A 144,179-nucleotide genomic window follows, 5' to 3' on the forward strand; every position below is an offset into this window, starting at 1 on the left:
GAACTCAAAGATTTTGAAAATACTGGGATGATTTGAAAATAAAAAGAAAATAGCAACTTGCACTTGAAATTTTGTTTCACTATAGTTACTTCTGTTAGATGGAAATGCATTAATTTCATTTCGGCAACTACCAACAAAAAAAAAAAAAAAATCAGCTCCTCAAAATCATGTAGTATTTATTCAAATTTCACACTCTTCTTTTGCTGAGCAGCATAAATCCAACTGTTCGTTGATTATTTGAAATTTTCTCGAGGAAACATCAAATATTTTCAGTTGTAGCTATTTTGCACTGGAAACTTTTTTCCTACTACATCCCAACATAATGTATGGAAGTGTTAGAGATCAATGCACTATCATGATACTTGTAGCTCGGAGGTCATGTGGAAGCCTATATTGGCACATTAACACATGACTCACTGCCGTTGGAAGCCATTACGTTGTTTGTTTGAGGCTTATCCTTTCACTAGTGTTCTCTTGTGCTTGCAATAGTAATTGCTTCTATAACACAAGTGATGCCACCCAAATATCTCAATATGCATTGGAGTCAAAGGGCTGGTTGCCAAGCTACTGGAATTTCTTGGAATTATCTAGGTCTAGAAATCAAGGCATGGATCATCTGCATGTGGGTTTTTTGCATGGGTTTTGATTTGGAGAATATGAACTGCAAAGGACTCGTGGTTATTGGCTGCTTGGAGTGCTAGCGGTATGAGGAAAAATTAGGCATCAAGCATTTCTAAAGGAGATTCGCATGTATAGAATTTTACCTTTCCTAATTTTCTCCATATAGAAATAGTGCAAGGCCAACTCTCATTTGTTTAAGGGTGTGTTTGGTTGCACCAAATTTCATTGAAATATCATGAAAAATTGCACTAAATTCGACTAATTAATCATGAAATTTGGTGCAACCAAACACAACCTAAACTTTTAAGAAAATTTATGTCAATATTGCTTGCCGCTTAAAATGGATTCATCAACTCACTGTTTGAATGTCCATCCATTCTTGTTTATTCTTTCTGCATGAGTCTCCACCTAGTCCTTTCACAGCTTCAGTGCAATATCTGTCTTCTTCTCAAAGCAATGTTTTAAAAACTGTGCTAGAGACTGTCAAACCAGTGAAGTGGGTGGTTTCATCCGATCTGTTTCAACCACTGGTTCAAACTAGTTCAGACCATGAAATGGTTATGATGCCATCATCATCATTATCATCATAGCCTTGTCCCAGTTGTTTAGGGATCATCATAATATTGCGTTGAAATGAATTTTACAATTTCATAGTTCACACTGATTCAAGTGAATGTTTTGTACCGCTTTTTATTTACCAGTTCCTCTCTAATCTGTTACGTTCAGGGGTTCGAGGTCTTGTTACCAGATAAAGCAACCATGGAACACACTGTAATTCCCGCCATAGAAGCATTGAACAGAAAGGACATAGAGGGAGCAACCAATCTCTTAAGAATAGCTCTTCAAGTTCTTCTTGTGAGGGCTGTCAATACCGTCATCCTTGCTTCTGATGACATGCGGAATCTCTTGCCTCAGGATGACCCACTTCTTAAGAAATGTATCAATCCGATGGATGCTTTGGCCAGGTCAACTATAAAGTGGGCCCAGTCCACTGAAAAGGTATAGAGGAATACTTGAATAAGGTGACATACCTTTGGGCATTCTTGGGGATTAGTTATGGGCAAAATGCTGCATTTTGCCCTCCATAGCTGTGGAAGTTTGTTACCATGGTAGAAAGAATCTACATGTTGACAGATTTGGTATATAAACTGCCAATCTGTATGCATTTATCCTCATATAAATGAAAGCTATCTGTAAGCCCAAAAGGCCATAACATTATCTGAACTGTGATTTATCTGGTTTTCCATTGGGAACATCTTTTTTAAAAAGATGGCAGTTGGAGAAAGATAGCTGCCAATTAATTATCGTGATAGCCAATCATCATCATCACTATTTAAGCCTTAATACCAATTAATTGGGATCAGCTACATGAATCCTGTTAGGCTATTCCACTTGATCAAGGGCCATACCTTGAGTTAGAACATAGGTCATCAAGTCTTTTTTTTACTGCCCCCCACCATGTCCTTTTAGGCCTTCCCCTTACCTTTTTAGAGCCTTTAACTTGTACTAACTTGCTACTTAATTGTGCACTTCTTCGTCTCCATTGCATATGACCAAATTATCCAAGTCTACTTTCCTCATCTTATTACCTAGGTTATATTCCCAACTTCTTAAATGATTCATTTCTGATTATATCCTTGTCTTGCCACTCATCGAGCTCAACATCCTCTTTTCAGCTACTGTCATCCAATGAACTTGTTGTTCCTTTACCACCCAACATTCTATCCCATAAAATGCGGCTAGTCTTATAGCTGTCCTATAAAATTTCCCTTTCTGTTTGGGTGGCACACAACAATCACACTTCAGAGGCACATCTCCATTTCTTCAACCCTGCTTGAATACCATGGGCAACATCCTTCTCAATGTGTCCTTTTTCATGCATTATCGATGCAAGATATCAAAGTGGTTATTTTTGGGAAACTTCTTGGTCAGCAATCTTAAATAATTCCTCATTTCTACTCCTATTGTTACTAAAATTGCACTCCGTATGGGCTATTTTAGTCCGATTAATTTTAAGTCATTCAGATTCTAAAGCACCCCTCAGTAAGTCTAGCTTTGGGTTTACACTCTCCCTCATCTTGTCGACCAAAACAACATCAGAATTTGAAGTGGTTTCTGATGACAGATAAATGGATGGTTGGTACTGAAAAGTAGTGCTCCAATGATTCAAAGTAAGGTTATGTTTGTGTTCGGCATTGGATTGCATCATAATATTCAGACAAAGTGGAAACGTCCAAGTCGCAATTACCTCAGCATTCATATTGAGGGACTTGGTTCCAAATTTGCAGTTATGTTAGTTTCAAATTGGACTAGGAAGGATTGAGGGCTACTTATGTTGAATGCTGTGAAACACAATTTTCGTCATTCCTCTTGATAAAACTGAATGTTGGCGATTCAACTCGCACATCCAACACAGCTTAAAAGAATTTTCATTGGATGCACTTTTGTCATCACTAGTCAGTATGGTGAAGAAAACAGGTATTTGAGGGGTAAAAGAACAAAGAAATATAGAAGAGAGTAAACAAGGAATGGCATGCAAAAGCATGCTAAACGCAGAAGAATGTTATAGAAGTATCAGATTGCATTGCATTCATATAAGATACTATTATGGAATGAGAATTATCGGTATAATAAATGCTCCATGGTCATATCCAACTATGGATTGACGATTCGCCTGAGTCAACTCGGACTAGTCAGGACTAGTGTGGATCAGTACTGCGAGACAAATCACTGAGCCTAAAAACCATGTAGCCAGCTATGGAAATTTCCTTCAAATTCAAATAACCCAGATTGCTCTTCTTCAGTGATATCATGGCAGTGGTGAATAGGAAATGACAATACCTCAAACAAGGAAATGAGATTTTTTTTCTTTTTCTTTTTTCTTTTGGGCCAATGAGGTATTGTCATTTCCTGGCATGCATCAATCATGATTTACCCTATTGATGGTAGTTGATTTTGCTAGTCCATTAGTCTTAGCATGTTGCCCATTTGATCATCCAATCAAACCACCTGGTGTGGAACTTGGATCTGCCAGGTATATATGCACTGGATTTTGAGAACAATGGTACAGTTGGCTGGACAATAATGCATAAGATTGCAGGTGAATATTTGTTATCTAACAAAGTGATATGCAATGCTGTTGTTTGGACCATATCATGCACTAAGTCACTAACGAATATGGTACCAGAACTAAGTCTCCCTAAGAAACAATAAGGATGATGTTTTAGATAGACTATTGTTGAAGGGCCTGTTTGGATCCATCCCAAAAATGCAAATTGGGATTGAAATGATAAAGGGAGACTGAAATTCATATTTGTGCATGGTTTTTGTTGAGGTTTTAACATGTCCTACCATCTGCATTTTGGGGGATGAGCCAAACAGCCCGGCTTCCCCAATTCAAGGACATGAGAGAGCCGTGCGTGATCTGGGGTACATCCAAATAATTTGTTGGAGTACAATAATAGGCAAAATAAAAAATAAAAAATAAAAAAAATCTAGCTAGTCAAGGAATGTTTGTTATGGCGTGAATGAAGTTTTATGATTTGATTTTCTCAGCATTTTTGGTTGTTGTCAACATTCATAAAAGACTAAATTGAAAACTGTAAGGGTCCAATTGGATACCACCAAATAAGTTACTTTAAATTTTAAAAAATAAAAAATAAAAAACATTTACGTACAACCATAGATAAGTAAGTTTGGTTTATGATCAATTATAAGTAGCTTTTTTTTATTATTATTTAAAGTTACTTAATCACTTCAGTTTAATAAGTAGAAATCAAGATAAACTACTCAAGGAATAAGCAACTTAAGTAACTAATGATCCAAACGCCCCGTAAGAGGCTGGGAAAAAAAAAACCAACTAAAGGCATTTTACGTTATCTGCAAATTTGATCAATCCCAAGAATGATTGCTAACATAAACGCGGATTGGAAAATTTCACATCAATAACTTTGTCCGTCGCCTGCAGTCATCCGAAGCTAAAGTGTGCCTGCAAGGTTTCTCTGGCCAACTAATGATCAACCCATGTAACCTTTTTTTCCCATAATCCCAAAGCTGCACACACGTGTAAGAGATCCAAGCCATTCATCTGGGTGAACCCCAGTGTAGATCCACTGGCCCAAAAGTAGGCTGACCGCAATCACGTGTGCTCTTCAAAAGGAATCTGTGGTATAAAAATGATCTACAGTCCTCACCAGTGTGCATGATCAGTCCACCAGATGAGTGGGCCAGCCTTATTTTAAGGCTGGTGACTCAACACAGGCAACCCACATGATGAGCAGTACCACAAGCATTTCTCTTTTCCCATTTATCAAAATTTAATCCCATGCACAAAGAACACATTTCCTCTATATGTGAGTGTCCTTTCCTCAGCTCTCATACACCATACATGGCCTTGCAGCTCCAACATCCCTTTCATCCCAGCTGATTCCCACACAAACTTGAACAGCCCAAGAGCTCTATCCAACTGCTTTATTCCATTCCACAGCATCTTCTCACCATCTGATGTCAAAACCTTCCCGATGCACAAGCAAAAGCTACCACTCCCTCTCCCATAAACTCCCCCACAAACCTCCACTTCAACATCTCTAACACTCCCATATAAATAATACAACAGGAGTGTGAACAAACACTTAGATGAGTGGCCCAACGTCTGTGTAAGCTTCTTTTGCACTAGCCGTTCTTGGTGCCGCGCCTCCCTGTAACCGATATCTCTCTCTACCAAGACTTCCTTGATCTGATACAACCCTTCTCTCATTGCTTCGAGCTTCGTCACATGATCAGTCAACCTCTTCTCGGGTCTCAAACACTTTATGAGATCATCGAACATCTCTAGAATGTCGCCCCATTTGCGAGAGGGTGGTGAATCGGCCACCCTTGTAGAGGCCAGCCGCATCCATGAAGGTGAGTCAGATTCAGAGGAGGAATAGGCACTCTCAGCCAAGAAACATACACAGCTCGAGATTATTTGATCTCCCATCTGCAATCTGGCTGTCAGTGGATGACAATGCAAGGCACCCATTTCTGATTTCAGATTGTTTAGTATCTCCTCGAGGACACCCCGCCATATGTGATGCTGCGTGACCTGTGGGCATATCCTCAGACGCACTGACTTCCTTTGTTGGGCAGAGACGTTAAGAAAATCGCATACTTTGGTGAGAGAATTTAGTGTTAGAGATTCTCTTTCATTTGGTTTACCAAAACAAGCATTGGGTATGGCTGGTGCCGATGATGTTGCCTTCCTCAGTGCTTGCTGCAATGAAGGAGCCCCTATAAAGGCCCTGGCAAGTGACTTGAACGTCTGCATCTCCTGATCAATCTGATCATCTATGAAGGTTGAACAATCTTCGATATTTGTGAGCCTTCCATCGATTCGGTCCACATTTTTCAATATGTGGGCCGACTTTACTAATTTGGGGTAGGCCCTTTCATACCATTTTGATGGCTGGAGCTCGTCATCGAGTTCTTCTGAGTAGTGGTAGAAAAATGCATTTCGATGTCGAGCTGGGTTGTACTTCTTCGGAAGAGACTTTACTCCATGCAGTAGGTGCCACATAATCACCTGATCAGAGAACAAGATCTCTAATTTCTTCAATGGAGAGTGCCCAAAATCTTAGTCTTAATAAGCCTGCCATGCATTCAACGATTAACAGTGGTTAGAGAAAACAAGCAATACCAACATTCAAAAATTAAAACAATAAAACCCACCACAATGATCATATCTAAGAGCTCATAAGAAGGTCCGAACACTCAAAAACTAAACATCGGCATCCTCATGCCAATCAATGATGGTTACGTTCAAACTAGTTCAGACCATGAAATGGTTATGATGCCATCATCATCATTATCATCATAGCCTTGTCCCAGTTGTTTAGGGATCATCATAATATTGCGTTGAAATGAATTTTACAATTTCATAGTTCACACTGATTCAAGTGAATGTTTTGTACCGCTTTTTATTTACCAGTTCCTCTCTAATCTGTTACGTTCAGGGGTTCGAGGTCTTGTTACCAGATAAAGCAACCATGGAACACACTGTAATTCCCGCCATAGAAGCATTGAACAGAAAGGACATAGAGGGAGCAACCAATCTCTTAAGAATAGCTCTTCAAGTTCTTCTTGTGAGGGCTGTCAATACCGTCATCCTTGCTTCTGATGACATGCGGAATCTCTTGCCTCAGGATGACCCACTTCTTAAGAAATGTATCAATCCGATGGATGCTTTGGCCAGGTCAACTATAAAGTGGGCCCAGTCCACTGAAAAGGTATAGAGGAATACTTGAATAAGGTGACATACCTTTGGGCATTCTTGGGGATTAGTTATGGGCAAAATGCTGCATTTTGCCCTCCATAGCTGTGGAAGTTTGTTACCATGGTAGAAAGAATCTACATGTTGACAGATTTGGTATATAAACTGCCAATCTGTATGCATTTATCCTCATATAAATGAAAGCTATCTGTAAGCCCAAAAGGCCATAACATTATCTGAACTGTGATTTATCTGGTTTTCCATTGGGAACATCTTTTTTAAAAAGATGGCAGTTGGAGAAAGATAGCTGCCAATTAATTATCGTGATAGCCAATCATCATCATCACTATTTAAGCCTTAATACCAATTAATTGGGATCAGCTACATGAATCCTGTTAGGCTATTCCACTTGATCAAGGGCCATACCTTGAGTTAGAACATAGGTCATCAAGTCTTTTTTTTACTGCCCCCCACCATGTCCTTTTAGGCCTTCCCCTTACCTTTTTAGAGCCTTTAACTTGTACTAACTTGCTACTTAATTGTGCACTTCTTCGTCTCCATTGCATATGACCAAATTATCCAAGTCTACTTTCCTCATCTTATTACCTAGGTTATATTCCCAACTTCTTAAATGATTCATTTCTGATTATATCCTTGTCTTGCCACTCATCGAGCTCAACATCCTCTTTTCAGCTACTGTCATCCAATGAACTTGTTGTTCCTTTACCACCCAACATTCTATCCCATAAAATGCGGCTAGTCTTATAGCTGTCCTATAAAATTTCCCTTTCTGTTTGGGTGGCACACAACAATCACACTTCAGAGGCACATCTCCATTTCTTCAACCCTGCTTGAATACCATGGGCAACATCCTTCTCAATGTGTCCTTTTTCATGCATTATCGATGCAAGATATCAAAGTGGTTATTTTTGGGAAACTTCTTGGTCAGCAATCTTAAATAATTCCTCATTTCTACTCCTATTGTTACTAAAATTGCACTCCGTATGGGCTATTTTAGTCCGATTAATTTTAAGTCATTCAGATTCTAAAGCACCCCTCAGTAAGTCTAGCTTTGGGTTTACACTCTCCCTCATCTTGTCGACCAAAACAACATCAGAATTTGAAGTGGTTTCTGATGACAGATAAATGGATGGTTGGTACTGAAAAGTAGTGCTCCAATGATTCAAAGTAAGGTTATGTTTGTGTTCGGCATTGGATTGCATCATAATATTCAGACAAAGTGGAAACGTCCAAGTCGCAATTACCTCAGCATTCATATTGAGGGACTTGGTTCCAAATTTGCAGTTATGTTAGTTTCAAATTGGACTAGGAAGGATTGAGGGCTACTTATGTTGAATGCTGTGAAACACAATTTTCGTCATTCCTCTTGATAAAACTGAATGTTGGCGATTCAACTCGCACATCCAACACAGCTTAAAAGAATTTTCATTGGATGCACTTTTGTCATCACTAGTCAGTATGGTGAAGAAAACAGGTATTTGAGGGGTAAAAGAACAAAGAAATATAGAAGAGAGTAAACAAGGAATGGCATGCAAAAGCATGCTAAACGCAGAAGAATGTTATAGAAGTATCAGATTGCATTGCATTCATATAAGATACTATTATGGAATGAGAATTATCGGTATAATAAATGCTCCATGGTCATATCCAACTATGGATTGACGATTCGCCTGAGTCAACTCGGACTAGTCAGGACTAGTGTGGATCAGTACTGCGAGACAAATCACTGAGCCTAAAAACCATGTAGCCAGCTATGGAAATTTCCTTCAAATTCAAATAACCCAGATTGCTCTTCTTCAGTGATATCATGGCAGTGGTGAATAGGAAATGACAATACCTCAAACAAGGAAATGAGATTTTTTTTCTTTTTCTTTTTTCTTTTGGGCCAATGAGGTATTGTCATTTCCTGGCATGCATCAATCATGATTTACCCTATTGATGGTAGTTGATTTTGCTAGTCCATTAGTCTTAGCATGTTGCCCATTTGATCATCCAATCAAACCACCTGGTGTGGAACTTGGATCTGCCAGGTATATATGCACTGGATTTTGAGAACAATGGTACAGTTGGCTGGACAATAATGCATAAGATTGCAGGTGAATATTTGTTATCTAACAAAGTGATATGCAATGCTGTTGTTTGGACCATATCATGCACTAAGTCACTAACGAATATGGTACCAGAACTAAGTCTCCCTAAGAAACAATAAGGATGATGTTTTAGATAGACTATTGTTGAAGGGCCTGTTTGGATCCATCCCAAAAATGCAAATTGGGATTGAAATGATAAAGGGAGACTGAAATTCATATTTGTGCATGGTTTTTGTTGAGGTTTTAACATGTCCTACCATCTGCATTTTGGGGGATGAGCCAAACAGCCCGGCTTCCCCAATTCAAGGACATGAGAGAGCCGTGCGTGATCTGGGGTACATCCAAATAATTTGTTGGAGTACAATAATAGGCAAAATAAAAAATAAAAAATAAAAAAAATCTAGCTAGTCAAGGAATGTTTGTTATGGCGTGAATGAAGTTTTATGATTTGATTTTCTCAGCATTTTTGGTTGTTGTCAACATTCATAAAAGACTAAATTGAAAACTGTAAGGGTCCAATTGGATACCACCAAATAAGTTACTTTAAATTTTAAAAAATAAAAAATAAAAAACATTTACGTACAACCATAGATAAGTAAGTTTGGTTTATGATCAATTATAAGTAGCTTTTTTTTATTATTATTTAAAGTTACTTAATCACTTCAGTTTAATAAGTAGAAATCAAGATAAACTACTCAAGGAATAAGCAACTTAAGTAACTAATGATCCAAACGCCCCGTAAGAGGCTGGGAAAAAAAAAACCAACTAAAGGCATTTTACGTTATCTGCAAATTTGATCAATCCCAAGAATGATTGCTAACATAAACGCGGATTGGAAAATTTCACATCAATAACTTTGTCCGTCGCCTGCAGTCATCCGAAGCTAAAGTGTGCCTGCAAGGTTTCTCTGGCCAACTAATGATCAACCCATGTAACCTTTTTTTCCCATAATCCCAAAGCTGCACACACGTGTAAGAGATCCAAGCCATTCATCTGGGTGAACCCCAGTGTAGATCCACTGGCCCAAAAGTAGGCTGACCGCAATCACGTGTGCTCTTCAAAAGGAATCTGTGGTATAAAAATGATCTACAGTCCTCACCAGTGTGCATGATCAGTCCACCAGATGAGTGGGCCAGCCTTATTTTAAGGCTGGTGACTCAACACAGGCAACCCACATGATGAGCAGTACCACAAGCATTTCTCTTTTCCCATTTATCAAAATTTAATCCCATGCACAAAGAACACATTTCCTCTATATGTGAGTGTCCTTTCCTCAGCTCTCATACACCATACATGGCCTTGCAGCTCCAACATCCCTTTCATCCCAGCTGATTCCCACACAAACTTGAACAGCCCAAGAGCTCTATCCAACTGCTTTATTCCATTCCACAGCATCTTCTCACCATCTGATGTCAAAACCTTCCCGATGCACAAGCAAAAGCTACCACTCCCTCTCCCATAAACTCCCCCACAAACCTCCACTTCAACATCTCTAACACTCCCATATAAATAATACAACAGGAGTGTGAACAAACACTTAGATGAGTGGCCCAACGTCTGTGTAAGCTTCTTTTGCACTAGCCGTTCTTGGTGCCGCGCCTCCCTGTAACCGATATCTCTCTCTACCAAGACTTCCTTGATCTGATACAACCCTTCTCTCATTGCTTCGAGCTTCGTCACATGATCAGTCAACCTCTTCTCGGGTCTCAAACACTTTATGAGATCATCGAACATCTCTAGAATGTCGCCCCATTTGCGAGAGGGTGGTGAATCGGCCACCCTTGTAGAGGCCAGCCGCATCCATGAAGGTGAGTCAGATTCAGAGGAGGAATAGGCACTCTCAGCCAAGAAACATACACAGCTCGAGATTATTTGATCTCCCATCTGCAATCTGGCTGTCAGTGGATGACAATGCAAGGCACCCATTTCTGATTTCAGATTGTTTAGTATCTCCTCGAGGACACCCCGCCATATGTGATGCTGCGTGACCTGTGGGCATATCCTCAGACGCACTGACTTCCTTTGTTGGGCAGAGACGTTAAGAAAATCGCATACTTTGGTGAGAGAATTTAGTGTTAGAGATTCTCTTTCATTTGGTTTACCAAAACAAGCATTGGGTATGGCTGGTGCCGATGATGTTGCCTTCCTCAGTGCTTGCTGCAATGAAGGAGCCCCTATAAAGGCCCTGGCAAGTGACTTGAACGTCTGCATCTCCTGATCAATCTGATCATCTATGAAGGTTGAACAATCTTCGATATTTGTGAGCCTTCCATCGATTCGGTCCACATTTTTCAATATGTGGGCCGACTTTACTAATTTGGGGTAGGCCCTTTCATACCATTTTGATGGCTGGAGCTCGTCATCGAGTTCTTCTGAGTAGTGGTAGAAAAATGCATTTCGATGTCGAGCTGGGTTGTACTTCTTCGGAAGAGACTTTACTCCATGCAGTAGGTGCCACATAATCACCTGATCAGAGAACAAGATCTCTAATTTCTTCAATGGAGAGTGCCCAAAATCTTAGTCTTAATAAGCCTGCCATGCATTCAACGATTAACAGTGGTTAGAGAAAACAAGCAATACCAACATTCAAAAATTAAAACAATAAAACCCACCACAATGATCATATCTAAGAGCTCATAAGAAGGTCCGAACACTCAAAAACTAAACATCGGCATCCTCATTCCAATCAATGATGGTTACGTTCAAATAGAAGGTAGAACGCATGGCGCGGTTCTGGCTATTGTATGCGGTGTTATTCATGTGCCCAGATTCCAATCAGGCATTTCTTCACACATCTAGTGTGCATAACCCAAACGCCTAGGCTGCATTCCAATGCTCAATTAAACTGAATTGCAATATCTCAATTCATGGAAATAACACAAGTGGGGGTAGTCCAAATAGAAATTCAGCTTGTTTAAACTCCAACTTGAAGTGCATGGAATTACAATCAGCAGTCAATTATCACCTTGAATTAAAATGGCCCACCTCAATTTTGGCCATTTCCATTATAACTAATAATCCATGTATTGCAAATCGGTCAAACTGAGCATCTAAACACACCCTTTCAAACACATCTAAGGGGCCGTTTGGATGCCTGTAACTTGTGTAAAATGTAAGAAAGTAACGGGTGACTTTCTTACAGTTTGTGTTTGGGGGAGAAATGTTACAGGTAACAAAGTCTCAACCTGTAACTTTCTATCAGGTAAGATTGCAAGTAATGTAACAGAGGAATTAGGTGTTTTCCAAGTCACAGGTTACTTTGTTACAGGCAACGGCTATCCATTTCGAAATTGGAAAAGGGAGGTGGAAACGCAGCTGCATTGAAAGTGCACCTACCTGCTCTGACCCAACGTCTCCTTCTCTGTCTCTCAGCGTCTCCTTCCCTCTCTCTCTCTCTCTCTCTCTCTCTCAGCGTCTCCTTCCGTCTCTCTGCTCATTTTTTTTCTTTTGCGTTAGTGCGGAACGGACGTGAATTAGATACTGACAGGTTGAGTAGCGAGTCGGCTACTGAAGTGACGTCACCAAGTTCTGTGGGCCCCACTATGATGTATGTGTTATATCCACACCGCCGATCCATTTTTAGATATCATTTTAGGGTATGAACCAAAGAATGAGGCAAATAAAAATATGTTATGGATCCCACCAAAGAAAACAGTGGGGAGAGTGATTCCTACCGTTGAAACTATCCTAAGGCCATCGTAATGTTTATTTGGAATCCAACCTGTTCAAAAGTTAAAAAAGACACGAAATAAGGGAAAACACAAATATCAGCTTGATCTAAAACTTTTGTGATTCTTTTAATGTTGATACCAAAAAATGAGCTTGAAATAAATCCCGGGTGAACCACACCACAGGCAAACAGTAGCGATTGGACGTCCACCATTAAAAAATGACCATACCACAAGAAACTTTCTTATCTAAATTCCTACTATTAATAACATCACGTATCCACTAAAATATTTATTTTCCAACCGACGGAAGCGGTTTCAGAGGTGGAAATCAATCCTAACTGTCCTGAGGTATAATCCACTTCATTTTTGTACATGCTTCAATTTTAGGCTTAACATCCATGTCTGTATAATCTTATAAACAAGTTGGATAACAAATAAACATTACTGTGGGGCCTAGAAAGGTTTCACAGGTGGAAATCATTATCTTAAATGTCCTGTTGTATGATCTACTTCATCTTTGTATATGCTTCAATTTTGGGCTTAACCCCTTAAATTAGATGAAAAAACGGATGGACGATGTGGATAGACCACATACGTTCAAGGTGGGCCTGACTGAGTTTACTAAGTACAATAAGAACGTACTAAGTAACTTAGTACGCAATCCGATTTCCCCTCCAACCTATTGACAAGGAAATCAGATCTTTTACCATACTGAATAAACTCAGTTAGGCCCACAATGAATGTATATGATTTATCCATGCCGTATAGCACAGTTCTGCAACGGCTCCAAATACAGTCGGAATTTCAGACCAGTAGCTGTTTTGGGTTTTCTTTGGGCGAAAATCCTCTCCCAGAAATCGGATTGCGTACTGAGTAACTCAGCACGCTCATATCGTAAGCTTAGTGGTCCATTTGAATCAAATAAAAGCTTGATCCAAAACTTCTATGGCCCCCAAGAATTTTTCAACGGTAGAAGTTCAATTCACATTGTTTCGTGTTGTGTGGTTCATTTGATATTTGGATATTCTTCATTTTTGGGATCACAAATTAAAATCATATGGTAAAATGGACGGACGAATTGGATACAATACTTCACTAGAGGTAGTGGTAGTGGAGGAGTTTGCCTTACTTCATTGACTTCATTCTCATCTTGCTCGTTAAGAGCTGTTCCAAATTCTTCGGGAATATGAAGATTTTGTAAAGAATTATCTAAAAGAAGTGCACTTGCATAGGGTATTAAATTACGAACACTATGCATCTTCTTAAAGGCCATAACTCTTATAAGATAAACTAACATATATGGTTATATATATGAATGTATATGTATGTATGTATGTATGTACATATATATATATGTGTGTGTGTGTGTGTGTGTGTGTGCATATATATACACATATACATACATATACATATATATTATATTTTATATATCTGTATAATGGCAGAATGCTACCTATCCTCACTGTCCAAATCCATCTGGATGGTGCAAATACCATATTAAAGGTGGGTCCCACGTGGGAGTGGCCCCTTATTTAATATAAAATATAAAATTATAATATAACATATATCATATACATATATACACACACACACACACACACACACACACACACACACACACACATATGGTCTTTTGCTTAGTGGGGAATAGACATTATCGGTCCACTCCCTATAGGTAAAGGTCAGACCAAGTTCGCCATCATGGTCATCGACTATTTCACCAAATGGGCAAAAGCAGAACTGTTAGCGAAGATAACCGAGCAAAAGATCACGGACTTCGTTTGAAAGAATATCGTATGCAGGTTCGGGATCCCTCGGACGTGTTGGGATTTTGGCTTGCGGAATCACACAGATCTAGATCTAGGATAGCAATCCAATGACATCAAGCACACATAAGAGAACACAGATTTAACGTGGAAAACCCTTACCGAAAAAAACCACGGTGCAAAGCGACAGATCTCTACTATGAAAATAGAAATTACAAAGAGAGGGGACTTACCCGATTCGAACAACCTCGAATCTCACCCTTGCTACACCCTTTAGAAACCCTAAAATTCTTTTAGAAACCCTTGGAACTCCTTTAGAAAGCCTTAGAATACCTCTCAATCTCGCATACACCCATTTATATAAGTTTAGAAAGAAGTAGACTCGGAATAGGAAACAAAAATCGCAAAATCTGCGTTTTCGCATAAAATCTGCGTAACATCTTCGATGTCATCGAAAATGGACCAAAACTGTCCAACGACCAAGGGTGAAAATTTTCATGAATTATCGATGTCATCAAAACCCTGTTGATGTCATCGACAGACCAACAGACAGATTTAAGACATCTGTCCATAACAATCTCCACCATGTCTTCAATCTTCATCCGTATAGCTTCTTGTCCCCTTATCTTATTTCTACATTGCATCATAGCTTCTCTTGCACACTCCATTTTCCTTTTACGCCATCGCCAAGCTCAGAGAAGTTTCACAGACCTTGAACTTCTCTACAGGAATGATCTAGGAGAGCATGTCCGTCAGATCAGAATCCACGTGCCCAACCATCTTTGTTCCTGTTTTCTCAAAAGAAAAGACATAGTCTTCTTACCATCTCACTGCTACCTAATATTGCTTGCCGGGGTACTTACTCACAACATTGATAGCCTGTGAAATAACCGGTCTAATCTAGACCATGGCATACACTATCAACTGCATTTGAATAAGGCTTATGAGAATCTTGCTTTTCCTCATCTGTTTTAGGACATGTCATGAGGAAAACTTGAGGAGAGACGCGTAGGGAACGCTCTCCGGCTTTACCTGGCCAATCACATCCTTGATCAATACCTACACACAAGATATTCTTCCTGTGGTTACCAAAGCCTACTCCTCCTTCAGTCTCAATGCCGAGAACCATCTTTGTAGCCCCCCGATCCTTCATCCTGAATGTCCCACTTAACCGAGTCTTCAGTACATTGATTTCAGACATGTCATAATTGGCGATCTACATGTCATCAATTCCTGACTCATCATGAAGGAATTAAACCACTGCCTAGGCGACAGGTCGAACCACGGCCTCTTGCAAAGTCTTTTCTCAACCCCTTTTACTTCGAACCACTCTGGTTGCTTCATGTAGATTTGCTCTTTACTTTCCCTTACAGAAGTACAGACTCCACATCCATCCTTCCAGCTCAAGATCACATTGGTCAACCAATACTAATCACGGATCTAATAAACACCTGCTATACCGTCGGCGCGAATATCTTTAAGAAGCCAAACCCTTCTCTTTGAACATAACCCTTCGCTACCAACCTCGCCCTGTATCTATGTTGTATCCTCCTGAAGATCCACTTGCATCCAACCGCTCTCTGGCCCACTGGAAGCTCCGCCAGCTCCCATATGTAAGTCTGGTACAACGAATCCATCACATTGCCCATAGTCACCTTCCACTTCTCAGCACTAGGCTCACTTAGAGCCATCTGAATAAAAGATGAATCCCCTGCGATATTGGAGTCATCCATGTACCTCGCCCATATCCTACGATTACGCCGTGTGATTCTTCTCATAGGTGGCTGCTCCACCTGCTCTAAATCCCTATTTGCGCATCTCAGCCTTCCTGCCCTGCCCGCTTATGTGGCCATGCCCAGCATACCACACACGTGTAGAGGCGGAATCCGCTACATCCACTGCAGCTCTACCTTTTGAAATGCTCCCGATCAACCTGTATATGTTACTAAGTCGTTACGCTTTCATGATTACCCATGCCCCCTTAGAAACCTTAAGAGCGCCATCAATACATGTGTACTTGCATCATTTTGCCTCAAGCACACCAAGAGAAATTAGATTCTGCTTCAAATCAGGAACGTGTCTGACATCAGTCAACGTACGCTCCACCCTATCAAACATCTTGATGCACACTGAACCAACGACCACAACATTACAAGCAATGCCATTACCCATAAATACATGTCCACCATCGCACTCCTTATAATTGGCGAACCAACTCCGATGAGGAGTCATGTGAAAAGATGCCCCTATGTCTAGCATCCACTCGTCCTTACGATCATCGTATGACAGCCTGATAGTAGACACAGACAAAACATTACCATCACATCCACTCGATCCTTCTGACGTGACAACATTGGCCTCCCTGTACGAAGCCTCAGAATCTTCTCTCTTTGATTTAGGATTTTCACAATCCTTCTTCACATGTCCTTCCTTCCCACAATTCCGGCATTTTACCTTTCCTTTGCCCTTGCCCTTGGATTTGGATCTAGAACCTGAAGAATCCGTACCTTGTTCGGAATTCCTATCCCTTGTAAACAGTGCATCAGAAGATGTCCCCATGTCGCCGTTTAGCTTTCTCATGGCCTTCCCTTGAAGGGCTGAGATAACGGTGTCGACACTCAGGGTTTTATTCGTGCTATACATAGTGTCCTTAAATGACTCATATGACGCAGGAAGAGAATTCAGCAACATACATGCTTGATCTTCATCTTTTATCACTTCCTCCATATCTAGCAATTTGCAAACTAATTTATTAAAGTTGCTGATGTGAGCTTCCATATCTCCACCCTCTGTCATCTTAAAGTTATACTACTGCCGCTTCAAGTGTAGGCGATTTTTCGAGAATTTTTTCACATAGGCATCCTCTAACTTCGCCCATATCTAGCAATTTGCAAACTAATTTATTAAAGTTGCTGATGTGAGCTTCCATATCTCCACCCTCTGTCATCTTAAAGTTATACTACTGCCGCTTCAAGTGTAGGCGATTTTTCGAGAATTTTTTCACATAGGCATCCTCTAACTTCGCCCGTAATTTAGCCGCAGTTTCTCTCTCATGACGTTGTAGAGAACCTCATCCGTGAGACATAAACGGATCGATGATAATACCTTCTTATCAAGAGTATTCCATTCATCATCAGTCATAGTAGACTTTCGTTCCTCAAGAGCACCACTTTACCTTGCTTGATTAAGGAATTCATCATCTTTATCTTCCATAACTCAAAATTATTTTTCCCCAAGTACTTCTCAATATCATAATTGGTGCTTGTCATTACTATTAATCCCTCAGATTTAGATCTGTGCCCCAACGATTGCTCTAATACCACTTGTTGGGATTTTGGCCTGTGAAATCACACAGATCTAGATCTAGGATAGCAATCCAATGACACCAAGCACACACAAGAGAACACAGATTTAACGTGGAAAACCCTCGCGGGAAAAAAACTACGATACAAAGCGACAGATCTCCACTATGAAAATAGAAATTACAAAGAGAGATGACTTACCCGATTCGAATAACCTCGAATCTCACCCTTGCTACACCCTTTAAAAACCCTGAAATCCTTTTAGGAACCCTTGGAACTCCTTTAGAAAGCCTTAGAATACCTCCCAATCCCGCATACACCCCTTTATATAAGTTTAGAAAGAAGTAGACTCGGAATAGAAAACAAAAATCGCAAAATCTGCGTTTCTGTATAAAATTTGCATAACATCTTCGATGTCATCGAAAACGGACCGAAACTGTCCAGCGACCAGGGGTGAAAATTTTCATGAATTATCGATGGCATCCAGCAACCTTCGATGTCATCGACGACTGACTTCGATGTCATTGAAACTCTGTCGATGTCATCGACAGACCAACAGACAGATTTAAGACATCTGTCCATAACAGGACGATCATCTCTGACAACAGAAAACAGTTCGATAACAAACGGTACTGAGAGATTGTAAGAACCTCGAAATTCACAATGTCTACTCTTCACCACAACATCCACAAGCGAATGGACAGGTCGAAGCAGTCAATAAGATCATCAAGCATCATATCTGTACCAAGCTCGAGGATGCTAAAAGAGCGTGGGTCGAAAAACTCCCGAAAGTCCTTTGGGCATATTGAACTATTACCCGAACAACTATCGGAGAGACCCCTTTCGCTCTAGCATATGGAGCAGAGGCAGTTACTCACGTAGAGATCGGACGACATATAGCCCGAACAGATTCATTCGACGAACAAGTCAATACCGAGCTTATGGCCCTCAATCTCGACCTCCTCGAAGAGCAAAGGGAACTAACTCGAACTCGGACTGTCGTTCGCCAATAGCAGGTATCACGCTTCTATAATGCGCGGGTGAAGGTCAGAAGATTTCAAGTCGGAGACTTAGTTCTTTGTAAGACATTCCAGAATACTAAGGAGATAGGGTCTGGATCCTTAGGTCTGAACTGGGAAGGACCCTATGTGGTTTCAAGCACAAGCCGACCTGGCTCATATCGACTAGAGAACTTAGCTGGACAACTGCTCTCGCACCCTTGGAACGCCAAACATTTAAAGATCTATTGCCACTAAAATTGGGTCGGTACGACGTTCATTATGTATTATTCAATTCTGAGTTATATTAATAAAATGTCCGCAAGTTATCCGATCAATTCCCAACTAAGATCTGATGACTGGGCGATCTCGATCTGAGCAACGACCGACTAATGTTTAAACGAGCAAGCGATCTCGATTCGATCAACGACTGAACTATGTCCGAACTGACTGGTTTAGACAAGTTTCAGCGATTCTTCGCACAATATGCGATTGATGCCTGGGTTACAACTTAGGCTCAGTCTAACACGCTCATGTGAAGTAAAAAATGACCTAACTAGCTCAGAAATCCAGAATTCAAGATAAATAAGCATTTTCATTGAAAAAGGCCCAAAGGGCGTGATTACATCAGTAATGTCCCTGAAAAATACATGTACACTGATCTATAGACACCTGACTATTCCTTGCGGAGGAAGCCGCAGGCTGCACTAAAGCCCGACTTGGAAGATTGCAACGACCCCTTCTGGAGGTCGGTCCGGAAGCTCGTCCGGCCAAGGAAGCCGGAGGACCACAAACTCAGGGACATAGTATCCGAACCTGATCCGGGCTAACTCTTCCTCAGGCAAGGTCGAGGGCACAGCCCCCTCGGGCCCTCCTCATTATAAGGTTCTTCCGAATCAACCTCTCCAGAAGGCTCTCGCCTAGCACCCACCGGGCCCTTAGCCTGAGATGTGCTTAACGCCCTAGGCGCTGATGATGCCCTCTACAATGAGGACAAATTCAATGCCCTGGCCATGGGAGTTGATCTCTAAGCAGGAGACTGCTCCAACACCAGCGACGCCAACAACCGGAAGTTGGCCTCCGCCATCATCACTATGTCAATGGTGGGTTCGACATTACGGTAAGGCGTGAACTCGCCCCACTGTCGCTACCAGAGGCCCCCTCCCACGATCTTAACGAGCTGGACATGGTGTTTGCGAGTAAAGCTACTCGAAAATTGAAAAAAGATAGGAGGAGTGAGAGATAGAGCTCACCGGAGAGGAGATGGGCAAGTAGTTGGCTTGATTGCAAAAAAAATAGACACTGAAAATCGTCCAAAGAGAAGCGAGGAGATGAAAGAGGAAAGAAACGAAAATGCAGAAGGAAAGACCCTAAGGATTAGGGCTTCCCTTATATAGTCGTGCCACGTGGCAGGCGTTGCAGACGTCCATCAATGTGCGTCTGTACGACATCCCCTCAGCTACCCCGACTCGACACGTGGCGCAACCTCATGCGCTGCTCAACCCCAATATCGAGTACAACACCACGTGTCACGATCTCATTGGTTCGTCATCGAAAAGACGACTTAACGCCCCACGTGACCTTGAGCCACGAAACGACATATCATGATTACGGACTAACAACGCCTCGACTACCATGCTGGTCGCCATACCTGGCATTAATGACAATGCGACTCGACCTAGTCCACACATAACCCGACCTAGTCGTGGCCAACTTACTTTCCGAACCTCCGTAGATCGGCTCGAAAAGTAAGGGGGCTCACTATTGGGGAAAAAATCGACAAGTCGATAAGTCAATTATGGAATGGGCCAACTCTACTGAACCAGCACAGACCCAGTGAAACCCGAACCTGATAAGGCGTCTACATCCAGAAACAGGCTGACCTCCAAGGAGGTTGATACAACTGTAAGGACACTCAAAGAACACAGAAACGAGCCCATTCAAATAGGCGAATACCGACCTAACTCATAAGTTGGTCATAGGTAGACTATAAATCAATCATAGGTTGGCTATAGGTCGACCATAGGTCAACTTAGATCGATTACTACCCGGCCATGGCTCAATTATAACTCGAGCATTGGATGACCATAGATCGGCCACCGTCCAGTTGAAGGTCAAGCGACACCCCATGACAAGGTCAAAGACCATTAGCGCCCAGCTAAAGGGAACACGGACCCTTCGACCCAATTATTGGTCGAAGATGGTGAATGTTGATCTATCAAGGAGATCGACATTACTTATTTCCGAGTCGTCACCCGCCAATGGGAGCCGACCTAAAACCGAGCTATAGATTTGGGTAATTCCCTAACATCCCGAAGATCTCTCCTCAGATCGTTAGGGGATAAGATCAGATCCTGATAATCTTGAAGGCCGGTAATCTGTAAGGATCTTGGATCTGGATGAATCTCCAAGATATCGAGAAGAGTCCTTGTGCAATTGGACTCTCTTTCCTGTATATATAGAGGTATCTCCAATCATCTAAGGTACGCTAATTCCTACCCTAGCACTTTCGACTAGTGTCCCTTTCTGGAGACCCTACCCTACAAAAAGACCTCGTTCCTAACTTAGGCATCGGAGAGTCCCCTACGCTAGCTAGGGTCTCATTCGTTTCTCTTTTGTGCCTATGCAGGTTTAGGAGGGTTAGCCGCGAAGGGTCTGCCTAAAAACTACATCAACATTATCCATATGATTTGTGGGCATTAAAGTGATAGTGAGTAACAAAAAGACTACCGGTTAAATATGCAGCAGGATTAGTGATTGAAATATCGGTATCGCATTACGTATCACATCCTTAGGATATAGAAACATAACGGTTATCACACGGGATGTATCATTTGTATTAGGTAATTTATCACACTTATTGAGAAACATGCTGAAACAATGGGAAAATTGTCAAATTTTTTTATGAAACTTTAGAAATTGTTTATAATTTTAAAAAATAAAAAGATCTTAATATACACTTTTAAATCATAACATCTTAAAAAAGAAGTGCATATAATAGGAGTCCTAAGTTATGTGTTGTCCGATTAAACTAATGTAATTATATTTAAAATAAATGCATAACATTTAGAGTATATGTAATTATTATTTCATCAAATAGTCTTAAATACTTCGAAATTAATCTCAATTGATAACTAGTTGAAGGAAAATTTAGAAAAAAATAATATTTTAATAATTTTTAATTAATTTAAAAAAAAAAAAAAAAAAATTGACAAGGACTTAACAAATCAATAAATCAACTCTCATACATGTTTGATTTCATGTTTCAAGTGCGACATTACAAGCAATTTGGGAGAAATTGAGAAAATTTCAAATTTCTCCAAATTAGACCAACTACACTAAATTTTCAAAATTTGGGTGTATATGATGATCATTTCATCAAATACTCTTAAATATTTCAAAGTTAGCATCAATTGACGGCTAGTTGAAGGAAAATTTTGAAAAAAATAAAAATAAAATCATGAAGAACATGAAAAACGAATGGATATCGAAATCAAAACTCCAACTACATGATTTTTCATGCAAAACATGAAAAACTAATAAATTTATAACCATTTGATACTGATTTAATATATTTAAAAAAAGAAAAAAGAAAAAAGAGAGAGATCAAAAATTTTAAATGCTCACTGGATCAAACATGTAGGATATATCGGCACTACCTATATATTTCATATCGCATAGGTGGGATACAAGATATATCGTGAAATATATCAGCCAATATCGTCGATGTTTAAAACATTGAATATGATTTTTTATTTTTTTAAGGAGTAATGGACAAGATTGTCTCATGGCTTTTAAAACATAAGCTTGTATCACGTGCTAGTACATTCAATGGACCCGATCAATATATTACCTTGCCACGTCATATGGAAAGATGGCTCTACCGCTGATCAGGTAGTTTTGCCCACACCACCCCCAAGCGGTGGTGTGACGTGTTGGGTGCTACAAGGCCAACTATGACGTTTGTGCTTTATATCTGCGTGGTTTGCCCCTTCATTTTAGGGCATGGACCCAAAAATGAAGAGTAGGCCACACTACATTCAAACTTCCTGTGGGCCACAAGTTTTAGATCAAATTGATATCTGTGTTTTCCCATGAGTGACATTATCAACATGTTCAATGGAAAATAATATTACAATAGGCGTTAGGAAACTTTCAATGACAGGTGTCATTATTCTCAATGTTTTCGGTATCAACGAGATCAGCCGATATATCACAGTATATGTTTTGTATTCTACTCTTGTGATACGAAACACATAGGTATTACTGATTTTATCCCACTAATTTGATCCGATGGTCATGTTCAATTTTATTTTTTATTTTTATTTTTTTTCCTTTTTTTTTGTAAATCATGTTAAAGTAGCGTCGGATGGTTATAAATTCATAATTCTTCATGTTTTGTATGAAAAATTTGAAGATTCAATTTCAAGATTTGGAGAAGATGAGCCAAGTTGCGGAAAATTAAAATTTTTTGAGAATTTTTAATTTTGTTGCAAATTAATTGCAATCTATATCCAAACACAAATCAAACATGCAACTTGATTTAATTATTCTTGGTAATTTGATTTTTGTTTTAAATTTATTTTTAATTTAAAATGTTAAAAATATATAATTTTTTAAAATTCCACTTCGATCAACAATTAATTGACCCCCATTTCAAAGTATCTAGTAGGAGTGTTAGATGAAACTATCATCACACACTCTAATTTTGAGATTTAAGAAAGATTGGCCTTTGGCCCTTTACAAAAAATTAAGAAAAAAATGAAATATTTTTATTTATTTATTTTCAAATCGAAGAGGATAAGTATCGGCATTATATTAGATATTATCTTCATTGGTATTTCTATTATAACCTGAACATAGTATAGTTAGTTTCTTGAGAAGCAATATTGTGGCCAGTCCAATCGAAATTAAGATAGTTATTTTAAGCCACCACATAGCTCTATATGGGTTTGAGCCACTGCCACACACATTATTCACATGTATATTTTTAAATTTCTACTTCATTTTTATTTTTATTTTTAATGTATTGCTTGGGTTTCTATACATGCCTTCTTACATTTATAAATTATATAAATAGACTCTAAATATATTTATAAATTATATAAATAAACTTTAAATATACGTGCATCAATTCAATCAAACAAAGCATAAATTAGAATCCCATACAAAAGAAAACTTATTATGTATACTTGCTTTTTGTGATATTTCTATTTTTAAGTATATATTGATATCTTTTTTTAAACAATTTCTGAAGTTTCATTGAAAAATTGGACCAATTTTCCAATGTTTTTCCATATTTCTCAATAACAACAATACGTTGTGTGATACAACCAAAATCCTATATGATAACCTATATGTATCTTTATTCCAAAGATGTAATGACGTGTATCTATATTCCATATATGCAATGACGATACAGAAAACATTTGATTATCCCTACTATTTCCTATGGTGTGGTCCACTTTTTTTTTGGTCACACACTTGCGTATTCACACCACAATGGGTGCTCAAACCCATGACGTTGTGTGGTCCCATGAACTTTGAATATGCTTCGTTTTTGGCTTCATGCCTAAAATGAGTTGTCAAAACGGATGGGCATTGTGTATATAGGATATATAAAACACACATCATGATGGCCCCACGGCACCCAACACCACCACACCACCTAATCTGCATCCCAACAGCATGGTTTTTTGAGGCCTACCATGATGTTTCCGTGACATGCAATCCATTACATTTTATTTTTTTGACAACAGGGTGTCCCTCCACTTATTAAGGCAAGACTATTCCCTGCGGATACACGCAATCACCCACAAACCACATGCATTGCACATGTGGGGAGCTCACGGATTAGGATACATTGCAATAGGATGCATGTGATTTCAGCTTATGGATATGGGTCTGTCTCCATGTCCCAAACGGGACTTCAATGTAGATGGGGGATACATGATAATAATAATAATAATAACTTTGAACTGTCCACCTTTAAAGGGTAAGGGTAAAATGATTGAACCATGGAAATATCTTCAAATATAAAACATTTTAATTTTTCTTTCCACCCCATTCAAGGCAAGTACCACTACGCAAACAGCATGGATCATTTAAATATGACCTTAGATCCAGTGGAAGTACGGAGATACCGTATGCAATACAGGGATGTATTCTAGCAAACCTCCAGAAAACAAACAATGCAGCAAATACTAAAACACAGATCATATCTTCCAAATAAAACCAACAAGATACAACTAGGAATATGTTATACGGGAACTTGAAATGAAATCAACTTCTTTCATCTCTAATAAGAGATAACATATCAGATTAACATGAGATTCTTGTGACTACTATAATTTATCCTACTCTGAGAATCAACAAAATTTCATTCACGGACACAGAAGGGTTAAAAGAGAGCTGAGGAATGGCAAGTGCTACAAGCTGGATGTGGAAGTGGATTGTTTCGACGGTGATTCAATGCTGTCCGGTGTGACCTGATTGACCCACGAAGAGATCAGGTGGTGGGCGATAGCAAAGGGTCCAGGTATGAACATCTGTGCTAGCTCTCCGCTTTCCACATTGAAATCGGAGGATAAGTTCTGCCCTTTCTCTACACCCTTGCACATTTGGTCTACTTTGACTGCATTTGTCCTCTGAGCTTTCTCATACTCAGCAAAAGTCAATGCTTTCTTCACGTCTTCCCTACTGTGCCATTGAGCATCTAGAAAGACATCCAAGTTAATTTTTTTAGACCACTGAAATTACACTGAAAAGTGTTTGTCATAACATGTTTAGGTAAGTCCACATACAGGGACTGGCAAACCACGTGACAAGTGTTGATTTTAAAATATTGCAGTATTTTTGTGAAAAATCAACCAGATGATATTTTCACATTAATCTCATGAACTATTCCAAAGCTCCGCAGTTTTAAAATTTCACATTTTCATCGCAATGTTAGATTGAAATTATTTAAAATTCTAAATTTACATGCACATAATGGTAAAATTATTTATGAATTTATAACACGTATTTCTAAAATTTTATTTTCAGAGAGAATTTCCCAATAATATCTAAAGAAAACCCTATATTTGGAAAGGAAAATGTCACATCTGAAGAAGTCTTTGGAAATACAAATCTGTGGAAAAGAGTCCAAATAAACCTGTTCATTTTAGCGGAAAGGTTCATGGTAAAAAAGTACCAATTGCCCCTTAGAGAACGTGAAAGCCTCTTAAAAAACATGAAAAATCTCCATTTCTAGTTATATTATTATTATTATTATTTTTAGGAAAGGGATAAGTCTTTTTTTAAGGAAAACTGTTGAAATAGAAATCGATTTCCACAGCTAACTTTGTTTTAGCAAATGGTGGAAAACATCACATTGGAGGAAAATGATTTCATTTCTACAGTAGAAAAGAGGATTCCTCCCATCCAAACAACCCCTTGAAACTGAAAATCTCACAAGACGTTGCTGAGAACTAAATAAGTCACTATGCTATTGAGTAAATACACATGCAGACAAACGGAAATCAACCCCAATATCATTGTACTTCTGTGACAAACCAATAATGAGGACTTCCAATCCCTGATGAACATCATTCTCATGTTTTCAGTTTGAAAAATAGAAGCCCCTGGGTTAGTGATCCAGACAATTGGTCCCTTGGCCACAAAGATGTCCTCAAGAGGACAGTCCAAACCTTAAAATTTGTTGCCTGAAAATAGGTAGCTAAGAAGAGAAATACAGCAATGGTCCACATTCCACTGAAGAAGGCCCAACATCAGTAGCTGGTATCTTTAGATCTAGGAGATTCCGGGTCACACACTCACTCTATCCATGGAGAGTCCCCAACAGAACTAAGCTGGATCTTAGAACCATGGGCCCCATTCGTACAAACTAAAAATCCAAGTACACTGCATATCCTCTGGTCAGGGATTATAAAATTCCTCGTCAAATAAAGAATATATGTGCGCATGCACATGTGCATAGGGATAGTATCCTCAAAAATATTATTTTTCCAAGATGAGAGGATTTAGGATTCAAATCCCATAGAAAATTATTTAGGATTCAACTAAACCCTATTTGATAAAGATTAGTGAGAACCCCTTTCTTTATTTGGTGTAACTACTTGAGCTGGATGAGAGGAAACCTTAATGTTTAACTTTTAATGATTTAGGATTCAAGTAAATCTTATTTGATAAAGATTTTAATGTATTCGCTTTTACGATTGTTAATGGTTTTCTCAGTGCTATCTTTCTATAGGTTCCTTGCTGCTCCTGAAGTCTCCATTGCGTGCTGTCACACAGGGTCCCTATGATCATATGGGGTTCCTCCCAAAGTTGATGCGTTGGGTTGGTTGGCAGGGGGGAACAAAATCCTAACGGCAGACAATTTGAGAAGAAGGGGTCCGTGTCTTCCAAATGTGTGCGTCCTTTGTCTTGGGGCAGAAGAATCAGTGGATCGTCTCTTTATTCACTGCCCCTTCTCCACGGATCTTTGGTGGAGCGTCATGTACCTGGTGGGAGTGTCGTGGCCTGTGGGCTATCCCATATCGGTGGGTCAACTCTTCTCTAATTGGCATGCAGATCATGGAGGAGCCTTAGGAAAGAGAAAATGGAGAATCTTCTTTTAGCCATCTTCTAGGTCGTGTGGGCTGAAAGAAATAATCGCAGTTTCAGAAACCAGAGAGTTTCTTCAACTGGTGTTTTCTCCAGGGTTTTTAGTCTTGTTTTGGGATTGGGCCCCTTAATTGGGGTTTTTTTGGGGGTTTTGTTCAGTCATGGGACTGAGTCTTGTATTTTATCCTTTTTTTTCTTTTTTCCTGCTTTTGAGCTCTTTTCTTTCTCCTGTTTTCTTTTTTGTCTCTGTCTGTTGTACTTCTCTTGTTTTAATAAAATTCTCATCTTTCAAAAAAAGAAGAAAGGTTTTGAAGTTAATTTTGAGGGATGATGGGACATGAAACAGAAAGGTTTTTAAAAAAAGGTCACACCATTGGATGGTCAACCCTGCATAATCCAATACCGCAGAGAAATGCCATGGAATGCGAAACAAGGGATTTTAAAATGCTATTTTGAATTAAGTTTTAGATTCCTGCCCAACATCTCTGGATAATGGGAGATGTGTGCGCCAACTATGGGTGAACACTGTACACAAACAGAGGCATCAAAAGTATTTTCTATTGATCAAAAGAAATAAAGAATTCAGAAATGAGCTTGTGATTAATCCAGAATGGAAATGCAAGACAGAAGATCCTCAAAATCTCTAGTTGGCAAGTGATCTTCTAGCATTCAAAGGTGGAAATTGGTTGAAAACTTCTACTTGAATAGATCGTGAAGCACTGTTTTGAAAAAGAGTTTCCTCATTCAATTAGAAAATTTTAGTTAATCTTAATGTTCACAAGTACCTTCTAACTACGGAACAAAAGTAACTAAATACCTTCTAGCTCCTCCTTGTCGACACGTATTTTGAATGATTTGGCATACGCGAAGAATCCCACCATCAACTGGCATGGCATGCTATTTGGACCGACTGGCAAGATTTCAAATGGAAATAAAAATCAACATTGAAGAAAAATATGAGTCAACAATATCTCAATTAGCAAAAGACAGCACAATTTATCACACCATGAAAAATATTACCAGAGCCCATATAAAAAAAGATACTACACAAAAACTAATAATAATAATAACATAAAATAAAATAAAATTTCAGGAAGAATCACAACGATATCAAATACAAAATTGATGAGAAGTGATGCTAATAACTCCCACAAAGTACATATATTTGTTACAGCTACCAACTTATAATTTAATTAGTTACTGAAAAACTCCTTAATATGGAAAAATAAAAAATAAAAAATGAAAACATTCAAATCATTGGGGAATCATTTCAGAAAAGTGGCAGTTCTTCCACATGGTATTCTTACATGGCACAATGTGAAGAACACGGGGAGACAGGTGAACAAACGAATAATAAGGGCATCGCTTGAAAAGCCAAATCATCAAATGCCCATATAGAAGGTTTCTAAAAGTTACTGCATTGGATAGACGCCCAGCACCAGTATTGGACACATGTTTATGAGGCTATCAGGAAAACACCTTAATTTTTATCTTATTTCGTGACTTCTGTATTTGCTTATATGATGTTTGTAAGGCAAAATAGTTTTCATTTATCATATGCTTTTACTAACCAATATCTATCTAAATCATGATCATCATCATCATCTAAGCCTTGGCCCAACTAATTGGGGTCAGCTACATAAATCCTGTTCCACCATTCCACTCCATCAAGGGCAATTATCTATCTCAATTTGGATTCCATCACATAATCGTGCAAACATGTTGGCTGTTGGGTTATCCAGGGTCACGTTTGATGCCTTGCATCAATTTCTAACACAATTTTCACGTCTTAGTTACATACATCAGCAACATAGATAATGCCTTCATTTACTAGTATGCATTTTTACTTTTTTCAGTTGAAATATCTAATCCAACTTTACTCTTAGAAACAATACCTTGGATGTTTCTTTTCAAAGTGCGTTCTCCTTGACATTAGAACTAACATCAAGGAGAGGGACCAAAACCATGTTAGCAGGCAGAGAGGCAAGAAGCACAAAAAGTTACCAGGCCATGGTTGAGAACTATGATAGAGAACTTCGCCCACTTCAATACCAGTCTCTTCCCATGTTTCTCTCTTTACCGCCTCTTCCAAGCTTTCTCCTGGCTGAAGAACCATTAAAGAATTACCACCACTTGAACAATTGCTTCAAGAAAAAGATAAGATGCATAATATTCAATCCACGTAAAATTTCATAATGTGCTACCACTATCTGTGAGCTGTCAAAGAATGTGAATTCTGGTGAATGATGCAATTGTTCTGGTTATCTTGCGATGTGGATTTGAAGAAGAAGAAGAAGAAGAAGAAGAAGAAGAAGAGGACACACATCAGGGAGGAGTTTGGTGCCCAAAGTGGGCCTATAACAGTCCCAGACACAATCTGGAAGTGAGCCCATGAGCAGCAGCAACCCAGGACCAGATTTGGGCAATAGATTTACATATATTGGAATTCTAGATAGTATTAAAAAAAAAAAAAAAAAAAAAAATGGAAGGAAAGGAGGGAATGTACTTTTATTGGCTGGAAAGTACATTAATATATTTCATGGTAGCCCATTGCTGACGTCAGCAAAATGTTGTTCAAAATCACCACGAGGCTAGAGTTGGAAAGCACTGGAGCCCCTTCACTGGTCCCTATGTGGACCATATTTTCATCTAGGCCCTGTTTGGATTCGCGGAAAGCATGAGAAAGGAAACAACATTTTTCGAGAAATATCATTTCCAAGAAAGCATAGGAAAGGAAACACTGTTTTCCCTTGTTTGTTTTTTGAATGACATTTTCATGAGAAATTTTATGTTATTTTAAAATAAGATGTTTGGCAAAATAAGTTTTTCCTGAAAAAAAATTCTTGGTAGTAATTTCAAGTCTTAAGTGTTATAGCCATTAGGAAACCTGTGAACATGACCTGGGGCCCACTCTCATAACAAGAGTTGCAAAATCACACTAAAAAAATGAAGCTGACAATTTCGGAGTGGAATGTGAACAGTTGGAGCCTGGTCTACAATCATTTACACAGTGATAGACAAAATCTGTTCAGCACATGCTTTTTCCTTTATCTTTTCTTGTTTTTTCCCCTTCTATGGCCCCCATGGCGTAGCATCAAGAACACATACGGATCCCATGAATAGGTCATCTCATCATGCCACCTAGTTGGGCAACGCATAACAGTAAAACAACTGCCATGTAAAGAGTCATGTGCAAACCGAGCCTACAACCCTCTAATAAATTATAGGATCCTGCTCCACAGCAAATGTGCTCTACATGCGGGACCCATCTTTCCATGGTCCACCAATCTGATTGGCCCCAAAAGTCTCCCAGATTGGAAGATCCTATTACAATCCGACCAGTGGCCTGCATATAGACAGCAATGAATAAGGCACCAGACCCATAATCAACAGAAAATAGGTGATTAGCTCAAACAGATGGGATCATCCCAAAGACTACTTGGGCATCCACCATCCACTGTGGGGCCCATGGCTAACAATAAAACACTTGCCTTTGAATACCATATCTAAAATAGAGACTACCAAACTCATTCATGAAATTCCACCTACTTTCCGACTGTCCCTCCAACCATTTCTTCTGTGCGCGCGCACACACACACGTGCGCGTGTGCACCATATATATATATAATGGGAATCATGGGATCCTCTTTAATTGATTCTTTTGTCACCTTGTGAGATTTCGAAGCAGGACCAATTCGAGAACAATCAGATGATGACAAAATTAGAAAAGATTGGCATTCCTTATTTCTATTCAGAAACGTACGAATAGTTCCTTGATGTTGGGTAAGTGATTGAATCCTCGCCTTGGAATAAAAAGTCTTGATATTGGCGCAATCTAATCCATTATCGGGGATCAATCCTGAACCTGCCAAATCATTCCTTTTTCCGGTATACGAAATAGGGAACTTCACTAAAGAAATTCTTATCAAATCTTGAAACCAATTCACTTGAGTTAGACAGGGTAGAGTGGAATTTCATGTGTAAGGGTGAAATCCGGAGTGTGTGTGTGTGTGTGTGTCTATATATATATATATATATATATAAAGAGAGAGAGAGAGAGAGAGAGAGAGAGAGAGAGAGAGAGAGAGAGTCATGCTCATGCTCATCTGCGCACCTACGCACGTGTGCAACTTTGCACACGTGTCATGGGCGTCTAATCTAAACAGTCCATGTGATGTGGAATCCCATGAAACCCCAATGGACAAATTTTCACCCTAATCTAAAATTCTGGTGGGCCATAGAAAAGAGAAATGCAAATCCAGGGAGGAAACTGTTTTCATTTTTCATGGCCCACCAAAGTTTTGGATCAAAGTAAGAAAATGGGTCCGGGGGGTTTCATAAGGTGCTGCTTCACGTGGACCGTTCAGATGTTGGAGTCACATCACGTATGATGAGTTCTCAAAAAAGTTCGCACAAGTTCTGTGCGAACTGGTATGCAGCTGAGCATTTGGCTATATATATGTGTGTGTGTGTGTGTGTGCGCGTAGATGTGTAGCTCAAATCCATGTTAAATTGGATGAGAAAGTGTGGGAAATGAATCTCGTTTCCGAGGAGGGACAGAGGGAAAGTTTTGGGGGAGATATTCAGGAAATTTGAGCACGTCAGATATTCAATTTCCCACCATTTCTGACCGAATCGGCAACGCAAACGGCAAGAAACCCTCTTTCTTTCCTATGGTTTCAGCAAATCCAAACAGGCCCCTAAAGTTTATTTGTTTCTTTCCTTGGGTGATCATATGCAGGAGTTCTGCAGGTGCTCAATGGAGGACTGGAGTAGGCTAGTCTTTAGAAGGCCATAATTAGAAGTAATTGGGGATGGGGTTTCCGGGATTCCCCTTGGCTTCTTTTTTCACATTTTCTGATGGCTTCAGTTATAGAACAACAAGAGAGTCACTTGTGTTTTGGCTGTTTCCTTGTTATTCCTGACTTGTTCTGGTTGCCTTTCAAAAAAATTTAAGGGCATGAATTAAAACAATCAACTCCCAAGATTAAGCTAGTAGGCCATGGTTTTCTTTATGATATATGTTAGGCTGATTATTCAGCTGTGGGGATAGTTATTTGAGAGTATTAATTGTCCTTTGTAGATTTTTATTTTTTTATGGAAGAAACCATATACCTGTCCCAAAAAAAATAAAAAAAAATAAAAAAAAATAAAAAAATAAGAAGAAGAAGAAGAAGAAGGAAACATATAGATGTATTGGGCTTTGGAAGTTTAAACCTTATTATTTTGTGTCAAGTTGAAGAGGATCATCTCTCCCTACTCTATAGCTTGTGCAGCTCTAGTTCGTTTTAGAACTTGATATTAGACTGCTGGAGCATACTTTTATTGGCTGGAAATTACAGTAATACATCCAAGAGATATGAATGAAGCTGTAGCTGAAAATTCATTATTAAGGCTAGAAAAATATTTTCCAGTTGTTGCAACAAATGCTGGAAATTGAACCCAGCAGCTGGATTTTGGGTTTGTTGTTTTTTGCTTGTCTCTTGATATCAAATAACGTGGTGGTGGGAAAAAAAATTGTGCACCTATACTATACTGTTAGGGGTGTCAACAGTCCAAGCTCTGTCCAAGCCCAGCCCGTATTCTTCAATTTATGCCCAAACACGGCCCTGGCCAGTGACAGGCTAAAGTAGTCCCGCCAAAGCCCAGCCCGGAATACATATACAGGGACCGGCCCAAGCTCAGTCCGAACCATGATGATGAGAGCCTGTCACATCTCACCGACTCATCGTGAGTCTCACTCAGATGGTTTCCATGATCGTGGGGCCCTTTGAGAGAAATCCACCCCATTCACAAGTTTGGCCTTGTGATTTTACTTGGTGGACTGAAAGATGAGGAAGATCAAGCGCTCAAATGGGCCACCAACCAATAAACAATGGACTGTTAGAAGCCACCGTCCAACATTTTCTTGCTGTGGGACCCAACTATTTATCGGATCAGCCTCGGTTTTGGGTCCACACCCTAAAATTAGATGGCCAAACTACTAAAGGGGTCGGATTTGTCAGACACAGCACGAAAGTGGGCCCCACCAAGATTTGATAACGACTGACGCTTGTCACATCTGACTCCACATCATATTTCATTAGGAGATGGTTGTCGTGATCATGGGGCCACCGTATTGTTTGAGAAAAATCTGAACCGTCCATTTCCCTCATATGATTTTAGGGGTTGGGCCTAAAAATGATCTAGATCCAAAGCTTAGGTCGGCCACACGGTAGGCAACAGTGCATATTGAATGGAGGCCCTTCAAACCATCATCGGGCCACAAAAAAATTAGATCAAAGGAAAAATCTGATGGTTACATTCAGCCCACTAGGAATGACCTTATGAATAGTTGGGAATGCCATTTCAATGGTTTGGATGGCCTAAAAACATTTTTTTAAAAATGGACCATTGATAGTTTCAATGATGGTAAGTCACCGACCACTTTTTCCTATAGTGGGACCCACTTGTGCATTAGATCTGCATGGAGTTTGGACCCACACCTTAAAATGAGATGGTAAAAATGGTGGACGTTCGGATTTGTCACAAGCATCACGAAAGTGGATCCCACCAAAATTAAGGGTTGCATGATAACAACTATAACAACTGACGTGTATGTCACATCACTAACTCCGTGTCAGATTTCGATGGGAGATGGTCGCTGTGATCGTGGGCCCCATCGTGTTCATTGCAAAAAATCTGAGCCATCCACCATTTCCCTCATATGAATTTAGTGCTTGGGCCAAAAAATGATCCTGATCCAAAGCTTAGGTGAGCCACGTGGCAGGTAAAAGTGCATATTGAATGCAAGCCCTTCAAACCATCATAGGGGCATAAAAATCCAGTGGTTACATTCAGTCTACAACGAATGACCTTCTGAACAGTTGGGATTTTGGATGGCCGATAAACATAAAAAATAATCACTGATAGTTTCAACAGTGGTAAGCCATCGACACACTTTTTACTGTTGTGGGACCCATCCCTGCATTGGATCTGTTGGATTTTGGCACCACGCCTAAAATGAGAAGGCAAAAAGGGTGGACAGTTTGGATTTGCAACAAGCATCATGAAAGTGGACCTTAACTAGCTTTGTGGGTTTCTCTAAAGTCCGTTAAGGAAGGTTTCTACTTCAAAAAATAAGATGAGTAATTTTGTCAATATGAAAGTATTTTGTTTTAAAAATAACAGTTTTTCAGTCCATAGACAAAATAGAGACAGCTTATTGGAAAGAAATTCCCTATTTTGGCAAGGAGGAAAAAGTTGAATTTTTTAAAAAGTTAACAGGCTGGACTAACGGGATTTTGAAAAGCTAAGTCCAAGCCTAGCCCGCTTGAGATGCTGGCTCGAGTTTTAAACCCGAACCCAGCCCTTGGGACTGATACTCCAGCCCAAACCTGGCCCGTTGGGGGTCAGCCCGGTCCATTGATAGCCCTTTATACTGTTGAATCATGCTGCAATCAATCAGGTGATCAATCTGCATAATCTTATTCTTAAAAGAAAAACTTTAAAATGTGCTATCAATATTTTAAAAACAAGATGAGCAAGCCCAATTGACAAGACCACCAGGTCTGACAGTATGGTTAGGCCTTGAAAATTGTTTCTTGTTGAAATGGCCACTATTTGGTTTTATGTTGCTGATCAATTGGTTTATGGAATTTTATTTTTTATTTTTTAGCTCAAAACAACAACAAAAAATTTGCATTCTCATTTTTCTTCCTTTTGAATTGGAAACTAGTAATGAACTTATGATTGGTGGGCTTATGCAAACACAAACTGCAATGAGGATTCCTAGTATTTTATTTGATTTTGTTTTTTGACATCATCCAAGCTTATGGTTTACTTTGCCTCTTTCTTCATCTTTATTAAATAAATAGAATAGTATTTATTGACTCACGATAAGTTGTGATGGATTTCAAACATTTAGCGACTCCACTTGTGAGAAGAACCACAAACCTCCACATTGGGTACCTAAATGGTTTTCAATCTCATAATCACTGCCATCACTGTGACACTATTGACCTCATCATAACCCTTGTCCCAAGCATTCGGGTCAGCTATATGAACCCTGTTTTGCCAATCACTCCTGTCCTATCTAACACCCTAATCCCTGTATGTGAGCAAGCCTTCATATCCCTTCTCAACACCTTAATCCAAGACCTTTTAGGCCTTCCTCTCATCCCCTTTTTGAGCCCTTCAATCCTAATGAAGTCAATCTGCTCTCCATCATAAACTAATAAATTCAAATGTTTGCCTAGACATGGATTGTCAACTTGTTGATAAATTTGGAATTTACAATATATTAATGGTTGAGATATTTTTATTCATGACAACCTCAAATATCCAAGACAACACAATAATCGTATAATAATGATATTTATATTAATAAGAAAAATAGATGAGATATTATTATCCCTATTTTTGTTGGATATCCTTTTCTAAAGATGGAATAAGATAATGTTACCTATTAGAAAGGACTATTTCTCTATTCAAAATATAGCCCTACATAGAAAAATTCGATGAGAATAGGTGTACCTCTATAAAACCAGCAAGGCAACTCCACATCCGGGGTACAAATCTTGATTGGCGGCTTAAAAGTGCACGATCATTGGCTTTATCAATGACCAACATAATGACAACCTGAGTGAAGGCATTACCCAAATGACAAGATTTAAGTAAGATGCCCTATAATGCTTTAGTTCCATGAATACTGAAAAGTTTAAATGCAGATTTTGGTGGAACTACATACTGGATCAACACGAGGATAAATTCTCTTCTTGCATGCTTCATCGATGCATTGCTTCCGTCTCCCTGCATCAATAGGTATTGTTCTTGCACCACAGTGACCGCAGAAACGTGATGTGTTGTGCCATTCTAGCAATGCCTTGGCCTGATCTAATAAAATTTTGAGAAAACATGTAAAAATTCGATGAAGATTTTTAAGCATATCATCAGAAAATAGGAAAGAGACATGTACCATCAGTAGCAAACCATTTTTTGTTAAATTCAGAGAATGCATGATGTACCAGAGGTTATGGATAAATAATAGACATACAAATGCTGTGTTGCCTTTCTAACCATTTCTACTAGAGACTTGTACCTCAATTTACAATTAGAATGCCTGGTTGCAATAAAGATGGCAACGAACCTCCCCAGAGTAATTCTGGAATTATGAGGATCCTCAGTGTCTGCATCACCCGTAATCATCATTACAGAGGAACATTTCTTTGTAGAAGCCTGCTAAGGATGAGTTGAATTCTAACCTCTATAAAAAAGGATGAGGCGAATCCTCCTCGCAGCACATGTGCAAGTGTAGCAAACTTGTGACAGATCTGGGCCATTCTCCAGGCAGCCTCCACTTTGACCAGGCACCCTGGCATATAAATCAGGCCAGTCTGCTGATCATGTGGGCACATTTGTGTGGTGTATAAATGGAAATTGACCGACAGCTCACATTCAACACATGCAAGTGGACCGACCTAAGCTCTTGGGATCTTCCACAGTGAGCCAACGCTCAAGAGAAATCCCAATACCCTTCAAGCAAATATCCTCGGCATTTCCTTGCCACTTGCATCACAGTTCTTATATTTTCAACTACATGAACAGTTTCTAAGCTTAACTAACATGCATCCAGTTTCTATTTTATGGCATCAGCATATTGATGTGGATCCAAAATGGTTCTGCCCATGCAGAACGTATTTTGAAATAATTCTTTTGTGCTAGAGAAGATGCAGTGTAGCAGATAATTGCTAAAAAAAATCGATAAGATATTGCTCTTCACTGTTCAACTGATTTTTAAAAAATAAAAAATAATAAAAAGAAGAAGAAGAAGAAGATAAAGAAGAAAGAACTATTATGTCTATATCATCTTGATGTCTCGGTTGCAGGGCTTTTTTCCTTCTTCTAGTGAAGAGGATTCCCTCGCTTGGAATCGGTCATCCTCCGGCAAATTCACAGTGAAGCCCTACCTTCAGCTAGCCTCTGGCAATTTCACAAAGAATCAGTCAATCATTTGCTCACCCATTGCTGCCACTCAGCAGAGATCTGGCACAGGGTGCTATGAACGACCGGTTTGTCCTGTGTAATGCCAAAAGATATTGAGGCCTCTTTCGTTTGTGGCATGCTGAAGAAGGTGGTATCCTAGGAAGGAGGAAATGGTGTATCTTGTTCCTTGCTACCCTCTAGTCAATCTAGCCCCAGAGGAACAACTATTGCTTTTGTAATCTGAGTATTTCGTCAACAGGGGTTTTCTTCTCAGTCTTGAGCCTTTTTAAGGACTAGGCCCCTTAGTTTTAGGTTTTCTTGGGGTAGCTAGCTGTGGAGCTGGAGGGTTGGGTAGCTTCTTTTCTTTCTTTCTTTTTTCTCCTCTTTCTTTATTTTCTGCTCGTTCCTTTTTCTGTACTTTTTTTTTTCCTTTTTTGCTCTTAATAAAATTTCATCTTTCATAAATAAATAAAAGACAACTACAGGTATCAGATGCCTGCAAGTGACACTATCTATCGGTATAAGCCTGAGTGGCCTGTAAGGCCCATGGTTGGCTAATCCAAGCCATTGATCTGATGGCCCCCACCAGTGATGAACCATGGTAAAAAAATCTCCTCAATTGGTCAACTTATTTTTTAAAAAAAAAAAATTCATATTAGTATTAGCTGTACTAAAATTGCGGATCATTCTTTCCTTTTTGATACTTCACGTTTGTCCTAATCATTCATCAATACATCTACCCAAAAAAAGATGACTAGTCCACCACTTTAATTGTTTGTCCAATCTTTCAAAATGTCACTGTAAATTGTTTCTTCGCATAGGATAGGACCCTTTGCAAATACTTGATATTTTGTGTTGAAAATCAAAGTGTATCTTGAGAGATGGGCTCTATCCAAACACACCTTTGACAGTCTATCCAAATACACATTTTCTAATTTATATTCCCACTTTATTGAACTAATTGTTGGAATTCAATTTGATAGTCTATCCAAACACGCCTTAAACATATCAGATTCAGATACCGGCATGGAGCTGACTGGCATGTCTGCAGCAGCCGCTATAGGTGTATTATTGATCTGTTGGCTTGAGGAAAATAATATGCTAGAAGAATTGCAGCAGCAATAAGCACAAAATTAGACAAGCATTCAAGCTGCAAATGCAATTATCAATGAATTGGGGCTAACATGCTACAATTACATTCGTATGCACAAAGAGGCCTTTTTTCGCCTTTGCGACATTATACAAGAGAAGAGTAACTTGCGAGGCACATTTGGCATATCTTTAGAGGAAAAGTAATCTTTCTTCATACAATTAGTCATCACATCAAGAATTCTGTTATGCAGCAACATTTCAATCATTCCGAGGAAGCAATTAGTTGCCACTTCAATAAGATGCTTAATGCAATCGTTAGGCTACATTGTGATTTTTTTAAACCATCCGCGGTACCTCCCAAAATAATGAATAGTATGAGGTTTTTTTTCTTATTTTCAGGTTAGTAAGTACATATTTTGCATTTTAGAATTTCAATTCTAGAGTATAGAAAAATAAGTTATAGTTCTCTTCATTAGAGTTGTGTTAGAGCCATAGACGGCACCCATATTCTAGCCATTGTCGGTTTAAAAGAGCAAGCTAAGTGGTGGAATCGAAAGGAATTTGTATCCCTTAATGTGCTAGCGAGCCGTTCTTTTGATTTAAAATTCCAATACATACAAGCGGGGTGGGAAGGATCAACATTGGACTTGCAGATGCCGGTAGATGCTCTCAGCTAAGACAACAAATTGATTGTCCCAAGAGGTATTAATTCAGGTCAATCAGTAGATATATGTTAATTAGTTAATATGTAGCTTAAAATCAATCAATAGGTATATATTAATTAGTTAATATGTATCTTAAAATCAAGTGACTTTTGGCCTATTTCTTGTAGGTAAATACTATTTGGTTTATGCTGGTTTTGCGAATATACCTGGTTTCTTAACATTATTCCGTTGAGTTCAGTATCGCCTAAATGAATTCAGGTAGGGGCGTGAGCCAATGACGAAAGAAGAGTTGTTTAATCTTTGTTATTCCTCATTAAGGAATGTCATAGAACATGCGTACTAAAGGCACAATTTCCTATATTAAAGATAGCCCTAGCCTATCCTATACGCACCCAAGTAAATATAGTCTTTGAAAGTTGCATCCTGCATAATCACATTATTAATGAAAATCATGATCAAGAGCCCAATTTGAAGAATAACAACAATAACAACGATGATGAAAATGGAGTTGATATGGACACAAATGAAGGTAATGATGGAGAGGTCAAAACTAGCGACAATGAGGATGAAGGCGGATTTGAGAATGAATCCATGATGGCTAGAATGGAGAAGAAAAGATGGAAAGATTTCAGACTTGTGCTTGCATCTAATATGTAAGCAAACTCAGGATAAAACGATAATTAAATGTCCTTTGATAAATATCTATTTACAAACATTAATACCGATGAATTGATTTTTACTTGGCATATGAATGCAATATTTTACAGATGTAATTTCAAGTTACATTTGTAAATCCATTTCTTCCTTCTTTCAATATATCTTAAATAGTTTACAAATCTGTTATCTTTGTAAGGCATACCACAACCTTCAAACCCATGCAGTAGTAGTCAAAAGGCACAAGTCAACTGGACTTTCTATATGGATGAATGTATGGCGAACTTATTAGTTAACGAAGCATTATTGGGAAGCAAATCCGACAATGCTTCTAGAAAGGCCACTATGTGTAAAGTAGCTAAATTGGTAGAAGAAACGTTTTCCGTCCAGGTGAATAATGATAGTTGTGGGCAAATATCTATTTAATAAGCTTGCACTGAGCAAGAATGGCTTCAGTTGGAATGAAGAAACAAAATGCGTGACTATTGAACCATCAGTTTAGAATGATTTAATCAAGGTAAATTAATGTTTAACACTCCTCTTATAATATAGTTATGAAGAGTATTTCAATTTTCAACTTCTCTTCTTTTACAGGAAAAACTTGAAAAAAGAAGAAGAAGAAGAAGAAGAAAGCCATTCCCACCATTTAAGCAGTTTGAGTCCATATGCAAAAGACAATTCTACTGCGCGTGGGGAGTAGTGCCCGAACTCTAACCGATCCTAATGAAGAAAATGATGTGTCATCTCACCCCATGAATAACACCCAATTGTCTCCAATTCACTTCGAAACATATATACCATTTGCACTCATGGGTGATGCATATTGGGATGGGACACAACCTGAATCTCAACAATCTAGGGGAAGTAGTAAACAGACTGCAGGAACCTTAGCTCCAAGGTCATTAAAGAAGAAGAAGGTCACTCTCAAATCGACTATCATAAATAGATTTGATAGCTTTTTTGGATCAATGGACAAATACATCACCCTCAAGTCTGCAAATATGGCTACAAATATGACGACGAAATTATGGCAGGAATGGAAGAATATGACAACCATCGATGAGGCCACGATGTATAAGGCTTTTCCTTTTAGGTACCCTTCTAATCAACCAAATCTTATCCATACATTCCTTCATGGTGTCCCCGTCCCCTAATCAGAGATATATATGGTTGGAAAACATGATTCCTAAATAGGTGGCCTTTTGGTTGTCGTAGTTTGTTTGTATGTTTCTCTTCCTTGTAGTATTGTAAACATAAATTGGAAAGAAAATGAGAATTTTTAGTTCCCTCTTGCTTACCTTAATTTTTTTCTCACTTTTACAGCTTATCTGATGATTAGTTTAGCCTAAGAATCAGCTCAAATATTCATCTAGATGTGCTCAACAAAATGTCATACTTTTATCTAATCTTTCTTATGTGTCAATCTAATTTTTGAACTTTTCCCTACTCCAGGCTCTGATTGGTGTGAATATAGAGGTTCCTACCTGTAACTAACTTACAGATTACCCAAACACAGAAACCAACTTAGGTGTAAGTAACTTACAACTTACATCCAAACAGGATTACTTGCAACTTATTTTCACCTGCTTAAAAAACTTACAAGCATCCAAATGTGCTCGAAAAATAAGTCCATTTGTGAGAGGTGGAAATCAGAGAGTGGATGGCTGTGACTATTTGGAGGAATTGTTTGGTCCATTGCCCATGGAGGACAGGGCCTTTCAGATGGATGGTGCGGATAGGAAAAAAAGGTGGGACCCACCCAAATGATTACTTTCGGAAAAAAATTACATATAGACAAGCAAGAAGCAGCACCACTTACATGACCACCAATCGCCAGTTCTCCCATCATGCGGTCATCAGCCCAGTCCGTGGCAACCATCAGCGTCCGCAGCTCAACAAATGAGAACCCCCCATCCCGCAATTCAAGACCCAAATCGCCCACAGCGGAGGAAACATCAATAGCCCAATAAACAACTCCCCCCTCCTCTGACGACTCCGATCCAAGATAAACCAGAGAACCCTCAGCCAACCCAATTCCAAATTTACCCAAAATCTCCTTGCAACTAGAAAAACCGATCCAACCTAAACGCCAAACAGGAGTGGAATTAGCGACGGAGGCTGACGAAGTGGCCAGAGGCTTGCCTTTCCGGAAGGGCAAGATCCTGAAATCCGGCGAGAACGGCTCGACGGTGTTTCCCAAGAGGAGATTTTTAAGGGTTTCGAGGGCGGAAGTGAGGGAAATTGGGTGGACTGGTTTTGGGTTTTTGGTTCTGAGTGGATTGCCTGCGAAGGCGTGGGCCTGCAGATGGATAGCCATGATTGAAGAGAATGCTGATCTTCTCTCTCCTAGGGTTAAGGTTTGAGAGGAGAGGATGCTATAGGAGGAGAAGCGAAGAGAAGAGAGCATTTCTCTTCTTCCATGGCTGCGGTTAAAGATGAAGAAAAAACAGGTAGCAGGTGACGATGGAAGTAACTGTTTTCGCTCATGACACGTGTACGTATGTAGACCAGAGCGGATTCGGTGAGATTCCGGATCCACCGAGGTGGGTGGGACCCCTGACTATGGGGCTCACATTGACGTATGTTACTTAAATCCACACTGTCCAACCAGTTTGAAAGCTCATTTTAGGGCATGAACGAAAAAATGAAGCTGACCCAAATCTTAAGTGGACTATACCACAGTAAACAGCAGTGATTAAATCCCCACCATTAAAAACTTTATGAATTCCACTGGAATGTTTATTTGCCATGCAACACGTTGTTAAGTCGAATACACCTAAATGAATATACCACACAGATATCATCTTGATCCAAAGCTTTTGTGGCCCACAGTAAGTTTTTAATGGCCTATTACCCCTGATTCCTGTACCATGGTTCATATGGGGTTTGTAAATGCTTCATTTTTCAGACCATGCCATAAAATGATGAGTTTTCAATTTGTATGGACGGCGTAGATGTAATTAAATACATCACAGTGGGTTAATAGTCAGCTGGATCTAAAGCTTATTTGGCCGGTAAAACGTTTTTAATGATTAATAAATATTGTTTCCTGTGGTGTGGTCCACCTGAAATTTAAATGTGATTCAGTTTTGGGACAACGAGCTAAAATAAGCGGTCAAAACAGATGAACGGCGTGGATATACAATGCATACATTGAGGGGCCTAGGGTGACATGGCTGGCTCGGGGTGGCAGCCAAGTTCCGCTCCACGTGTAGGCCTGAAGGGGATCAGGTGGTGTTGCCAATACCACCCTAATGGTGGTAGATTGATGTTTTGGGCGCTGTGGACCAATGTGATGTATGTATTTCATATCCATTCCGTTCATTTGTTTTTACAACTTAGTTTAAGCGATGAAATAAAAAATGAAGCAGATCCACAGCTCAATCGTAACACACTTCTAGAAACAGTGGGATAATCGTTGAAACCTTTCTAAGGGCCCATCATAATGTTTATTTGTCATCCAACCTGTTGATAAGGTGACTCAGACTTGATGAATGGAAACATAAATATCAGCCCCATCCAAAACTTTTGTGGCCCAAGAAGTTTTTAGTGGTAGGCGTTCAATCACCAATATTTCCTATGATGTGGTCCACTTGGGCTTAGGATATGCTTTATTTTCCTGATTATATCCTAAAATGAGGTAGCAAAACGGATGGACGGCGTGGATATAAAGCAAGTAAATCACGTTGGCCCCACAGCACCCCACGCATCAACCTACAGAGGCTGAGGACGGTGTTCGCAACACCCCTGATCCGCGTCCCTAAACTTGTGAGAGGGATGGAAATGTGGGCCCCATCTTGGGGGTTGACCGGGCCTATGCCCACGATGAATGGGATGACTCTGCCTAGACTAACGTGATGAATGGGCTTCATCTATGCCGTCCATTCATTTTTCCAGATCATTTAAGGCATTGAGCCCAAAAATTAGGTAGATCCAACACTCAAATGGATCACACAGTGGGGATTGAACACCTATCATTAAAAGCTTCTTGGGAGCTGCCAAAGTTTTGATCAAACTGATATTTGCGTTTTCCCTTCATCCAGGTCTACCTGACCTTATGAACAGGTTGGATGGAAAATAAGCATCATGGTGGGCCCTAAGAAGGGTTCCACCGTGTGCGTCATTATCCACTGCTTCCTGTGGTGTGGTCCACTTGAGCCTTGGTTCTACCTCATTTTTGGGCTCATATCCTAAAATGATATGGCAAAATGAATGAACAGCGTGGATAAAACCCATACATCATGGTGGGCCCCACAAAGCTCCTCCCTAGACCAAGTTTGTCCAAGCAGGGGCAGGACTACAAGAGGCAATCTGCATACGATTAGATTGGGAGTCAATCGATTGAGAGGGTCCCTCAAAAAGCTCGGATAGAGCCCAGGCTCGATCGATTGTTTTGGTCTAGACCCATTCCAGTCAAGCCCTATTCCTTGGCTCTTGGACTGGTTTGGACCTTGACTCATGACTTCAGCCTATCTATCAGGCTAGGACTTGCTTGGACCTGGCACATTTTCCCCTTGTAAATTTCATATCTAGGTCTGGCGTTGTCTTTGGGTCGGGCCTATTCAAAATATCAAGTTTGCTGGGCCCTGGCCCCACCCATTGCCAGCCTTATTCATATCCAGTCCATCTGCATTAGACGAGCATTTACTAAGCCCACGACACCTCTACACAGCCACACCTGCCACACGTGTAACATCCAACAATGCATCGGGTGGGCCTCATATGTAGTTAACTCCGCACAAAAGTCATAGCATTGCACTAATCCGGTGGGCCACACATGCATAAAAGCAGTGAACGGTTCGGAAAACGTTTCTAATCAATCTAGAGTCTGTGCCTCACTTGATGAGTGGACCAGCAGTGAACGGTTCGGATCCCTTGAGTTTTTAAGTGGCATCCAAACGACCCCTTAATGAATGTGCACGTTGATCTCAGTCGGCATTCATCAGCACTCACAAGTAAATGTGCTCATTGATCTAAGCCATCCATTAGAATAACCACCTCTTTGATGGACCATTTTACAAAATTGATATGATATCTCAAACAAAAAACCTTTTTGAGACGACCATTTGTGGGGGCCATTGGGATGAAAGGCCTGACCCATTTACTAACATGAACTTCAGAGCCCATTTTCACACACTAGCACTAATGAGCCTGAACCTGGGCTTACAATGGGTCTATGTAGGAAAAGCAGTAAAAGCACGGGCAAGATCCAATGCATCGTTCATCAAAAAGAGGCCACGTTACGATCATCCCAAGCTGGACCTGATAGGGCCTCTGATTTCAAACCCAAGTTTCATCTGTTCTCAGCTTCTGGACATATGGAGCCCAACCCATTTGTTAATTGGCCTTCAAAACTAGGCCGATATGCGGCTCCCATGCCTCTCTTGCAGGCCCGAGCCAACCTGTATCCGGCCTGGACAATAACACCTTGGACCCACCAGGCCAGGCCCATTGTCACCATGGATTTATGGCTAGGACACATTGGTCACGAGTCGAATCAAGTTGCGTGCCGGGGATGAATCATTTGGGTTACTCATACAAGCGGCATAGATGCAGACCAATCTAACCCGCCCAAATTGCGGGGTCCACTATGGAGCATAGCCCAAAAGTCTCACTGATCAAATAACCCCAACCATCCAATGGGTGACCATAAATGGATGGCTGAGGGGAAATAGTCAAGGGTCCAAGTTTAACTGGCAAAAAACGGTGGCTAACATTGTCAGGCCAGCATGATTTTCAGACCTAGCTCCACCCATTATCGGGTCCACAATTTGGAAGTTCCACGTTTAAGGTGGAAAAAGAACATCTGATTAATTTCTAACCCAATTTGTCTGATTATAGCAGTACTTGAAATACATTACATTGCACTTCAATCAAAAAAAAAAAAAAAAAACAAAAACAAAACAAAACAAAACATTTACTAGAATGAAATGGATATAATTAAAGAATTGATAAATCAAACAATCTACTGAAGCTTCTTAATCCCCGGGAAAGATGGCAGTATGGCAATAAGAGCATCTCCATACCCGACAGGTTCTGAAGAGTAATTTTCACTCAAAAAGAAATAGATGATTTTGTTAGACAAAATATCCACTCCAAGAAACCAATTTGCAAATTGCATACCATAAACTGAAAAAAACTAATCCGTGCAAATGCCGCATGCAAATGGAATATTGGAACGTAGGTACTTCAGGAATTTAACAAACCATCCATTGAGGAGACCCAATATACAATATTCAATTTTCATAATTAGAGAATATGTTTATTCAATTCCTGGGCATGACTCCAGTAGCAGTCTTTTCTTTTTTCCTTTCCTTTTTTTTTTTTCTTGGGTTTTAAGTTGGCGTGTCTGTGTCTCATTTACAATGCAAGCAGCATACGTATGTGTCAATCCAGACATCCAAATCGTCAGAGGTCCATTGGGGGTATAGCCGCGAAAGTCACAAACAACAAATGTTCCTAACCATCCAATCTGTGGCTGTCAAATGGATGGTTGAAACTAAAATGGTCAGCAGTCCAAACTCGATAACAAAATCAGATGGATTCTGGTTGTTCAGTCAATACAGATTTCAGGCCACCATTCATATTGGGCCCACAAGTTAGACAGTCCGGATTGGCATACATGTATGCGGGATATGGTAGATGAGATACCATGACTTGAAAAACGGGAGGGAAGCATCACTATGATCTAGCTCTGAACTCATTGTGGGGGAAGGTGACTGACTCAATTATTTCCAATATATTTTCATTGTAACAGTAAAATATATAACGGAAAGGACGAGAGAATTCATCAGGTACATACCGCCATCATCTCTTAATATCTTGATTACCTCCCCTGATACATCTGACTGGAAACAGGTAGTAACAAATAAGCTTTTGCTTTATCCAGAATGGAATACAAATAGCTGCTTACGAAGAAATGTAGAGGAATTATTTTCAGGTCCTGATGCATCAGGTTGTAAATGTTGCACTGACACACTTATTCATAAAGTGGGGGCCCCTCACTGGTGATCTAGACCATTGATATGATAGGCTCCCAAGTGAATGGGGGATGCATCAAAACTCAAAAAATCCTCCAGACATATATCCAACCTTTGGCCTTCTCCCCCAACTCCTTAAACCTCTATTTGTAGGCCACAAATAGAAGCCTCAGGATGTTCCAATATCAGATATTTTGAGGGTCATCCTCATCCATGATGAGGCCCAATAGATCAATGGTCCTGATCAGCAAATGAGTTCAACCTATATGGACTGGGAATATTGTATTCTTGTCCTGATGCATTAGGACCCAGAAATATCTCCAGACAGAAAAGCAACCAGAAGATTGAAGTCGAAGAGTTTCCATTTTGATCAGAGAAACAAGAAAAGCGAAAAACCATGCGCCCACAGCCGGCAGTAAGTTGAGATACGAACCTCAATCGGAATCTCGCCGCCAAGCTGTTCAATGTAACAAAGTACTTGTCCTTCCTTCACTGCTTGCTTCTGTTAAGAAAACATAAAAGCGCAATAATGATAATGGGAAAATAAAAGCTGTCTGCCTTTTTGGTTTTGACATACTTTGTACTGCCCTTTTTTCTTGTTTTTAAGGTCTCGTCTTATTTCTTCAATCATATGTCAAAATCAAGCGACACCAAAGAAATGGATGGGATCCAGTGAAAAGGGTAAATTAATGTTTCAAGAGAAGTATGAAGCAGGCTTTCATTCCCATGAACAACCACATTGACATAGGAAATCTATAAAATTAGTTCATGTATCCCTTTATATTGTATAAAATACTCAATTGTTCTAGCATGCTTAACCAGGACAGCTTTGCTCTACAATTTAACACTCAATTGTAGACAACTATTTCTAGTGGATTGGATGTAGAAAAATTAATAATAACCCGATTTGAATAAACTCCTTTGATATTAAACCTCACCGTTAACGAACATTTGAATGACTTTAAATAAATGAAATTTTCATTTATAGCGGAACCCAATTGTAAATGTAAGTGACACAGAAATTGCAACAATTCGAATCTGTTTATTTTAGTAACGAAATCATCATGAGGAGGTAATGTTCAGTCGTAGGAAAGATTAATTCCTTGTCATAATCATCCATTTAACAAAAACCTACAATCTTTATAAAACAAGATAAATTTCCTCTGAAAGTTTGAAATGCCCGAAATTACAGGCAGTACTCTAAATAACAACAAGAAAGAAACCATGTCATCCTCACTAGAAAAATGAAAATTGTTTTAAGAAAAATGTAAATCAATAAAAGAAATCAATAAATGAGCAGCTAGGAACTTGTAGTGCTTGAATACCATACATAAAGAGGACAATCAGGTTTAGGAAGCAAAATTATAGGGTTTGGATTAGAGTTTTTTGCTACTCATGTGAATGATTTAGGAGAGGAGAATGGTACCTAGAAAAAAGGAAGATCAACAGATCTGCGTAGGTGGGCCAAATTTAGGTTATAGACAGTACACAGCAACCTGTGTACATGCAAACCGAGGAGAGAAGGAATGCAAAGAGTAAAGTATATTTGGGTTATATAAGGGGGATGATTCTGGTGGATGGAGAGAAGCGTTTCAGGCAATGTTTATAAACTCGGATCGAACTTAATCATACCAGTTTAGTCTGGAACGGGCCATCAAATCAGGTCAGATTGGGGGTCAAGTAATGGTTACAAATTTTCTTGAAAGAATGTAAGCTTACTACCCACAGCTTTGCTTTTCTTTTCTTTTTAATTAGACTTTAAGCAGATGTCCCAGGTCGGAACAGGTTAACCTGGTCGGACCAAACCACCAATGAAAATGGGTCTGGGCCCAGTCCAGATTTAAAAGCATTGGTTTCAACGATGTTCTTGAAATTTACAAAAATAGCTCCCTGAATTAAGAGGAAACAACAAAGAAAAATGAAACAACAGACCAGAAAGGAAAACTTCCAATTTTCGCCTTGCATAAACTCATCTGAGTTTATATAATAACCAGCCAAGTTTAGATTTTCCAGAAATCTACTAGTGCTACGATTTTTTGAAACATGGTGCTTTGATCCCCACCAAACCAATTAAGTTGGTCGAACTTCATGTCCAAGCACCAAGTTTGGAAGTTTTCTAAATAACAGAATACATAACTGGCTCTGTCTAACAAAGATCAGCTAATGGGTACCTCTTTACATGGTGGAGGTGCCCGCTTCCCTTTTATAGTCCGAGATCTTCTAAAATAGCCCACCTACATAAATAAGGTGTTAATAGTGAGGCCTTGAAAGAACCAAATGAGTAAAATTCTGCAAAATCTCACCTTTGGGGACTGAAGTATCACCAACCCTTCATCTGTAGCTGTCTCAAGCAACCTCTGGATTCCGCCTATAGAAGGTTTTGGCTTAGAGAGTGCTAAGGACGGGGTAGTGACTGATCCGTTCAAATCAGGAGTCTCAACAGCAACATTTGTATTGATTGGAGGGGGACTGGGAGGAAGTAGCGGTTCACTTTTCCCCTTCAAATCCCTTGTGACATATAGCCGAAAGCCACCAAGCTAAACATAAAAAGAAGAGAGTTAGAAAAAATAAAAAATAAAAAAAACCTGCGTTTTCTTATCAGAGAAACCAAATCAGCAATCACAATTTCTGCTTCAGGTTAGAAAGACAATCTCTTACTTTTAGTTCGAACTCTGCTATAGTAGATGTATCACAGATTTGTGTGAGCAAAGATTCCACCTGTAAAGAAATTTGGATGAATTGGTACTACATCAAAAAAACAAAAAAAGAAAAAAAAAAGAAAAAAAGAAAAAAAAAAAACCAAAAAATCCCTGCAAAGGTCATTTGCATGAATAGGACCAAGGATCTCTTCGTGGAACAGTGTAACAGCATGGGAATTGTATCTAAGATCAGGGCCACCAATCAGGTGTGGGACAACTGCAAAGATACTCTGGCCCAAAGTAGGAAGTTCGCTCATCAGGTGGACCACATGTGAACAATAAATTCGACAGTTAAAATAGATCAGCCAACGTCCACATACATCGTGCATGCGTCCTCACCTGTTCAGCAGGTCAGCCTTGATTTTGGACCCTTCACATTCGACGATACGGAATTAAAAAATGTGAAAGGAAATGTCACAACATGACACAAACATAGAAACATGTTTGGGTGCATCACATGGTGATCAAAACCAGATCCTAACTGATCTGTAAAGTAACATGAAAATGGTAAAAGATAATTATTGTATAGATACTACATTGTAAAAGCATAGTAACCAATACAAAATGATAACAAGATACGCATTCATAAAAGCATAGGGAATAAAAGAGTACACATATAAATACATGAAAATTAAGACGGAATTGTTTCCAATTATATTCATGCATAAAATACCAATTCTTCCGTGATCAATCTAATTGAATCCAATGCTGGATTTGCTCACAAGAAACGATCACATGTCAAATGACTGGATCTCAAGTTCAGCAAACATCAAATGTTTGATTGTCAATGGACCAGACTATATATTATATACCAAAACATAAAATAAAAAATCTTTTAGATGCATCTGCAGAATAATAGATCTGGATATCAGATTTCATACTATTCACAAAGGCACGTTGATGGAAAACATACCTGTAATGAATTTGGAATGACATGACCCGTTGAACTGATGGATTTCTTTTCTTCCAAATCATCCCCTAAATTTTTCACAGCTGCTGAGCACATTAGCTTAATTAGTTGAAATTGATTGACACAAATCATTGGGAATTAATCAAATTGTGGGCTGCATATGTATAATGCAGCCCAGAATTCTGTCCAACTAAACCAAACATTATGGAGCACCTCCCCATCATTGCAATCTTGAATGGGCTAGACTTGAGAGCATGATGTGTGTTTTCCACCATTTCTTAAATGGAAGTGATTGATCTACCATAGATGTGGAACCCATGTATGTCAATCTAGACCGTCCAAACCATGGAACCCATTGCAAATGGACCATATCCAGGAAGTCATGCATATAGGACAATCATCAAGATCCTAACCAACCAATAAGTGACCATCAAGTCGACAGTTAAAAAGAAAATCGTCAGCAGTCCAAACTCAACAGATGGCATCAGATGGTTAAAACCAAATGGCCAGTGTCCAATTTTAAGCTTAGGTGTGTGGTGTGTGTTGGATAGATAGTTAAGAAGTCACCTTTATATCAAAATGAAAGAGGAATTACATGATCCTGACATTATTATAAATAAATAAATAAAAACAGTTTGTTGATGCACCCAGTTCCATGCATGTGGAGCCCATGGTTTGGTGATCCAGACAACTGATCTGATAGGCCTGTGATGGATAGAGGATGCCCCAAAACTCCCCAGATAAGAATATCCTAACCCTCCAAATTTTGGCTCTTTTTCCATTGAATGTGGACAGTTCACACGTTTTTTCATTACCTTTCAATCCACAGGCATAGATTGCAGGTACAATCTTCAACCCATGATTTTTATGCATTTCCCCAGACATGGTAGAGCCCATCAGATCAAAGGTCTGGATTACCAATTCATGGACCCCACATCAGCAATATTGCAAACCCATGCAATCTGTGTTTCCTAAGGCTCAGAACCACATAATCCATGCTTTATTTGGGGCTACATATCCAGCTTACACTACATATATTGCTGAAATGTTGAGGTAGCATATAAATGGATATTTGATAATGCAAAAATAAGCACTGAAAGTGACAAGAACATACTTTCAGAAGATGGACCGCAGCTTACAGTTAATGAATCTGCAGATCTCCGCAATTGCAGTAAACCTGCAAACCGTACTGCTTTCTGCCTTATCCAAGCTCTTCTCATCCCATACGATGCTTCTAGTCTACCGCATTTGGTTTTAGTGGAATCCAAGTAGCAGTTAGACAAATTGATAGAAGAAAGCCCTCCTAGGCTACCTGAGATGAGATCCAAGATATGAATGACTCAGATAAACATTAATACTTGTTCAGTAGAGAAGATAGCTATGATTCAACCAAATAATTCAAACAGAAAGGCATTATCTCATCGCAAAAGTGATTGTTTGTACTAGAAGTAGGAAAAGAAAGGTATTAAAGATTATGTGATTGCATCTATGTAACTTGGACATGGACATCTGGCAGTGTTGGACATGGGAATTAGGTGTCTGGCACAAGGGACCCTGTAAAACCGTAACATCCTGAGGTGCCCATCAAGGTTCGCATTGCTGATGAAATGCTGATAATATTGGTGTCGCTAGACTAGTGACACCGAAACCCCAATTTTTCGTTTCTCTTTGGATTATCGGCGAAATATCAGCAATATTGTCGATAATTTTGGATTCTCTCTGACAATATCAATTGTAGCCACCAACCACGTAACCTATCACGGAAAAGTTGTAGCCAACTACCTCTTTTTTCGATAATAGGTAAAAATCAAAAAAAAAAAAAAAAAAAAACCTTTTATTTCGGTGATACCTGGTTGATGGTTGATCGGAACTCGGAAGAAGAGAATCTCGTGGGCATCAATCGACAGCTCCCGTCTTCGATAGAGGTAAAAAAAAAAAAAAAACCTGAAATTTTCCCTTCTTTCGATTGGAAGATTGATGCCACAAATACATGATTTCGGCAAAGAATAGGGGATTTTGAGAGATTTTTTTCTGATTTTTGTTGGATATAGGATTTTGAAACCCTCAATCGAAAATCCCCCTTTCTTCGGCCAAAACCCCTCTTCACAAACAAAAGCCATTTTTTTTTTAAAGCTTCGGAATTTTGGAAGTGGACTATATCGTACGCTTTATCGTATTGAGTGAACTCTCTGGGCCTACCGTGAATGTATGTGATTTATCCATGCCGTCCATTCATTTTTCCTTTAGGGGTTAATCCCAAAATTAAAGCATATCCACAGCTCTAGTGGACCACACCACAAGAAATAATGAGAATAATGATTTTCACCATTGAAACCTTCCTAGGGCCCACAATGATGTTTATTTGTCATCAAACCTTTTCATAAATATACAAAGGCATGGATGAAGGGATAAAACAAATATCAGCCTGATTCAAAATTTTTGTGGCCCCCAAGAAGTTTTTAATGGTACGCGTTCAATTCACACAATTCCTGTGGTGTGGTTCACTTAAGAGTTGGATCTGGTTCAATTTTCAAATCATGCATTAAAATGAGTCGCCATATATGATGAACGGTGTGGATGTAAGGCACATACTTCACAGTGGGCCCCACAATTAGGGATCCGCCGACCTCGGTAGATTCGGGGATCCAACCAAACCACGTCGAATGGAAGCGGATTGCGTATTGAGTAAACTCTGTGGGACCCACCATGATTAATGTATTTGATCCACTCCACCCATCCATTTTATTAGATAATTTTAAGGCACGAGCCCAAAAATGAAGCATATCCAAAGCTTAGGTGGACCACACCACAGGAAATTGTGTGAATTGAACGTTTACCATAGAAAAATTCTTTTTCTCAAGGGCGACAAAAGTTTTGTATCAGCCTTATATTTCTGTTTTCTCTTCATCCATGTTCGTGTGACCTTATGAATAGGTTGGATGACAAATAAACATCACTATGGGCCCTAAGAAGGTTTCAACAATGGAAATCATTATTCCCACTGTTTCATGTGGTGTGGTCCACTTAAGCATTAGATATGCTTTAATTTTGAGCTCAAGTCCTAAAATGAGATGGAAAAACGGATAGACGACATGGATAAACTACATAGTACATACATTTGCGGTGAGCCCAATAGAGTTTACTCAATAGGATAAAAGCATGCACAATCCAATTTCCGCCTGGATGTGAATGGGAGCAGATTAGTTTTTACCCGGGTAACAGCTTGGTGGGTGTTACTCTAACCATGTGGGGCCCACCTTGATGTATTTTCTATGTATCCATGTCGTCCATCTATTTTTACATCTCATTCTAGGAGGAGATCCCAAATCATAAGAAGATCCAAATCGCAGGTGGACCATACCAATGGAAAAAGTGATGAATAACTATTAAAACCTTTTCGTAGGCCAAAATATTTTTGGATCAATCTAATCTTTCTACTTTCTCGTCATCCAGATCTTCTTGACTTTATAAAGAAGTTGGATTGCAAATAAACATTATGAAAACTTTACGATGGGTCCTTTGGAATTTTTAATGGTGAGGCACTTAATCACCATTATTTCTGGTGGTGTGGTCCATTTGAGATTTAGATATGCATAGTTTTTGGTACCTGGTCCTAAAATGGACTGTAGAACCGGTTGAACGGCATGGATATTCGACAAATTATCAAGGTGGGCCCCGCTGTAGGGGTAACACCCACTAAGTTGTTAACCAGGTAACACCTAACCATTCCCGACGTGGGTGGCCTATTGACGTTGTGTTGCCAGTGGCTATTGGACGGTGCTCTTCGGGCCCCACTATCATGTTTGTATTTTATCTACGCCGTTCATCCATTTTTCCAAACCGTTTATTTAAACTTAAATTTAGAGTTTTAAGATAATTTTACACCTTTATTTAGCCTAATTAAGTGTTTTATTTGATATAATTTAATGATATATAGTGAAAATGTGATGGGGACATCATGCGCACGCGCATGCCCCCCACCCTACACACATACTCAAGGAGGAGGAAGGCCCCATCGTCGATCTAGATCGATGACGACATCTACGGAGGACCTCTTAGTTAGGGGACCGTGCTATTGAGCATTAGAGTGGACCCGATCATCATAGAGATTCCACCATTAGATCTCATGATCGTGGCCCACTACCATAGATGATATAGGATTTTAAGTTTTGGTTATTATCATTATTAGAAACATAATGAACGGTTTTGATTGCGTTAATTAGTTGTTATTTTTGTTACTTCGTCTCTAAGTAATAGTGTGCGCACATGGCGCGGCTTTTGGGGTTTAGGGCTTTCTTATAAATAGGCAACCCCATGTAGGTTTTTTCAATTGAAGTTTATGAATAAAATTCTGCGTTTTTTCTTCTTTATTCCTCGGAGTTGAAGAAGCTAATTGGGTGCGAAACCCTCCCTTCCTTGAAGGGCTAACTACCATGGTGCGAAGCTACAACCATCCCAAATCGTCCCCACATCCATCATCTCCCACAGCATTCCCATCTTTAGATTTATCTTTTCTTTGCACCCAATTCTCCTTTACAGCAGATTTTTAGATTCTGGCCCACCAGGGGGCCGAAACTTCGACGGAGCACTACGCACACACTAGACTGTGGATCGACGTGAAACTTGGCGTGAGGGTGGACCTCCCATGGTCAACCAACCCCTAGCTGGCCGTTTGTAGTTTTGTGGGCCCCACACACGTGCGGACAGGAACCCACGCACGTGCGTCTGGGCTGGGCTGTTGTCCACACGTGTGGACTATCTCAGGTTATTCTCTCTCCCCTATTCCACTCCTCTCTCGCCTTAAATCCCTAACCCTAACCTTAGATAATCTCAAATTCCAAGTTTTCCAACTTTTGCAAACCCTAGACTTTCTCCGAATTAAAACATGGTGAATCTGTTGAATTGGGGAACAATCCTTAGCAAGAGTGGATGAATCTTATACTCCTTTGGGCACTGTTTGGTTTATAATTTTATTTTCTAGCCCTAAACGTGTGTAGGCTTGGACCCCCATAAATTCCCTATGTTGAATGTTTGATCGTATGTGGGACGTAGAATTTTGTGGTTGTTTAAAATTGGTATGATCTAAAGCTTGAAATCTTGCATGTCATATTTAATTTCATGTCCTGCATCAAATTTAGTATCAGAGCTTAGGGTTTTCATAGGGGAATGCATTGCATGTTTAGGGTTTAGTCTATTCACGTCTATTTTGCATCAAGTCTCATCATATAGGGTTGTTTAGGACCCATCATTCACAACATGGACTGCTGAATTTTTTGTTGTCAGAAAATCCCCAATTTTCATGGCTGAATTTTCTGTTAACGAACTATTTGCGCAGTTATGTTGCTGGAATTTTAGTAGCATTGTGTAGTTTCCCTCATATAAAATGCTATAGGATCATTTAGTCCCATTTAGATGCATATAGTCTATTAGAGGATCTTTGAGTTGAGTGAGTAGTTGTATGCCCACACGTACTGGTCGTGGTTTTGGCTTGCACCCTACACTAAACATAGAGCAATTGCAAGAGTCAATGAACAATATAACCTGACAGTTTGAGTCTTTGGGTAGGCGCTTGGAACAACGTATTGAACTACGCTTTGAACAGCTTAATGTGCGCATTACCCCAACTAGAGACCTCCGCCCGGGCAAACCCCACCATTGGGGAAGATGCCCAATTTTAGGCAGGTGGTCAGGAGGATAGACAAAGGAATGTAGGCGGCCAAGGAATTGGTCATGAGCACACACTCGTGCACCCACCCCGCGAGGGGCATCATGATCAGTATGACCCAGATGCGCGACTCCTCTAGGGAGTTAGAGTAGAGGCCCCTACGTTTGATGGCCACTTGGACTCTAAAGCTTTTCTATATTGGTTGGCAGATATGGACTACTATTTTGAGTGGTACGATATGTCGGATGCTCGTTGAGTCCGATTTGCCAAGATGAAGCTTGTGGACCAAGCAAAGAGGTTTTAGTCTACTGTGGAGCAAAAGAAAGAAAGGTCGAGGGAGCCCCCAATAATCCACTGGGGAGAAATGAAAGAAACTCTTAAGGAAAAGTACCTCTCTCCTATCACTTGAGGTTGGTTAAAGAATGGCAGTCTCTTTGACAAAGTTCCATGAGTGTGGCTGAATACATTGAGAAGTTCGAAAAGTACTTCACCCGGTGTGAAGTTGATGAGGATCCCATATTTACTCCTGCTCGATTTAAGACGGGCATCCGTTCTGACATTAGGAGAGAGTTGCTCGCCAAGGACATAGACACTCTTGAACAAATGTATCAAATAGTGTTGGAGGTCGAGCAATACCTCAAAACACCTGTGGACAGGCGGTTTGAGCCTCGCAATTCTAGCGCTAAGGCCAACCCTTCTGGGGCTAAGCCTAGCTCTGGATATCAATACAAGCCTTTTAGTGGTGTTCAATCTAAGCCCAAGGATGATAAGGGTAAAGGAGTTGTCGGGTCTAGCTCGCGTAAAAGTGATGGGACTAGGAGTTTTAGATATCAGGGGTTTGGTCACTTTGCCCACCGGTGTGGCACGAGAGAAGGCACCAAGCTGTTCCTTATTGATGGGCAAGTATAAGTAGTGCAACCAGAAAGTGACGGTGAGGAGGAAGAATATGAGTCAGCAGAAACCCCTAATGATGAGGAAGAGGGAGCATAAGAATCTGCGACCCTGGCAGTTGTGCGTCGCGCCTTTGCACAAGCAAAGAATACCGACGATTGGCACCGCAACACGACCCTCTATACTCACGTAAAATGTGGTGATAAGAGCTGCGAGATGATCGTAGATAATGGTAGTTGTACCAACGTTGCATCAACTGGTACTGTGAGCCAATTGGGCTTGAAGTTTGAAGCTCATCCTCAACCCTACAAAATGTCTTGGGTTGATGAAACTTTCAGTCCAATCTCATACCGTTGTCTTGTTCCTATTCAGTTTGGATCATATAAAGTCACACTTTGGTATGATGTTGTTCCCAGGAAGCCTATTGATCTTGTCCCTATGTCCCTATCCCATAGGTCATCAGAGTTTGCAATCCTTTACACATCACATTCATTCATTGTATCAAGAAATCAGGCGAAAGATCAATACTAGTAATGAACATTACAAAATTTCTTCAGACCAACATAAACGATTCAAGAAATTCAATGTAGGGAACTCTGTGATAGTCCGCATTAGGCCAGAGGGGTACTCTCAGGGAGCCGTAAATTACACGCGCATAATGCTGGACCATTCAAAATTATAAAATGAAACGATCTCAATGCGTATGTGGAAGATCTTCCACCTTCCATGGGAATTAGTTCCATATTCAATGTGGAGGATCTAGTTGCATTTCAAGGAACCACTAATACATTATCCAGCCTTGCACCGAGCCATCCTGATTCCCCAAACCTTTCCCTTGATTCATGGCCTCTTCCCGACCCATCTTCTCAACCTCTACCTCTCATACCTACCCTTCCCACACACAGAGAGGAGATAGAGGATATTTTGGACCATCAGATAGTATCGACGTCGGATGGTGGATTTCAAAAGTTCCTGGTCAAGTGAAAGTCACGCCCAACTTCAGACAGTGCGTGGCTCACTGAGAAGGAGCTCCAGTGACTTGATCCTGACATCTTGGAGCGGTTCAGGAGTTTCGTTTCACCAGTGGCGAAATCTTTGCAGCCGAGGAGAGTTGATGGAGACATCATGCACAAGCGCACGCCCCCCACCCTATGCACGTACTCAAGGAGGAAGGCCCCACTATCGATCTGGATCGACGATGACATCTATGGAGGACCTCTTAGTTAGGGGGTCGTGCTATGGAGCATTGGAGTGGACCCGATCATCATAGGGATTTCACCATTGGATCTTATGATCGTGGCCCACTATCATAAATGATTTAGGATTTTAAGTTTTGGTTATTATCGTTATTAGAACATAATGAACGGTTTTGATTGTGTTGATTAGCTGTTATTTTTGTTACTTCGTCTCTAAGTAATAGTGTGCGCACATGGCGCGGCTTTTGGGGTTTAGGGTTTTCTTATAAATAGGCAACCCCAGGTAGTTTTTTTCATTGAAGTTTATGAATAAAATTCTGCATTTTTTCTTCTCTATTCCTAGGAGTTGAAGAAGCTAATTGGGTATGAAACCCTCCCTTCCTCGAAGGGCTAACTACCATGGTGCGAAGCTACAACCATCCCAAATCGTCCCCACAGCCTTCCCATCTTCAGATTTATCTTTTCTTTGCACCCAAATTCTCCTTTACAGCAGATTTTCAGATTCTGGCCCACCAGGGGGCAAAAACTTCGGCGGAGCACTAGACACACATCGGACCGCGGATCGACGTGAAACTTGGCGTGAGGGTGGACCTTCCCTAGCTAACCAACCCCTAGCTAGTCGTTTCTAGTTTCATAGGCCCCACACACGTGCGGACAGGAACCCACGCACGTGCGTCTAGGCTGGGCTGCTATCCACATGTGTGGATTGTCTCAGGTTTTTCTCTCCCCTATTTCACTCCTCGCTTGCCTTAAATCCCTAACCTTAACCCTAGATAATCTCAAATTTCAAGTTTTCTGACTTTTGCAAACCTTAGACTTTCCCCGAATTGAAACATTGTGAATCTCTTGAATTGGGGAACAATCCTTAGCAAGAGTGGATGAATCTTACACTCCTTTGGGCATTGTTTGGTTTATAATTTTATTTTCCAGCCCTAAACGTGTGTAGGCTTGGACCCCCGTAGATTCCCCTTGTTAAACGTTTGATCGTATGTGGGATGTGGAATTCTGTGGTTGTTTAAAATTGGTATGATCTAAAGCTTGAAATCTTGCATGTCATATTTAATTTCATATCCTGCATCAAAATGTGACGGCCCACCTAATAGATGTGGTGGATCTAATGTATGTTTGTCCTAACTCCCAAGTAGGACCAACATTCTACATTACCGTTAAGAAAAATACATTTAATTTTTGAATTCATTTACTTTTACATGTACTAATTATTATATGCTAGTTGCATTTATATTATATATACTCATTTTAGTTATTAGAGTGATTTTTTATAGCAACGCATGCTTTTTGGGCCCCATTAAATGAAAACTTATTATTTAATGCATTTTTTGTAATTTTTTAATTCTTGAATATGCAAATATGTATATTTAGGCATGTCCTGAAGTTTCACTAAAAAATTCCATCGTTATCCACATGTTTTCCCATTTTCTCCGCATTTCCGGTTATCGGCGATATTATCGACGATGACAATATTATATCTTTATCTCCGGCCAACGAAACTTGTAGCGATACCGACAACTCGAACACCAGTGCCCATATAGATATATAATGATGTTGTAAAATGATAATTACATAAATTTTTAACTTGTACATGCATAAGGTGTAAAAGAACATATCCACAAAAAAAGAAATACATTAGGACCATATAAATATTTTATTTTTTAGTGATGCATAATTACAAGATGGAAGAAGAAATTAAGGTTCACTCATAATGGCCTGGTCGATCTCTCTCTGACATGTGTCTAACACAGGTGCAGGACACATCAATTTTTTTAAGCATAAAGTGTTCATTGTTTTTTCTTTTCTTTCTTTTTCCTTTTTTTTTTTTTTTGAAAGGTGACGGTAATTTCATAAAACAGAGCGTCGAGCTGGCACAAAACACTATACAAAGAAAGGGGAGCAACCACACACCCTACCAAATCCATTCAATAACAAAACCCGTCACTCCCGTTATCACCCATTCTGGAGTGTGGCTCTATTTCAAAAGCAACCCCCATTCCTTTCTTCCCCAACCGCGCCCACCAACAAGCACAGCTGCCAAATTGCCTTTATCTCCTTCCCAACCTCCAGACCATGCCAACTGATGCAGGACATGAAATTCAAATATGATATGCAAGATCTCAGGCTTTAGATCATACTAATTCAAAACATTCCATATTAATTCCACATCCTACACAAAAGCACAAGCATTCAAATAAGGGGAATCTGCACGGGTCCAAGCCTACACATGCTAGGGCTGGATCAAGTAAAATTATAGACCAAACAATGCTCAGCGGGAAATAAAATTCAGCCATACGTGCACAGCAATCAGTCTTTAATCCAAGGGATTCCCCAATTTCAATTCAAGGAACCCTGAGGTGAAAAAAGGGGCAAATAAGTTAGGGATAATGCAATCTAGGGTGGGAAAAATAAGGAGGAAACTTGAACCCGGGATAGTCCGCGCGTGCGGACAGCGGGCCAGGGCCTGGCGCACATGCGTGGGAGCTTGGCCGCACGTGCGAGTGTAGCCCAATTCCCCGAACCAACTCCTAGGGTCTGGTCGGCCAGGGGAGGACTCCAAAACCCTTGATTTTCAGCTCGATCTGAGATGCGGTCTGTGCGTGGTGCTCCGCTGAAGTTTCAGCCCTCCTGCAGGGCCAGATTCTGGAAACTGGCTGTAGGGAGAAGAATTGCTGCAAAAACTGGCGGATTCAAAGCAAAGTTGATTGTAGAAGGGGGGAAATGTGGATGATAGAGGGTAAGGGCGGATGGGGATAAATGTGGTTTCGCATCATGGTAGTTAGCCCTTCGAAAAGGGAGGGCTTCGCACCCACTTGAATTTTTCCACAACTCAGAAACTCAGAGAGTAGAAAAAAACTTGCAGGAATTTTTATTAAACTTCAATGAATCAAAAGAACTACAAGGGGTGCCTATTTATAAGAAAACTCTATACCCCAAAACTCGCGCCATGTCCGCAACCTATTACTTGGCGATGAAATAAACTAAAATAAAAACCAAACAACGAAATCTAAAGTGTTCATGATGTTCTAAATAATATAAATAAGCAAAACCTAAAGTATGAACTTAATCCGACTGGTAGGCCCCGATCATGAGATCCCATGATGGGCTTGATTTGATTATCAGGCCCACTCTAATGAACCAAAAATCCGTCTTCTAACTAGGGGGCCCTCCCTGGACATCGTCATCGAGCCAGATCGACGATGGGGCCCTCCCTCTCCTTCCGTACGTGCGTAGGGGGTGGTGTGCGTGCGCGTGTGCGCTTGATGTCCTCATCAATTCTCCCCGGCTGCGAAGATTTCGCTACTGGCGAAATAAAACTCCTGAACCGCTCCAGGATGTCAGGATCAAGTCTCTGAAGCTCCTCAATGAGTCACGCGCTGTCTGAAGCTGGGCGTGACTTCCATTTAACCAAGTACTTTTGAAACCCGCCGTCCGACGTTGAAACTATCTGATAGTCCAGGATATCCTCTATTTCCTTTCTAGGTGTGTGAAGGCTAGGTATGAGAGGTAGAGGCTGGGAAGAAAGGTCGGAAATAGTAGGTATGAGAGGTAGAGGCAGGAAAAATGGGCTGGAACGGGTAGGGCTTCGCACCCACTTGAATTTTTCCACAACTCAGAAACTCAGGGAGTAGAAAAAACTTGCAATTTTTTTTATTAAACTTCAATAAATCAAAAGAACTACAAGGAGTGCCTATTTATAAGAAAACTTTATACCCCAAAACTCGCGCCATGTACGCAACCTATTACTTGGCAATGAAGTAAACTAAAATAAAAATAAAAAAAAAGAAATCTAAAGCGTTCATGATGTTCTAAATAATATAAATAAGCAAAACCTAAAGTATGAACTTAATTCGACTAGTGGGCCCCGATCATAAGATCCCATGATGGGCTTTACTTGATTATCGGGCCCACTCTAATGAACCAAAAATCTATCTTCTAACTAGGAGGCCCTCCCTGGACGTCGTCATCAAGCCAGATCGACGGTGGGGCCCTCCCTCTCCTTTCGTACATGCGTAGGGGGTGGCGTGCGTGCACGTGGGCGCGTGATGTCTCCATCACCAACCCACAAGAAAGTAACCAACAGAGCTCAATGAAGCCCAATAGACATTAAACTTGGATAAGAAGTTATTCCACATCTTAATAACAAACGAGCAGTGGAGGAAGAGATGATCGATCGACTCAAAGCTAGCCATGCACATCAAGCAAGCGTTTGGAAGCACCATCCCCCATTTCTAGAGATTATCCGCTATCAACACCCTTCCCCTTCCAACTAGCTAAGAGAAGGTTGCAATCTTCAAGAAAACACCATAGGACCAAACATGCTTAGTATTTTTTTAATTCCTCGCCCATCCCTTGTTTATGGATCATCGTATAAAATGAAAGCATAGGGAAGCACCTAGATTTATCCCTTCACCATATCATAATGTGCCTTTCCCCACTAACTAGGCAACATAAGTTTATGTGGTTTAGCATCAAAGCCAATTCTACCACCTCATAATCCAAAAGAAATAATCGACAGAGTCGCCACAAACCAAGAAGTAGCGTTGCTAAGATATCTCGGTCCGCAAATATACAAGCAATTCTCGAGAATAACAATCGCAAAGATTCCTCCCAATCTACACATCTTTCCAAAACTGAATATTCTCCCCATCCCCAAACACAAAACCAACCCCTTCACTAAAGCATGGCTTTACAGAAACAATCCCTTTCCAAATCGCCGAGGCCCTATACATAGAGGAATCCTTAGTGTACCATCCACCTTCACTACAACCATATTTGCTAGTGACTATATCCCTCCAGAATGCACCTTCCTCTGTCCCACATTTCCATAACCACTTACCCAGCAATGCCCTATTCATCACCCCCAAATCTCTAGTTCCAGCACCTCCATCATAACATTTACGCACCTCCCCCTAGCTTAGCAAATGAAACTTATTTGTGCATGCCGTCCCTTGCCACAAAAAGTCTTGCATCAACTTTTTAAGTCTCCCCATAATTGACTTCGGGCATCGAAATAATGACAGAAAGTACACATAAAAATTTAATAAAGCTGCTTTGATGAGAGTGATATGGCCTGCAAGTGATAAATACCGGTTCTTCCACCTAGCTAGCCTCCTTTCCACTACATCCCACAAATGTTTTGCTGGTTTGTCTATACAAAGAAGCAAACTAAGGGCGTCGAAATAATGACATAAAGTACAGAGACAAATTTAATAAAGCTGCTTTGATGAGAGGGATATGGCCCCCCCAAGTGATAAATACTGGTTCTTCCACCTAGCTAGCCTCCTTTTCCACTACCACATCCCGCAAGTGTTTTGCTGGTTTGTCTATACAAAGAAGAAAACTAAGATAAGAGGAAGAAAAATCACCCACCTCACATCCAAACAAAGGAATGCGCCCTTTCAGATTCGAACTGTCATGGTCGGAAGGTTTTTCAAAACTGATAGAAGAATGGTGGGCATCTTTCATGGTAGAGAGTTTCGTGGGATTTTTTCTATTCTGGAAACTCAAGATGCTTAAGGTTAAGCTCCAGGCATGGAAGAAAGAAGTTCTCGGGCAGCGGGAAGCAAAAATGGACTCCTTCCTAAATGAGATACAGATTCTAGACATTAGAGGAAAGCTAGGCATTATCTGAAGAAGAAAGCATCACAAGGGATATTACAAGGCTACATACAATGCTCGATTGAGGGAGCGAGAAATTAAGTAAAGACAGCGGTCTAGGACAACATGGCTCAAAGTTGGGGACAAAAAAGCAAAGTATTTCCATGCAGTGGCTAGTGTCAAGGCTAGAACCAATAAGATTTTGAGTGTGAAAGTAGAGGGGGGAAGAATAGAGGAAAAATCCAAGGTACATCTGTCCATTGTTAATCCCTACAAGAACCTGTTAACAAGGGAAGGATGGGAGAGGTCGGAACTTGACAACTTGCAGTTCAATTCGTTAGAAAGACCATTAACCATTTTCCAAAGAAGAGGTTAAGTGACAATGGATGAGTTAGGTGGTGATAAAGCTCCAGGCCCGGATGGCTTTCCGAGAGCATTTTAGCAGAGGTTTTAGTAGTAACGAATTATTTAATGATGTTCATTAAAGAATTTCATAACAATAACCAGATTACTTCAGAACTTGGTGTGGCCTTCATTGTTCTGATTCTCAAAAAAAGGAGGTGCAAAAGGATTGAAAGATTTTAGACTGATCAATTTGCTAGGGGATTGATATAAAATTCTAGCAAAGATAATGGTGACCAGAATGCAAATGGTTTTAGCAGAGATGTGATTTCAAAATCCCAAGAGACATTGTGGTAGGAAGGCAGATTTCAGACAGTGCTTTAATTGCAGATGAATGTGTTAATGCTCGTCATAGAGAAGGAAAGAATGGTGTAGTTGTGAGGCTGGATATTGAAAAGGCGTATGATCATGTGGAATGGGCGTTTCTAGACTACATTCTGGAAAGATTGGGTTTCGGGGCAGAAGTGGAGGCAATGCATACAAGTATGTGTTAAATCAGCCAAATTTTTAGTGATGTAAATGGATCCCCATACTCCCGAGGAATTCGCCAAGGAGATCCACTCTCCCCCTAATTTGTTTGTAGTGGTGGCAGAGTCTCCAAGTAAGATGCTAAATAAAGGCTTACAAGTAGGTTTAATCACAGGTTTTCAGGTGAGCAAGTCAGATATTCAAATATCTCACTTACAATATGCAAATGATACGATCCTCTTCTGTGAAGCGGATGAAGGAGAGGTGGACAATTTAAGAAAGATAATCACTTTGCTTCGAAGTGGTTTCAGGTCTAGAAGAGCATGAATTCGATGATATCAAAATTTATGAACCGAATGGATTTCTCTTGGGGGGATGGGGAGAGCATTCGATTTTGGGAGGACATTTGGATCGGGGAAAAGGCCAAGGAAAAATTTCCATGGTTAGACAGAATTGCAACGAAGGCTAATATAGTGGTGGCATGGATATTTTCAATTGTAGGTGAAGAGGTGGTTTAGTGCCCCCCGTGTCATAGGAACCTCTCAGATGAGGAGACCGATGAATTTTTTTAGGCTATTAGAAAGATTGAGATTCAGAAGGCCACCTCAAGGCGATTCTTAGAAAGATTGAGATTTACCTACCACTAGGCACAAAAAGACAAAATAATCTAGATAAAAGAAAACTCAAGGCAATTCTTAGTAAAATCCTTCTCCAAAATGCTGTGTGGATCCCAAGTGGTAGGTAAATCCTATGCTATGCAATTCTCCAAAATCCTTCTCAAATGTAATTCCAGGAAGCTTTAGTTTTCCTCAATTTGGGTACGAATGTATGATTTGTAATTCTTTTGGCTTTGGCTTATGTTAATAAACTCATCTTAAAAATAATAATATTAATAAATTATTGTAGCCAACTCTAACAGCTCCTCCCTAGGCAAACAGACACCCAACATCATGCTCTTAGCAATATTGAGCTTCAACCCTGACACAACTTCACAGTACCGAATAACCATCATCAACTTTTCCACCATACCTGCATTAGCATCCAAAAAGGAATTATATCATCGACGAACTAAAGGTGGGATATCGGGTAGCTCATCCTATTGACATGAAAGCCGCAAAAGATACCAACTTCTCGCCCGCATTCCAGAATTTTGCCTAAAGCTTTGGCTATCACCAAGAAGAGAGAGAGAGAGAGAGAGAGAGAGAGAGAGAGAGAGAGAGAGAGAGAGTACCCTTGCTCAATCCCTCACGAACTTTGGAAGAACCTTTTGGCAACCTATTTTTCAAAACTAAGAACCTGGTAAAACTAATACACTCCTTTACCCACCCCCTCAACTTCGCCCCACATCCAATCCTTTCAAGCATGCAATCCAAAAAAAAACCCCACTCCACGTGATAATAAGCTTTCCCAATATTTAATTTGCAAACCACTCCTTCCAAACCTTCCTTAAACCTGAAATCAATGTACTCATGAGCTATTAAGGTGCTATCAAGAATTTACCTGCCCTCGATAAAAACCCCTTGAAACTTGGAGATTATACCTACTAACAACCCTTTGAACCTCGTAGCTAGCACCTTAACAAGAATTTTGTAGATACTTCCAAATAAACTAATGGGGTGATATTCTTTCAAAGTTTTTGCTCCCGACACCTTCGGAATTAACTAAATGAAAGAGGCCCCTATTTCCTTCGAAAGCCTTCTCTGATTATAAAACTCCTTATAAAATCCACCAAATCTCCCTTAACACTCCCAGCACATCTGGAAAAAACAAATGCTAACAAAAATCTATCAAGCCCCAGTGCATTAACCCTACCCAAAGCATCCACAACTTTCTTAGTATAGCTAACAAATGAAGATCGTCAACCGCATGCAGTTATATCAAACCCTAGGACAAAATCATGCCAAACACACCCAATCCAAGAATAGAGATTCTTCCACTTGAAAAGAAAGGGAAAAAAACAATGCAATAACCAAAGAATAATCAAAGCTCTTATCAGTTTTGATGGCCTACATCATACGCCTCACTCGTGAAAAGCATGCAATTGCACAAACTCTAGCCCAAGGCTTATAAATAAGAATAAAAAATGACCAAAAACTTGTAGACATTTTGTGTTTATTAAGTTTTTAAGTTTTTATATGAAGGGAAACAAAAGAAAAGCCCTAGCAGCAATTTGGGCCTCACATCAAGCATAAACTATGAACTAAATGTTATAATCTCAGCCATATTATAATTATAAATTAAAAAAAAGACAAAAAATACCCCCATCTACTTAAGTGAGACATAAGCAAAGCAAAAATAAATAAAAATCCGTCCAAAAATAACCAAATAATAGTAACTTAAGAGGAATGCAACCAAAAGACCCCTTTGTGGACCCAAAATTGTACCATGGGTGCGACAATGCATAGTCCATTGATGGGTCTACGGATTTGGCCCATTATGGAAGATATTTGGGCTGCTTTCCACGTTCTAATCCATCCAAAAATTCCTAGGAAAGTACATCAACCCAATCCATCAAGATTAGGTAGTACATGTCCTCATCATTTCTTGACTTCGTCTTTGGAGAACAGCTTCTTAAGCGAGTCCACGTCTAAGTACTAAATTGCAAGTTATCCAAAATAGGCTTCTTCCAACCTTCGTCAGTCAGCAATTCTTTGTAGAACCGAACTATCGCATTGCAAACCTTATCTTTCTCTTCAAGTCTTTCATCCCCCACTTCAGTGCTAGTCCACTTGTTGCATCTAGCCTGAGCACTAGCTATATTGTGGAAGGATCTTTGTTAAGTGGTCTTTGTTACATAAGTGTGCATAACTTCATCTATGAACAAAAGCAACAGTTCATCTAGCTACGAAAGAAGTAGATTTTAACAAATACAGGAAAAAAAAAAAAAAAAGATAAAGCAAAATTCTACAATACGACGAGATTGATGGTGTTGTCCAATGTTAACCCAAATTGCCAAGCCCCTACATTTTCTATTCTAAATCCCGCGAACCAGATTATGGATAATTTGAATATACATACATGCATACATACATATATATGTATAGAGAGAGAAAGAATTATGTTGTATATACTTGGCGTATGTACTGGAGCAACCCAAATGATCCTACTCTAGTTTGCCACACAATGGGGGAAGTAATGTACATATGCACCTGTTCCCATACCATCTATTGAAGCAACCCACAATTCAAGTAACCTTGGTGGGTTTTTTCTTTTCTTTTCTTTTCTTTTCTTTTTCAATGAAGGGTAAATGTTGCTTCAACAGCCAAGCATGTCAACCCACGATTCAAGTAACCATGGTGGTTTTTTTGTTCTTTTTCTTTGATCGTGTGCGCATGATATTTGGTGTAGGATTCTCATTTTGAAAAAAAAAAATTTGACTAAAAGCTTGGGACATATACTCCTTAGCATTATCAGACCAAAATACATACACTTTATAATTAAACTAATTTTGCACTTTCATGTAGAAAGTCTTAAAAATATAAAATAATTTAAATCCACCTTTTATTAAAGAAAGCCATCTCATTCTCGAACAATCATCAACAAATGTAACAAAATACTTAAATCCATACCTACTAGATATTTTAATTAGACTCCAAACATCTAAATGAACTACGGAAAAAGGAACTAAACGGCGCTTATTAACATGTGGTGGAAAAATAACACAATGATGCTTACTCAACTCACACACATCACACTCTAGATATGACATTGACGACAATGAAAGAATGACATCCTTAACAATCTTTATTGATGAATGTTTGAGATGGTGGTGTCATTGATAAGCTAAGATGTCTTTTTGTGCCGTTACACCCACAACGTCACAATCAAGGTAGCACAACCCATCATGCTCATGTCTTCCACCAATATTCTTTTTCGTCTTTAGGTACTGGAAAACACAATGTGAAGGATATGAAGTGACGCAACAGTCAAGGGAATTGTTAAGTTTGTTAATAGACAGAAGGCTTAAACGAAATTTTGGAACAAATAAAAGAAAAGATAATGAAAGGGATGGACTTGTATGAACGATACTCATTCCAAATACTTTGGATTAGGTACTGTCTACCAAAGTGACAGAAGAGCCTGTTAATGAGCCATCAATAGACGAAAACACACGAGATTGACCTATCAGATGATCAAAACCTCTAGAGTTAATTACCCATGGAGTATGAGACTTGTATCCTAAACAAGCCATTTCTAATGTCACGATGTAGCCGTAGGGGTCGAAGTAGGTGCAGAAGTAGTAGGAACATACTATACAATGCTCAGTAACTTGCAATATACTTCTTGAGTCAGAATAACCATCTCACCGACACCTGTCTGTGGAGCAATAGATGTAGAATTAGCCAAAGGGGGATTGCTGCTCTCTCCGGCATAGGAAGCTTGATTAACCCATGCAAGCTTCCCATGGAGGTCCTAACATTTTTCAATAGAATGATTGGAGAGCCCACAATGTGTGCACTTTCAAGGTCCGCGACCTCTACAACGGTTACCTCCCATGTCACCACGAGCACCTCTTCCACCATGGCCATTACTGCGTTCCCAACCAAAGAACGATGCTAGAACCAAGTTGCCATTGGCTCCAATTGTAGAGTCCAAAGAGACACGTTGGAGGCATGCAAATACCTCATTTAAAGATGGCAAATCTTTACACCCAAAATCTGTGCATAAACCAATTCATATTCGCGTTTCAACCCAAATAAGAACTTGATTACTCAAAACTCTTTAAGTTGTCGAGTAGTTTCTCCAAATCAATAGCCAGACATTGATATACATTCAACTCTTTCCACATTCCTTTGAGTTTGTGATGGTATTCACCCAACGATTTATCTCCTTGTTGGAGCTTGAAAATTTTTTCATGTAACTTATAAGTACGAGAGATATTTTTATCAAATGAATATATCTCCAATAGAGCATCCAACACTTCCTTGGTCATATCCAGAAAGATGACATTTGCACTTATGGAAGGTTTAATACTATTCCATAACCAGGTCATAATTTGGGGTTTTCATGGATCCACTGATCATAAGTACTAGATTCTTCATCAGGATTCTCTATGGTCAAAAATTTCAATTTTCTCTTAGTCATGAGAAAAACTTGGATTGACTTAGACCACTATAAAATTTAACTAAATATAAGGTTATCTCAAAATTTGTTATCATGCTCATCTCAAAATTTGTCCCATTTAACTTAATAGAGGTTACCTAAACTCCTAGAAAACATATTGGTTTGTAAATCCAAATTCTGGTCTCTATTTTATCTCCATAACAAATAAAAACAGAGTACCTAACAAGCACAAACATAGGCTAACCTAATACAATCGATAAGCACCACACTTGAATAGTCTACGCAATGCACACGTCACCTCAAACGAAAGAATCAACCCACATGTCCACTTCTTCCAACCGGCCATGAAGAAATATAATCATGAACATAGCATCCAACATGGACAAATAGTTGACAAGTTTGCAACGATCACACATGAGGTGATATGATTCAAGAAGCCAGTGTCCTCATTCCCCCGCGCACACACGAACCATTACAAAAGGCCCGACACAAAAGAAACAAAAAATAAAAATAAAAATAAAAAACCACAAGTTTTTTTCAAAATTTTCAGCACAAGCACGATAAGAGACACCAGAGGATAAGACGATTTAGAAAAGAAAAAAATAAGACGATTTAGAGGAGAACGATAAAAATGGACAAAGCTTTGATACCATGTTAAATAGTGGAAATAGAGATGGAATAGAGAAGAGAAGAGAGAAGAGAAGAGAGGAGAATGTACAAAGAAGAGAATGGGCCGAAGTTAGGGTTCACAAACCCCCTCTCCTTCTTTCATATTATGAAAGTTTCCTAATTATAGAAATGCCATTAAAAGCAAAAGCAAAAATCCCCTCTATGTCCTAAACCCAAATAACCCATCTAACATAAAAACTTGGATTTGGTGAGAAAGCGCAGTCAAAGAGGGACCAAAACGCTACGGGTAAGAAAAAATGCTTCTTTTCATTCTTTTTAAATATATTAGCAATGAAACAATTTGTATTTTGTTACTTGTACAATATTTGAATGATATAAACTCATTTTCAACATAATCACATCATCTATGGCCAACATCTCAAAGTTGTCCCCTACACAATGAAAAACTATTATTCGTAGTGTTTGTAATATTTTGAGTTTCCCAAAGGTGCAATATCATGTGCAATAACAATATTTGAAACATTGATTTGGATATAATCCTCACCGTTGTTGTTTAGTTATCAGATGATTCGGATATAATGTGCAATAACTTCTTGATTATAATCAGCCTATATAATAGAATATTAGATAGCACTTGATTGTAATCAACCTATGAATAAACTATATTGCGCCTGTGGGAGTTTTTTGCTCTCATTGCCATGACTTACAACATGAATCCAAACAATATGACATTCCAAACTCATGCTAGGGCGTTCCACGTAAGCAATGCACTGTACCGAAACCTAAGTGCAATGAAAAATGGATAAGGGTTGGCTAGGGTGTCCCTAGAAGCGATGCACTAAAATAACAACCGGTTGTTGTAAGAAGTAAGGGTCCCCGTGCCATTTTGGACGCATGAGGGTAAAAGAGCTAGTTCTGAATAATAGAATTTGTCTTGCCACATGGAATATAGGAACATTGACATGTAAGAGAATGGAGTTCGTAGATACAGTGAAATGAAGGAGAGTTAACATAGCTATTGTTGAATAGACCAAGTAGAAGAGAGCCAAAACTAAAGAAATTGATGCATATAAGCTTTTGTATATGGAAAGGGCAATAAAATAAAATAAAAATAAAATAAAATAAAATAAAAAAAAGAAAGAAAAAAAAAGAAAAAAAAAAAAAGAGAGAGAGATAGGGATAGTGGTAAATAAAGATTTAAAGGATATAATTATAAATGTTAAGAGAGTAAGTGATAGGATCTAATTAATAAAACTTTTGTTAGGAGGAGATAATAAATGTTATTAGTGCATATGTTTAAAGGATAGAATCAAGAGACAATTTTGGGAGGATATGGATGGGCTAGAAATGAAATTCCTAACAGTAGGGAGGATACTTGTACAATAAACAGTCACGTAAGAAAAGAAAGCAAAAGATATGGGAGGGTACATCGAGGATATGGTTTTGGGAGAAGAAATGAGATGGAGGAACCATCCTTGATTTTGCTATGGTATATAATCTAATAATCTAGCTCTAGCAAACATAATACTTTAAAAAGAGAGAAACATTTAATAACTTTCAAAATTGGATCATATACAAGAAAATAGATTTCTTTCTACTTAGGAAGACAAAAGGGCCAATATATAACGACTAACGACTACAAGGTGATAACTAGAGAGAGTTTGACCGCACAACATAGGTGAAGGGTTATGGATGTTTACATTAGGATATGGAAGAAAGGGAATGGAATTAATAGGTGTCCCAACATTAGGTAGTGGAATTTAAAAGGAAAAGAACAATATTACAAAAATAAATTGATGGAAGAAGGGAAGTAGAATGTCGAGGAAGAAGTAGACATTATGTCGAATGAGATGGTTGCGTGCATTAGGAAAATGGCAAAAGATGTTTTAGGAGTATCTAGAGGGAAAAGCCAAGAGACTAGAAACCATGAAAATCTTAAACAATATAGAAATGCCAAAAAGATTACTAAGAAAGTACTGAGGCTAAACTAAAGGCTTATAATGCTCTTTACAATACATTGTGGACAAGAAAAGGTGAGAAAGATGTCTTCAAACTTGCAAAAATGAGAGAGGAAGAGTAAGGACCTACATCATGTTAAATGCATTGAGAGCAATGACCAAAGGGTAGTAGTCAAGTACAATGAGATTAGTGAAAGGTGGAGAAGCTATTTTCAAAACTTGTTAAATGAACATCACTCTAAGAGCATAGAGATAGAAAGAACCATAAACTCAAATGACATCGGAATCCATAGATAATTTCATAGGATTAGAATATCTAAAGTGAAAGAAGCTTTGAGAAAGAGGAAAATAGGAAAGGCCCTTGGTCCAGATGGTATACCAATAAAGGTTTGGAAGTGCGGGGGAGATACTGGGTTATTTTAGTTAAGTTTTTCAACGAGAACATAGATGGAAAAAAAATGCCAAATTAATGGCGGGAAAGTACCATGGTACCAAGCTAGCGGTGGAAACGCCAAGAGAAGTGATCTCTTGCACACCCACCAATCTTTCCAAAACTAGATGCATTACAGGCCATTTACTGTCAGTGTTCAAAATATCGGCGATATTATCGAAATATCGCCGATAATATCGGTGTCACCAGTGCAGCGACACCGAAACCCCATTATTTCGTTTCGCTTCCAGGTTTTGCTGGAATCTCGTTGATATTATCGGTATTTTCAAAAGGGCGCCGATATTTCCCTGTTCCCACCAACCACGGGTGAGAACTGCAGCTATCAAATAAAAGGGGTGGTTGTCAGCGAGAAAATCACAAAAAACATAAGAAATACCCTTTTTTTGCCCGGATTTGGAGGAAGACGCGAATTCAGCTGCTGTTGAGTGCAGATCAGCATTTCCGGTAAGATTCAACCCCAAAAATTCCTTTTTTTTCGTCCAAAAATCCTCTGCAACGTCTCGATTCCGCCAGCGGGCCGAGATCTTGTTCGAAATTAGAGGTTTTTTTTATATTTGGGATGAGGGAGATGGATTTTCGAGTTGAAAATCCGGAGAAATCAGTGGGAAGGAGATAAAATTTTGAAATTTTTAGAAGGGGAGAGGATTTTGGGGGTTTTTATCGCAATTTGGGGATTGGGCGGCGTGAATGGCATTGCGTACTTGGTTACTCAGTACGCTCTTATCATACGAGTACACTCTGTTGGGCGCACAGAGAATGTATCTGGTCTATCCATGCGGTCCATCCGTTTTTTCATATTATTTTAGGGGTTGAGACCAAAATTTAAGCGTACCAAACGATGAAGTGGACCACTCCATTGGAAACAGTTTGAATAATGACTTCCACCGTTAAAACTTTTCTAGGGCCCACAGTGATGTTTATTTCTCATCCAACCTGTTCATAAGATCACACAGACATGGATGAAGGGAAAAAACAAATAGAAGTTTGATCCAAAACTTTTGTGGCCCCCAAGATATTTTCAACGGTAAATGTTCAATTCATACTGTTTCCTATGGTGTGGTCTATTTGAGGTTTGGATATACTTCGTTTTTAGGCTTAAGACCTAAAATTATCTGTTAAAATGGATGGACGGAGTGGATAAAATACATAAATCACGGTGGACCCCACAGGTGAGCTTTGAAGGTGCAAGCTCACTTGGTTGCATCACTTTGACGGTGTTAAAAAGACCCCACCACGGCGGGTGCAGGTCGGTGCTCCGTGGGCCCCACCATGGTGCATTTGTTGTATCCATGCTATCCATTAATTTTGAAATATTATTTTAGAGCTTTATCCAAAAAATGAGTTAGATCCAAATCTCAGGTGGACCACACCACGGGAAAACAGTAGTGATTGGATATCCACCATTTAAATCCTCCTAAGGCCCACTATACTGTTTATTTGACATCCAATCTGTTAATAAGCTTATAAAGACTCAGATGAAGGGAAAAAACAAAGATTAGGTTTTTCCAAAACCTTTATGGCCCCCAGAAAGTTTTTAATGGTCAAAGTTCATTCAACACTGTTTCTTGTAATGTGGTCCAATTGTACCTCTTTTTTTTTCTCATATCATAAAATTATCTATAAAAATAGATGGACGGCATGGATGAAACACATTCCTCGTGGTGGGGCCCACAGAGCACGGCAGGGGAGTAGCCAAATCCCTCTCCGCAGCGCATGGATCAGGTATGCGGATTTCCTGCGGAAGCCTTTCCCACTGTTCCTGCGCTGCAAGCTCAAGTGGGGCCCACTGTGATAGTTGTGAGAAATCCTCTCCGTCCATCCGTTTTGTGATTTCATTTTAGTACTCGTTTTAAAAAATGAACGGTATCCAAAGCTCAAGTGAGCCGTACTAAAGGAAAATGTGGTTTGGGAAATTCCTACCATTGAAACCTTCCTGGGTTCAACAGTGATGTTTAGATGCCATCCATACCGTCGAAACCTTCCTGGGTTCACTTGAGTTTTAGATACGGTTCATTTTTGGCATCATGTCCTAAAATGAACTCACAAAACGGATCGACGGGGAGGATTTTTCACAAACATCACAGTGGGCCCCAGAAGTGGGGATAGTGATCCACAGTTCAAAACTTCTTAGGGGCCACAGAAGTTTCCGATCAAGCTTATATTTTTGTTTTCACGTCATCTATCTCTACGTTAACTTATGAAGAGGTTAGATCTAAAAAATACATAATGGTGGGCCTTATAAATGTTTCAACAGTGGGTGTGACTGATCCCACAGTTTTCTGCGGTGGGTCCACTTGAACTTTAGATCTATCTCATTCCTTTTATCATGCCATAAAGCCATCTTTACAAATGGTTGGACGGTATGGATACAACACACGCATCATGGCGGGGTCCACAGAGCTTAGTGACATCACTTCAGTAGCGATTTGGCTACTGCCTTGTCAGTATCTAATCCGCCCCCAGCCAAAGGAAACGGATTGGCTACGCCCCCTGCCACCAGCCATTGGCTGGTGGTCACTGATCTGTGGGCCCCAGTCCCACCATGATGAATGTGTTTCATCCATGCTGTCCATCTATCCAAATCATGGGTCCATTTTAGACGGATCATAGCTTGAAAATCACAGCAATGGAAAGATTTTTAAACCATTTAATCTTCCCCATTGAATTTCTAAATGGGACCATTGTCATTTTATCCATCCGATTGGCCACTTAGGATCATCTTATCCGTGTTGTTTTCGATCCATGCTCTGTTTCTAGTGGGACTAGCGATATGGATGGTCTGGATTGGCCCAAATTTATGTTTCATTTTTATCCAGTACTCTATAATTAAATACAAAAACAGATGAGCGGCGTGGATATAGAATAAATACATCAAGGTGGGCCCCACAATCAAGACCGCACTGTCGTGGATGAGGTTGGGGCCGCACATGCACATGCATTCATAAAGTAAAATCCAACCCGTCCATCCTATGAAACTGTGAATTTTACTCCAAATTTTCAAAAAATCAGGATAATCAATTAATTAAATGGGCTACACCAGAGGGAACAAGTTGGGAGATAACATCCACCCTTTATTTACATGGACCCATCATTTTGTATGTATAAATCACAATAAGCCCCATAAAGTTTACTCAGTATGCAATCTGCAAACTCTTTCCTCAATTGTAACTTATGTGAAATTTTGATTTGATCTAACATCTTAGCCCTTGAAATGATTTAGGCTTATTACACTAAATACGAGCCGATGCAACTTTTTTTTTGTCGATTATTGCAAATTTGTATACTACTAGGGAGCAAAATGTCGTCTGGATCGGGAAAAGGAGGAGCAAGGGACATTGGGTGGAAACATGGACGGCTAGTGGAGGGGATAAATATGGAGCCATATGCAACTATTGTGGCAAAGTGATACGGAGTGGGGGAGTGTCTAGGCTAAAGGAACATTTGGCAGGGGGATACAAGAATGTGAAAGACTGTCCAAGTGTAACAAGGCCAGTGAGAGAGGAGATGAGAAGAGTGTTGACTGAAGCGAAGTCACGCAAGTTGCAGCAGAATGATTGAGAGAGAGATATGAGGGAGGAGCTACGAGGCACTTGACGGGGCCTAGGTGCTATCGACGAGCATGATGATGACGACAATGAGGTGATCGCATACCCCGATGACTGTGTTACGGCTCAAGAAATGAGTGATTTTAGACAAGTAATTCGTGAGTCTCGGGCTTCAGAGTGGGAGGGGGAGTAAAGAAGACGGATTGATGAGAGTAGGCCGTCGTTTGGGACGTCCTGACATAAGGCTGGTGGGAGTAGCAGACATTTTGAGGGAGGCAGCAGGCATGGCCTACAACACACGCAAAGCGCTCGTGTCCCAGATGCACCCATCGCAGGCGTTAATAAAAAAATATTAAAAAAATATGTGGAGCAAGGGGCTCAGGGAGAAAGTGGGTGGCGCTATATCTAGGTGGTTCATCTCGAGCCATGTACTAGCAAATGCAACAGCCAATCCTCAGTTCAAAAATATGATTGCGGAGGTGCAGCGTGCCGAGCCAGGCGTAAAGCCTCCCACGCCACAGGAGATTCTTGGCGTCTACCTCGATCAGGAGCACGAGGAGATGCAGGCTTGGGTACGTGGACTCAAGCCGAACTGGAAGCAATACGGGGTGACAATCATATGTGATGGGTGGACGGGACTCACAAAATTGTCCATTATCAATTTCATAGTATACTGTAGAGGACAACCGGTTTTCCTCAAATCCATTGATGCATCGGCCAGAATAAAAGATCACGAATATATATATGCTCTCCTAAAAGGAGTGATTAGAGATGTTGGGTCCCAGAATGTTATCCAAGTTGTGACGGACAATGGCAGTGCGTTCATTAAGGAGGGGAAGAAATTGATAAAGAAGTTCAATATCTATTGGACCCCGTGTGCGGCACACTGCATTGATTTAATGCTCAAGGAGATAGGCCAGAGGGATTCTGTCAAGAAGACTATCCAAAATGCGAGAAGAATGACAAACTTTATATACAATCACTCATGGTTGTTGGCTGCAGTGCGTGAGTGTTGTGGAGGGGATATCGTTAGACCAGGCGCGACACAGTTCGCCACGAACCTCATTGCACTCGACAGCTTATACAGGCACCGCGTGGGTCTGAAAAATTTGTTCAGATCCGAGAAATACATGGAGTGGAATCTGAGGAAGACTGAGGATGCAAAGACCTGTTCGAATATGGTGCTTTCCGATTCCTTCTGGGAGAAAGTTCATAACACCGTTTCCTTCCTACATCCAATGTACAAGGTCCTACGAGCTGTAGATAATGAGATGTGGCCTTCGATGGGGTCAATGTATGAGCTTATGAGAATTATAAAAGAGAGGATAATGACTGCAATCCCCAGTTCGTATCAGTGGGTGATCAATATCATCGATCATCGATGGACCGGGACTCTCGAGTATCCACTCCACCAAGCCGATAAGTTTGTTAATACAACTGGGTACTTTAAGCATCACTTTTGTTTACATGTTAATACAACTGAGTAGCTAATATTTGAGTTTCAGCATACTACCTGAATCCCAAATTTCATTATAAACGCCGGCTTCATGAGAATCAAGATTTGACGATGGCCGTCCACAAGGCGTTCGAACGACTGTTCCCAGAATCGACATCGCAAGCAGATTTCGGTAACCAGGTAATGCAATAAATTTTCTTCCTTATAGCCTCTAGAAATATAGGTGATTAAAAATAATGACATGTGAATCCGTATTGCGGTTAAGGGATGCGAGGGGTAAGTTCTCATCCACACTAGCAAAAGCATCGACTGAAACGATGATGCCATGTGAGTATGGTAACATAATTAGGTAATTGCATTTTTCGTTTAAACTTCAAACTAAAACAAGCTCATCATAGATATATAGGTGAGTGGTGGGCGATGTACGGAGTCGACAAGCCCGCACTGCAATTATTGGCAGTCCGTGTTCTTGCACAAACTGTATCCTCCTCACCGTGTGAGAGGAATTGGAGCACATGGTCACTCATACATACCAGCGAGAGGAACAGGCTGACATATGAGAAGCTGCAAAAGCTCGTTTACTGCCACCTATAATATGAAGTTAAGAGAGAGGCAATTGCGGGTAGACCGAGACATAGAGGAAAATCAGGACCCACTGGACCTGTTGTCTATAGGTAACATGGCACAGATAGGTGATGATGATGAGGACCCACTTTATGAGTGGGTCAAATCAGTTGATTTAGATGATGCGGAGGGAAGCCCTGCTCCACAGGTAGCCAAGGGAGCAGCGGCTCTGGGTATCGATGTCGATCAGGTAGTAATTGAACAGAAGGCGGATACACTCCTTTGATTCTTTGGTAAGGAGTTCGGCACGTTCCAATGAGGGTGAGGAGCATCTTCATGGCCCCCTCCCCATCATCAAGTCGTAGTGAGTGACGATAATGATGAGACTCAACCCCCACTCGACACTGGTTCTGGGGACAGTGACGACGACGATGACGATGATGACGACGGTGATGAGGGAGGGGACGAAGGCACCGACACTAGTATAGGTGGTACTAGTGGGGGTGGGGGTGGGGGTAGCAATGGTGGGGGGTACACGACGGCTCAGAGCCAACGATCTGTTGGCCAGTTCACTGGGGAGCAGAGCTTTGACCATGCCACTCAGGACATGGACCATGGATCTCGTCCACCATCCAGGGCGAGAGCATCGGAGCCCACATATATGTTCGAGCGTCGTTCGAAGAAGAAAGCCGGACGTGCTGCAGCCGATGCTTTCACACGCAGCTTGTCATCTATGGACATAAGTTCAGATCAGGGGAGCTCCACCTCTATCCCACCTTATGCTCATGGGGGATATCACGGGTATGGCCATGACAGCTCTGACATTCAGTCACACTCATCTACCCATGGATACAGGCAGCCGGAAGATAGTTTTTCGAGTCATGACCCTTTGATAGAAGGATATTCGAGGTACCCGTATGACTAGCAGCAATACTATTAAGGAGTCGGGGTTGGACTTGATCTGTTCCCTCAGTGTCCTACTCAGGAAATGCCGTCGATATATGTCATACAATTCCCACGTCTAGGCATACTCGTACAGTTTAGGGATGATGGGTATCAAAGGTACATAAGAGAGTTCCTCAATTGGTACGAGCAGAGGATCACCTGGGAATAGTACTGCCAACATGTTGGGCAACAGTACTACTCTCAACTGCCACGGGATCCGGACAATGATTACGAGCCACCTCGTCACTCTATGTGGGGATGAAACATGGCCAGAAATGTGTATTTTTTTTCAATTCATTTACTTTTGCATGTCTTAATTCTTGTAAGCTTGCATTTATATTATATAAACTCATTTTGATTACTATTCGAGTGATTTCTTACGACAACGCATGCTTTTTGGCCCCCATTAAATGGAAACTTCTAATTTAATGCATTCTTTTTGCAAATTTTTCATTCCTGAATATGTAAATATATGTATTTAGGCATGTCCTGAAGTTTCACTGAAAAATTCCACCATGTTCACCATGTGGCACTCTTTTAAAAGGTTAATTTTCTAACCCCCCCCCCCCCCAAAAAAAAAAAGAAAAAAGAAAAAAGAAGACATGGTGACTTGTCATATGTTTGTTGATACAATTGCACCCCATTCCACATGTGTGCACAAAAAGAGGCCCAAACTAAAATAAAAGTGGCAACAATTCTAATCCTACCTATTTGTAAAGAAGCTTCCTTGGTTTAGTTTCTTTTCTTTTTGTTTTTGGTTTCAATCTCCTTATTTGTTTCTTTGTTCTTTTGGAAAGTCCAAGTTGTATTTATATTAGGAATAGCAATATTCAATAAGAATTCTACACCTTTTTCTTCTTTTTTTTTGAAAGATGAAGCAATTTATCAAGCATAGACAAAGCAAAACTATAGGAGAAAAGAAAAGGAAGAGAGAGGGAGAGAGAGAGAGAAGCCTATAACTTAAAGAAAGAAAAAAACAAAACTAGAATACAACAAGAATAACAGCACGCAAGCTGGAAAGGCCTCTAGGGCACCCAATCCCTCAAGAACATCTTAACCCTATCTAACACCCCAAACAAGGACAAACTCTTGTTACAAAAATAGCAATTATTCGTTTCTCCCCAGATGGTTGACCATAGAGTAGCAAGGAGAGCTAATCTCCATTTCTTCTTGTCGAACTTCCCTCCATTGCTAGCATGCCAGGAATAGAAAAAAGTCGACAACAGAAGGAGCATCACCCAAGAGATATCCACAAGGGCAAAGATGCAAAACCAAATGGACGAGGAAAACGGGCACTAAAGGAACAAATGGTCAACATGTTCCGCCTCCTGAGCATACTAGACACACAGTAGGCAGAACCATGCCCCTCTTTGGAAGATTATCAACCCTTGGAATCCGATTTTTTCATGCCAACCACACGAAGGCTGCGACCTTTGAGGGGGCCCCATAAGCCCATACTGAGCTCGTATGACTATTGTTGTCGGGCATATCTGGCTGAGAAAGATAATTGTAGAAAGACCGCATGGAGAACACTCCAGAGCTCCCAAGCTTCCAAAGCAGTGAATCCTCCTCTCCCGGAGAAGCACAAACCCCTGCAAATGGGAAAGAAGCTTAACCAAATAATCTATTTCAAAATCCCTCGGATCTCACCTAAAAGGGGGAAGCCAAATCCCTTCCTCACCTAAACTTGAAAAGCAATTAGCCACCGCAATGTCCACCCCAGTACAAAGCGAAGCCAAGACGGAAAAGAGGACCTAAGGGAGGACTCACCACACCTGGAGTCCTCCTAAAACCTAGTCCTTACCCCCATCCCCAACCGAAAAACCCACACAAAGGAAGACCTTGATGCACCCGGCAATTGCTTTCCATAGAGGAGAGGAGCAATAAAGGGAAGACGGTTTAGTCCACCATCCCATCTGAGACGAACCATATTTCGCAGCTAGAAGGAATCTCCACATACTAGAACCCTCCACTTCAAAATGCCACGCCCATTTACCCAATAGGGCTTCATTCACGAGATCTAGATGCTTGATCCCCGCACCCCCTTTTGAGTAAGGGGCACGGACCTTGTTCTAGTTGAGCAAAGGGAGTTTTCCACCGGAGGAAGGCCCCTGCCACAAAAACTCCCTCATAAGCTTATCCATCCAAAGAATAACCGACCCAGGGCAACGAAATAGGGACATATAGTATAAAGGCATGTTCAAAATAGATGAATTAGTAAAGCCAATAAATAGGGCCACATGGGCTTGCATATGGGAACAACTTTATGAGCTCTTTCTCCAATTAGAATTTACTGAAAGGTTTCCTATAGCAGAAGAGTTGGAGAGGGGTTTGTGTGATCTCTAGCATAAAGGCTAGAGGACCGTTGGCCTTGATACCTGTCTTTTTCTTCTTCTCTCTATCAATGCATTTGGGTATTTATCTATGAGAGGGTTTGATCCTAAATCTAATAGGCAATTCTCAGTTTTGCAATTAGTTTCAGTTTATTTTTATTCTATTTGCATTATTTGGTGTCTGCCACAAACATATATATAATTGGGCGAGACAACCACTGATGGGCATCCAAATGACAATACATTAGATAGGGCTCCATTATCTAGATAAATATCATTTTAAAATATAATAAAATTTTCTTTTTAAGTTTTTCCCATCATCATATCTTGGCTAAATGACTCTCAGGAGTTTCAACTCCCCAGTCAAGGGTTCGAGTACCCGTAGGTGGTGGAATTCCACTAGCATGAGTGTGTGGGGGTGTGTGTGCGTGTGAAAAAAAAAAACCTTTTTAAAAAATAATATATCTTGGCTAAATGACAGATAGCTTGCTGAAGCAGCACTCATCATAAACACACACTGAGATATGTTTGGGGTGGACACCAAATAGACCATTAAGCACTATTTTCTGCAACTCTCAGTTAGAAAGGAAAATGAAGAAGAAAGAAAGGAAAACAAAAACTCGAATGCTGACTCACATACCCACAACTTCCAACACAACAAACCTCAACATTCAATTGCGAAAAGAGGGGGCTCTTCAATGAAAACATAAAAATCGATGTGAAATTGAGCTTGCATATAGGAAATGATAAGATTAGTTTCTTCTACCACCATGAAATAGAGAGAGAACAGAAACAAAAAGATGATCTTTTCTGGGAACCGCCCACAAAAAGACAAGAAGCTCAAAAAAAAAAAAAAAAAGGAACCCAAATGATGACTAATGATTAATTCTACAATCTCATGCCCACAAATCCAAAACAACAACACTTGGTTCTTAATTCAAAAAGAGGGTAATTCATGGAAGTACAAATATCCTCACTTTAACATGATATATAAACACCTATATGGAATAAAAAAAAAAAATCAAGATTAGAATAATAAACGACAATAGAAACAACACAATCCGGTATCATATACACAGACAGATATATAAATACATGCATATACGCATACAAGCATACGCACAGACGTATTGCGTATAAGCCCAAAGTTCAGGATTCCATACAAGTGAATTCCAATACAACATTTCAACATGCGAGACAATCACCTATATGTATAAGAACAAACACCAACAATACCACCCACCATTAGATACACATACAATCAAGCATACAAACATGCATACATGCATGCATATGTGTGTGTTGTAAACCCAAATCTAGAAATCCATGCCTGTAAATCCCAAAACACCAACATTCAAATAGGAATTTCAAGAATTGGGTTTTGCAGAGAAATACCAAAATCCAATTTCAACAGGCACATGAACCAAAATGTGTGATATTCAAACCTCAGAGTTCAAAAATATATAATTAAGAAAAAAAAAAAAAAAAAGGAAGAAAGAATTTAAAAAGGATTAGTATTTGTTTTCTATAACGAGAATCCAATAGCACTGAAAGTGAAAATTTGAGAAGAAAGAAGCAGAAATCGTGACTCACTTGCGGCCATTGATTTTGACGCTCTCTCTCTCTCTCTCTCTCGTCTTTGAATCCTTAGCAAAACTACAACCTTGGCTCAGAGCAAAAACGGCACTGCCAGAAGCGCCAGTGGGACACTCCAAGTCCATGTGGAACGTAGGGTTTTGATTGGATACGGTGCCCTGTAGAAAGCGTGTAGAACACCAGAGATTTGTGGGGCCCAATCTAATGTCTATATGAAATCCACTCCGACTATCGGTTGATTCATCTCATTTTCAAGTAGACATGTCAGATTGATCCATAACTTATCTGTGATATGACAGAGTAACAATATAAAATCACGGCTAAAATCATTAAATTCATTCATTGTGGTCCACCTAACTTATGGATCAGAATAATTTCTATAATTTTGATACATATTATGTTTATCTCCTTTTGAACGGCCTAGATGTTATATAAACGACGGTATGGCCCATAAAGGCTTCTATCATGGGCGATGCCATCCACATTGTTTCTTATGGTGTGGCCCACATGAGTTGAATGTCGAAATTATTTTTGGGCTCAGCTCCTATAAAGTTTTTATTAAATGGATAAAAGGAGTGGATTTCAAACATAAATCATGATGGCCCACATAGCTTGGGTGTTGCACGCTCTTACCACAACAAGGAGTTGTATTGTAGATGATTCCATTCCTCTCCCCTTGAAGTGGAGTTATTTGATACTCCGGTTGCGTTTGACGCTCCATACGCATGCATTAAGATTTGGTTACAAGTCATTTATTAACTCGTATTAAACCGATTAAATTGTGTGACAAACTGTATTTAAATCACAGAACCAAAATTATGTTGTTTCAAGAATCCTAAACCTCTGATTCATGGATACTTCTTTATTGAAATATAATCGTTGGATATTTTCATTTTTAACCGTCCAATAAATGTCCAACAATAGGATAGTCAACTAATCAAACAAGCCGTAATCTTTGGTTCACGATCATCTAAACAGGAACCCCACCAGGTTTAGCATGCATTGTTTGTATTCCACATATGCAATTTACAAGCGTGTAAGTAACTGCGTATCATCCATCACTCTCTGACGGAGTATGAAAGCTTTTCTCACCTTAGAAAGCTCTGTTTGAAGCATTTTTCACCTTAGAACGCCCTCTACAGAAGCGGTTTCGTCTCTCCCCATATACCGTCGTCCCAGCGTGTATCGCCTTCATTGGGGCCCACATGCTGAAATTGTTCAATGATCAAAACCGTTAATCTGTTACATTCAAAGGTACAACTTCTATAGTGAAAAATACATGCAGGATGATTGATCATGATATGTTGATGAATTTGGAACGTTGAAAAGTAAAGTTTAATAGCTCACAGTCAAACCCATTGATCAAAGGTCAGGATCATCAATAAATATATAATTATAAGATCTTAAATTTTTTTTTATAATAGTAAAGAGAACATGGACGGTTCAAATCGCCCTACTATCTCTGGATGTGGGCCCAATGAAGCGACCCACATGCTGAGATTTTAAGCGCGAGATAGTACAAATAAACTCCAAATGCAACTCGTCGGACCAGAGCTGCGGTCACGCGGTGGCAATGATCAAATGGACGCGGATCAACACAACTCCTACGGTGATGTGTGATTTTTGGGAGCTGTGGGACCTACAGTGATGCATGTATTTTATATCCACGCAGTCCATCCGTTTTTCCGGCTCAGTTAATGGGCTGGTCCTAAAATTGAAGCAGGCACAAATCTCAAGTGGACCACACCACGGGAAAAATTGGTCATTGAAATCCGACCATTAAAAACTTCCAAGTCCCTCCGTAATTTTAATATTCCATCCAACCTATTGACAAGGTTACATAGACCTGAATGAAGAAAAAATACAAATATCAGCTTAATCCAAAAATTTTATGGCCCTTAATAAGATTTTAATGGTGAGTATTCAATGACCACGGTTTCTGTGGTGTGATCCACCTGAGATCTAGATCTACTTCATGTTTTGGACCAATTACTTAAACTGATGAACAGTGTGGATATAAAACATATAATTCATGGTGGCCCCACAGCGCCAAAACATCAAACACCACCAATTAGACTGGTTTTTGCAACACCACCTAATCAGAGTCATGATCAAATGCGTTTCTAGAGATTGTCGTCAAAGGGGATACCCAAGATCTCTCACATTGGAATATTTAGAACCTTTGATCATATAACAATTTTCCTTAGAATATGGACCGTCTCTTGATGTTTAATGGCCAAGTTTAGGACCGCCCAAATCTTGAAGATTTTGGAGGCATCCACCATCAACCGTGTATCCTATCAGATCAGTCGTTGGATCATTAAAACATGACACTAGATTCAACGGCCATGATACCAACGATCCTGTAGCCTGCCCCTTATGTAGTTTCTGATACGGGGCACCATAACCTATCAAAACGCGTGTAACATAAGTGGTAATCCATCGGAGTATAACTTGGGAGAAACAGATCGGCTACTCCCCAGCCGCCAGCCAATGGCTGGTGGTCAGTGCTCTGTGGGACCCACCATGATTCATGTGATTCATCCATGCCGTCCACCTATTTTTCTAGATATTTTTATGATATGATACCAAAAATGAGATATATCCCACTCTCAAGTAGACCACATGATAGCAAAAAGTGTTGAATGAACTTAGACCACTAAAAACTTTTTGGAGGCCATAAAATTTTTGGATCAAGCTGATATTTTTTTTTTCCCTTTATCTGGGTCTTTATGACCTAATCAACATATTGGATGTCAAATAAACAGTACAGTGGGACTTAGGATGATTTTAATGGTGAAAACTAATCACTATTTTTTTCCTGTGGTGTGGTCCACTTGAGATTTATATGCCCCTAAATTTATGAAAATAAATATAAAATTATCTGTAAAAATTAATGAACGGACTGGATGAAAGAGACCGACCATCAGCCACCGCCCACCGGGCTGGTGGCAGGCGGAGTAGCCAATCCGTTTTCAAACTTGGGTAGTCTCCGGAGGACGCGGATTTCCCGCAAAAGCCTTCTGCAGGAAGATCCTGCGCAAGTATGCTGGGTGGGCCGACTGAAATGACGTGAGAAATCTATTTTGTAAATCCACGAGACGGATACGCCGTGATAAATCTACTCCGATACGTGTACCCGGAGCTGTGTGGGGTCTACAAATGTCCGTGGTAAATCCACTCCGTTAATCTGTTTTGAAAGACCATAATAGAACAGTATTCTAAATTTCAGGTAGATCCAAAACTCAGATGGGCCATACCAACAAAACAGTGAAAACAGCGACGTCCACCGTTGAAACCTTCCTAGAGCTGACCATGATATCTATAAGTCATCCCAGAACAAAATATATGTCAGGCTTTTAATCCCCAAGGTTTCGCTTAGTATAGCCCACGTGAGTTTTCGAAATGCTGTACTGTTGTGGTCTTTCAAAACAGATGGACGGAGTGGATTTGTCACGGATATATTTGTGGACCCTACGTAGCCCATGGCACTAAGATATACCACAGTATAACAGTATTCTAAAAATTAGGCAAATTCAACCTATGAACAGTTTGGATGGTATATAAACATTATGGTCAGCTCCAGGAAGATTTCAACCGTGTACGTTTCTTTTTCCACTGTTTCGTTGGTGTGGCTCACCTATGTTTTGAATTTGTTTATTTTTAGAATCGTGTCCTCTTATGATCATTCAAAACAGATGGACAGAGTAGATTTGACACAGGCATCTCTGTGGACCCACACAGATCCAGGCACTGAAATATCTCAATGCCCGGGGTCACATGCGATCCGCTTCTGCTGCGAGTGTCCCGTGCATGGTCCTGCTCCTTGGTGCAAGTACAGTGGCATGTGCGCTGGATTTGACAAGTCGGACCATGGATCCGCGAATCCGAACCGTTGTTCTGATGTGCATCGAAATGGATGGAATATGGTTCAAGAACCTTCCAGATTCAATGATCCTAACTTTTGGATCAATGTCTAGAAATAGACGGCTATCCAGCGGTGGTGTGTTGAGCGCTGCAGGGCCAACGTGATGTATATGTTTTATATCCACGCTGTCCATCCGTTTTTCCAGCTCATTATAGGAGATGAACCCAAATATGAACTAGATCCGAAGCTCAAGTGGACCACACCACAGGAAACAGAGGGAATAATGACATCCACCGTTGAAACCTTTCTAGGCCGGGCCCACCGTAATGTTTATCTGGCATCCAACCTGTTGATAGGTCACTTAGACCTGGATAGAGAGAAAACACAAATATAAGCCTCATCCAAAACTTTTGTGGCCCCACGATGTTTTTAGTGGTGGACGTTCCACAACCACCGTTTTATGTAGTGTGGTCCACTTGAGCTTCAGATCTGCTTGTCTTTTGGGTCATGTTCTCCAATTAGGAGCAAAACCGTAGACCATGGGAAAATTACCACTTATTAGAAGTAAATAAGAAATTTAATTTCTCTTAATTTTTTAGGAAAAAGAATCTCAACGGCAAAGAAAATTTAGTTTCATGGGAAACTAACAACTTATTAGAAGTTATGAGGAGCTCACAAATATGCTTATGAGAAATTCACTTTGTCTATTATTTTCTCAACCTCACAGTAAGATGATAGGACTTTAAAAATCAAGCAGATCTATTACTTATGTGCAATGCAAGGTGATAATATTATTTGTGCCAGTAATTTATCCATTTTAATAACATTATGAATGGATGGGATTGCATACAAGCATCATGGTGAGCTCCAAAGAGTTTTGGACGGTTCCCATTTCTATTCTCACTGTTTTATACCGTGTGGCTCACATTAATTTTGATTATGCCTGATTTTTCAAAGTCCCATCCTATTATAAAGTTGAGAAACTAATGGACGGTGCACGATCATTTCCCAAGTTCTACATACAATGATTTGGTGACTTATGCTACTTTGGGACACCATGACTTATCATTTCCAATTTCCTATGAAATACTAAGTAAATGAAATTTTTATTGGTGCATATGTATCTAAGTGTCAATAACAACCAAAGTATTAAATTACTCCATGAATTTTTCATGTAGCTTGTGTAAGGGTGTATATCGAGTTGAGTTGGCCTCAGCTCGACCACTGGCTGACCCTAGCTCAAACTTAGCTCAGCTCCGTCTTCAAGCTTGACGGCCAGCTCGGCTCGATTCGATCAATAGCTCGGGCTAGTTCAAGCTAAAATCGAGCCTATGCAGCATTTTCATAAACACATACTGTGTACTTTCAATTTCTCACTACGTGTAAAACAGCAATAGCTGTTTACAGGTATCTTCATCAAACACCTTTTAGGCAACATCAAAATTAAGTAAAGACAAAAAAGAGATTTGTTCCATATACATACCATCCATGCCACTAGTCGACACTTCGTTGAGTCATTTCATCAAACACTTCATGAGCAACATCAATATCAAAGTAAATGCGTCACTGAACTAGTTCGATCCGAGTTCGATTTGAGTCGAGGTTTGATGCGGGTCGACTCGAGCTCCGTTCAAAAATTTTTTGAGCTAAAAAAACTAGCTTAACTCGACTCGAACTCAGCTTCGAACTGAGTCAAATCGAGTCGAGCGAGTTAACCGAGCTAACTCGGTTCGTGTACACCCCTAAGTTTGTGTGGGCCCAAGCAATTGCTGGACCTCACCGGTACGAGTATTATCGTTGGCCCGTGCAGTGCTTCCAAGATCCACCATAAGTTATGCTCCAGTAGGAGTGCGGTTCACGAGTGGCACACCAGTATGAGATCAGAACTGTCCATCTATTGTGCCCTATATACGAAAAATCACATCAGTCAGGTGATCCTATCCATTTATTGGTTGGACTTCTTCCTAACCACCCATTTTGTAATCTTCAAGAATCCTTTAATCAGTACTCATATGTGTGGTTTTTGGAGTATATAACCCATCCATGACAGGGTCCAACAGATGAATGGCCCGGATCTGATACAGGTCACTGTGTGCACGGATATCAAATCTTTGATAGCATTGGATCCTCTTTCAATTTTAGTAGTGTGGGATGACGATTGTTTGAATATGAATGTCAGATCTAGCTTTTGTTCGGCCCAGCAAACTACACATGTGGGCCCTTCTTTTGGCGATCTGAATCGTTCATGTGGTGGGCACTATTGTGGATAGGATGAACCCACGTTGAAGGATCCTTACCATTCGATTTGGCACTCATTACATGGTGGTCATGATTATCAATGTTCCTTTGAGAGCTAGGATTATCTTATAGGGGAGATTAGGAATGGCCCATCCATGATGAAGTGGCCCAGATCATGGATTTGATATATTGAAAGGTGGGTCCCATTTTGTACTCTCATTAGGTAACACGTGCATCTTGGATTTAGATTATTGATTTCATTTTTCTTAATGTCTGGTTCTTTGTGCATATCTTGTCCACTTGATCAACGGTTGGATTTGGAACATTCATGTGGGGAATATGAATTAATTAATTTACACGGTCAGATCAGGACCGGACCCAACCGACATTTTGGTTTCGGTTATGGCATATTGTGCCAGGCTTATGCCCATCTTAGTAGGGCTGAAAGTCAGGCAGATCAGGACCGGTTGTATCGGGGTTTGGTCTTGGGCTTGGGCTATACAAACACCAACCCGATAAAACTTGGGTTGGGCTCGGGTTGCCCAACCCAACTCGATTGATATATAGGTTACTTATGAATTATAATTTAGTGTGGATCGTTTGTGTTGAAGGCACATGAAATTCCAGTGTTGTCAGGTCTCATAAGTCCAAGTCATCTTTGATGACTCAAGCTAACAAGATATGCTGAACTTCTCTCTTCCAAATAGCTTGGGTGCAACACAACACGAGGTTTAAAGGAGTAGTTGTCTTTTATTTTAGCTTTGTTTAGAAAAAATGAAGTTATTTACGATAAATAACTACGTTTATAATTAATAAAATCATAGGTACAAAAAATAAGATGCGTAGTGAAGTATAATACATTAATATAATAATGAAAGTACTAACATATATCTACCCGACCAACCCAACTGATTTCGCTTGAACTGGGCTTGGGTTGAAAATTCCTTACCCAAGGTTGGGTTGGGTTAAGTTAGGGTTGAGGTATAGGAACCTTGGGTTAGACTAGGGTTGAGCACCAAACTGACCCAACCTGCTGGCCTTTCAGCCCTACATCTCAGGCCGCGCTCGGGCCTTGGGTATACTGTCAGGCCTGCCAGTCCAGCTTAGCCTGGCCCAGCCCAAACACATCGCAAGGTAATTGGGCCTGGACACACCTTTGACAGGCCAAACACATCGCAAGGGAGGAATTGCAAGATCATCCACTCATCTGATATTATGCGCACTTCCTCAAGCTTTGAGTTGGGATGAGTGGGTCCCATGGCTTGGATTATTTGTATCAACGGTCCAATGGGCTCTGATGTTTATAGACCATGTCCCCAGAATTTTCTTGCCCCACCATAAAGATCACCTAGTGCAAAAAACCAGGCTGATCCACTCATCAGTTGGGCCGCAGGTGTACTTTTTTATGGTGGGGCCCACACTATGACCCGATCAGCCTGATTTTTGTATAAGACATTCTTCATGGTGGAGCCAACCTTTTCGGACGGCTTAGATGTCATACCCAGTAGGACCATCATATCATCAAAACAGATTTCTGGTGAATCCTCCATCCACAGTGAGGCTATGATCAGATCAGATCAGATTTCTGGGCCCCACATATCCAAACTTAAGGCGTTGGTGTTTCCTTCTTTTTGTTTTTTCCTACTCGAGATACCGATCAGATCACCTGGCCCACATGGGTGGCCCCAAACAAGTGGTACATCCTACGTAACTTCACTTGACTAACATCAACACAAAGCACATGATGAAGTAACATAAAGCCAACTTAAAAGAAGATAGGAATATTGGTATAAAGCTATGTAATGGAGTGTATGAGGAAACATTAATGAATGTGTAGTTGCTTTTTGACCGTTGATCACATACATATGTAGAAAGGGTACTATGAGGTCGACCTCATAGGAGATTCCTATATTGTTGAAATGTGTGGGCCCCGCCGTGATGTGCGTCGACCATTAACACATTGCATTTGATGGGTCCCCTTTAGGGTATGGGATATCCCAAAAATCAGCCGTACATGGAACTCAGGTGGGCCATACCATTTAAAACCATGTGAAAACATGCCTAAAATATGTAAAAGCACTTTGTGGGGCCCACCTGAGTTTTGAATGCAGCTGAAACTTGGTCTGACCCTTCATCCAAGCGGGACACACAATGGATGGGCTGGATTTGTGAACCACATCTCGGTGGGCTAGTAAATTAATGATTATGAATATTTTAATGGGAGGGTAACCCCTATCAACTGTTGTACGTGGTGTGGCCCACCCAAGTCATGGATTGATTTATATAATAATAATAATAATAAATGGGAAATGGTTCTATGCGGTCGACCTCATGGGAACTTCCCATGAGGTCGAGTTGTGTGGGCCCCACCATGATGCCTGTTGAACATCTACCCCATCAGTCAGATGCACCATTCCATGTTGCTCCTCTGGCTTAAAAATCAAGTCAATCCATGACTTTTGTTGGCCACACCACATACAAAAGTTGATATGGGTTACCATGCCATTAAAACATTCATAATCATTTGTTGAGCCCATCGAGATGTGGTTCACAAATCCAGCCCATCCATTATGTGTGTCTCACTTGGATGAGGGGTCACACACACACACACACACACACACACACACACACACACACACATATATATATATATATATATATATATATATATATATATATATATATAAGGTCAGTGGGAGAGGCATTAGAAAGGTTATAGGTTAAAGTATACAGAATCCGATGCAAAACGAGTGGTAAATATCTTAACTCACATCACTATGATTAGAAGCCTTAAGAGTAATTAGAAATGGATGATCAAGCTTATCTGCTGCAACATTTTTCATGCCAGCATGTTTTATGTGTGGGACATCTGAGCCATGTAAAAGGTGGGAACCATCATGAAGATCATGTGGTGCAAAAAATCAGGTTGAGCCACTCACCAGGTGGGGGCCACCGTTGGTTTGTGGGACCAATGATTTGCCTCACGGACGCTAGTTCAAGTCTAGAATAGCCTAGAAAAGAATCGAAGAAGCATCATACTCCTATATTCATGCTCCACTTGGTTTGGGAGGATAATTGGGCAAGGTGATTATGGTGCGGAGGTTTAGCTGTCCAAGCTGTAATAATAGTATCTTGCACTTGGAATGGTGGCTTAAGTTTTCTACCTGGAACCTGTATCTAAGGGTGTCCATTGATTTCAATGGTGTAGATTGTTTTCTACCTGGGTCTATGTTTTGCATGGCTCAGATGTGCTACACAAGTGATATGTTGGTGGGAAAAATGGTGTAGTAAACTTAGGATGCCAGGGATGCATTCTGTGTGATTATTCCTTGTTAAAACAGGAAATGTGTGTGAACTAATAGTCTATGTTTGAGGTCACTCATTGATAGGGCTGGTGCTCAACCATATCCCAACCCAATGTTCTTATACCTCAACCCTAACCCAACCTTGGGTTGGGAATTCCCTTGATTTTAATTTGTTATTACATTAGTTTATTATATTTTCGATACACGTATTATATTTTGTACCTATGATCTTATTTTATATATATATATATATCATAAAAAACATCATTTTTTTTTCTAAACAAACAAGCTAAAATGCAAGATAACTACTCCTTTAAAAGTTATGTTGTGTAGCACACAATCTATTTAGGAAAGAGAAATCCGACTTATCTTGTTAGCTTGAGTCACCATAAATGATGTGGACCATTGAAACCCGACGGCATCAGAATTTCATGTGCCTTCAACATAGATGATCCACACTCAATTATAATTTATAAGTAACTTATATATCGGGTTGGGTCGGGCAACCCGAGACCTCAACCAAAGCCTGACCCAAGTTTTATCAGGTTGGTGTTGATATAGACCAAGCCCGAGACCAAACCCAATACATCCTGCCCGTTCCCAACCCAATGTCAAGTTGATCACGGGTCAATCGGGTTGAGCTCGCCCGACTTTCAGCCCTATTCATAGGGAACAACTGGTTTCTGCCTTTGAGATTTTTGAAACGAATTTTAATCATTAAAGGTGTGTTTGTTACACTAAATATCATGAAATCATAGTGTTTTGTTATATTTGTTTTTTTTTTTTTTTATAAAAAATTTATTGACGGTCATGATTTCATAGGCTAGAATTGTGAAACACATACATACACAATAGTCTAGAAAACCATGAACTTGAAGTGTGATTAGCCCTACATGTTGAGCATATGCCAAATTAATGATGTACAACATTTCTTTGTGTGGTCAGATCGTCACTTCATGTGCCCTTACATGGTAAACGCTCTTGGCTCACCTTCTCCTAATTTCTTCCCTAAGCATATGCTTGGAGATGAGTAGCTTCATATCTTTTGAAGGTTAAATGTCTTTTTAATTTATATATTTGAATTTTCTATTTCATTATAGAAACCAAGTTCTACATGTGCTCAATTATAATTTATAAGTAACTTATATATTGATTGGGTTTGGGTTGGGTCATGCAACCTGAGACCTCAACCGAAGCCCGATCCAAGTTTTATTTGATTGGTGTTTATATCGCCCAAGCCCAAGACCAAACCTTATACATTCTGCCCGAACCTAACCCAATGTCAGGTTGATCACAAGTCGGTAAGGTTGAACTCGCCTGACTTTCAACCCTAATCATAGGGAACAATTGGTTTCTGCCTTTGAGATTTTTGAAACAAATTTTAATCACTAAAGGTGTGTTTGTTACATTAAATATCATGAAATTTTATGATATTTTGTTATATTTGAAATCATTATTTGAAATCATTATGTTTTAAATTTTTTGACGGTCATGATTTCTTAGGCTAGAATTGTGAAACACATGCATAACTAGAAAACCATGAACTTGAAGTGTGATTAGCCCCATGTGTTGAGCATATGCCAAATTAATGATGCATGGCATTTCTTTGTGTGGTCAGATCGTTACTTCATGTGCCCTTACATGTTAAACACTCTTGGCTCACCTTCTCCTAAAGTCTTCCCTAAGCATGTGCTTAGAGATGAGTAGCTTTATATCTTTTGAAGGTTAAATGTCTTTTTAATTTATATGTTTGAATTTTCTATTTCATCATAGAAACCAAGTTCTACATGTACTCTTCTCCAATGCATATATGAGATTTTCTTCAATGTGAAATTTTTTTCCATGGTATGACTCTGAAACTTAGAGCCTAAGTTATATAAAAGACAAAAAAAAAAACTCAAAAACTAAACTAAACTAAAGAGGAAAGGGGTTGCAGCTACGCGTATGTGTACGTGCGTGTGTGCACGTGGGAAGACACCCTAATATTTGGTGTAGCCAAACACACCCTAAATTAAAATAAAAGATGGAATAGTGATCACATAATTTGGTGAGCCCCACATGTGGGTCCCACGATTTGGTGATCCAAAGCTGTCATGTGTTACCTCACTACCATGGATGGGAGATGCCACAGAAATCTGCCCCATCTAATGATCATAAATATCAGAATGGGCCCTTATTAGTGGCCCATTGGTTACTTCTATCCGTTTTTAAGCTGTGGACTCAACATGTATCCAACAAGTACCATTTTTTGGCTGAGAAAATAAAATTTTGTTATTGATGAAACATCATATAATACCTCAAACCTATGAACCACGTTTAACTCCGAATGTGTACTTCAACAGATTATTACTTCCATCATTATGAGAAAAGCTTTGATACCCTGACAGAGTGTGAAGGATGATAGGCATGCACCTAGAAATTACTTAAAAATTGCATTTGTAGCATACAAGTAGTTCAAATTAAACTGTCTAATTTATTGCTTCTTGTTCAAATGCATCATGAACCAAAAAATTAGGTTTGATTATCTGACCATTGGACTGGTGGACATTTATTAATGGTTATAAATTTAAAAAATCCCAGTGATCCCATTTTAACAAATAAGTGTTCTTTCTATTTTTATTATTTTATTTTATTTTATTTATTTATTTATTTTTATTTTTTTTACGCATGCACCCGCCACACACCCCCGCACGCAATAGTGGGATTTCACCACCTATGGGTGTCAAACCCAAGACCTCTTGTTGAAACTCCTCAGAGTCTACCACTCGGGCAAGGACTAGAACCCAAGCGTTCTTAATTAATAAGAGGTTAGAATTGTTTAACCAATATAATTTTGGGACTATGACTCGATCCGCTATAGTGGGTTCCACAATTTATATAGTTTAGTTTGATGTTTGTGTATACCACATATATACAATTCTTGAGTGCCTGTTTATCAAAAGTCATACTTTACCAAAGTATTAAATAACTCCCAATATTTGTTAATAACCGTACAATTAACTTATAAACTCATTTGCAACAAATCGATTCTCATTGTAATTTAAATTTGATAATCATTATTGTTGGTATGAGCAAATTCAAGAGATTTCGGTAGACGAGGCTGGTGATGATGTCTACTAGGTAAGGGGTTTTCAGTCGTTGTGCCATGGGGGTAGAGATGCATTAAGCCCATGTGTGGTGTGATGGGAATAATACCCGGTCATCCAAAAGCATATGGATGCAGACTAATGAGGTATAAAGGCCCTATGTTCGGCCATTCTATAAACACTATAGCATTAATTCTATTTTACACTATACTGTTAACATTTGCATTAAAGGTGGTAGACAGCATGTTTCAACATAGAAGTCAGGTGTGTATGCAGAGAGTCCAAAGGGTGGACCCATTGTGAAAGTTGGATGCTTAGAAAATTAAGCTGATCCAAAACCATCATCAAGTAAATAATTTTATGCTCGCAAGTGAATCACTAGAATAAGCTTATTCTATAAAGACTTATGATATAAGTAGAGGATGACTCAACAGATGGACTCGAAATAGGCAAAACAGCCTAAACATGCACTATAACTTCCAGTGGCTTTAACTTTGTGATCAATTATTTGTTTTGTGAATGTACTGTTGCAAAGCTATTAATGAGCACTACACCTTGATCAACAACTTAAGGATCTTCTTTGGCTCCAAACAAGTTTGTAAAATTCAATCATTAATTTTAGGGGTTAAATTAGAAGTCATTTAAATGCTTGTAAAATTCATAAGTTGTACTTTGAATATAGGTAATTGGATTACATGGGGCATTGATGTACTTGCCTGCAAACAAATATCAAACCGTAATCGGATTATAGTTTTTAGCTATTATTCGAAACATGGTAAAAGTCCATATTTCAAATTATAGGCAAAAAGATTTCAGGCTACAATTTTAAGTTCTAAAGATTTTTGATGTGGTGAAAGTTGTGAATCATCTTCCAAGGACTAGCAATTACTCAAAACAAAATAATAATAATAATAATAATGAAGAAAAATAAGAACATTCTTCTGCATGTGTCTGTACCTCAAATCTCTCTCTCTCTCTCTCTCTCTCTCTCTCTCTCTCTCTCTCTCTCTCTCTAGGGTTAGAAATTCTCTCAAACGTTCATTTCTCTGCTCTAAGGTTAAAAAGAAATCCTCTTAAAATGTAAACTTCCATTTTTTATTTTTTATTTTCCATGAAAGAAGTCCTCATACACGTGATAGGCGCAATCTCTAAGCCTCTTTTAATTCTAAGTGTTAATCAGGCAATATAGTCCATATGACGTGTATATCTCAGTCAACTTTTGATGGCCACCAATCAAAAGATTTGGATCCAACATGTTTAATCGTCAATTGGGTGGTAGGACCTTTCAGAGGTATGCATTTTTATATATATACCTCTGATTACCTCTGATTAATTCCATTGTGCTAATGCTAGATTTTGGTTTATTAACCTCCAATTACCTTTTATTACACCCAATTTTTAGATTTTTATTAAGTTATACTTTTACTATTTTTAAGGGTTTAAAAGTTTGATTGTGGTCCATAGTCTTTGTTTTAATTGTCTAAATATTGTTTACAAATTTTGGTAGGATTAGACGTATTTTTACCAATTTTAGTAATTTTTACTATTTAAAAAAAGTATCATATTTTGAGTCAAAATAGGAATCTAGGGATTCTTTTGCTTATATAAGCATATTGGATACATTGTAGTCAACATTTTCTATCAAATGCATCAATTTTTTTAATTATTTTTAAAGATTTCTCTCTTCTTATAGATTTAAGGGCTATTTTTGAAAAGAAGACAATGATCATTTTTTCTTTATTTATGCACTTGATACACTTGTAGATGAGTTATATAAAAATAAGTAAATAAAAAAAATAAATATGACAATGTTTTTATCAAATTGAAAATCACTTTTATAATAGCAATTGGCAAGTACTCTATGTGACTAGAAAATGGTTTGCTTATTCACTATACAATGACTTTATAATTATTTATTTATTTATTTATTTTTATTTTTTATTTTTTTGTTCTATATGGTAATTTTTAATAAGGTATGTATAGTCTCATTTCAACACTGAGGTCTTGCTATCGATTCCCTAAGTGGGGGTGACTAGCATTGGAGTGTGCACTGACAGTGGGGTGTACTAACAAGCTAACCTTAAATAAATAAATAAATAAATAAATAAAGAAAAAGAAAAGAAAAAGAAAAAGAGGTATGTATAGTGTTTGAAAATGTTATATGAGTAGCTAAGATGTTACAACAATTGATGTATGAGCATTTCAACCATACTTTCAATTTTATTTTTTTTATTTTTTCATTTTTCTAAAGAAATATTATAAAGGTTGTTATCAATGTATTGTAGAAATGCTACTAGGCAATTAAACTTGACTTGAAAGGTTTTGCTTGAAATTAGGATTTTTCTCCCATAAAATTTTCAATTATGGAGTTGTTACATCCTCACATTCTCAAATTTATAGATTTTCATAAAAAAAAAGTCCATTATTAAAATTTATTATTTGCCAAATCCACCAAACGAGAGATTATCCTGATTGCATTAGCTTTGTCCTAATAATAAATGCTCCCAAAATTCAAGAAAATGTAGGTTTATCATTAATAAAGAATTTTAACAATTTTCAAATCTAAATTCCATGCCAATTTCATATTAATATTTCCTTGAGCCCATACAAGGCAAAAATGTATTATTACACCACACTCGAACCTACATAAATATCCACATTATGCTCTCTTAGGCAGTTAGTCTATATATGTAGGGTCTATTAGTGTATTTCAAAAATACAAAACTACATATTACCTTGTGTTATGATGTAGAGTGTGTCACAGTTACACTCCTAGCGTGGTTGGGCCAAAAGAAGGTGGACCGTAAATTGATCGTAACTTTTAATTCGGGTATCATTACGAGGCGCACCACCTATCAATCTTTACTGAAACGGGCTATTCGAGGTGAACCAACCCACATAGTGGGTCGCATCTGCCTGTTTCGATAGAAAACGCATGCTTTCAGCTCAAAAATGAATTTTTAGGACAAATTTACTATTTTTAGTAATTCTGAATTTTTAAATATTTTTTTCTATTTTTAAAGTTTTAGATTTTCTTCGGCCCTTTTAGAAATAACTTGTAATCATATTAGGACTCTTCTAACAAAAGTTTATTTGGAATTTTTATTTTTGAAAATTAGGCTTTAGAAGAGTTTTATTAAAATTAGGATTTTTATTAGAATTAAAATTTTGCTATTTTTGGTAATTACGAATTTTAGTTTATTTTTTTCTTTATTAATGGTGTAAGGAGACACATTAGTCATTCATCAATCAAATTACGAGTTTTATAGAATTTATTTTCTAATTTTCTTATTCTTTTCATCGTGGATTCAAGAAGTCTTTGTGAGGAGTCCAAATAAGCTCCGTGGATTTGGAGTAGTTATCCTTGAGGAAGACGGTGCTCGACCTCATCACGTTTATCCTTACATCATGTTACTTTTTGTTGACTAATACAAATCTTTAGTCTTACATCGAAAAGGGAAGGGAAGTGAAAAATACTTATATAGTATTCTTCGCCAGTCTTTTGAATAAATTTTCCATTGTGCTCTTGTAATGCCCCGTACTTTTCTATACTCAGGTGTTACGTATATCCGATAATTTAATTTATGGAACCGCTCATCTTCATTCTAGCTTTAAATTTGACAATTAAAAGTAATCCTCATTTACGGACCGATTCATCCATTCATTAATTTTCAAGTTGGACCATCAAATTATCAGGTCCACTGTTTATCGGGACCTAAAACATCAAATCCATCATCTTTCGAGTCCACAACCCTTGGGTTGTCAATCCACCACCTGATCATCACCATGAGACCAGCCGATCATTAAATCTGTGGTGGGATTCCAATCCATCAATTCTTAAAGACCTGAGAGCCCATGTGGGTCATAAATGGAATGATCTGACGCATGATTCCCCTAGTTTGACCATCGAACAATAAAATCAACCATTAAAATTGCCTAATGTAGACCTTTTGGAAGACCCTGATATCATGATATCAGGATATCTCAAAATCAAGAGAAAATGACCAAATTCACAACTCATTAAACCCACAACCCTCAAGCTATCAATCCACCACTTAATTGTCACTATCAGACATTCAATCATGGAGATTACTGTTGATTTCCATGTATGCAGTCCCTAGAGTCATTATACCTTTAAGGTTTAAAATTGGAATTTATCTGACTGTTGGTTCAGTAGAGATCATAAAATGAAGTTAAAATCTTATAGTATGGCCCATCTAAGCTGCAAATCTGCCTCACTTTTATCCTAACACCTTAAATAATTTATTAAAACATATAGACAGTGTGGATTGATCAAATACATCACAGTGGACCCCACAAAGTGAATTGTGTACACAAGGTACACGTTCATACGCAGTACACCGAAACCATCAGCACGATTTGACCATGTTGACCCGAAAAATCTAAAAGAGGAGAGATTTTTCTCTCTTTTCCTGCCAGCAATGGCATTTGAAAAACGCCGTTTGGGGTTCCGATTTTAGGCCACAATATGAGATCATATGGATGATCTGAACCGTTAATCTAGTCCGTTCGGGAAATATAATCAAAACAGAGATTTTCTCGCACCGTAAAACACACGTTCACGTGCACGATTTCTGGTGAAAAAGGGTCGTGTACGTGGTTTCTGAAAACGGAAACTCTCCGTTACTTTTGAGTTGGAAAACCACGTGGAAAGCTTTCCTTCTATGTCCACCCTCCATTATGAGTGATCTCAGTCACACAACCTAAGTTTCCCTAGGGTTTTTCTCTTTCAACTACAAAAGAGTGCGGCGGAAAGAATCTCGCCTCCGTGTAAACCATCGTGTGCTGGCACAATCTCAACCATCCCCACGACAATCATTAACCATATCAAGACCGTCCCTAAGCATCAGATCATAAGATCGTCCAACCCTTGAGAATCTGCCATTGACGGTGGAGTTATCTTCCCCATCTGGCCAGCAAACCCACCATCCGATCGTGGGCCATAAATCCTGATCACATTCGGATTCAAAACCCATGCGGTTAACTAATGTAGTGATTAGTTAGCGTCCGAAAGGTCTAGAACGAGATTAGAAGAGCCTTATAAAGGGCTTCCTTTTAGGGAATTCTTTCCGAAAATGGAAAGAGAGAGAGAAAGAAAAGGCGCCGTTTCGGCTGCTGCTTTGGGTAGAGCTAACTCGGTCCGCGTTGCTGCAATTTCGGGCCGAGTCTAGGGCTCCACCTAGTTGCTTCCATCAGAGGAAGATGAAGAAGAAGAAGAAGCAGAGAAGACCGAGAGAGAGAGAGAGTGCGGCTAGCGCCGCATTGAATGAAGTCAGATCGAGTCACGATCCAAGTTGGATCTAGATCGCTGAGTTCGGCTGCTGCACGTGAAGGAAGCAGAAGAATGAAGAAAGAAGGGAAATGGAGAAAAGAAAGAAGATCAGGAAGAGAGAGAGAGAGAGAGAGAGAGAGAGAGAGAGAGAGAGAGAGAGAGAGAGAGAGAGAGAGAGAGAGAGAGAGAGAGAACCAGACCTAAATCTCGCCGGACCGAGTCCGCGGTCTGGTTGGGTTGCGACTCGGTGCGGGTCGTGCGTCTGGATTCAAGTCCGGGCTAAATTCGGGCCATGTTTGGCCAAAGAAAGAAGAAGAAGAAAAGGGAGTGTGGAGAAGAGCACGAGGAAGAGACAGTTGGGTTGTGGACGCTGCCGAGTCGACTCGGCTGAAACCGAGTTCAGCTGGGTCGAGTTGAGATGTCGGCCTAGCCTGGGTCTAGCAGGAACTATAGCAGGGAGAGAGAGAAAGAAAGAGAGAGTAAAAGAAAAGAGAAGGAGAAGAAGAAGAAGAGGAAGAACAAGAAGAGGGGTTCTTTTACTCTACTGAGTCGACTCACTGAGTCAACTCGTTGACTGCAGCAAGCCAGGTCAAGCCTAGCCAGGGAATGGTGTTGCGATCTAAATGACCAAGAGGTTTAAAGTGCGGTTGGAATTGGAGTCGTGGACGTGTGCAAACAATTCTAACAACATAGGAAGCCAATTCGACTTTCTAAGGTGAGGGATATCCGACATGACTTTATCATTTCATGAAATTCTAAAATAATTATAGAAATATATTATAATTGTGCAAATAGTAGTTGTGTTCCTTTAACTTTGAATTGACATGAATAAACATGTGGGAGTGCCTTAAATTATGTTATTCTAATCCATCTCATAAGGGCTGTTACACATTCATTACGCCACATTTGAAATTACTTAAGTATATATATACATCTTCTAGTTATATTAAATGTAAGAATTCTTGCTTCCACTACAATGATAAGCTTGCTCCATTTATCATTATATGGGTTAGAATTGTTTTAATTTGATACTAATGAAGTCTTAGAATAATACCCTTAGTAAGTAACCCTTTAGTTTCCATATGGATGTGATGAACATGAGTTAGTATATCAAATTCCATTACTCAAGCCCCACAGTTGATAATTATGTAGTTGGAATTTAGCATTACGTTCTCTATGATATTTTAGGCATGACTTGATTTTGGGCATAGTTCTGCTAGCAATGACAAGGGTCATGATATTCCAATTCATCCTATTTTACAAACGGTGGTTATGTGTGGGACGTTATCTTTCATGAGAAATGTAGAATAAACTTTTGCTAAATTAACAAGCTTGAAATGTCATATTTATGGGCCTCATTTAGACTTAGAGAAAGTAAATAATTTATGTTGAGCCTATGCTTGGATGATGATATTCTATTTAAGACCTCAAGCTTTGATTATGTTATGAGAGAAATCTTGTTAATCTCATGGAATGTATGAGCATCATGGTACATGACATTCACGTATGATATATGGGCTTTTTCGAGTGCTCGATGTAAGCCACAATCTGTTCGATTTACTAAAACTTCTAACACTTCAGTTAAACTTACAGAGCATGTGCATTTGTACCACTTTAGGCACTCTTTATTTACATAAAGCTTTTTTAGGATTTTAGAACATCCTCGGGCGTACCCTGTGTATTTTTCCAGGAGGTTAGATATCCTTACGCGCGCTCACCTACATAGCTTTTTCTAGGTAGATAATCTACCGTGGGCGGTTTGCATGCTCTTTTCAGGGCGATTAATTCTCCTTGAGTGTACCTTTTAGTATTTTTTCGGGTAACTAGTTCTCCTTGGGTGACCCTTTATTTTGACAGCTGGATGTGTATCCTCAGATCCGTGACTTGAACATACATTCATACACCCATACATTCATTTATAATTTCATGATTAGTATCCTTGTAATTTGAATATGTTGATTTAAACTATTTTAGAATGACATGATATGTATGAATCCGTGCGAAAAATTCGCACTGAGTTTTCACTCACTCAATCGTGCGGTTGCACCAAATAGATGCAGGAATGAGAATTGGTAGAGACCTCTACGATGGGTTTCCATGGATAGCTGAGGTGGAGTTTGGCAAGGAAGAACTCTATGTGAATGTGGTTGAGCCGTTAGAGCTCAATTAATGTCTTAGAAATTACATATTTAGTATTTTAGACTTTGTGTCTTACTTGAGTTGTAATAATATTTTCCCTATTGTGGGATTTCATTTTGGCTTCCATTTACATGTATTAAATTTTCTCGTTGTTATTCTTGATATTCTAGTTCACATGGTAGTTGTTTGGTTTTACGCCATGAAATTTTTTAGTGATTAGATGTAAAGTTGTATACTTCATACTGTAGTACTCGGGTTCTCAATGAGAAGCAATTATCCTCAGGTTTTGAGAACCAAGGTGTTACAGCTCTAGCCTGTACGCACATCAAAAGCCTTCTGCATTAGTCCATCTCACCGAGGTTGCGAAGGATCACAAAGAGTGACATAGTATGCACCTTGACCCAATAGCAATTCTGCAACATTGGCCATATTATTTTTGCATATTCATATTTGTATTAATTATATATAGGCATGAAGTTCCTTTTATCATACATATTTGTTTGCTTTATTTGGTATTTTTTCATAGTAATTGTTTTAGTTTAAAATTTTTTGAGATAACAATACCTTATGACTTCAAAAAATTCAAATGATAAATCTATTTACCAAGAGATTTTTGATGGATAAAACTTTAAGAGGCGGAAATTAAATTTATTCTTCAACATGACCACCCTTAAAATCATATATATCATTGATCAATCCAAACCATCAAAACTCCTTGAAATAGAATTATCCATGATTCGACAAAAATGGAATGAAGATAATTACATATCGAGCGTGATGTCAAACCAGTTGTATGACCTCTTTTGTGATTATGAGACTGCCACTAAAGTCTAAGAAGCCTTAAAAAAGAAGTAAAAACTGAAAAATACGCTGTTACTCAATACTTAAAATTTTTGGTCGTGGACGACAAATTTGTGATGTATTAGACAAATGAGTTAAATTTTATAGCCAATGAGATTATGTCCAAAGGGAATTAAACTATATAAACTTTTTAAGTGGTTGATGTAGTCGAAAAATTACTTTCATTATAAAAGGATTTCAAAAATCTCCATCAATCTAAAACCAAAGGACTATTGATGAAGTAATTAATTATACATCTTCAGATCAAGAAAGATGCAAGTTATACAAATATAAAATGGAAGATGAAAAATGAGATATATTTAAGGAACTCATGATAAATGAAAAACATAACAAAAACAAAAACAAAGAGAAACTCAATAAATTGAAGTCAAACCAAACAATTAGCTCAAAAAGAAATCCAAGCCCAAGTCTAAGAACTAGAAAAATGCCGATGTGAATAAATCATCTTGTTACTTTGTTTGTGCAAAACCCAATCATTTTACAAGTGAGTGCTATTAATGCAAAAAGAAACCAACACCTGTACTTCAAGCAAATCTGATTGAAGAGCCTGAAATCATGCTATGATAACAAAAATTAACATTTTGCATAAAACCGTGCCAACACACGTGTGCTACAATTGAACCTACTTAAATAGTTATGAGGAGGTTTCTTCAAAAGAAAGGTTTGAATGGAAAATATTGTAATTATGGATGTGATAGGACAAGGAAAAGCTAATGTCCTTTATGAGTCCGATATGCAGGAACTTTATCTCAGGTTATTTTTTTAACAGAGCGGGTTTAAAGCATGTTATTGAGTTAGATCAAATTGTAATAATCAAGAACGACTCTTTTGTTGGTAAAGGTTATGCTGATTATGATTATTGAATGTTTAAGTTAAATATAAAATTGAGTAAATTTTTTTTCCTTTGTTGCGTATAAGGTGCGTATTGTATTATTATGGTATGATAGATTAGGTCATGCGAATGCTAAATTAATTAAAAATATAGCTTCTTATGATACTATTCCAAACTTAGAAAATAGTAAATTCGAAAAGTGTGAGTCTTATTTTCAGTCCAAAGTAACCAGAAAATCTTCTCACGAGGTAGAAAGAAATTCCAAGTTGCTTGTTTATTCGAATATATGACAAAGAAACTCTTATAAGATGAGGTAGTAAATGTTGGGGTTATTCCTTAGAAATCTAATGTTTGGTTACTCTTTTAGATCTTGTTTCCCTTGGCCTAGTTTATGCATTGATTATTTGTGTGGCATAATTATTATTTATGGACATGTATACGATTGATATGGGGGTTTGTAAAGTTTGACCTTTGAGTCCTTAGGCCCTTCAGAAATTAGACCCATCAACCACCGATCAAGGGAGAAATGTGATTCATGAATATTAAAGTCTTAGCTATAATAAGAAAAGTACTCAAACTTAGCTATGATTAATAATAAATGACCACCTCTTGTAAGGGGACTAACTTGGTGTCATGATTAACAATCTCCATCATCACACTCAATTTGGTATTGATGTGCCTTTCCCTACTCTACATAAGTGTGCATGTGTCCATAGATTATTGTCCAATGATGATCATCAAGAAACATTGATATACATGACCATAAATACCGAAGGGCAGCATATCATTGTTTGCTCATTGATAAGACATTTACAGGAGCTAAACAAACAATGAAAAAGGTTCTAATTGATTATTTACCTAGTCATCTTATGTCTAATAAAACAACAACATTGGAGGTCAAAATATTGTGAAAGCAGACAAGTAATGTAAGTTACAATGATGGCCTCATTAGAGGGAAGCGGACTGCGTCCTGCCATGGTTGCTTGGATGATCTGTCCACGTGGGGCTGTGAGGCCCACTATGATGTATAGGTTTTATCCATGCCGTCCATCCATTTTTCCAGATCATTCTAAAACCTAAAAATGAGGCAGATCTAAGGCTCAAGTGGACCACACAGTGGGGATTGAACCCTCACCGTTAAAAACTTCTTGAGATCTACATACATAAATTTTCGATCAAGCTGATATTTGTGTTTTCCCTTCATCCAGGTCTTTATGACCTTATGAACAGGTTGGATGAAAAATAAACATCACTGTGGCCTCTAGGAAGTTTTCAACGGTGGATGTCATTACCACCACTGTTTCCTGTAGTGTGGTCCACCTGAGCTTCGGATCTGCTTTATTTTGGGCTCTTACCCTAAAATGATCCGAAAAAATGATTGTACGTCGTGGGTAAAACCCATGCATCGCGGTGGGCCCCACAGAGCCCCTGCCTGGACGGATTATCGTCCAGGTGGGGCAGTTTGTAATCCGCTTCCTAATCACACTACATCACCAGGATAAATGGCTGAAAAGAGAGGGCGCTAATTATTTCAATATTAGCCAGTAAAACTAAGAAAAAGTTTGATACTTTTGACAAAGTGTAAGATCCGTACACTCGCGCCCAGCAAAAGTGTACAAGTGGCATACATATTAATCAAATTGATCCATTCAAGTTGTGGGCCCCACTTATGTGGACAATAACCCAAAAAAATGCACTGACGGAGGATACTGACATGTAGAAATAAAATGGATGGAGGATACAAATTCAAAGTGTCCGTTAATCAGAGGATATGGCACTTGTCCAATCAGCCTGTTTTTATGATTGTGTCCTACTAATGTTTGGGCCCACGAATTTTGACGGTGCAATTTGAGTTTAGCATGTTCCATATATCCAAATTCGAGTGCATGCATATGAATCATCGCAGCCAGAGTAGCGTCTCCCTTTTTAAACAATATGAAAGAGGGTGGGTTAGAGGTTTGCTAGAATATACCTCGACGTAGAATATTCCGTGAAGCCTTTGGATATGGGGTCTTATATCAACGATCGAAACCGTTATATGATGGGCCTCACGTTGGACAAGGATAGCTGAAAAATTAAAGCTCTTAGATTGGAATGTTTTAACCCTTTAACCATTTGACTCATTTCCTTTGAATATTGGTATTCACCTCGACCTTTGAATAATTAAAGGGTTGATAAAATTCCAGACTGAGTGTGTGCTTTTTTTTTTGGGCACCCCCATCCACGCCAGGCCCACCATATAAACCGTTTGGATCATTGAAAAAAAAGACCAATCCAATGGTTAAAGTCGAGACGTATTTTATTGCAATACATGAGGATGTATTCGAGCAAAACTCTCACAATGGATTGGGTTGCATCACATACTTTTCAAGCATTTGAATCCAATTCTCATCTTTGTAATGAGTACTCTTTTGGGGATTTTGATGCTTAGAGGGTCATTATTTATTGCCTTTTACAAGTAGAAAACCACTCATAGATATTCTTTGAATCTTATATCTATTATTTCTCTTGCATTGGTTGAACCAAAAGCACTGATGGTGGGCCATGGCCCAGTTTCCTTTAAGTGCTTTAGAGATACGTGCACCTTTGATTGACGTCTGTTGAACATAAAAAGCATTGTCAAACATTCCTTGGACCACCCACAAAAGCAAACTCGTATCATGGGCGTTAGAACTTAGAACAAAGAGCAGTGGTAAAGGCTACTCGCAGGAGTTGGCATTTGGATGGACACTCTCCCCACACGTGTTATTTTCAAGTGGGTGTGAGATCTAATCCGTTCATCAGATAAATCAAACATTGTATATACCATGGCCGAAAGATGGTTCCAGTTTGGTAATCAGGTGGGCCAAATTGTGCATGTTGAATTTCCCTTGAGCAACCTCAGACACAAAATGGGGTGGGCCCACTAGATGATCAATGACCTGGATCTTGTCTATTGGCACGTGTTGGGAGAGTAGAATTTGTTTGTTGCGAGTAGCCAATGCATTTATCTAGAGAAAGACAATCCCATCAAAAGAAGAGAGAGAGAGAGAAAGAGAGAGTCATGCAACAACATCTATTAAAACAAAAGGATATCTCTATTAATAGAAAAAGAGAAGGGTCTTTGACGTCAGGCCAGAAGCCCTTCTCCAAACCATACAAAGACACCTGAGAGAGTAGATTAGAAACATATGCACCACCACAACTACATATGAAGATGATAGATGAAACCACTATAAAAAGCTAACAAAATGCTGAGGAAAAGAGCCCTATGTGGAAGACAGGTCTTCAACCATGGTCCCCATAAGGAACCCTAACACCCAAAAAGAAAAAGAAAAGAAGAAGAAGAAGAAGAAGAAGTAGAAGATAAGGTGGGAGGACAAAAAGGTAAATAGCATGGGATATTGATATTATATATGGTCTCTTTGGCTTTCCCCTTGGAATGCAGTGCCTGAAATGGAAGACAACACACCCATGAGAGAGAGAGAGAGAGAGAGAGAGAGAGAGAGAGAGAGAGATATCATACCTAGAAATGAAAGCCCATTTCAAACGTGGAGATCAGTTACTGTAGTCCCGAGGTGCATTGCATCTGAAGCATTCCGTCCTGCTCGCGAAGTTATGCTCATTGCATCCAGACCTATCCGATATCCAAACACGCATGTATCCAACATAAATTCACGCATTGGAATATTGTACTTAAGAGTATGGGAAAAGATACTGGTACACACACATATGTCCCACCATGGCGGGAATCCCAGCACATTCAAAATCTCATTTGGGTTTTGATGGTGAGATAAATATCATGCACTTGTAGTGTATCTATATATATATATCCATGTGAGATTGTATCTTTGCATGTGTATATGTACATTATGCATGGACATAGGCAAACAAAGAAAGACACATACATGCATGATATATATATATATATATATATATATATATATATATATATATATATATATATATATATATATATATATACCTACTTGCATGTGAACCCTTCTGGGCTGTAGGTGTATATATACCCATGCAATCACACGTGCTCATGCAACAAATACATGCACGCACGCTTGATGGATGAAACTTACCTGGTGCAAATCCAGTCACCGGATTTCCAACCAGAACGGCCAGAGCCACCGCCAGCGCCACCACCAGTGCCACCACCTCCACTCCCACCGAACCCAAAACCAACCCTCGAACGTGGTGCATCTCCGTCAAAGCTGCTGGCCGACTCATCTTTGAAAGCACCGCACTTGAAGCAGCTCGAGCGGCTGGCGAAGTTGTGGGCCCCGCAGTTGCCGGCCGAACAATACCAATCACCAGGACGGACATCTGATCCACTGAAAGTAAACGATGACCCGCCTCTCCCACCAAAACATCCGTAGTCACCTGACCTCGGATCTCCACAGCGTTGGCAGGAATCACGTCGGCTGAAGTTCAAGTGCTGGCATGACCTGCAGTTCCAATCTCCTGGCTTCTTGTTCATCTTCTCTAAACCTATTGTTCAAAATAAAAATGAAGAAAAACCATTATCTTTTATTTAAAAAAGAGAAAGAAAAGAATATTATATTATCAATATCTTTTCTAGGCTGTTACTAGTGTAACTTCTCTTATAACACTACTAAACTAAACTAAAATAAAATAAAAATCCATCATCATCATCTCTCTCTCTAAAGTATAGTATAAGTTGCTTCTTGTTTTGCTACTAGTAGAAAAATAACAGAAAAGATAAAGAAGCAAAAGAAAAGAAGAAGAAGGGAACCAAAATCAAATAAACTAATAAAATACTAATGCTATAGCAGTATTAGTTCTTCATTCAATACTAGAATATTGGTTAGTGACAAGTCCTTGCACTAGGAAAAAATATAACTAAAAAGAAGAAGAAGAACCCAAGTGGTTGGACTTTGCTTTCTTTATGGTTTGTATGTTTAGGTACAACCAGGCTGCTGTACTGTACAACACAACTCGACCCCCATGATTTTCGGTCGTTCGTTGAAATGGGTCATTGAAAAGATGACAAGTCCTCGAACTAGGAAAAGCACAACATAGAGAGAGAGAGAGAGAGAGAGAGAGAGAGAGAGAGAGAGAGAGAGAGAGAGAGAGAGAGACACTAAGAACAAGAGCTTAAGTGCTTGGACTTGTTTTCTTTGTAGTTTGTAAGTTAAGCTACAGCCGGGCGCTAGACGTACACAACACAGGACTCGACGGCGATGATTTTTGGTCATTCGTGGAAATAGGCCATCGAAAAGATCGATTCTTAGCTACAAATGGTGGAATGGGGAAGAGGACGAAGAAGGGGTGTTGAAGGGCTTACCTTAAGGAAATGGAAGGAAAACAAAGGGGAGAGAGAGAGAGAGAGAGAGAGAGAGAGAGAGAGAGAGAGAGAGAGCGCCAAGGAATAGAAGGGATGGTTAGAGAGTGTGATTTTGGAGAGTGGGTTGGTAGGGGAATTTATATCCGTTTAGGCCTCAAGAATCGGGAATCGAGATTGCCTGTGGAGGGCCGTGGTTGTTCTTTTTCGTGTTTTTCACCTGCCCCTCCTTGAACAATTCAATCCCATTAATCTAAAAGAAGGAAAGAAAAGATAAAGGAAAATTGATATGGATTCCAAAGATAGAAAATTAGAAATTTTTTTTTTTTTTTTTTGCAAAAGTTACACTCCTTAGAACAAGTGCATGCACATGCGCGCGCGCGCACACACACACACACAAATTCACATTTGAATTCCACTTCTCTTTTTATGATTCTCATTCTGCATTTATATCCTGTTCAAAAGCTTCGAAATCATCTCTTTCCATATCTCACTCGCATGGATGTCCACTCCTTATGTGGTGCACCCCTATCTCTTATCTCATTCACATGGATGTCCACTCCTTATCTGGTGCACCCCATATCTCTTAGCCCATGATGCACCGAACTAGCACATGCACATGACACACGTGTGTGCCCTTTCATAGATCATGCACCTATGGGTCATATCTCCTGTCCGAAAAATTGGTAATTGGGATTAAATCATCCTCCATTAGGGTAATTGGAGATTGAGATATTAACATTGGACCAATACATGTTAACATCTACATACGGTTTAATAATAACATAAAATCCATAAGATCTTGACTTGATGCATTCGACAAAATGAAAACCAGGAGTTGTACAAATTAGAGAGTGTACCTTGCACCATTGAATTAGACGATGAAGAAACTTGTTGTTGATGAGCCATCGCTTTCAACAGTTTAGGTGATCTCAATTTGGCACAACGACTAAGATCAACTAACTCTGATCTTCTGTCTCCTCAACTCTCTTTGATGCGTGAATGGAGATGGGAGATTAACTGCAAATGTTGAGTTGGAGAGAGGAACCAGGATCCTTGAATTTATAGATGATTTGGTTCCAACCCATCAAAGGAAACAAGTAATTACATGACTCTTTATCTCCTCTAATTAATCAGAATATTCAATGCCATTACAAAATATCGAGAGTTTTTTAAACCAAAGGAATGAATCTGACGGAAAAGTCACTCCTTAGAACGTGAAAGACATTCTTGGAATGTGGAGAGACACCTCTTAAAATATGAAAAGGTGTGGAATATGAGGAGTTATTCTTTTTAATACAAAGGTTGTGGTCATAAATGGTTCACTCTCTGTATATATTCCAACATTCTCCAACTTGGCCTACATGACCACATCATGAGGACTTTTCACTAGATTCGAATTTTAAGAAAGTATTGATTTTATAAAAATTGACTTCTCTTGAATTTAAATATTTGAAAAGATACTTTCAATGGCGCAACACTAGAAAAGACATTATATCTTGATTAAATGAAACTACTAATGTGAATTACGGTGGTCATACATCATTTAGCGACATACTCCCTTCCATATACTAGCAATTCACATTTAACCTGGTGCTAAATGAGAAGAGTAACAAGCTAAGCATAAGGCCGGCTAAACATAATGGTCCAATGATTATATCTTACTTACATCCACCATAAATGTATATACGTAAGGATAAATAAGAATGCATGAAAATGTGATTTCATATAGATAGTGTTTGTTATATCAAGTTAATGACCAAGGTACATCATATCCTAACTAGGTCCATTTCAGCTACATGACCCTTATAAGTATTTGGCGATAATCCTTTGGTCATTAGATCTGCAATCATCTGGTTTGTCCTTATATGTTCAATAGACACTAAATGATTTTGAACATTTTCTTTTATAAAATTATATTTAACTCCAATATGCTTTGCTCCACTAGAATGCTTGTCATTTTTGGAGTAACATACTGCTGCGGTATTATCACAATAAATTCTCAGTGGCTTCATAATAGTGTCGACAACCTGAAGCCCTAAGATGAAGTTCCGCAGCCAAATTACCTGGGTAGTGGCCTCAAAGTACGCCATAAACTCCGCTTCCATCGTAGAAGTAGAGACACAAGTCTGCTTAACACTTTTCCACGAAATAGCCCTGTTAGCAAGGAGAAAGATATAACCAGATGTGAACTTTCTGCTATCACTGCATATGGCATAATCGGAGTCAGAATATCCAATCACTTCTAACTGATCGGATCCTTTATATGTGAGCATATAATCCTTGGTTCCCTGTAAGTAGCGTATGACTTTCTTTATAGCTTTTCAGTGATCCATTCCAGAGTCACTCTGATATCCGCCTAACATTCCAACAGCAAAGCTGATATCGGGTCGAGTGCATGTTTGCGCATACATAAGGCTCCCTACTACAGAAGCATAGGGTATATCTTTCATCTGTGCTTGTTCTACATCATTCTTTGGGCATTGGTCCTGACTGAATTTGTTTCCTTTAACAATAGGTGCATCACTAGCTTTATAATTATTCATATTGTACCTTTCGAGAATCCTATCAATGTAGGCTCTCTGAGAATGTTCAAGCAGTCGACGTGATCTATCTCAATAATCTTAATCCAATTACGAAAGTAGCCACACCTATATCTTTCATTTTGAAATTCTCGGAGAGAAAATTTTTAGTTTCATATAACATGCTTAGATCATTACTAGCAAGCAAAATATTATCCACATATAGGACCAGAAAAATAAACTTACTCACACTGACGTTCAGATATATGCACCAATCTGTAGTGTTTTTTTTTTCAAAAATGAAGGCAACTATTATGTAGTTAAACTTCAGATACCACTATGTAGAAGCTTGTTTAAGTCCATATATGAATTTCTTTAATTTGTATACTAATTTTTTATTACCTTGTTCAATAAAGCCCTCTGGTTGATTTATGTAGACTTCCTCATCCAGGTTCCCATTTAAAAATGCCATTTTCACATCCATCTGATGTAACTCGAGATCAAAATGAGCCACCAATGCCAAAATGATTCTAAGTGAATCCTTTTTAGATACTGAAAAGAAAGTTTCGTGATAATTGATACCTTCTCTTTGAGTGAATCCTTTAGCAACTAATCTGGCTTTATATCGTTCAACCTTGCCTTTTGAGTCGCGCTTGGTTTTATATATCCATTTATAACCAATTGCCTTAAAACCTGTGGGTAATTGAATGAGATTCCGAACTTCGTTGTCGTTCATGGATTTCAACTCATCTTTCATTGTATCCAGCCACTTATCAGAATCCTTATCATTCATGGCTTATGAAAATGTTAGTGGATCATTTGTGACTCCTATATCAAATTCAGATTCCTGGAGGTAAACAATATAATCATCCAAAATTATAGATCTCCTTACTCTATGAGATCTTCTCTGTACTTCCGGCTGAGGCATTTCATTTATCGGTTCTACGACATTTTCTTCATAGAGTGGTTCATTTTCGAGCTGTTGTTCCTCATTGTTATGAACAATGTCCCGTGGAATAATAATATTGTCATAAGGTATGGGTAATGAAATTGATACCCGTTTTTCTTCTAATACTACATTGCGTGGTTTATCACTCCCATTATCGTCACCATCTTCTAAGAATCTAGGAGTTCGAGTCTAAACGATCTTGGTGCTATGGCTAGGACAGTAAAACCTATAGCCCTTTGATCTCTCACAATATCCGATGAAAAAACAACTCATGTTTTTGAGATCAAGTTTCTTTTCTTATGGATTGTACAATTTAGCCTTTACAGAACAACCCCAAATGTGTAGGTGTCTCAAACTAGGTTTCCTTCCTATCCATAACTCGAAAGGAATCTTAGAGACAGCCTTACTAGGAACCCAATTTTAGATATACACTGCTATTTTCAAAGCTTCACTCTACATGGATTCAGGCAAAGAGGAATTACTAATCATACTATGCACCATATCCATAAGTGTCCGATTATGCCTCTCAGTAACACCATTTTGTTGAGGCGTACCCGGTGTCGTATATTAAGGAACTATTCCTTTCAATTTGAGGAAACTGGCAAATGGGCCTTTACTTTGACCCAAGTCAGTATGTCTACCATAATACTCACCACATCTATCTGACCTCAGAACTTTAATGTTTCTGTCTAGTTGATTTGTCACTTCGCCCAGAAATTTGTAAAAGCATTTTTGGCCTCTGACTTATCTTTTAGTAAATAAACATAACTATATCATGAATAGTCATCGATAAAGATGATAAAATACTTTTTTTCAATAATAGAAGATGAAAATTGTCCACAAATATTAGTATGTATCAATTCATGGAGTTCTTTACTGCGTGTGGCACATTTCTTGTTAATTTTATGTTACTTTCCTTTTATACAATATATATAGACGCCGAAGTTCGTGAAGTCAAGAGTGGCCAACACCCCTTTTGTAACGTCTCGGAAAAATCCGTGCAAGGACCCGAGTACCACCTCAGATAGAAATCACCCAGGACTGAAACCTTTAGGAATTAGGTTAATATTAGTAAGTGCTAAACTAGAGTGCTGATGAAATTAGCACTAATCACTTTAAATATGATCTGCAAGACCCATACTGTACAGAATTATTGACGCTACATTACCCTGAAGTCTAAAATCCGTCCCTAAATCTGGTTGCTCTCGGGAGCACACCGAAACTCCATATCGGACCTGGACCGCACGCCGAAAGTCTGATGACTGTAAAACTATACAGCTATGAATGCATTACTGGACTTGACAACCCCCTTGGAAATCAAGTCTTAATCGTGTTTAGAAATGCACAACTTGAACCCGGAACAAAGTGTGTGAGAAACATAAATGTCTTTAGAAATGAAATTCGAATTTAAGTAGACTAAGTTGTGTCGCTTGTGGGCCAAATATAAGGATTCAGACCGTCAGAATCTGACCCAAATAAACCCTCAGATTAGGAAAAATGTCCCATACATGGCAATATACTTGTGGCCCTAATCGAGTGACGGTGACCGTTGAACTGAAACTGGTCCGATCTGTAAACCCGATCGGAGCGAAAACTCAACCGACCGTATGCAGAAAAGGAGCAACCAGAAGTGCTCCGTTGGACTGAAACAGACGCTCTTTGGATACAACCTAAGTATACCTTGGCCCTGGGCCATTTCCATCAAACCTGGGCCTATATAAGGGCCTTAAACCCTCTCTCTAATTTCCATACGAATTTTTAAACCCTAAGGAAGAGAGAAAGGAAAAGGAAAGGAAAGAGAGAGAAATTGAGAGTGAAAGTTGGAGATTCATCTTGGGATTTGATCCCGTTGCTCCACGCACTTAGCCGCCCTATCTGTATCGCTATACGGGCGAGTCCGATTCCGTACTTGGGTAAGGAATCCTAACCCTAACTTGTTTTAGGGTTTTCGACTATTGTAATAGATGAAATAGCTAACTTATTCCCTGATATAGGTTGTTGTGGTGCCGTAGACACAAACTCGGTATACAAACTGAGTTTGATACGCGTTTACCGGCGTAAGGTGCAGACTATAAATGTTTAGGTTATGGTTTTCAAGGCTTTCAATATCAGTAATGATTTATGACTGACTTGATTGCTATCTCATATGCTTAGACATGATGTTTCCCGTATATTACACATAGGTGTAAACTATGTTGATTTTAATGCATTCTAAGTGTTTGTTGAAATGACTGAATGAATATGGATTCATGATTTGTGCTTACCATGATTTATGTGTGAGGATATATGATGGTTGTACGTGTGGCAACTCCTATGTGGAAGGATTTGCTACGATGTGCATTTTGACTAACTTATTACATGTACATAATATGTGTAGTCTAAGTGTTTGATAAAATGCCTGAGTGAGAAAATGCTTAATGTAATGTGCTTAATGAGGGTGTTGAAATAAGATTCTCAATCCCCTTATCTAGGGTTACATTTTCCTTCATGTAGTCTATTTTACTACTATGTGATTTGTGAATTAAATGCTCGTGTATGTTAACATGTATTCTATGTGTTCATTAAAATGCTAATATGGGATCTATATTTAATTATGTTATTACATGCTGTCTTGGCTATTACATTTGAATGTTATTAATTTGGAGTGTGTTTGGGGCTATGTAGTAGTCCAAGCAATCGGTAATAATTTACGACCGGTGGCTGAACGATTTTAGCCACAACAGATGCGTTCGATGAATCTGAGTCGTATGTCACTTGACGACAGTGGCTAGGCCACGCAGAATGCTTATGCACTCCATGTCGATTAAGTCTACGTACGCTCGTACTAGTCGAGCTCGTCAAGTAACCCGATTGACCCAATGTATGTTCACCATATATGGACATTACTACTTGAATCTAAGGTACCAAACTCACCAGTGAAAACTCCTTTAACCATGGTACCTCAATCCGCTAAGACTTCTGAGCCGGGCATGGTGGTATGGGACACCATGGTCGAGCTGTCGGCCTAGGTGACGAGCCTCCCCGTAGTGTCCAGTGAGCAACACAGCCTCGTGAGCCGAATACGGTGGTATGGGACACTGTATTCGAGCTATCGACCTACACTGATAAGGTGACAAGCCCTTTGTAGTGACCTCGAGCATACTCTAAGACCGCGTAGAGGCGACGAGCCTTTACGTAGCAACAAGAGTACATACTAGGCCTACACTGATAAGGTGACGAGCCCTTTGCAGTGACCTAGAACCGCAACATCATATGAGAATTGCTAGGATGACGATCCTAGAATGGATCATTGTTTGAGAATTGATATAAGGGAGGTACCTTAGCTTCTCAATCCTACTGTATGAAAAGGACTAATAAGAACTTGGTAATCACGCTCATGCACGGCATTACGTGTGCGTTTGCGTAGCAGGTCAAGCATTTTGGGCAAAGTTCATGATTGCTTTTCTGAGGGTAATCGTTTTATGATGTGGGAAGAATTTTTTTATGAATTCCCTTTGCATGTCGTTCCATGTGTCAATGGATCCAGGACGCAGTGAATGTAACTACGTCTTAGCTTTCTCTTTTAAGGAAAAAGGAAAGAGTTTCAGCCTGATTGTATCCTCAGATACATTAGGAAAATATAATGTAGCTATAATCTCATCGAACTCTTTCAAATGTAAATATGGACTTTCTGATTCAAGTCCATGGAATTTGGGAAGGAGTTGGATAACTCCTGGCTTGATGTCCATTTGTCCTGTGTTTTCAGAAAAAATCATGCATGAGGGCATACTCACTCCCGCCGGTTGTAGATAATCTCATAAAGTACGAGGCGGGGGTGCCTGATGCACCTCATTCTCATCTTGGGTATCCTCCACCCTGGGTGGAAGTAGAGGAGGTTGGTCTTCAGCCATAACTTCAATTAACTCAGGGAATTTCGAGTGGTGTCTAGTCCTGCGATGGATAGTCAACCCCTCAACCAATCCGCCTTCAGTCAAGAGACGTCGAGTGTTGTCACGGGCCCATTTGGGCATGAAACACTCACAGCCCTCAATTAAATTCAAAACCTAATCCTAAGAAAGGGAAAGAAAATCTAGAAAGAAAGAGAGAGTTGGAAAGAAATTACCAAATTGGAGTCCCTAAGTTAAAAACCTGCAAAATAAAACAAAATAAGTTAGATTCTAAAAAGAGAAGAACAATCCTTTAAAAGAAAGATAGCAGTAAACTGATTTCTAAAAGAAGGAATTCCTAAAAGAAAGTGAAAATTTCTAAAATAAATTAAGAAAGTCCTAAACTAGAAAGTAAATTACTAAAAGAGAACTGAAAAATAGAAAGTAGAGAAGGAGCTTACCGAATTAGAAATTTCTATCTTAAAGGCCTACAAAATAGGAAGGTTAGTTTCTAAACAAAAATTCTAAAAATAAATTAGGAAACAAAGTTAGATTCTAAAAGAGTTAAAATTAGAAAGTTACTAAAAATAAAAATAGAAAGTTAATTTCTAAAAAGGGAAATAACTAACCTAGTTTCTAAAAATAAAAGAGGAAAATTTCTAAAAATAAACTATTTCCTACAAATAGGAAAATACTAGAATTAGAAGATTTCTAAAATTTAAACCCTAATTTTAAAAGTGGAAAAAGTAGAGAAATTAGGAAGGAATTACCAATTTAGGAACTTATGTCAGGATCCTACAAAACATGGAAACAAGTTAGTTCTAAAAATCAATTAAAAACCTAAAACTAAAGTTAGTCAAATTCTAATATTAAACTAATTCTAAACCTAATTAATTTCAGAGAATTGCAACCGTCAGTCCCCGGCAACGGCGCCAAAAACTTGTTCACTCCCCAAGTATAGGGTTGTGATGTAGTAATAAACTCGGTGAGATCGAGGTCGAATCCCAAGGGACTGAAACCTGTACGTAATCTGAAGCTAACTAGAACTAGAACTAGAATGAGATAAAGTCTAAATCCGATATAAAGTGATGAATAATGGTGAGAGATTAATCTACAATTTTAAGGAATTCAGAGGAAGGAAACTAGGGATTCAGAGGATCTACTTGTAGAGATCAGGGAGATCTTATGCCTGCATCACGAATTATGGAATTTAAACTGAACTTACTTGATCTGGTTTTCAAGAGATGAAAGGTATATGAATTAGAATGGATTCCATCATCTAACCATGCCCAAGAGACAAAGCAAACAACAGGATTAAACTAATTACCAACCAATTAACAGTGCATGAAAGTTAGGAAGGGTATCATCATCCAACCATGCCCAGGAGACGATGGTGAACAACAGGGCTTCCTGACGTCATAAATATCAAAAAGGGAAAAAGAAATATTCAAAGCCATTGCAAACCCATTGTAATTTCAGTCACAACAAACTATTAAAGACTAAGAAAAACATTCCTTTAATAATCAACACAAATCAAATTCAGTTCCTGAATTTAAATTAAAAGCATGAAATAGTATCTCCCATCTCGCTACAGGCTTCACCTCTTAGTCCTAGCTAAGAGGTTTAGCTAATCATGTCCATGATTTTACTCACCTCTCAATGTATAAAGTCAGGTCAAGGAAAAGAAAAAGAACTGTTAACGGCTCCACGTCCAGCCCTGCGTCCAGACCTGCCTTCCACGGCTGCCTCTTCACGTCCCACTTCCGGCCTCCTGGTTTCTCCTCTCTCCCCGGCTTATATGGTCTCTTCCTGTTGGCTGGGAACCTGGAGACTTCATGCCCAAGTCTCGGTTGCTGTGTGGTGGGAGATGGACAATTGCTTACGCAGCAGTGTTCGCATGTGCAGCGAAAGCGCAAAACGTCTTGCGTTTGGACTGAGTTTTGGGGCCAAAGATCGTCCCAAATTCTGTTGTTGCGTCCATTGTAGGGGTCAAGACTAGCCTGGGCTCCACATGAATGGTTCAGATCATTCATCCGATCACAGATGATGGCCCACAGCCATCCGAAAATTCTGAATTTTCCGGACGTGAAACAGCGTGCGCAATGCCCTTACGCTGTTCTAATGGTGGGGCCCCCATCGCTTGTGTTTTGATAAATCCACTCCATCTATTGAATGCATGTAGAAAAAAAACTGAAAATGGATGGTTTTGGCCGTCTCTTGATGCCGCCCACCTGATCTACCTTGCCGCCGTTCGTCCGATGTTTACACGATCGAAACTGATCTCAACTTGTATCCTGCAATTTCTCCACCTAGGTGATGGTTATAGGGCCCTTTGGAGTCCATTTGACGGTCCAGATCGGACTGATCCGATCAGAGGATGGCCCACAACATTCCTCCGCAACTCCCTGTTGTGAAACAGAGTCACCGCCATTCGAATCCATGGATCATGTTGTCCTATTTCTTGAAGTCAAGTGGAAAATCCACTCCGTCCATTGGTTTCAGGACAAAAAATCGTCTGGAATTGCTCGGTTTTCGATCCAAACTGTGGTGTCACTTGAGATTGTAGCCCAGCCGTCCATCCTGCGTTTAAACAGAGATCTACGCATATGTTCATGCATGGGACCAGATGGACACCTAGGAGTTGGTCTTGGCCGTATCCTGAGACAGGTGAACGGTTCGAATCATCGAACCATATGATGCGTGGGGCCCACTAGTAAGAAACGGATGGACAGCGTAAAGACGCTGTCCGTTCTTTCGCAGAGGAGAGAGGAAGATGGGTCAGCGTGCGCTGACCCATTTCGGATATTCGGTGCACGGCGTGTGCAAGTGTGCCATGCACACGCACACCCTCTAGGTAGGGTCCATCGTGATGTTTATGAGAAATCCTCTCCGTCCATCTATTTTTTCACAATATTTAAACGGTTGGGACCAAAAATGGAGCATATCCATACATTAGGTGGGCCCCAACTTAAGATTTTAGGGCTGATCTATCCGTTGGGACACTTCCACAGGTATTGAACAGATGAAATTCGACCTGTACGGTTAATTTATGGTCCTCAAGCCATGTATAAAGTTTCGAGCCAATCGGATGGCGAGAACCCTGTGATCTTGCATTCTGGCTGACTTTCAGGCCGCTTGAGCTTCAGTTTCTCAATTGTCTCGGACCCCTGGCATGTAATTCCGTTGATCTTGGTCCCCTGGAGTCCGTCCCTTGCCCTTGGTGAATTCAGAGCATCAATCCATACATTTAGCACCATTTTTCAGTCCAGGCTCTTAAACACACCCTGCATTACAAACACGATTAATTCAGGCCGTTAAGCAATATCATAAGCATAAATCCATGCAATCAATGGGCTCTAATATGTAATATTTGACCCTCAACAAAGCACTGAGGAAGTGTTTCATGCACATTCGTGAGATGAAGTCGCTGAGGGAGTGTAGGCGAGGGCATGCATCATTAATTCATATCATTCTTGCATTAATCAGAGTATTTAGGGATGTTTAATTGTGCTGCTTTATCATTACTGCTTGATTGATTTGATAACATGTTAACCTTTGCTTTATTGTTCCACTGAGTTGATCACTCACTCCCACGTTACGGGATGGTATTATACACACCAACTAGACTCTGTTGTAGGTTTAGATGAGTAACCTGTGAGGCAGAGCCGAACTTTGAGGATGATGAGGAGGCATTCTCATATATGCAGTATTCAGGCGGGTTCTCGTAGCCCGTTCTGAATCGATGGGGCTTCAGGGTTCATGCTTGTAGAGGACTACCACTCTTTTGACTTTTTGTATTTTGAATCAATACTTATAACTATTTGACCTAGCAATGCGTTCATACTTTGGGGACCTATAATGATTTACATATTTTATACTCTGATTACAGTCTTCTGCTTACGTAAATTTAACTGTCCTTGGAGTATGATCTGCTGATTTAACTTAATCTCATTCATGTTTTATGCACTAACATGGACCACATCAAATCATCATTATGTATCTTGTATAAGTGATGTGTTGAAACTCGGGAGTTAAGCACCTGCTCGAGCCCCGATTTTCAAAGCGTTACACCTTCCCTCACTAACATCATAATTTTGTCTTTAGATATGTGACCTAAACGTTGGTGCCACAATAATGAGGAAGTATCATTAGGTGGGTATGTTTCGATCCAATATTCACATGAAGAGTATGGACAGATTGCTCAAATATGAAATTTAAGTTTAATTGATAAATACCACCATTCAAAAATTCAGTACCAACTAAAATATTATCTTTATATAAATTAAGATAATTGTTTGCAAAATGAAAGCTAAATCCTTCTTTGTCCAATCTAGATAAAGAGATAAGATTTATTGATAAAGATGGTACGAATAAAATATTTTTTAGGTCCAATTGAAAGCTAATTTTTAAAATGAGTTTGTAGGTACTGATTGCTCGTACTTCAGACTCCAACCGATTTTCTATATAAATATTCTTCTCTCCATCACTTGGATTCCGGCTTGAAAGGAATCCCTGCATTGAATTTAAAACATGGACAGATGCACCTGAGTCAATCCATCAACTATTTAAAGGAACATCGACAAGATTGGTTTGAAAATATACGGAGGTTAAATTATTACCTCTTGATTCGATCCAATTCTTTCGCTTTTGACAATCTTTCTGAAGGTATCCCTTCTTTTTACAGAAGAAACATCTCACTTTGTCAGGGTCATTGTTATCCTTGCCTGCATCCGGTGTGGGGTTATTCTTCTTCTTTGGTGGACCCCTCTTGCCCTTTTTAAATTTTCTTCTTTTTACTTTATTCTCCTATGATACTAAGTGGACGATAAGTCCTCCCTCTTGTCTAAGTCACGATTCTTCTTGCACACACATACTTTGCAGTTCATTAAGATTCCATTTATCTTTATTGGTATTATAATGAATCTTAAATAGTCCAAACTGCGAGCTTAGAATGAACTGTACGAGGAAAAACTCATTAACTTTCATATCTAAGGCTTCAAGTTGCATTGCTATGTGTGCCATTTCAAGAATGTGCTCTTGCATACCAATCAGACCATCGTACTTCATAGTTGTTAGCTTTGCTATGAGTATTCCAGCCAACGATTTGTCCATTGACACAAAACATTTTTCTACAGATGTAAGATATTCTTGTGCCTTCATGGACACGGTATGGATCCATGGATATGTTTGGTAATCGACATTTTCATGTACATAAGACTCAATCGGTTCAATCGCTCCCACTTTTTATATAAAATTTTAGCTTTAGGAGAACTTTCAACTGTGGGTTGAGTTGACTCATCAATGCGCAAGGCCAAGTTCAAATCCATAGAGCCTAATGCAAACAAAATTTGCTCATGCCAATCCGAGTAATTAGGTCCAGTAAGCATAAAAACGTTATAAGGAATTGAAGTTGAGGTGAGACCTGCTTGAAAAGATTAGCATACTCACTTATTACTTAAAATGCTTTGAGATTTACGCTAATTCAGTAATTTAGATTAATTCTAAAAAGCGTTTGTAGACTTACTCTGAAGAGCGACTCATTGCATCGTTATAATCCCTCATTTGGGTCGAGACTACAACTTGCTATTGGTCCACTCTAGGATGAGCAACATTACCCATAGGGCTAACTAATCAATCATGCTACAATGGAGATAGGTTTAAACCTTTAGATATTTCAACCCAAACCCAATCAGAATGATTTATTTCATTACCCTATATTGGTTTTGCAATTACTTAAAGATGATCGTACCTTTGGGCCATCGATCCATGATATCCAAATAGCAAAACCGCGATTACGATGCTATTATATTTGAAATTATGATTCCAAAGATCAATAATTCTAATTGGATATCCATAAATCTTTATAGTTGGATGACTTTGGTGACCACCAAACTATTCCAGGTTATGGATTTCTAATTAGAGTCAACAACATCTACATAAGTGACCTAAGAGAAACCTAAGTGATTGTTTGATTGTTGTGCCATTAAAGGCTCAATCTGTTTTGGCCAAATATCAATGATTTGAGCAAACTACTACATGTTAGCTCGTGAGCCAAAAACAAACATGATGGGCCTAATAAGATGACAATCATAATATGAATAAGGCCAAAAATATGATTCCGTGTGAATATGATGACTATCATATACATGCATATGCATATCAAGAGTGCAAGATTAAGTCATTGAATGTGAGCCCATCGATTCTTATTAACTGGTGAACCATCATATTTAAGTCATTTGAATATCTTGTGTTGTTGATCAGTGAATCCGAAACGGCATGATTCTACCAATAGAGCACACAATTGCATTGATCTTGAAAATTTGCTATCTGTCATTGTGGTTCAAGAAAATATGCACTTGATATATAAGAAAGCAATCTTATGTTAGATGACAATCAAATCATCACATGGATAACTAATAAAGATTGTTTGCCAAATACATCAGTCTGAACCTAAGCTCTAATACCACATGTTAACATTGGACCAATACATGTTAACATCTACATACAGTTTAACAATAACATAAAATTTATAGGATCTTGACTTGATGCATTCGACAAAATGAAAACCAAGAGTTGTACAAATTAGAGAGTGTACCTTGCACCGTTGAATTAGACGATGAAGAAACTTGATGTTGATGAGCCATTGCTTTCAATGGTTTAGGTCTTCTCAACTTGGCATAATGACTAAGATTAACTAACTCTAATCTTCTTTCTCCTCAACTCTATTTGATGCGTGAATGGATATGGAAGATCAACTACGAATGTTGAGTTGGAGAGAGGGACGAGGAGCCTTGAATTTATAGATGAATTGGTTCCAACCCATCAAAGGAACTAAGTAATTACATGACTCTTTATCTCCTCTAATTAATCAGAATATTCAATGCCATTACAAAATTTCAAGAGTTTTAAACCAAAGGAATGAATCTAACGGAATAGGAAAAGTCACTCCTTAGAATGTGAAAAGACATTAATTCTTGAAATCTGGAGAGACACCTCTCGAAATATGAAAATGTGTGGAATATGAGAAGTTATTCTTTTTAATACAAAGGTTGTGGTCATAAATGGGCCACTCTCTGTATATATTCTAACATGAGAAGTATGCCTAATTCACATTATGCAACGATGCAACAATTTTCGTTTGTCGATAAGAAACTTATAATTAGGGTTGAAAACATTCTCTCTTACTATTGGAAAGGTAGCCACACATCCAAATATGAACATTGACGTGGGGCCCAACTACTCTTTATAAAAGGAGATCGAACACATTTTGACATGCTATCACATTCAATTATTGTACCCAACATGTGCAATTGTTGGACATACAATCATATACACACATGAGAGCGCACTCGTGATTCTTTCGGCCACTTGACTTCCACTTACAATTCGTCGATGGATTTGCCTTTCCTTAGTAAACCGTAAGTTTTTTTTTTCTTCTTTTAAAATTTTATTTTAAAAACAGATCTATTCATTCATGTGGGAAGATTGTACAAATATTTTGGGTGGGCCACACAAAAGCCTATGGCCGCACCTATCCTGTGACAATCCTAAATATCCACAAAGAAAAAATAAAAAAAACTACCCGCCCATCCTTTCTTGGCTTGTACATTCTTTTTCAAAGAAAACAAGAAACTGACTAGTTGATGGATCACACTCCCCCACTGGAAGACGAAAGTTACCCGAGCTGAACTGCCCGGAGGCTAACCCAATCAAGGAACAGGCTGCCCCTAACCTACCTAAGGAGAAGGGAGAAGTGCTTAAACAGATCATTATCCCAATTAGTGCTGGCCATCCATGCCAAATCGTCAGCCGGTTCATTCCCTTCTCTAGGAATATAAGAAAATTTCACCTGACCGAATAGGGCAAACCTCTAGATCCTAGTCACCCAGTAAGACCACTTCTAGCTGGGATTAACTGTCTCATTCAAAAAATCTACAATGAGCTTGGCGTCCAATTCCACTTCAACATGCCAAAGGCCAAGCTGGGAGCAATGGAACAGTCCGTCATGGATTGCTCACAGCTTAGCGTAAACATTGGAAGCTAATTCATATTCAAATGAGAATGCGAAGATGAATTCACCCTGGTCACCTTTATAGATTCTGCCACCGCCAGAGGGGTCCAGATTGCCTCTGGCCGATCCATCTACGTTGAGCTTGGTCCACCCCTGGTGCGGCTTTATCCACCTGACAACAGAGATAGATGATCTGGAATTGGGAGAGGTGGCAATTCTCAAATCAGCCACAACTGTTCTGCTAGGAGGAGGGCGAAGAAGCGCAGGGAAATTGCAGGCGAGTGAGTATAGGCAGCGTTTAACCATGACCTGGATGGTTGTAGCAGGGAGCAATTTACCGTCGAATCTAGCAACATTGCGGGCTTTCTAAATTTTCCACAAGATAATGCATGTGGCAATCTTCAGCAGAGGGGAGTTTTTAGAATTATCCGGAGTGGGGTTCCACCAAACAGCCAGTATGTCGACAACTAAGGGGTCTGTGAATCTCACAATCCTGAATAAACCAAGAAAAATACGTCCAAATCTCAGACGCTAATGGGTTGCTGACGAAGATGTGGCCCAGGGATTCAACCGATCGGCCTCTAGGGGAGATTTGTGGGCAGCAATTACAACAGGACGCTAAAGAAACACCACGCTTTTGAACTTCTACATCCAGCGGGATTGCATGATGTAGGAGTCTCTAGACAAATACCGAGATTCTCGGGGGCAGACTAGCATGCCAAACCCATCACGACCACTTTATACAAGGATGACTCACTCTACAAAGATTCCAGGCCGAGCTGAAGGAAAAGCATCGCTAGGGGTGAGCGGCCAAATGCGGGTGTTCGGGCTTTTAGAGATGCAGAAGCTGGCTTGGAATAAGTAGTCAACAATTCGCAGAGGTAGGTACTCATAAACTGAGGAGGGGGGAGAGGGCCAGCCGTACTAAAAACTTGACAAGCTTTGGTTGCCAGGAGATCTGGAGGAATTTGTTGACATGCCAGCAGGGAGAGTGGGCCCAGACCCGTCCAGTTATCGAGCAAAAACCTGCAAGTGTCGCGGCCAATTTTTCAGGGCGCCTAAAGTTCCAGCAGGGGCATCATCGCATGCAGCTTCTTCCACAGAGGAGAGGTGAAAGCTGAGGATATGAAATGGACCGGCTCGGATAGGTCCATGTGGTATTTGGAGTTCATGAATTGTTTCAAAAGGCTGACTCTGCTTTACAACTGATCGCCCAGGTAAGCTTCAACCTGAGGGCTTGCATGAAATTAGGCAGCAATCTTATTCCCAAACCACCTTCAAATTTTGGGAGCCCGACAACCTTCCATCGAATCCAATGGAGCTTCTTCTTACCTTCGGACCAACCCCATAAGAAATCTATGAAACGACGCTCTAATGCGGTTATCACTTGACTTGGTATTAGGGTGGCTGCTAAGGAGTGGACGGGGATGCTTCCAAGAACGTGATGCACCAGGACGAGTCTGCCTGCCTAGGAGAGACAGCGGGCACGCCAACCACTAATTCGGCCTTCTATCTTGCTATCAGCGGGTGGAATGAGGACAGTTTCACCCTGCCGAAAGCAATCGGGACCCTTGAATATATTAGGCTGGATGAGAGCTCGTTATCCGCAGCGATCTTTTAATGGCTCGAACTCTGGAGACCGCTATTTTATTAGAGCAGAATAATGCACTTTTAGATAGATTGATTTTGTTAGAGCATCTGGAGGTCCCGATGTTCGTTGGTATTTGTCCAGGAAGGTTGAGAGCGCACTGAGGGACTTCAACCCTCCATTGGAGAAGAGCAGCGTGTCGTCTGCATAGAGAAGGTGAGAGATCTGTTTGCACCCCCTCCTGAGCTTGAAGGGGCCGCACTTTCCCTGAAGCAAGAGCTGATTGATACCCCTACTAAGCACTTCTACCGCAAGAATAAATAGGCTTAGGGACAGGGGGTCACCCTGGCGGATGCCTCTAGCAACTTTGAAAAAACCAGCTGCTTCTCCATTGATGAGAACCGAGAACCAAGCGTTACTCCAACAATTTTCTATCATTTGAACCCAAGGAATGCAGAAACCGAACTTCAGAAGGACTTGTTTCAAGAAGTGCCAGTGTAGCCTATCGTAGGCTTTTTCCATATTCAGCTTTAAGATAATATTACCCCCTCGCACTTTTCTGTTAAGATCCCTAGCCACCTCCTGTGATAGAGCAATATTTTCCGCCATAGATCTGCCCTTAACAAATGCTCCCTACTCGGGAGAGATTAGGGCGGGAAGCACTTCACTCAGCCTAGTAGATATGATATTAGCGATGATCTTATAAAAACAATTACACAGGCTGATGGGGTGGAAGTCAGCGAATGATTTCGGGGCAGCAATCTTTGGGATTAAACATAGGAGGGTGGTCGAGATAGCCTGCGGGAAGCTACCTCCTTGAAATATATGTGTCGCTACCTTGAGGAGGTTAGCCCCAACAGTGTCCCAACAATTAGAGATGAAGTTGCCAGCGAATCCGTCAGGGGGAATTGCCATGACCGCATCGTGAACTTCTAGAAGCGTAGGCAGAGCCATCAGCCTATCATTTTGCTCCTGCGTGATCGTGAGAGGAATTACATCCAGCAGCTCATAGTCAACAACTGTATTTTCTGCAGAGTATAATTCTGCAAAATGTCATGAGGCAGCATTCTTGATTTCCGTCAGACTTTCCAAACGAATACTGTCATCTAGCTCGATGAATGTGATAGATGATCTGCATTGTCTCTCGATTGCTGAGGAGTGAAAAAGCTTAGTGTTTCTGTCACCTTCTTTTAGCTAGCTTATCCTGGCTTTCTGCTTCCAGTAAATTTCTTCCATCAGCTCAAGGCGCTCAAAGGCTTCAATTGCTGCTTCTAACCGGGGTTGCAAAACGCTAACCGAATTCTCTTGTACTGTCGCATCTTGCATCTGCATTTCCAAATCTGCTAGCTCAAGTTCCGCATTCTTGACTTGCATGAAAATATTGCCAAAGACGTCTGCATTCCATATCTTGAGCGCTCTCTTGACAGATCTCAACTTAAGTAGGGTGTTAAAGATCGGATGAGAGGATTCAATCGAGTTCCACGTTTGCCTAACAATGCACTGGAAATCGTCGTGTCGAGCCTACATTCGTTGAAACCTAAATGGCCTAGGCGTAGACGGAGCCTGGCAGGGAGCATTCAGCAAAAGCGGCGCATGGTCAGAGGAGATTCGAGCCAAGTGCTCCACGTAGAAAGAGGGGAGAGCTGAAAGCCAAGATTCATTAATGAGAACTCTATCAAGTCTAGCCCAAACTCTAGATGATCCAGCTTGGTTGTTACACCAGGTAAACCTAGGGCCCACATAACCCGCATCAGAGAGGTTAGAGATGTTAGTTGCCTCCACGAATTCCTCTGAGTTGGGAAGGTCCAACGGTCTTTGACTTCTTCTTTCGTCGGAGCTAGCAACCACATTAAAATCTCCGCTCACCGCCCAGAGACCTTGCAGCGAACTTGAAAGACCTGCCAATTCCTGCCAGAGAATTCTTCTAACTCTTCTGTCACAACTAGCATATACAAATGTCAAATTAATTGGAAAGTGGAAATTCTGAAGCTGAATGGCTACAGTGAGTGCTTGGGAAGATAAGCAATGAATTGAAAGTGACATTAGACTGCTAAAAAATATCCATATCTTCCTGCCAGCGGAGGCATTTGAACAAGAAGAATGGAATCCAGGCTTTAGCCCGATGCTAATCCTCCTCTCATCACCAAGCATAGGTTCCAATAAGGCCACGATCCAGGGGTTGTGGGAGGCCACCAGTCTTTTCACCGACCTGATAGACCTCGGATTTCCGATGCCACGAACATTCCACACTAAGTTCGTGTGGTTGCGGAGGGTCAGTTCCACCGCCTACAATATATGTGTAAAAAAACCGTTGGAATCGAATCCCTTACATGCCAATCAAAGCCAACATCTGATTCTCTCATCTGTATATACTTTAAGCAATAATTCAAAAGGCCATCCATATAGCATCATAGCCACAAAGGTTTTTCTTGCTCGGCTCTGTTAGGGTTTTAAGAATGCTTCTCAGATATACATGTTTACATATGTTTGATTTTGCTCCCACCAAATTCTCCCCAAAAAAAAAAAAACTCCCCGATAACAAAAAATAGGTTGAATTTGAGCCCGGCCATATTCAAGCCGAGCCAGGCCGAGCCCTATCTTAGCCAATCCTTCCCAATCCCACCACAAAAGCACACAAAGTAGAGATTGCAGCCTCTCAGTGGAACAGGCCCCATGTAAGATTCACTCAATCATCCGACCAAAGAACCCTAGAATAGTCCTTTGACCATGATGGATGGCCTGCCGGCGCTGACGTGTCAAAAGGAATCGGAGTCCACGTGCACCATGCGTGGCACGAGTGCTTGCATGTTGACCTTGGATTGGATAAGAAGGCATCCAGTCATCATCCCTCTCACCAGACAAAATGAATATTCCACACCAAAGAAACCTAGACAAAGACCCACACCATCTTATTCTTATCTCCAAACGTTTTCAAAGGGGGTGTCACATTTTCTTTCCCTGATCCACATCCTAACGGTCACTGCTCATGGAAAATAGCCGTTACTTTTCAATTTTTTGAATATTCCTTTTGGTACTTGCTCACCCACATTTTTATCCCCCAAACTATCATAGGTCAAAAGGGTACCAAAACAACCTTAATTTAACAGTTTTTGATGAAAGGAGCACTGGATCTAAATAACTAAACAGCCTTTGAAACCCTTTTAATTTTCAAATGGATGTAGGGCTGTCAATGCGTGCCCGGTGGACCCTACTCAATTTTAATGGGTCCGGGACCCATCTTTTGGACCCGTTGGGAAATTGGGTCGGGTTCGGATCTCACCTTTTTGGACCCTGTTAAAATCGGGTATTGTCGGGTATGGATCGGGTCCATGCGATTGCCCAGGTTAAAGTCGATCCGGGTCCGGTTCATTTACTTTTAATAGTGTATATATATATATATATTTTGATTCTAGCCACAAATAAGGTTTTTTAAGCCAGACTATTGTGAGAGAACTCTTTTACCTGTCATGCACGTGTCAAAGTGGCACATGTGTGGTAGTAAATCCATGTCATCACTTCCAATTTTATGGATTTTTAGTCTTTGCAATGTTTTGTTTTTTTGAGTGATTTGGTGCTTTGGAGAGCATAATGATCCATACACCTCATGCGAACATTGCACATGTGGTGATTTGATACCTGGATCAAATCTGACCATGCAGCAGGTTGGACTGGGATTCATGTTTGTCAAATGGACAGTCCGGATTAATATGTGTGGATGGATGCCCTCGAGTGTGACCGAGACCATCACCAAAAAATATTCAGCTGATTAATCCGAAGGATGTCTCTTGTGATGGAATATGCGGTGGATGGACCATGCGCCCAAATGTTTTTTTTCCATGGGATAATGCATTCACTTCGTCCCGGTATATAAATATGTGGTTAATAAAAAGAAAAAACCTCGACTCTGCACATGCAACTGAGAAAGGCCAAAGAATGGACGGTTAGGATCTCCCAATCTTGAAGATTATTCATGGATGGCCAATTCATGTACATCTTCAAACAACGATAGCCCTACTTACAAACTGAAAAACCTGGGACACTGCCCAATCTCTCATATTTGGGGCCATATAATTGTTTTTGTTTTTTGTTTTTCTAAAAAGAAGGTAATATTGAAATGGCAAATGGACGGAGAAAACACACCTTAAAATTAAAACCCATTTAAATGACAAAGTGATGTATAGCGGGTTGTGGACACTTTCATGGCTAAGATGGACCAGAGAATATGGCCTGAACGGAGGCGGAAGTGCTCGTAAATTGGAACGAGTTTTTCGACATATCCTATATGATTTTGGAGTAGGAGAAGCTACTTTAGCCAACCAACCCTCCTATATTGGGTTGCCCATGCCAAATTTGCTAGATTCCTTCTGATTGACGGTCAAAAGTTCATTTTATTTTCATTTTTACTATAAATAATACGTTTTAATTTGATAATAACTTTTGATCATTTGAATTTTAGGAGTCGTGCCCAACATGAAAATGGCTTAGAAAAATTAAGAGAATAACGTAGTTAGGTCAAATTGGATACTTACTATTTTTTTGTCGAAAACCATGAAGTCTAATAGGATTTATGACACATTTTTAGGGAGTTTGTGTCTAAAACTTGGTCTCAGGTTTGAGCTCACTACATAAAGGATTGTAATTTCATTCTTTTTATATCATCAATCTATTTGTTTGGAATTTAATAGAAAATAATTTCTATTTCATGCCATATGGATTAAGGAATCTCTGTGACGAGTCCAGAGAGCTCTATGAATTTGGAGTAGTTATCCTTGAGGAAGACGGTGATCAACCTCATCACGTCCTTCCCTGCGTCACAAAGGTGTTGTACCAACTATGGAAAATTTGAACTTGCACCAACTATGGAAAATTTGAACTTTTGTTTTGGCTCAGTGGCATCTCTAGATTCTAACATGTTTGGCCTCACCAGGGCCAAGATGGTGATATGGTCGAATGATTTGCACCGTCCATGTTCCTGGTACTTACATGACCAAAGATATTGTCACAGAATCTTGCCCCATTGACTATCCCAACCTTCAGATATTCGAGTTTTAATGTGAACCATTGAAAATTCTTTTCAATGTTCTAACTTCATCTAAAAGTAATTTATAAGACTTGACTCTCAAGTACCCTAAATTTATAATCAATAAAACAATCTACTTTTATGCATGATCCATTATAGCTATATTTGTTTTTAGAAAATTAGTCATAACTAACTCAAATTGTGAATTATATAATATTAGGATCATTTGGAAGCCAACACTTAAACAAACAAGACCAATTTCACTTAAAAAAAAAAAAAAAACATAAATTGATAATTAAAACTATGTTGAGAGTCACTTTAGATACTCTTCATGTGAGACCCACAAAGGTGGCCATAGTCCTCATGTTGAGAGTCACTTAGATACTCTTCATGTGGGATAGAAAATGGTCAAAGATATGGGTCCTTATGTTTTTGTAAAATATCTAGGCCGTTGGACAGTTTAATTGCAGGACGTATGAAAATCAATGGTAAAGTTTGGTTTGGCTTGGATGTAGCTTGCGTCATACTCCCTTGGTGGAAGAAAATCAGCCTCTAGTTTCCTCGATGTTCTTATTGCTACACGAGCTTGATGATAATCACTGCTATGTATTTGAATTTACTTAATATTCATTGCGCAATAATATCTCCTTTTTGAGTGCTGGTGTGACATTTCATATTCTACGTTGATCAACTCAGGTGATGTTTTGATGAACATGACCATCAATGGTTGTGCCAATTTCCTCAATTTCCTCATTAAAGATTGGGCCACCATCAAGATCCAAAGTCATCCCTTCGCGATGGAAGATACGCTCTTAGTAGTCATCCCTTCAATTCATCTCTCAATGGGCTTATATGATCTTTGGACTTCGTCCAACATCAGTGTAGTGGAGGCTTGAGTTGCACCAATCACTGGGTTAATCTTCTTGGATTCATATCATCGTCTTCTCCACATCTAGACAATTAATGGCTTGATCTTCCTCGACTGCACTTGCATTGCCACGTCCTTGATATATCGCGACATCATTGTGTTATTGGCCAACAGGAGCTCTTGCTATGATACTACTTTGTGTATCCCAAATAGCTCAATTAGATAGTTTAAGAACATAATAAATTCTAAGGTACAAGATACACACCACACAAGAAAATCAAGCAGCAAAAACATGCTTTCCATGGCAATCTTAAAAGGAAAAACATGTACTTGAATGATAGATGGAAGATGGATGAATCTTATAAACTTCCTTTCCTAGTTGCAATTATTATTTCAAATAAATAAAATCATAATATCCTTTCTTTCAAGAGATATTTTATAACACTTGGCTCTTAACTCTAAACCTATGATGTGTCTACAAATCTCTCTTAGCCAATAAAATTTATTCTTAAAACTTAACAATCAATAGAATTTAATTTTACTCTACTTAATATACAACAATACACATCCTTAGAAAATTAGTCATCATTTACTCAAATAATATGAGAATTATATGAATTTGAGCTCGTTAGAAAGCCAACTTCATATGTTTTCAAAAAAGACCAATTTCACATTATTCTAACATAGATTGATACCCCAAAAATTAGTTGAAAGAAAACTGATAGAAACTAATAGAAGGTGAAGCTTTAACTCTAACGAGGCCAAAACTAGCAAAAATCTCTCTAAGGAAACTATATTGGGTTGGGAGTCACTTAGAGAGCATTTTGTGTGGGACACACAAAGGTGGCCCACTCTTCATGTAATCACAATCATCGTTCTCTAAGGTCAAGATGTGAACCCATATGTGACGTCTAAAAATTAGGCCTTTAGACACTTAGATCGTCGGCAGTGCAAAAATCAATCAGTACAACTCCATGCTAGGACATTAACTATGGAGGCTATTTCTTACTTAAATTGTTATCAGATGTCTTCAATCTATTTATAACTGGGTCTATCGGTGGCATCGACAGACCACTCAATCCAATCAATAAACTCTTGATTTTTTAGTTTTTGCTCACTGGACAATTTTTTGGTCCAAATTGATCCAATTGAAGATGGCTTTGATCCCATCAATGGGTTGTCAATGACACTCGATCTGATTGAAGCTCCCATCGACCAACTTGCGTAGCTTTGTGAAATTACAGATTTTATTTCCTAATCTAATTTTAACTCTATTTAAGGGTTGTAATAGGGGATTAAGGTATTGAAAACGTGTTTAGGGCTTTTGTGAGAAAATGGAGATCAAAGTTACGATTTTGTATGGTTTTCAGGGTTATTTCTGGGATTAGTAAGTTCTTTTATCTCTTGTAACATTGATTATTATAATGGATTTGCTGTTGTTTTTTCCCACGAGAATTTTTTCACATAAAATTTTGTGTTTTTTGTGTGCTTGGTTTAGTTGATCTCTTGTTATTTGATTCTAAATCAAGATAGCTTTCGCCCGTTCCCCCAACATAAACTATTGATGGATTTTTTTTTTTAAAGTAAAACATAAGAAATAATACTTAGGAGTTTATATGCTTGGTGCTAATGGGCAAAAGAATCTAAGGAGGAGCTTGAGATATTAAGGAGAAATATGATAGTGTTTTATCAAGAACTGTTAAGAGAGTGAAAATAATTTTTTGATAAACTAATGTGTTTCTTGTAGCGATGAGACTTTGGCCCAACTTTAAACCTTTAACTTTGCAAAGTTGTTAATTATGAGCAAATTAATCGGTGAGAGTTTTGCTTATAATGTATGTTGTTAGTGGATGATGAGATGTTGGTCCAAGAGATTGGAAATGTAGCAAATGAAAAATTAAATGTTTGGAGGAAGCGTTTAGAATCTTTAGGTTTGAAAATTAGCATAACTATGTCAAAGCATTTGAGATGCAACTTTAGTATGAATGGTTACTATAGCCAACCAATTCCTTGGAACATTAAACCAATTCTATAACCCTCAAGGATGGAGAGATTGATAAAGATGTTTTTAATGGAACTACAGATGAGTGGATTAAGAGAAGATGTGCTTCAAGGGTGTTGTTGTGATAATCACATGACAATGAAACTTAAGGAAATTTTTTACAAGACAACTTCTAGATTGACTATGCTATGTTGGATTCTATATTGAATAATTAAGAGTAAGACTGTCAATGGGTACCCAGATCTAGGGGTGCACATCGGACAGTTCGGTCCGGTTCTAGGGTGAAATTGGAACCGAACCGTTCCATACGGTTATAGGATTTTCGGAACCGGAACCGAACCATTAGCACCCTAGAGCCGAACCGGAATCGAACTGTGAAAATTGGTTCAGTTTCGAATCGGTTCCATGGTTTTGGACTTTTTAAAATCCAGCCCAATTGTATGTTTTATTTTAAAATTTAGCCCATGTCCATTCGTGTTGTGATCCATTTGATGAATGGTTTAGATATTATGTATGGTGTGAAAAATGCATTTATGAAAACAATCAAATGGTGTGCATTGTAAATCATAAATCATTAGTCAAATATACAACTAAAATATATTGTAAACTCATAAAATAGTTTGAGGTTCGGTTCATGGTTCGGTTCCACGGTTCGGATCCACGGTTCGGTTCACGGTTCCGGTTCTACATACCCTTAAATCGGAACTGAACCGAACTAAACGGTTCTTTGATTTTTGGAACAGGAACCAGAACCGATGCACTCTAAAGCCGGACCAAACCGTACCATTTGGTCGGTTCCGGTCCGGTTCCATGATTCTACCTGTTCGATGTGCACCCCTACCCAGATCTGCCTATACTCGATGTAGCCAACCAAATTTGAATGAATCTAGATCCTAAAATTGGGCATGTGTAAAATTTGAGTTGAATATGGATCCGCCATGTTGGACCCATTTAAAACTCGGGTCAAGTCGGGTACTTAATTGGGTACCCATTAGTTTTTAAAGCTAATGTTATATAGTAACCTCACGGGCTAGTATTTTTTATGCAACCCAACTAGTGTTAGTGGGTGATTTTTGCACAAGGTGATCCTCAAGGTGGGGCAACTTATTAGATAGCTTGCATTTTGACTCAAATGATAGATTTATCCATTGGGTGGATAGTAACTTATGGTCCAACGGTTGAAATTGAAACCTTCTCACATACACATGCGTATACATACATGTGTGTGTGCGTGTGCGCAGCACGCACATGAGTCCAATCACACAATGTCAAGAGCACTGTAACTTATGATAGTGTTTACTTCTATGGAGATAATTATGATGCCTGCATAACACCCATTTCATTTATCATGTGAAGCCTTGAGCTCACCCCAAAGCCCTAAAATTTGCCTGATTAACAATTGGGTGAGCGACACTTGAGGGAATAATGGAAATCATGCCTAAATCTTTAAATTCACTTGGTGTGGCCTACTTGAATTTTGGAATGGACTGATTTTTAGTATGTCCTTGGAGCAGGTCCAATGAATAGATTGGATGGCATATAACATGATAAGGCCCACACAATGGTCTGGAAAGTTTTATTGGTGGAACATCTGATCTATGGCCAAATTGAGTTTGGGCTGATTTTTGGCTCCATGGCCTAGATACTGAACAGCGTAGCTTGCAAACAGGTTGGATTTGATGTGCATATCATGGTGGGTCCCATAAAGGTCGACACTCGACACTATGATCATGGCCATATATATATGCGCGTACATTAGTGTACCCGATAACTTGACCAACGTTTGAACATTTTTGCGCCCTAATTAGATTTGTAGGCAAAAAACTTTGAACATTAAAAGGACATGTGAAGACATTTTAAATGATATTAAGGTGTTTTAGGAAACGGAAACCTATTTGGATTTTATTTTTGTGAATTTTACCCTTATAATAAGTAATTTTATTATTTTAATGGTGTTTATACTTTCAATTTTTATTATTTTTATTTATTATTATTATTATTATTATTTTTATAGTAGGCTAATAATAGAGAATTTATGCAATCAAGGCGGTGTGACATCCACTCCATACATCTATTACATCATTTTATATTAGGACATCGGCCTAAAAATTAAAATGATCGAATGCTCACTTGAACTAAGAAAAAATAAGATTGGTCATCTACTGCTCTTTCTCCCCCTTTGTAGCATGCACCGCATGCAGCCCCTATCTTTTTCTTTGCCTCTCATTCCTTTTCTTTTAAGCTCTCCACTCCAAGTCTTTTTCCATTTTCAATCCCCTCCTCAGTACTTCATATGCATTGTCACACGTGCCATACCCAAAGTACGTAGATAAAGAGAGGCAGCCGAAGCTGACGAGCCAGGAGCTTGATTTGCATGGCTACGTGGGCCATAGTTATTTTCTTCTCTCGTGAAGCATCTTTTTATTGTTTTATTTATTGCTCATTTTCATGCAGATGAACATATTATAAACGATCCAAAGAGAAAGAAATGGTGAGTTTCGATAAAGAAAGAGCTGATGATGGAAGTCTTCGAGGCCAGTAACCATGGTTTTGACCATCTTTTCGCCTCATTTTTTTCTCCCTCTGATTTTTCCCTTTCCTTTCTTCCGCCCTTTTCTGACCCATCTTAATATTCATTTGAATTGAATGTTTTGCTTTTGCTTTTCCTTTTCCCCTCTGTATAAAAGTAGGCCCAGTCGAATCTCATCTCAGCCCTCAACTCTTACCATGTTCGTCTTGCACCACCCCTTAAATGGTGGTGACTAGTCCACTATCCACGTGTCATATGCCATCAACACTCATCTGAAAATCTGAACCACCCATCATTTTCTGGACATTGAATGAAGGCTACCAGCCCAACTTCATCGGCAATAATCAGATTGTTAAGATCATAGTTTAAAATTTTGATTGATGGAATTTAGTATGATATTGATGAGATTAATGAGCTTGATATTCAAATATTAATTTCTCCTTACTGATTTAACTGAGTTGACTCAACTCGACCAGATTTCATCAAGACTCGGGAAAATCTCCATAGGTCACAGTAAAATAAAAACCCAACTTGGCACAACTCGAGAAAACTCAATAAAACTCGACTCGACTCAGTGCAACTCAGTATATGTTTTCAATAAACTCAGCTGAGTTTTTGAGTCGACTCGACTGAGTTTCGAGTCCAAAGGAGTTTCTGGGTTTTTAGATTGTGGTCAAGATGATCAGATCAATGCCATCATTGCTATATGGTCCAATCATGAGGGATGATCTGAGTCCATCACTTTATCTAAATGTATGCCACGTGTAAGTGAATGAGTCACCACCATTTAACAAACAAACGGTGCAAAAGGCACGTAGTAGTCTCTCTATCTCTGTCCCGGGCAATCTTAATATTACGTGAGAATTTTCAAAACCAGAGGATGATATGCCCTCCATTTTCTTGGGGACCGTTAAAGGGCCGTGGCAAACTGTAAAAAAGCAAAAAGAAAGGGGCAGATTCGATTCTCCTAGGGAAATGCTTCCATGCAAGAACATGACCACAGCCCAACAAGGTATCAAATGATACAACGTGCCTTTTTCTCTCTCCTCCCGCCTCATTACTTTCCTTTCTCTAATTACAAGATTCATTTATACTTACCTCTCCTTCTCACAATGCCAACATTCAAATTATAAAGTTTTACCTTCACCCACCAACCTCATTTAATTAATCTATTGATCTGAACCGTCCATCTGAAGGGCCACCTCTTACATGAGATATGGCCCCAAAACCCAAATTGATTGGATGGTTTGGACTAGCCCAAAATGAGAGAGCAATCACAATTATTTTACCCTTAAGGATTTGGGCTTATTTGGATTCATGAAAACTATAAGAGAGAATTTGGTGTTTTTTGGAAAACCTTGTTTTTAGGAAATTGTAGGAGAGGGAATGTTGTTTTCCCAGCTTATTTTTTAATAAAAATTTCCTAAAAATTTAAGATTCATTTTCAAATTTATTATTTGGCAAATTTTTTAGTCTTAAGAGAAAAGTTTAAGTACTTATCAAGCCTATGTTAGATTAACACGTGGTATGCTTGAATAGGGATAGTAGAACATGTGGCATATGTAACATATGTGAGTTCTTGAAGCTGGCACGTGTGTCATAAGACATGCATCGGCACCAATGGCACATGTGGCATATTTGGAGTAATTGAAAATGGACAATTGCATATGTGATACATTAGCCCATGTGCAATGCCTTGCACACATGGGGCGCAGAAGAAGATGAATGGTGAAAGATGCGGAGCATTAGCTAGCATAAACGGAGCACAAGAGAAGATGGATGATGTCACATGTGGCACATTAGCACACGTGCAACACCTTACACATGTGGGTCTCAAAAGAAGATTGGCAGTGATTCTAATGTAGCACATTGGCACATATGATATAGTAGGATGCATGAGGGTATTAACCAAATATAGACAATAACTCATTTGACACATGTGATGTATACGCAGCAACACCTTACACATGTGGGTCTCAAAAGAAGATTGGCAGTGATTCTAATGTAGCACATTGGCACATATGATATAGTAGGATGCATGAGGGTATTAACCAAATATAGACAATAACTCATTTGACACATGTGATGTATACGCAGCAACACCTTACACATGTGGGTCTCAAAAGAAGATTGGCAGTGATTCTAATGTAGCACATTGGCACATATGATATAGTAGGATGCATGAGGGTATTAACCAAATATAGACAATAACTCATTTGACACATGTGATGTATACGCAGATAATTGTAGAACAATAGTGGCACCTTTGGGCTTAACCCTTGAGGTTTTTATTTTCCTTCCATTGTAAGTAAATACATTTCTTAAAAGGAAGTATTATGGGAAATAATGTTTTCTTTCCTTTTCTTTTCCATGGAGGGAAAAATGTTATTATTCTAGTGGAGTATGATAGATGATATGCAGGCACTTATAAATTAAAATTATTCATGAATAATTAAATTGAACTGTCCAAATTATATATCTAAGTTTTTTCGGTTTATAATATGTTAAAACTTAGGCTTATTTGGTTATTGAATTATCAGATTGGTGGATATTTATTTGACAGCTAAGAATGAAAATATCCAACTGTCCCATGTTCAAAATATGGTTGAGCCTTAGTTCATATCGGCTCCCACAGGCAATCAAATGGGTCATGTGAGAGAAAGGGATTGAGCCGGACCGGCAAACGATTACTAACATGAGGAATGTTCACATCCATCTCAATGAACCGTGCCGAGAGTTCCTGTCCATTGAGTTGCATACAGCTAATGTGTCATACATGCACAACCATCTGAGCTGCTCAAAAGGTTGGCTCCACCTTAAAGATCATTAAATGCAAAAATCAGAATGATCAGTTACAAAGTGAGCCATCTTTAGAAAGCCATAGAAAAATAATTGATGTCTAATGGATCGATTCAGCGTACATGTGAGGCCCACCTGATGAATGGATCAGATTAATTTTTGTACTCAATGATCTGCAAGGTGGGCCAATCAAAAATGGGTGGCTCAGATTTCATGTACATTTTGGTATGTCGGTGGCATGCAACTCGATGGATGGTGACTTTTCCCTTCATTGAGATGGACGGTAAACATTCTCTTGCCAGCCAAAAAATTAAATACCTTTGAAAAATTAGATCCTCATGGCATGTATGAGGTGATGTGATTGGTCAGACAGAGTCGACTCGGACGAGTTTTTAATAAAGTCAGCCAGTTCAGTACCACTGCATGGTTAAAGACCTAAGTAGGGTTTTTCTTTTCTTTTTATGGTACTCTTGAAGAGTGTGACGGTTCATACGAATGCATTTGGGAATTATAGATATGGTATACATGTAATTCAAATAAAACCATCCAAATCAGGGAAACTACTTTAATTGGACCATTAACTAAAATATTTTAATAAAACTATTTCTTACTTGGCCGATAGGCCGACATCCATTGGATGATTAAAATGCAAATAATCAACGGTAAACATATGGTGTCCAATAATCAGAGGTTAGGATCATCACATCAATCCAATTCTTGAGGTTGTAACCTATCTACAGGCATGTCCCACATTTGGACGGTTGGACTTGAGTTACATGTATCCCAATTTCTACAGTTGGTGAATGCATGCGTATGATAACGAGGAATGATATGATACTTGGCCCTGCATCTTTCTACAGTACACATGAATTTTCAATTTTAACATGTAGGCCCCATGTTTCCTTAATGTAGACCATTGGTCTCTTAAGTCCCACTGTGGATGGAGAATGCGTCAAAAATATCTCACTTTGAAAGGCCACAGAGACCAGTATTGGGTCTTTTTCAGTTGAATGTGGACATTTGTTCTATTTCTCTTTTTAACCGTTTATACATAGGTCACCGATCCAAAGGTTAGGATTTTTTTATCAAGGATATTTTATAAGATTAATCCATCCGGGGTGGAAATAAACGTACCAATGGTCCATGCTATCAAATAGTCGACCCCACTAATCATGATTTAAAAAACACGTGTATACCATCCGGGGAGCCCTTGCCATAAAAGGCTCTGTGGAGCTCACTGTGATATGTATGGGGAATCCACTCCGTCCATCATTTGGGCTGGATTATGATAGCCGATGATCCAAAGAATAAGGCTGATCCAAATCTTAAGTGGGCCATGCCATAGGGGAAAGCAAGGAAGGGGACGTCTATCATTAAAACCTGCTTGGGACCCACAGAAGTTCTGGATCAAGCTGATATTTGGTTTTTCCCTTCTTTCTGGTTGGACTCACCTAATAAACAGCCCGGATGGCATACAAAAATGACGCTGGGATGCATTAAGATTTCAACATTGGATGTCTTCATCCCTACTTTTTTCAGCGTTGTATCACATTTAATTTTTGGGTTAAACTGATTTTTGAGATCAAATCCAAAGATGAGCTGATGAAGACGATAGACGGTATGGATCTAACATAAACACTACGGTGTGCCAAATAAAAACTTTTGCTGCATATGCTCTCTACAACCAACCAATGCAGAAAATTCAAGTCCCCTTTATATCTTTTGCATGTTAGTACTCTACGTATATGGATTTTAATAGCTTTTTAAAGACATCTTTATTGGAAAAGGTACAAGCATTTTAATAAGACGCTTGTATTATGTTATAATATCATTTGGATTAGGGTTTTGTGGGTTGTGGGTCGCATGCACGTGACATGCTCGTGAAAATTACGTGGATGACGTCATCTCAATGATAAAATTCCTCCTTTAATTTGCTTTTAGTACCCATCTTTTTATGCTGAGAGGCCCCTAAGTGTCACCCTCTTGACACAGTTCCCCATCTCTTTGCACTTTCATTCCTTACAAGGGTATTTTTGTACATTAGGTCTGTTTTTTTCAATGCTTGTTTTACACCATTTAAGAGTAGTGACTCATTCTACTCACATGTGGCACTGTTGTACAGCTATCCAGACCATCCAGATTGTGTGTCCCTTTGTAGATTGATAATATCTAGAAAATCACATTGATCAAGCATTTCTAACTATCTAATTAGTGGCTATTAAATGGATTGTTGAAAATAAAATGGTGAGTGATCCGAATTTGAAGGGAAAAAGAAGATGGTTGGTATTACCTTGTCACTGCAATTTTTTTTCTTGTTATGCTTATTTGGACGGTCTGGATTTGTGTAAAACTATACCAAGTGTAGATTTGAAGAGTCACTCTTATTTTCTTTTAAATGGTGCAAAACTTACTGTAGATGTCCTTCCTAGAGTTGTTTTTTTTAATATATGCTCTGGCAAGGAGTGATGATTGATACGCAGGCACTCAGATATTGTCCTATGTGAAATATAATTACTCAAATTAAACCTTCCAAATTGTTGGACCTACAGTAGATGGATGGTCATTTAAAACTCAGATTGATTGAAAAATGGTAACCTTTGATTAACGGTAATCTGTTTGGTGAGTTATGATCAGTGGCTGTTCTTCGTTTTGACCGTCCACTAAAAGTGGACCCATCAGCTAGTTAGTAAACACAATCAGTGTAATTTTCTATTATGAACCATCCAGTTCTAGGATTTATTTAAATTATCTATATTCCACGTGTGCAATTTCTTAATACCTGCGTATCAGCCATCACACTCCGCCAGAGTTTTTAAAGCTTCCTCGTACCATACGAGATCTTGTGCGCTAATGGAAAGAGTTCTAACTTGTACATGGCGAGCTTAGGCCTTATCCTACGCATACCTCGTTTCCATCTGTCCACCGCTATCTTTTAAAATGATGGTGACTCATCCTCCTTTCGTGTGGCACTTTTGTACGACTATCTGGGCCGTCCAAAATATGGGCAAAGAGTAGATGTAGCATATGTTTCAAATGGGGTTGATGAAGAAATCCTAACCATTCAATTGATGGCTACCAAATGGATGGCTAAAAGTAAAATAGTGAGCGGTTCAGATTTCAAGAGAAAAACAAGATAGTTACGGTCATCTTCGTAGTGCAGCTTCTTTACCATGCTCCATGCACGAGGTGGGCCAGCAATTCGGATGGTGTAGATTGTCGTGCAACGCCATGTGCACGGTTGAGGTGTCACCACCATTTATTTTTAAAGCGCTGCTGACCATCATGGAAGTCTAGCAGGCAATGGGCCGGGTAGCCCAGCCCTATAGCGCCAGGGCTTGGACCCTGGCCCGAACCGGGCCCAGTTAGTCCTCACTAATGCAAGGAGAATGATCAACTAATTATCAGACGTTCAAGCTGTGTGGGACCCACCATATTGTATGAATTCCATCCAACCCGTCCATCAGATGAGTCCCCATATTAGATAGACCTAGATCCCAAAATCCATCTGATCCATAAGTCAGGTGGGCCACACCAAAGGGAACAATGGGAAGTGGGACATCCACCATACAATTTCCAGATAAAATGTGGGGTCAACCCTATTTTGTATATGCCATCCAACCCATTCATCAGGTGTGGCCCACCAGGATAAAAGGAAAGAACCCGAATCAAAGCCATTTAAAAACTTAGTTGGGACACAACAAGCGAATATGCAGGTTTTACTAGTGATTGTACATCTCCTTGTTGTGTGTCCCACCTGAGTTTTAAATTCCACGTGGACATCACGGCTCTAAAGCATGGTAATTACCACAAGTTCGAGTATGTAAGTAAAGCAATCAACAGCGGGACCATTGGAGAAATCAATCCATCCACAGTCCTCTTCAACCCTAAACTTGTCACCCTCAAGCTCTTGTTAGGACAAGGACAACACGACCTCCAAGATTCCTATGGTCCATATGCAGTGGCAGTGGGGCCCACTTGATGAACAGTCTGGATTGTCAGATAGTTTTGCCAAGTGTCGGGTTATGTGCCTAACAAAAGGATAACCAACC

General features: G+C 39.4%; 6 protein-coding genes across 13 annotated transcripts in view; 1 reads left to right on the plus strand and 5 right to left on the minus strand.

Annotated features, from left to right (window-relative positions):
• The window catches only part of LOC131223223 (uncharacterized), an 11,586-nt gene extending 9,749 nt beyond the window's left edge, over nt 1-1,837 (plus strand). The window contains exon 2 of the mRNA XM_058218549.1: nt 1,348-1,837. Within this exon, the coding sequence (XP_058074532.1) occupies nt 1,348-1,626 (279 nt within the window). The 3' untranslated portion in view covers nt 1,627-1,837. The remainder of the gene's footprint in view (nt 1-1,347) is intronic.
• Nucleotides 1-6,314, minus strand: part of LOC131223222 (uncharacterized) — a 13,026-nt gene extending 6,712 nt beyond the window's left edge. The window contains exons 1-2 of one of the 3 annotated variants that reach the window (XM_058218547.1): nt 4,815-6,314; nt 4,562-4,674 (exon numbers count right to left, since the gene is read on the minus strand). In XM_058218547.1, the coding sequence (XP_058074530.1) occupies nt 4,931-6,175 (1,245 nt within the window). In that variant the 5' untranslated portion in view covers nt 6,176-6,314 and the 3' untranslated portion in view covers nt 4,562-4,674; nt 4,815-4,930. Of the gene's footprint in view, nt 1-4,561 lie in introns of all 3 variants that reach the window. The other 2 variants (XM_058218548.1, XM_058218546.1) reach the window with 2 other exon arrangements.
• Nucleotides 6,315-10,194: 3,880 nt separating this feature from the next.
• On the minus strand, nt 10,195-11,439 carry LOC131224159 (uncharacterized). Its single transcript, XM_058219702.1, has one exon. The coding sequence runs from the start codon at nt 11,437-11,439 to the stop codon at nt 10,195-10,197; it is 1,245 nt and encodes a 414-aa protein (XP_058075685.1).
• A 13,478-nt stretch (nt 11,440-24,917) lies between these two features.
• On the minus strand, nt 24,918-42,152 carry LOC131223224 (nudix hydrolase 19, chloroplastic). Of its 4 annotated transcripts, none has more exons than XM_058218550.1 (7): nt 41,517-42,146; nt 36,451-36,490; nt 36,052-36,197; nt 35,838-35,942; nt 29,328-29,427; nt 28,141-28,233; nt 24,918-25,431 (listed from the first exon to the last, which is right to left on the minus strand). In XM_058218550.1, the coding sequence occupies exons 1-7, from the start codon at nt 42,102-42,104 to the stop codon at nt 25,145-25,147; spliced, it is 1,359 nt and encodes a 452-aa protein (XP_058074533.1). In that variant the 5' UTR covers nt 42,105-42,146; the 3' UTR covers nt 24,918-25,144. The 4 variants fall into 4 exon arrangements, 3 of the variants coding, with proteins under 3 accessions (XP_058074533.1, XP_058074534.1, XP_058074535.1); XR_009160345.1 differs by having other exon boundaries at nt 25,291-25,431; nt 29,219-29,427; nt 41,517-42,152; XM_058218551.1 differs by lacking the exon at nt 36,451-36,490 and having other exon boundaries at nt 41,486-42,146.
• A 3,445-nt stretch (nt 42,153-45,597) lies between these two features.
• On the minus strand, nt 45,598-83,180 carry LOC131223226 (uncharacterized). Of its 3 annotated transcripts, none has more exons than XM_058218555.1 (9): nt 83,058-83,180; nt 51,401-51,598; nt 50,290-50,372; nt 49,336-49,395; nt 48,981-49,214; nt 48,849-48,911; nt 47,111-47,179; nt 46,500-46,545; nt 45,598-45,733 (listed from the first exon to the last, which is right to left on the minus strand). In XM_058218555.1, the coding sequence occupies exons 1-9, from the start codon at nt 83,065-83,067 to the stop codon at nt 45,663-45,665; spliced, it is 834 nt and encodes a 277-aa protein (XP_058074538.1). In that variant the 5' UTR covers nt 83,068-83,180; the 3' UTR covers nt 45,598-45,662. The 3 variants fall into 3 exon arrangements, with proteins under 3 accessions (XP_058074538.1, XP_058074537.1, XP_058074536.1); XM_058218554.1 differs by lacking the exon at nt 83,058-83,180 and adding an exon at nt 68,194-68,242 and having other exon boundaries at nt 50,290-50,369; XM_058218553.1 differs by lacking the exon at nt 83,058-83,180 and adding an exon at nt 68,194-68,242.
• Nucleotides 83,181-107,740: 24,560 nt separating this feature from the next.
• LOC131223227 (uncharacterized) lies at nt 107,741-110,070 on the minus strand. The gene is made up of 4 exons (XM_058218556.1): nt 109,979-110,070; nt 108,753-109,161; nt 108,188-108,298; nt 107,741-108,112 (listed from the first exon to the last, which is right to left on the minus strand). Exons 2-3 carry the CDS (start codon nt 109,148-109,150, stop codon nt 108,220-108,222), a joined length of 477 nt encoding a protein of 158 aa, XP_058074539.1. The 5' UTR covers nt 109,151-109,161; nt 109,979-110,070; the 3' UTR covers nt 107,741-108,112; nt 108,188-108,219.
• Between the last annotated feature and the right edge of the window lie 34,109 nt (nt 110,071-144,179).

This window comes from Magnolia sinica, chromosome 13 (assembly GCF_029962835.1).
Source record: "Magnolia sinica isolate HGM2019 chromosome 13, MsV1, whole genome shotgun sequence".
Lineage (NCBI taxonomy): Eukaryota > Viridiplantae > Streptophyta > Magnoliopsida > Magnoliales > Magnoliaceae > Magnolia > Magnolia sinica.

What these genes read in the sequence shown, in the direction of transcription:
- LOC131224159 (XM_058219702.1), bottom strand. Translation starts at nt 11,439, where the DNA reads ATGTGGCACCTACTGCATGGAGTAAAGTCTCTTCCGAAGAAGTACAAC.
- LOC131223224 (XM_058218550.1), bottom strand. Translation starts at nt 42,104, where the DNA reads ATGCTCTCTTCTCTTCGCTTCTCCTCCTATAGCATCCTCTCCTCTCAA. An exon ending in AACTGGCGATTGGTGGTCAT is followed by an intron (nt 36,491 to 41,516) that starts GTAAGTGGTGCT and finishes CGGGTGATGCAG; the next exon opens with ACACTGAGGATCCTCATAAT. An exon ending in TAGTTCTCAACCATGGCCTG is followed by an intron (nt 28,234 to 29,327) that starts GTAACTTTTTGT and finishes AAATCTTGCCAG; the next exon opens with TCGGTCCAAATAGCATGCCA.
- LOC131223226 (XM_058218553.1), bottom strand. Translation starts at nt 68,227, where the DNA reads ATGTCATATCTAGAGTGTGATGTGTGTGAGTTGA. An exon ending in CTGCGGTCCATCTTCTGAAA is followed by an intron (nt 50,373 to 51,400) that starts GTATGTTCTTGT and finishes TAATGTGCTCAG; the next exon opens with CAGCTGTGAAAAATTTAGGG. An exon ending in GCGGCGAGATTCCGATTGAG is followed by an intron (nt 46,546 to 47,110) that starts GTTCGTATCTCA and finishes ACCTGTTTCCAG; the next exon opens with TCAGATGTATCAGGGGAGGT.
- LOC131223227 (XM_058218556.1), bottom strand. Translation starts at nt 109,150, where the DNA reads ATGAACAAGAAGCCAGGAGATTGGAACTGCAGGTCATGCCAGCACTTG. An exon ending in GGTGACTGGATTTGCACCAG is followed by an intron (nt 108,299 to 108,752) that starts GTAAGTTTCATC and finishes GATATCGGATAG; the next exon opens with GTCTGGATGCAATGAGCATA.